The sequence below is a fragment of the Cnephaeus nilssonii genome (assembly GCF_951640355.1).
Source record: "Cnephaeus nilssonii genome assembly, chromosome: 22".
Taxonomy (NCBI): Eukaryota; Metazoa; Chordata; class Mammalia; order Chiroptera; family Vespertilionidae; genus Cnephaeus; species Cnephaeus nilssonii.
The window spans coordinates 26,704,543-26,846,648 of NC_137093.1; the positions used below are offsets into that span (position 1 = coordinate 26,704,543).

At 55.0% G+C, this 142,106-nt stretch overlaps 2 protein-coding genes across 3 annotated transcripts; one reads left to right on the top strand and one right to left on the bottom strand.

The window, feature by feature from the left end:
- Positions 1 to 4,421: 4,421 nt before the first annotated feature.
- Positions 4,422 to 43,337, top strand: SLC5A1 (solute carrier family 5 member 1; the record flags this gene model as incomplete). Its single annotated transcript, XM_079762333.1, has 15 exons — positions 4,422 to 4,556; positions 10,317 to 10,388; positions 23,420 to 23,524; positions 24,130 to 24,189; positions 25,283 to 25,387; positions 31,526 to 31,631; positions 33,080 to 33,160; positions 34,457 to 34,677; positions 34,925 to 35,060; positions 36,799 to 36,906; positions 38,526 to 38,676; positions 39,906 to 40,074; positions 40,360 to 40,575; positions 42,114 to 42,219; positions 42,933 to 43,337. 15 exons carry the CDS (start codon positions 4,422 to 4,424, stop codon positions 43,148 to 43,150), a joined length of 1,989 nt encoding a protein of 662 aa, XP_079618459.1. The 3' UTR covers positions 43,151 to 43,337.
- A 3,825-nt stretch (positions 43,338 to 47,162) lies between these two features.
- On the bottom strand, positions 47,163 to 63,487 carry LOC307094111 (solute carrier family 5 member 4; the record flags this gene model as incomplete). Of its 2 annotated transcripts, none has more annotated exons than XM_079762663.1 (15): positions 47,163 to 47,377; positions 48,204 to 48,306; positions 48,732 to 48,947; positions 50,419 to 50,587; positions 53,041 to 53,191; positions 54,709 to 54,816; positions 56,263 to 56,398; positions 57,209 to 57,429; positions 57,620 to 57,700; positions 59,170 to 59,275; positions 60,448 to 60,552; positions 61,524 to 61,583; positions 61,719 to 61,823; positions 62,312 to 62,383; positions 63,353 to 63,487. In XM_079762663.1, 15 exons carry the CDS (start codon positions 63,485 to 63,487, stop codon positions 47,163 to 47,165), a joined length of 1,983 nt encoding a protein of 660 aa, XP_079618789.1. The 2 variants fall into 2 exon arrangements, with proteins under 2 accessions (XP_079618789.1, XP_079618788.1); XM_079762662.1 differs by having other exon boundaries at positions 48,201 to 48,306.
- Positions 63,488 to 142,106: the final 78,619 nt, after the last annotated feature.

The window sequence follows — 142,106 nt, forward strand, 5'->3', positions numbered from 1 at the left end:
GGATCCCAGGTTCGATTCCGGTCAAGGGCACAACCAAGGGTACCTTGGTTGCGGGCACATCCCCAGTGGGGGGTGTGCAGGAGGCAGCTGATCGATGTTTCTAACTCTCTGTCCCTCTCTCTTCCTCTCTGTAAAAAAATCAATAAAATATATTAAAAAAAAAAGTCCTCTACAGATGTGTCCTTGCAATTTCCCCGCAGTCTGTGGCTTGTCTTCTCATTCTCTTGAAATCATTTTGATAGATGTTCTCACATTAGTCTGTTAGAGGCGGTGCTGATCTATGCTCCCACCACTGTGGTGTGAGAGTACATATTTCTCTTACAACATAATATATTACCCATCTTTTTGGTGATTGTTTCCAGTCTGGGAGGTATAACATAGTCTATCCCTGTAGAATTAGTTTGCATTTTTCTTTTGGGAGGGAGATGGGGGTAGCTGTTAATATGCTGATGTGCCGTTGGTGTTTCCCTTTACACGAACCATTTATCTTTTCGATTGGGGTTGGTTAGGGATAGTGAGACGACGGCTGAGGAAATCCCCGTGGGCTGAGTCAGAGCCGAGTTCAATACCCTCACAATCTCGGCTTCTGTGCTTCCCGCTTACTCACGCTTCTTTGGCATCTGGAACCATCCACTGCCGGCAGCCGCTGTGGCTCAAGGCCCTGGAACCTCAGGGACTCTGTTTCTGCTGCTTTGACGGGTGTTTTGTTTGTTTCGTATTTGGCACTGAATGTGGTTTCCCCAACACGATCACTCTCTTCCAGGGTTCCTCCTCCAGGAAGCCGCATCCTCTTTAGTCAGCGGCAGCTTGAGGTGTCATACATCACTCTTTTACCGACGCCTGCCAACTGTCATCATGAAATAACACCGAGTTACTCATCCTTGTAAGTATTTTGGAGTTGCCTTTGATTCAACAGTACTGTCATTGTGAAGACTGAAGTTGTTCCGCTTGTCCGGCACACAGTATATGTTTTCTTTTTTGTACCTGTCTCCTGCTCTGTGAGGGCAGGGCTCCAGCTCGGGGGTCCACATCTGGAGGTCTAGGTAAGGTGATGATGATAAAGATAAAAGTTAACACGTTATTGAGCACCGCATATGTGCTTGGCAGTGCACCGAAATGTTTTCCGTATGTTCTCTCATTTATGTTATTATTATTATTATTATTATTTTAAAAATATATATTTTATTGATTTTTACGGAGAGGAAGGGAGAGGGATAAAGAGTTAGAAACATTGATGAGAGAAACATCGATCAGCTGCCTCCTGCATACCCCCTACTACTGGGGATGTGCCCGCAACCAAGGTACATGCCCTTGACCGGAATCAAACCTGGGACCCTTCAGTCCGCAGGCCGACGCTCTATCCACTGAACCAAACCGGTTAGGGCATATGTTATTATTTTAAAAAAATCTCTGTGATGTCTGGTGTGTCATGCAGATGGGACGTGGACAGGAAACAGATCTAACTCTCCATTCAGAGCTCTTTCATTTATCCATCCATCTGTCTATCATCCATCCATCCATTCATCCATCCACCCAGCCAATTTTTGACTACTTGTATTTCAAAAAGGGCTAGAAACACACCCCCATCCTCATGGCAGCATTATTCACAATGGCTGAAAGGTGGAAGCAATCCAAGTGGCCATCAATGAATGCATGGGTAAACAAAACGTAGCGTGTACATACAATGGAATTGCTCAGCTCTCAAAAGGAAGGGAATGCTGACACATGCTACAACATGGATGAGGAACCTTGAGGACATTATGTGACGTGAACTAAGCCAGTCACAAAAGGACCAAGACTGTATGATTCCACTTGCATGAGGTGCCTAGAGTAGCCGAAGTCATAGGGCATGTGGCAGGAGACAGTGCGGATAATGCTGCTGACTTTTGCCTGCACCTGGAGGTCTAGGTAAGGTGATGATGATAAAGATAAAAGTTAACATCTTATTGAGCACCACATATGTGCCCAGCTGTGCACCAAAATGTTTTCCGTGTGTTCTCTCATTTATGTTAGATATTATTATTATTTAAATATTTTTTTATTTATTTCATAGAGGAAGGGAGAGGGAGAGAGAGATAGAAACATTAATGATGAGAAAGAACCATGGATCAGCTGCCTCCTGCACGCCCCCTACTGGGGATCGAGCCCACAACCCGGGCATGTGCCCTGACTGGGAATTGAACGGTGACCTCCTGGTTCATAGGTCGATGCTCGACCACTGAGCCACACAGGCTGGGCCATAGTTTTATTTTTCACCTCAGCTGGTCCCTCCCTATTGCGGACAGTCTCTCTCCACCCACACTTGCCCTTTCCCGGTACACCACTCACTCTCATCCTACCTGACTCACTCCTCTCTCGGGGCCCTGCCCAAACCAGCGCTTTTCCACGCCTTCCTCCACCTTCACTCATCCCCGGGTCAAAATCCTTGCTAGGAAGGAGCATTAGTGCTTCTCTTTCAAAACACATATCATAATGCTAGTTTTATAGTGTTTGTCTCTGACGATGGTCTGGAAGCTTTGTGAGGGCAGGAACCCTGTGAGTCTTGTTTACAGCCATAGCCTCAGAAGCGGCTCTGTTGTTGCAAGAGTGAATGAATGAATGAATGAATGATTGCATTTTCTGGTTCCCCCCCAGGCTACCATCCCTTTCCTTCTCTGGCCACCCATGTTCTGCTATCCTAGAAAGATCAACGGATGGTCCTGGTCCCTCCTTTGAGATCCGTTAGCACTTCCAGTTCTCACTCCTGCTCACATTTTGGATTTGTTCATTTCCACAGACGTCCCTCTTGGGAAGGAGGGGGGCAAGGCTGGATTTTTCCTGTGGATGGGCTTACTTCCGGGTCAGACCAGACCAGCAGTTAGTTCCCTGAGGGCAGGGACTCTGCTTGGCACGGAGTCGGGGACAAAAGCTTTGCTGAATGCGGGACCGAATGGACGCGATGAAAGGTGAGTTACTCCAAGCTCCGCAAGCAGCCACGGTGGAGGAGCTTGGAGAAGAGCCCCCGGCTGCCGGGTTCCCTGGGAAGAGAGTTCCTGCCCCGTGTGGTCAGGCATCAGGACGGGCCCTGGACGTTGCCTCAGAGTTTACAGTCCTGGGGTGTGTGGGTGGGTGGGGGGGAAACGGGGAAGTCTGCAGCCTCAGTAGGAAGATGGAGCACTGATGCGGGAGGAGGGGGTTGGGCCACAGCGGCAGCACGGTGCGAAGGGACAGGCTGCTGTCGGTTGGGCCCTGGGTGGTTGTCGCTGGCGGAGGCCAGGGAGAGCCTGAGGCAGAACAGCATCCGGGCAGGGTTTGCGTGGTCCTTCCCCTTCCTGCACCCCATCACCCCAGCAAGGCTCCCCCCACCCCAGCACCAGCCCCCGAGAGCATCCCCCAACCATCCTCTGACCCGGGCCTGCCCTGGCCTGGGCCGCGGGGCCACATTTATCACCGGCTCACCCTCACCGATTGACCTTGGGTGAGTCGCCCCTCCTCTCTCAGCTGTCTCTGTTCTGAGCCCTGCCTTCGGCTCAGCCATGTGTTTCCAGATGCATCGAGTCCCCAGGAAGGGCCAGGGCTGGGTGAACTCTTTGGAGCGGATTCTCTAGTCTTTTCCCTCCTGCCAGCCTGCCTGCCTGCGAAGGACACCGAATCCTTATTGGGCAAAGTGCAGGGCAAGGCAATAGCTCCAGGTGGGATTCCCTCGCCTCCTCTCCCTTTCTTCCTCCTCACAGTGGCGAGAACAGGGCCGCCGAGGGCTGCAGGCTGCGGAAGGGGAGTCAGAAATGTGGGTGGGTGGGTGGGTGGCCATCCAGCCGCCAAGAGGATGCAATGGTGGGAACTTGTACCAGCAGCGGGTTCAACAACTTCCCATCCTCCCCAAGGTTCCGCACGGAGGCCAAGAATGCAGCCGATTCCTGGGCGCAGTCAGTCCCGCACCCATTTGCCACGTGGAGCAGCAGCCAGGCCCACAGAGGACGTGGACCCGGTCCCAGGGCAGGTGCCAGGTGACCCGGAGCCCCTCGGCTCTTGGCCCCAGGCAGCCAGCCGGCTTCCTCCATGGAGCCGCTCCCGCTCCGCTGGGGAGGGGCCGGCCCCAGGGCTGTCCAGGCGGCCCGGCCCCGTGCCCGCTGCGGGAGGGAGCACAGCGGGCCTTTGTGCCAGGCGGGCACCACCCCCTGGCCGGCCCCTCCCCGCTGGCAGGTAAGCCCTTACCTGCCGGCCCGCAGCCGACCCGCCAGCACTTCAGCGCGCTCCTCGCTCCCAGCTCCGTGCCCAGGACCGCTCCCCGACGGCGCAGCGCAGCGCCCGGGTCCCCGACGCACCACCTCCCGGCTGCCCCGACCTCGCGGGCGCCCTCCTCCGGGGCTGATCATTAACCCGGAGGCCTCATAAGGAGCCAGTGGCCTCGGAGAGAGGGACACCTGGGCGCCGCCGCAGCCATGGACAGCACCACCTGGAGCCCCACGACCGCCGTCACCGAGGCGCCCCTCGCCTCCCACGAGCGCATCCGCAATGCGGCCGACATCTCCGTCATCGTCATCTACTTCGTGGTGGTGATGGCTGTCGGGCTGTGGGTAGGTGGGGGCCCTGGGACACTCGCTGATTGATGGGGAGCGAGGGCCAGCGGGAGGGATGAGGCGGGGGCACGGCGGCGGAGCAGGTGCCAGAGGGGAGGGAGGATGGCCTTTAGGGCGTGCGAGCGGGCGAGCGAGCGGAGTGGCGATGACTTGGAGGCGCTTAAGAGGAGGTCAGGGGGCACAGGGCGAGGTGAGGAGGGCGAGCGAGGATGAGCAGAGGGAGAGGGGTGCTGGCCAGCACGGAAGGTGGGAGATGGGGGGGTCAGTGGTGTGAGGGCCAGGAGAGAGCCAGCCTGTAGCTGCAGGGAGGGTCCCCAGGCTTGGGAGGAGGTGACTGTTGTCCTGCCTCTTAGCCATCCAGTTCCGATGGGAAAGAAACTGTAGATGGGGAAGGACACAGCCGCTGCCGGCTGCAGGTGTGTGCGTGTGCGTGTGCGTGCGTGCATGTGTGTGTTTTTTGGGGGGCCTGCCTGGTGTCCCCCTCCTGGGATAGGCTGACTGAAGGCCTGGTGCCCTGGGATTCCAGGGGCTGGAGTGAGTGAGAGTTGGGAAAGCTGGTGAGGAGGAAGAGGAGGAAGAGGAGGAGGAGGAGGAGGAGGAGGAGGAGGAGGAGGAGGAGGAGGAAGAGGAGGAGGAGGGGGAGGAGGAGGAGGAGGAGGAGGGCAGAGGGCAGCCGGCACCTGCACCGGGAAGGGGGAAATGCGGGTGGCTCCCCTTCGGGACTCTGGGGACACACCAAACCAGAGGAACTTGTTCTCAGCGTCTTGGAATATGGAAATTTCACTTGTGACGGAGTCTGGCACACCCAGCCGCCAGACGAGGAGGTGTTTTTAAATGTGCAGAAATCCCAGCCACTCGCAAAAGTGTTCGTGGTGGGTGGCCGGCCACGGGGAGAGGCGGGTGGACATTAACCCTGCCATGGCCACAAGGTCTTTTTTTTTTTTGGATAAAAGGAAGATTTCTTTTTAAAAGTAATCGTAGAAAGCAGAGGTGACTAAAAGCCTCCCCAGGTGTCACATCACAAGGGGTTGTTGTGGCTGACTGTTCCTCGAAACGCTCAGCCTCTCTGAAGTGTCCGACCAGGAGCCGGGATTCTCAAGTTTAGTCATGGCTTTTTTTTTTTTTTTAATATATTTCTTTATTGATTTCAGAGAGGAAGGGAGAGGGATAGAGAGATAGAAACATCAATGATGAGAGAGAACCATGGATCAGCTGCCTCCTGCATGCCCCCTATTGGGGATCAAGCCCACAACCCGGGCATGTGCCCCCGGCCGGAATCGAACATAGGACCCTTCAGTCCGCAGACCTACGCTCTATCCACTGAGCTAAACCGGCTAGGGCTAGTCACGGCTTTGGCATGATTTCGGACACGTGACCTCGGGTAGCCCGCCTCAGCCCCAGTTTACTTCCCTGTAAAACGGACACAGTCTTACCTATCCGTCTGCCTCCCTCAGGTTGTTGTGAAGATCGGCAGAGATGAACCTGAAAGTAAAATGGACACAAGTCACAAGTGGTTCGCTGGGTAGGACAACTTGACCAAAAAAAAAAAAAAAAAAAAAAAAAAAAAGCCAGGAGACAGGGAGGGCAGGCATGTGAGTCCCCCATTTCACAGAAGGGGAATGGAAGCCTCACGCGGTGGTGATTGGTCTGAGGTTGCACTGCAGGGAACTGTTCCTGGAACTCAGGCCCCTTTCCACGGCACCAGGTACTTTACTACCGGGCCTGCCCCCCTCTCCCTGCCCCTCCTCAGCTTAGAAGCGCTGCAGCCAGGAGGAGAGCCCATCCTTGGCTAGCTGTGGCCTATGCCTGTTTCCCAGACAACCCCCGACAGTCTCCGTTCCCTTAAGGCTTAAGCAATCTCATTTAGCCCCGTCAGTCCTGGTGATTATGCTGTTTGCACTTTTCACAAATCTGCGATTCGGATCACTTGTCCTGTTAAATGCTGTTTAACGAGCCCGCCAGTATTTGTCCACATTTCCTCTCCCCCCCGTTAGCCAGTGCCTCCGGACCCTGACCACTGAACGTGCTGGATTCCTTCCCACTTACATTCCTCTTTTTTTTCTCTTGGAGCATCAAGAGTGGCTTGGTGCGGGGGCAGGCGTCCTGACTCCTGTACGATCTCTGGGCGGCAGAGACAGAGCGAGCCAGCCCCTCTGTGCTTCCTCACGGTAGAAAAGACAGAACTACTGTCCCTCTGTCACCGTCCCCACCTCTCCCAACATCATTTTGTTCTGTTTTGTCCTCTTTCAACGCTGCCTCGCCCAATCATATTGGGGCGTGAGCTTATCCTTCAGTCTCCAGTTGACCCTTGAACAACACGTGTGTGAACTCTGTGGGTCCGATTCTACGTGTATTTTTTTCCCCAATTAATATTTGGTCAACCCTCTGTGTCCTGGGGTTTCACATCCGTGAATTCAACCAACTGCAGATAGAACACTATATTCTTCTTTTTTCCCCATTTAAAAATATTTCTTTTATTGTTGATAGTATTACAGATATCTCCCATTCCCCCCATCTCTTCCTTCCTCCCAGCCCCTTACCCCCCACCCCAAGTCTTCATTACCCTATTGCCTGTGTCCATGGGCTATGCATATAAGCATATCAGTTCTTTGGTGTATCTCTTCTTGTCCCCCCAACCCCACATGGAGGTATGTCTGTTTCCTGCTTTGGGTCTTATTTTGTTGGTCGATTCATTTTGCTCATTAGATTCCACAGATAAGTGAGATCATGTGATATTTGTCTTTCTCAGTTTGGCTTTAGAAAAATATTTTCAATCCTCAGTTGGGAATTCGCAAATACAGAGGACTGACTGTATGCATCATTCTACACCTGTGGTCGGCAAACTCATTAGCCAACAGAGCCAAATATCAACAGGACAATGATTGAAATTTCTTTTGAGAGCCAAATTTTTTAAACTTAAACTTTTTCTAACACCACTTCTCCAAAATAGACTCGCCCAGGCCGTGGTATTTTGTGGAAGAGCCACACTCAAGGGGCCAAAGAGCCGCATGTGGCTTGCGAGCCGCAGTTTGCTGACCACAGTTCTACACCATTTTGTATAAGGGTCTTGGGCACCTGTGGATTTGGTATCCACGGGGGTCCTGGGACCAATCCGTGCATACCCAGGGGCCACTGTAGTTAAGTGTTTGAGGAGTCAAAAGTTATATGTGGATTTTCAATTTTGTGGGGGTCAGCACCTCTAACCCCCATGTTGCTCATGAATCAACTATATATTTCCATTTTTTTCACTACCTCTCAGTTTGTTTCTTGGGGGGATTTTGTATCCTTTTAGGCTGAATCTCTTAACCTGTTCTTTCTGGGAGATTTCATTAAGCTGTCCTCAAACCCTTTACGCCAAGGGTTGTTCCCTGTGGCCCATGGGCCACACTGGCTCACAGCCTGTTTTGCGTGGCTCACAAGTTAAAATGGTCTTCACACTTTTAAACGGTTATAAAATACAAAACAAGAAGGCTGTGTGATGGAGATCACATGTTTCCCACAACACCCATTCACTATCTGACCCTTTGTATGAGCAGAAAACATGTGCTGACCCCTGGCTTGTGGGATCGTTTGCACGAAGGGCATCATTGGATGCCTGGGTAGCGATGGGCCCTGGGGGAGCCCGGCATTTTCATTTTACAGATGAGGGTCAGCGAGGGCGACCAGGCGTCGCTCAGATGCACGAGTATCCGAGCTGGGACTAGAACTCGGGGCTTAAGATTCCCAAGGCAATGCTCTCTGCATGACCTCACCTTTCCCCCTTCCTCAGATACGATTTTGTTTTCTTCTGGGACTATCCTCTCCAGGGTCCTTAGCACCACGTGCATCGCTGTGGCAGTGTCCTGGGGATGCTGAATTCCTTCTCTCCTCACATATTTTCCTAAAGCGAGGGCCTACGTTTATCTTCACCCTACGCTTGAGTCTCCCCTCTAAACGGCTTGACACAGTCAGCTTGACAAGCTGCCAGCACCTCACTAGAATGCTTGCAGCAAAACCTCTCCCCGGCGGCACCAGTTCCATCTCCGGCTTCTCGGACAGCAAGGACGTTCTTCCTTGTTCTGAGCTCAGATCCCAGGCCCCGGGGCGTCTCCCGTTGGGTCTGGTGGTGCCTGGTGTGGGCCACACGGAGTGAGTCTGTCCCACCTCACGGATCAGAAGACCACAGGCCACACCTGAGTCTTCTCTGCTCCAGGCCCAGCATCCGCGGTTTTTTAAGCATCGGAGGTCTAAAGCGCCTTCCTGTTGCTCAAGGATATTTTCATTCCATTGAGAAAAAAGCTCGTGGGTCAGCAATTGTGCTTCTTTGGCTCCCGCGGCTTGCCGTGGTGAGATCTTTCTCTTCTAGGGGCGGACTACACAGGCCAGTTGGACGCCGTGGTTTACAGAGTGGGGTCTGGAACCTTAGAGCTTCCTGCCGAGCATCCTGTGCTCATGGAGACGGTGTCTTCCTATTTGTAGGGAGTGACCAGCGGGGAGAAAGGAGGCAGGGACACGAGCTGCTGTGCATGTGCCAGGAAGCACCTGTGTGTGCGTGTGCATGTGCATGTGCGCACGCGCGCGCGCGCGCGCGCGCGTGTGTGTGTGTGTGTGTGTGTGTGTGTGTGTTGGAGAAAGGGGAGGAGTGGAACCTGAGGGAACTGAGAATCCCATTCCTTTAACTTTTCACTGACCGTGCATCATGCACAAGGCATTACGTTAAGCACTATGGAGGGTTAAGCACTGTGGAGGGTTAAGCACTATGGAGGGTTAAGCACTATGGAGGGTTAAGCACTATGGAGGGTCATCATTTGTAAAATGATGACCACAATCTAGCTAATGAACGCATCCATCCCCTCCTGTGGTGACAGTATTTTTATGTGGCGAGAGCACTTAGGATGTACTTGCTTAGCAAATTTAACGATGCCATACAGTATTATGAACTACCCTCACCATGCTGAACATGAGCTCTCAGAACTTAATCATCTTGTAACTGAAACTTTGTGCCTTTGACCACAATCTCTCCATTTCCCCCACGCCCTAGTCTTTTATGTAATATTAAGTACAAACTGTGCATTTTTATAACTTCTTTACTTTCCTCCCTCCCTCCCTCCCTCCCTCCCTCCCTCCCTCCCTCCCTCCCTCCCTCCCTCCCTCCCTCTCTCCTTCCTCTTCTTCCCCTTTCCCCTTCCCCATCCCCTTCCCTTTCTCCTTCTCCTCCTCCCCCTCCTCCTCCTCCTCCTCCTCCTCCTCCTCCTCCTCCTCCTCCTCCTTCTTCTCTCTCTCTCTCTCTCTCTCTCTCTCTCTCTCTCTCTCTCTCTCTCTCTCTCTCCCTCCCTCCCTCTCTCCCTCTCTCCCTCCCTTCCTCCCCCTCCCACTGTTATTGAGGTATAATTCACATACCAAATGGTGCTTTTAAGACCGGACACTTCATCACGCACCTTCAGTATGTTTGTAAAAAGGCCATAAACATGTCCATGTCCCCTTACCTAACAGAGACAAACAGACCCAGGTGGAGTGAATTGCTCGAAGCCACACCATAAGCTCACTGCAGAGTTAGCACCAGGGCAAGCTGAGCCTCAGTGTCCTTGTCTGTCAGATGTAGGCCCCTCCCTCCTCCGGCTGAGTATACCGGAGCCCCAGGGGGCGAGGAATGTGGAAGTAGTTCAGAAAGTGAGGTGGGCAGGAGAAAGCACGAGCTTATGGGGAGGTGTGTCCTTTCAGCTGGCAAGGTCACTCTGTTCTAGTTTTCTGTTAAACGTTTGACCTTTTCCTCCTCAGGCTATGTTTTCTACGAATCGTGGGACCGTTGGAGGCTTCTTCCTGGCAGGACGAAGTATGGTGTGGTGGCCGGTAAGTTTTCCCGGAAATACCGTCTGCTTAACTGCGATATTCCCTGTAGGAGGCCGTGTTCTCCTTGGGTTGGGGTGCGGTCATTCCTCCTTCCCGCCTTAGACCCCTGATAATGGGTCTCTGGCTCACCAGGTTTTCTGGGCACCCTCAGTCCCTTGCGGTGAGGGAACAGCCTTAAACAATGATGGTTGGAATCCTTGATGAGCTAGAGGAAGAGAATGCACAAGCAGGCGGTGAAGAGAAGCAAAAAGAGCACGCGGACCGAGGAGATTTGGGCAAATCCGAGCTTCCACTTCTGTATCTATAAAATAAGGACGGCAATATTTACCTCCCAGCAGTGTATGAGAAGTGGACACCTCTTATGAGCTGAAACGTACTAAATGGTAGCTCCTTTTTGCTCCTGTAAGTCGCAGGGAAGAAAGACTTTATCTGTCCTACTGTGGGAGCCTCATGCAGTGATGGATACAGGGGAGGCCCTGGGAACATGTTAGGTAAATGGATGGAAGAGGGTTTTGTATCCTTAAGAGGCACTTTCCCTGACACTTACATGTGGGCAGAACTATTCCAATCAAAGCACATGTGCATGGGCCGAAGAGAAACGGTGAGGTCCCGTCCATGCTGTCAGCCCAGGGCTCTGGCTGGCTTATCCGTTCAGTCCAGTGACCATTTCGATCCAGAGTTCTCACCAAAATGACTGGTTGACCAAATTGGCTCAATTGTGCCATTCGTTGGGCTTGGGATACAGGCAAGAGTGGCTGGTGAGAGGTGGGGTAATGAAACATATATACAATGAGAAGAGGGGACAGCTATGACTTGATTGGAGGAAGAGAAATAAGAAAGTAAAGTCATTGTCTTGTATAGCACAGAGAAAAGTTACGAGGCAATCATGCCACATTTGGCCTTTGATGGTTGTTTTGGGGTGGATTTTTAAAAACATATATTTTATTAATTTTTTACAGAGAGGAAGGGAGAGGGATAGAGAGTTAGAAACATCGATGAGAGAGAAACATCGATCAGCTGCCTCCTGCATACTCTCTATTGGGTATGTGCCTGCAACCAAGGTACATACCCTTGACCGGAATCGAACCTGGGACCCTTCAGTCCGTAGGCCGACACTATCCACTGAGCCAAACCAGTTAGGGCTTGAGGTGGCTTTTAATTATTGGCATTATCACTGTTGCTTGGAATTCCCCTGAAGTCATTTTTGCTTTCTCCTTAAGGAATTAGCCCCACCCAAGGCAGGCAGGGTTCAGTGGTTCGTGTGGGGTTTCCAAGAACGCTGGGCAGAGGCTGATCTCTGTGAGGGGTCCCTCACGGTGGTCTCTCCTGACACCACGCGTGGGTAGAGGCGTACATATTCTGACGCCTCCTTTCTGTTCTTTGTCAGGGCGTTTGTCTTCTCATGCTCTGGACTTTGGTGATTTCCTAAACGCTGGTGTTGAGTAGGCAGCTCAGATCACAAAGGGCAAGACAAGGCTGGGATAGTCCCTCTAGAACTGCTCTGTCCAAAATGGTGGCCATGAATCACACTGTCTGTTTATGTATTTATTATTATTATTTTATTTATTTAAAAATATTTTTATTGATTTCAGAGAGAGGAAGGGAAAGGGAGAGAGAGCTAGAAACATCAATGATGAGAGAGAATCGTTGATCGGCTGCCTCCTGCACACCCCCTACTGGGGATGGAGCCTGCAACCCCGGCATGTGCCCCCCACCCAGAATCGAACTGTGACCTTTTGGTTCATAGGTCGACACTCAACCACTGAGCCATGCCAGCCTGGATGGCCATTTAAATTAAAATGACAATGAGATAAAATTAAACATTTTTTTCCTAAATCACACTAGCCATGTTTCAAGTGCTTAACAGGTGTGTGTGGATGGAGGCTGATTTCTGTGGTGGGTCCCTCATGGATGGTCTATCCTGACAACGGACAGTGCAGATCTAGAACACTTCCAGCGTAGTAGAAAGTTCTAGTGACAGAGGTGCTCTACAGGTGTCAGAGCCACGGCTGGCATGAAATCCTAGTGGGCCTGAGGGTTTGCTGAATTAGATGGCTAAATAGAACCCTGAAGTTTACTTTGATTATTTTGAAAACAGTGTACCCCCATCCCCATTAAATACTTCAGTGTCCTCTCTGCAGTAAACCTGCCACGTACTCATCCAGTCCCCCTTTTCTCCTGCTGACCTCCTCCCCCCGTGATGACAGAATTGTTGGGGATAAGATCTTAGCTTCCAATCTCTTGGGGCAGTGGTCGGCAAACTCATTAGTCAACAGAGCCAAAAATCAACAGTACAACGATTGAAATTTCTTTGGAGAGCCACATTTTTTAAACTTAAACTTCTTCTAACGCCACTTCTTCAAAATAGACTCGCCCAGGCCGTGGTATTTTGTGGAAGAGCCACACTCAAGGGGCCAAAGAGCCACATGTGGCTCGCAAGCCGCAGTTTGCCGACCACGGTCTTGGGGGAAGCCAATGAGGGGGAAGCATAGGGCAGAACCCCCCTCAGGAGACGTGCATTTTGGGCTAGGCCCGGGACCACCTCACACCTGCACCGGCAGTGAGGATTCTCTTCCTGAGAGTGCCCAGGTGTGGGTCTGGCTGAGAGTTGTTTGGTAAGAGGCATTAGCCCCACCCAAGGCAGGCAGGGTTGAAGGGTTCTTATGGGGTTTCCTGTGAATGGTGCTTTCCTTACTCATGTCTCAGTATCGAGTGATTGTAACCAACAGAGAAACATTGCGTCATTCTTCTTTTTGTGCAGAAGTCACTGCTTCCTTGCTGAGGCTGAAATTCAACTTTTCTTCTCCCAACGATGATTTGCATCTACGTAAGGGGCCAGGAGGTGGCATTTGTGGTTTCTAAACCTGCCCGTGTATCGGAATCACCGGGGTGTGCTTTCTAAAGATGAAGATCCCTGGGCTGCATCCCAGACCTACTTAGGAAAAAACACACCTTATAAGATAGTCCTAGGAATCCCTAAAAGATGGTGATCAGGCAGGTTTGACAGTCACTTATTTGAGTAGATTCTTCTCTATCTGGTCAGACTTACTGAAAACATCACCATCTGTTAGGGATGCTGGGAAGGGAGATTCTTAAATGGGGAAGCAGTGACCTCTAAGTCTCTCCCAACTCTAGAGTTTTCTAGAATATTCCAGAAAGTAGAATGGCATGGGCTTTGAAGTCAGCATATCTGACCTTCCACATTTACTAGTGGTGCGACTTGGGCAAGTTGCTGAATTTCCCTGAGCTTCCATTTCTACTTCTATAAAAGAGGAGAATAATGCCCTGGCTGGTGTGGCTCAGCGGTTGAGCATTGTCCTGTGCACTGAAAGGTTGCCGGTTCAATTCCCAGTCCGGACACATACCTGGGCTGCGGGTTTGATCCCCAGTGGGTGTGCATGGGGGAGGCTGTCCTCTCACATTGATGTTCTTCTCTCTCCTTCTCTCTCAAAAAAAAAAATTAAAAAAGAGGGTTCTTATCAGGATTAAATGAGACATTGCATGTACATCATTCAGCACTGTGCTTGGCAAGTGCTCAATAAATGGGAACACTAGGATATGGAGAAAGGCCCTCCAATGGGGCACTTGGCCCCCTTCATCTGCTTTGCCCCCAACTTGGTGCTATAGGAAGAGTTAGCAACCAGAGGAGCATTGGAAAGAGAATCCTTGGGGAATCTTAGGAAGGGAGGACCTGAGGTGACCTTGGGTTGATACATCCCAGGCCTGGAAGGCTTGGGTAGTCAGCCATGAAAATAAGGCAGGAGGAAATCACAGCTCCTAAAGTCTGAAAAGAGATTGGACAGAGGAGAGGCCAGGTGGGGAGCTTTGGGGACTTTGAAAGAAGTGGTTGTAACCTGTAACAGGTGAAGATCCAGGAGCGCTGGCTGAAGACCCTGTTCCTCAAACACGGATGAGGCCCAGAGAGAGAAATGGCTTGCGCCTTGGCCTGGGGATAGGCGTGAGAGACAATTGGAGGGGAGGAGCAAGAACTAGGCGTGAGAGACAATTGGAGGGGAGGAGCAAGAACGCCAGGGCTGGGTTCCTGGAGGAGTCAGCTTACACCGGGAGCCAGCCAGCCAGGCACAGTGGCCTGAGTCACCCAGGAGGCTAGCCCAGCCAACCGAGTAACATGAAACCGCGAAGCGATACCTGTCATCACGGTGGGCTGGCTTTGCGGGTCCGGGATTCCCTTGTTGGTGGCACCTTTAACCAACAGCTGCCTGGGAGCTGTGTTGTACTGATTATTTGAGATGTGAGAGATGTGAAAGCAGAGTGCAAGCTTGGAAGGGGAAATTCCCCCGTCCTTGGCTAGGGGTACCAGAAATTACAGGGCCCCAGGGACACAGGCCAATGGAGGACTCTTGATTTGGAGGAGAGTCTGGCTATACATACCAGAGGCAGCTCCATGGGAGTGGCGGGTACAATGGGGTGGAGCCAACCCTGCCACAACCCCCTTCAACACGTAAGGAAGCACTCCAAAGGGCGTGGGGACCTTGCAGGAACCAGAGGACTTGGCTTGTCCCAGCTCTGTGACGTCAGGCAAAGCATTAGCCACTCTGAACCTCAGGGAGTCTCCTCTCCAAGGGGAGACAGTCAGATGGAGGATCTCCAAGACTCTCCCAGGAATAAAATTCTAAGATTCCACATCACAGAGGAGAGAAGGAGCACGAGGGAAATGGGTGTGGGCAGGCTGGTCAGTCCATCACCAGGGAGGGTCTTGAAAACGGAATGCCCGTGTCTCCCAATAGCCCGGTTTCTTCCCTTCCTTTATGATTAGACAATCATCATGGAGGATATCAAATGGTTTAGGGTAAGAATGGAAAACTGTCTCTGTACAGGGCCTGACTGTAACTATTTTTGGAGGCTGTGTGATTTCTATCACAACGACTCAACTCTGCTGCTAGCGTGAAAGCAGCCACAATAATACATAAATGGATAGGCGGGGCCATGTTCTAATAAAACTTTATTTACAAAAAACAGGTGGAGGGCTAGGTTTGGCCCATAGACCCTCATTTGTTGACCCCTTGCTCAGTCCTGGGCTCTGGAGTCATGCTTGTTGGGTTCGAACCCAGCCTCTGCCCCTTAACTAGCTGTGTGACCCTGGATGAGCTGCCAAACATCTCTGTGCCTTATATTTGTCATCTCTACAACAGGGATACTAGTGCCTACTTGAAGTTGTGAGGACACACGCACAGTCTCAGAACAGTGCCTGGCACACAGCAAACTCTCTGGTTTACCGCTTGTCTTTGTTTGAAGGACTGTCACATCACCTATCTGATTATTTTTTTTTAAGTGATCACTTCCTTTTTTTAAAATATTTTATTGATTTTTTTTTTTTTACAGAGAGGAAGGGAGAGGGATAGAGAGTTAGAAACATGTTAGAAACATCGATGAGAGAGAAACATCAATCAGCTGCCTCCTTTTTTTTTTTTTTTACATTTTATTGATTTTTTACAGAGAGGAAGGGAGAGGGATAGAGAGTTAGAAACATCGATGAGCAAGAAACATCGATCAGCTGCCTCCTGAACACCCCCTACTGGGGATGTGCCTGTAACCAAGGTACATGCCCTTGACCGGAAGCGAACCTGGGACCCTTCAGTCCACAGGTCGATGCTCTATCCACTGAGCCAAACCGGTCAGGGCTGCCTATCTGATTGAATCCAGCAAGAATGATGATTAACCCCACGGGTTGCCCAAGTTCACACACGCTAATGCCAGAGCTAGGGCTCTCTCTGTTCTTCTGGTTATTCAGGTCCCTTTCTCCTTATCCTTTGAGATGGAAATCTATGAGACCAATAGGTATGGTCTAAAAGGTTTGTCTGAAAACCAAGAAATTCTTCCATTGAGGGCTGACCCGAGACCCCGATGGAAGTTTTCTCTGAGGGAAGAGGACAGCTTCGTACACTTCTTAAACTCCCTTGAGTAACATGCATCTCACTGTAGCTTTAAGTCTCTACAATCTAACGATCTCATCCAAGGTCAGCCACATAGGATGCTACCAGAGTGGCCACTGGCCGTCCTGGAAGAGCCTAAGCAGGCCTGAGACCTAGGTGGGCACTCCCCAAGGAGAGAGGAAGAATGGGAATAAGGCCAATGACCATAGAAGAGGCAGAGAGCTCACCAAGGGAGCCAGGCTCGGGAAGGCTTAAGACAGACAAGTACTTGGCCTTCATGAGCCTGGGTGGAGGTGAGTGCCAAGCCCAGGTGGCCCTCTCTTCTGGCTCTGCTTGCTTTCCATTTGCAGGTAGCTGTGTGTGCTTTCCTTTGCCCCAGGGCTGAGCTGTGTTTTTATTACACACACACTCTCTCTCTTTTTAAAAAATATTTTTATTGATTTCAGAGAGGAAGGGAGAGGGGGAGAGAGAGACAGAAACATCAATGATGAGAGAGAACCATTGATCGGCTGCCTCCTGCACCCCCCTCACTGGGGATGGAGCCCGCAACCCTGTGAGGAACAGAATGGTCCGAGGCCTGAGGTGAAAAGGAGTTTGGGGATACTGGAGGAACTGAAAGGGGGACCAGTGTCGGGGAGAGACCATGCATATCGATTAGGTGCCTCAAGTGGTTGATGATTGCAAAGGTGAGCTCATCTGAATGGATGCGATGAGCCTCCTTGACCTATAAAGGCCAACAGAAAGCCTTATCTGCCTTTTGTGAAAGTAACCTGTGGGAAAAGACCACGTTGGCAGTGTTTTCCTGATTCCTTGCCTCTTTGGTTCTTGGAGCAAGGAGAGGTGTTGGTGAAGATAATGAGTGAAAGGCACCCATTGTCCATGGGGGGCGAGGGGGGGGGCAGATGGGAGCCGATGTAGAGTAAACAGAGATTATAATGTGTCTGGAACAGGGCCTGTGTCTAAATATTTACCTGAATCCCAGAAATAAAATAGCCCGAACAGACAAGCCTCACCTTCTCCTCTGTCCCAGTCCAGGAAGTGTGAGTCTGTGAGAGATGGCAGACATGCAGGCATGTGCTGCTCCTGAGTTTACAGTGAGAGGGCTAGAGCGTCTGACCCTACTGTGTCCTTCGTGGAAGTCCAGAGGAGAATGCCTGGGGAAGGAGGAAAGTCCACACGGTCCTTTGGCCTCCCCTCTGTCCCTTGGCTGTCGGCCACGTTGGCCTGTAAGACCTTGTGGAAATCAGGCCATTGCTCTGGCCCGCAGTTTCCTCGCCTGTAAAATTAAGGCGAGAATAATACCTACCTCGCAGGCTATTGTGCGATTGAAGTAAGATAAATTTAGGAGAAGAGTAGATGAATTTAGTGAGAAGTTCAACAAAAAGATAGATGGCCCCACACGTGGCTTAAAGGAGGCTCTGTTATAGTTAGTCACCCTCTTTCCCTTTCTTAAAGGGGAAGGCAGAAGCTGGGAGCAGAAACCATCGCCAGAGCTCTGGGCATTCTGGCTATTACATGGTCCATGAACAAAGAAAGCAGTTTCCTGAAATTAGCTGAGTGCCTTTGCCATTAGAACTATGACGATCTTGCTCCCTCCAAGAGAAAATGACCATTCTGAGTCCTTCAGGAAACTCAGGGCGCTCCATCAAAACAGGGCCTGTGTCAAAGTGGAAACTGAGGGACAAGGCAGTAAAGTGATTGGCTCACGGTCACATGACTTGCTCGGGTAGAATCAAGATGAGAACCAGGTCAGAAGGGAAGAAGAGGGGGCCCACACCATTACTTGTGCTTTCAAGTGTGATCCAGGGCGCTCTTATCAAATCCATTGGCAGCCTCTGAGGCTAGGAAGACACACACAGATGTTGTTCGTTGACGGAGGTGATTATTATTATTTTTTACTTTAAATAATTTCTTATTTTTCAGTTAGAGTTGACATAAAATATTACATTAGTTTCAGGGGTACAATCCAGTGATTAGACACTATACAACTTACTAATTGGTCATCCGGTAAATCTTGCACAATTTGATACCATACATAGTTATTACAATATTATTGACTATATTCCCTATGCTGTATTTTACATCCCCATCACTATTCTGTAACTACCAATGTGTACTTCTTAATCCCATCACCTTTTCCACCCATACTCCCAACTTCCTGCCCATCTGGCAATTGTCAAAATGTTCTCTGTATCTATGGGAGTGCTTCTGTTCTGTTTGTTCATTTATTTTGTTTTTTAGATTCAGTTGTTGATAAAAATGTATCTATTGCTATTTTATTATTCATATTTGTAATCTTTTTCTTCTTCTTCAAGAAGACCCTTTAACATTTCATTTATTACTGGTTTGGTGGTGATGAACTCCTTGAGCTTTTTCTTGTGTGGGGAAGCTCTTTATATGTCTTTCAATTCTAAATGAAGCTTTGCTGGGTAGAGTAATCATGGTTGTAGGTCCTTGCTTTTCATCACTTTGAATATTTCAGTTAAAATATTCTTCATGTCTGACTGGTTCTTTTTAATGTTTTCTAGTTCTGTTACTTTAATCTTTACCAGAGGACATGTTTTTATTGAGTTTAGAGAGAGAGAGGAATGGAGAGAGAGAGAAACATTGATGTGAGAGTGAACATCAATTGGTTGCTTCCCGCTTGTGCCCCAACTAGGGCTTGAAACCACAACCTGGGTATGTGCCCTGACTGGGAATCAAACTTGTGACCTTCTGGTGTACATGCCATGCTCCAACCAATTGGGTCACACTGGCCAGGGCTTTCTAGCTCTGTTTTTATCTTTTCTATCTCTTTGTTGAACTTCTCACTAAGTTCATCTAACTCTTTTCCTAAATTCATTGAGCATCTTTATAACCAGTGTTTTGAACTCTGCATCTAGCACATTGCTTGTCTCCATTGCGTTGAGTTCTTTTCCTGGAGTTTTGTTCTGTTCTTTTATTTGGGACATGTGTCTTGGCCTCCTCATTTTGGCAGCCTCCCTGTGTTTGCTTCTGTGTATTAGGTAGAACTGCTATGTCTCCTGGCCTTGTTAGAGTGGCCTTGTGTAGTAGGTGTCCTGTAGGGTCCAGTGGCACAGCCTCCCTGTTCCCTGAGCCGGGCAATCCAGGTGTGCCCCCCCGCCTCCCGCTCCCCCTCCCATGTGAGCTGGTACACCCTCCTGTTATAGTTAAGCCTTGATCGCTGTTGGTACATCAATGGGATGTACTCACAAGGCTGAGCGACTACAAGGACTGGCTGCGCCCACCATGGAGGATCTCCATGGAGCAGGACTTACTTCAGTGGGGCTTTGGTGCCTGCTGAGTCTGCCTCTTGAGTGCGTCGCTTGTAGAGGTGGTTGGGGGTTCTTCATGGTGGACTGAAGCTGTCCACACGGTGTGCTGGCCCTGGGGCCTCCTGGGAATTTCAGGCCAAGGTCAGCCAACGTGAGTTAGGCAATTCTTGACTCCTGGGCTAGTGGTTGAGTGTACACATGCCGTTACTTTCCTGAGGGTATGGAAGTAAAAATAAAATTAATGTGTAAACTTGAATTACTTTCTTCCTCTGGGCTATGGCTTTGTTTTCACTCGAAAATGAAAGGTTGACCTTAATCATTTCCAAGATAATTCTAACATAAGATGCCTGGGCTAAGATGTCTATTTTCTATTTCCTGACACACAAAACAAAATTTGAGTTAGCATTCAGTGACATCTTCATGTCCTTTTCTATAACCCTCTCCCCCTGCAAAGAAACAGGTAACTTCCCGGCATGGTTTATTCCCAGGTCTCAGGCTGTGGGAGTGACTCTGAGACAGCTATGGAATTGTTGCCTTTTCTTGTTAAAGGTTTTAAAAAAAATTGTGTTCTGGTAGGAAATGGAGGCGGTAAAATGTGATCGTGAATTCCCTACAGTCAAAGGAAAACACAGTCTTTTCGCCTTTTGTGATGTGACATCAGGTTATCCGCCCATTACCACGCTATCAAACAAACCTGTTGGGTTTGGTTAGACTCAGCTCATCTTGCACAGTGACAGCAAAACCATCCGAATGCTTGTAATGCCTGAGCCCCACAGGGGATGACAAAGGCTGGCGGAGAAGTTAGTCAGAAGCAAGGTCAAGCTGGGGAAATTTTAGATCCAGTCTGCAATCCTGTGTTCAGAAGGAATGTGGGAGGAGATTGCAGAGAAGAACACGCCGATGGGTGACTCCCTGGTTGGGGCACGATTCCCAGATGGGCATGAACGTGGGTGAGGAGTGGGCTCAGAGAGTGTTTTGGGAAATCAGGGTGATGAAAGCATTGTTAATGAGCTCCCGTCAGAGGGAGGGCAGTGTGCGGACCTGGCGTGGGAGAGCAGATGATAGAGCAATGGTGTCTGTCTGTATTAGCTTGTAGGAGCTGCCATAACAAAACATCACAGACTGGGTGGCCTAAACAACAGAAATGTATTTTTTCCCGCCACAATTTGGAGGTTACAAATCCATGATCAAGGTGTTGTTGGGGTGGGTTTCTGGTGAGACGTCTCTTTCTGGCTTGTAGATGGCTGCCTTCTCTCTCAGGACTCACCTGGCCTCTTTTCTGTGTGCGCATCGATCTGTCCTATGATATTAGAGACCCACCCTTATGACCTAATTTTACCTTAATTGCCCTCCGAAAGACCCTATCTCCAAATATAGTCACATTGGGGATTAGGGCTGCAACATATCCATCTTGGGGGAACATAATTCAGACCAAGATAGTGTTCATTGCAGTTCTTGTAAATTGCCTTTGAGGGTGAAGTGATTGTCCTCTTGGAGGAGAGGAAGGAACTGGTTGAGGGCCAGCTGAGTGTCAGTCATGACTGATTCATGATTTTTTTTTTTGGCTCCTGTACAACCCTGTCATGAGAGAAGACTGAAGCTCACAGGTGTTAGGATCACCCAGATAGTAAGAGCTCAAGAAAGCATCCAAACTCTAATTTCTAAGCTCATCCCACCATGTCAGAGAAGGGACTTCCATTGAAACCTTGCTGAATTCCTAGGGACTATGTCTTTAAACTTGGAGTTGCCAAGAAGCCTGCGTGGCAGGTCCATCTGGGGGGGGGGGGGTGTCTCCGAATAGGGAAGGGACGTGATCCGAGTTGTGCTTTGGGGAGGTAACTGGCCATGTGTGGGAGTGTGGGTGTGGGTGACTGGTGATCATCTAGAACCTGTTGCCATGACACTGTTGAGAGATAATGACAGCCAGCAAGGGCGATATAAAAAGTGCTAGATTCCCATGACATTGTGAGGTCAGAGTCAGGCTTTGGTAAATGATTGCGTGCAGGCCATGGGCAAAGGGGGGAGTCCAGGAAGAGGGAGGCCAAGGAGAGCAACGGGGAGGACAACAGTGCCCCTGATGGAAATGAAATGCATTTGGGGGTACCCAATTCATCGGGTACCCCCAAAGCTCTCCGGGCCCCCATTCCATCAGGTGGTGAGGAGGTACCTCAAGAAAGCCTGTAACTGCTTAGAGTCCCATGCACCTCTTTGGGGGATGTTGGAGAGGACTTCTTGAACTTAAGGTTAATCTAATGCAGTTAATCATTACTGGTAATTATGCCCTTAATAGTACATTAGGCTTAATAATTTGTCAAGTGATAAATGAAGAGATAATGGGTCAGGACAGGCAGGCTGCATGCGTAAGGGAAATTTGATTAAAGTGGACTGTTATTCCCATCAAGCTTTGAGGAGAAAAAGGTGGATCTCTAAACAGCCTGTTTTCCTCCCAGTCTCTCCTTCTTCCTCTCTTCTTCCTCCTCCTTCTTTTTCTCCTTTCCCTCCTCCCCTTCTTCCCCCTCCTCCTCTCCCTCTTTCTTCTTTTCCCCTGAACATACAAAACATTTTAATGTTTATGTTATAAGGAGGACAAGATGCAGTCTGGGCCAATAGAAATTTCCACACCCTGAGAATTCCACTTACAGGCAGAGGCAATGGCAACTTATTTCTTGTGCAAATTTTACTTGGTCCTATTCTTTCTGCAAAGGCAAGCATGCCTACGTTGTACAGCACACTTTCAAGTACAGATGACCAAAGGTTAAAACTCTTCAGTGGCACTAGCCAAAGTACACGGTTTCCCTTTCTTAACGAATGGTGTCCTCCCAGGTACTCAAGTCCCGAATTTGGAGTGACCCTTAATGACTCGTTCCATCACTTCCCACAGTTGACCCATCAACAAGGCCCCTCAACTTTGTTTCTAAAGCAGACCCTAATCTCTGCGATGGTCTTCGTCTCTCCTGCTGCCACTCTCTCACCCAGATGCAACAACAGCCTCCCGCGTGGTTTCTCTTCTCTCCCTTGTCCCCAGCACTACACTTGCCACATGCTTGAGAGCAGTCGTTCGAAAGCAAGTTAGCCCTACTTGGTTTGGCTCAGTGGATAGCGGGTTGGCCTGCGGACTGAAGGGTCCTGGGTTCGATTCCAGTCAAGAGCACATGCCCAGGTTGTGGGCTTGAGCCCTAGTAGGGGGCTTGCAGGAGGCAGCCGATCAATGATTCTCTCTCATCATGGATGTTTCTATCTCTCCCACCCTCTCCCTTCCTCTCTGAAATCAATAAACACATATTTAAAAATAAATAAATAAAAACCAAATTAGATCCTGTCCCCACCTTGCTTGAAACCCTCCAGTGGGTTCCCATCACACTTGGAATAAAATCTACACTTCCTATCCTGGCTTGCTAAGACCTAAGGGCTGTATCCCCACCTAGCTTGCCAGCTTCATCTCACACCACCCTGCTCCTTGCCCACCACACTCCAGCCACTCTGACCTTGGCCCTGCTTCTCCACCATGATGACCTTCCTGCTCAGGGGTCTTTGCTTTGCTGGAATGATCTCAGAGTGGCTGACTTTGGTGGGCTGTGGGGCTCCCCAAGTCTTCTTCACTGTTGTGCGTTGGGCTCACAAAGGACTCACAGACGGTCTGATTTGGGAGACAGCCTACCGGCCCTTCCTCTAATGCTCTCCTTTCCCTCCTCACCACTGTTACCCAAGCCCCACAAGCACCTCCAGCACAGTCCCGTTCCTGGCCCGCCTCTGCTCTTCCCTGTCCTCCCCTTGGCTGACATGTCTCTTCTCTCCTTGGCTCGCCCCTGAGTGTCCCGATGGGGCACGGGGTCCTCACCCTCCTTCATCTCTGTGTTTCCAGATTGGAGCGTCCCTCTTCGCCAGTAACATCGGGAGTGGCCACTTTGTGGGGCTGGCTGGGACGGGAGCAGCGGCAGGCATTGCCACCGGGGGCTTCGAATGGAACGTGAGTAGCATCAGAGACCCCGTGTCCTGGCGCTGGAAGGAGCTCTAGCAGTCAGTCAGTCAGCCGGTTGAACCTACGCTCAGGGGTAGATGCTGTAGGTGTTAGGGAACCTCTCCCCGCCACCCTGCGGTGCAGACGAAGGATCAGCCCAGCGTCAGGGCCCAGGGTCCCGCTCCCCTTCCACCAGAGTAGCGTGAGAAAACCACTGATATGAAGGCAACAGGGGTTCTTTCTTCTCTTAAAAAGCCAAGGACTCCTCTACCCGTTCAGCCATATTGGAGGCTTGGAAATGCTTATCACCGGCTCCCCATTATTATTATTATTATTTATTTTTTAAAAGGCCTCTAAATGGTATTTTTCTCCTTGTAAACCCGGGAAGAGGAAAAAGGAGTTGCGATGTCCCTGGGCAGTCACCAGGGGCCCCCTTCACGGTGGCTCAACCACCATTCCCCTGGGCCGGTCAGGCAGCAAAGACCCCTCCAGCTCCGATGGCCACACAGGGAGCTGTCCTCAGAGCCCAGAGAGAAGCCCCTGGGGGATTGTTCTGCAGTGGCGGGGGCGCCCCCAGGCGGCGCGATCTGACTCCATTTCTTTTTTGGTTTTAGGCCCTGATTTTGGTGGTTGTGCTGGGCTGGGTGTTTGTCCCTATTTACATCAAGGCTGGGGTAAGTATCTAATGTGCGTGTATGTACACACACACACACACACACACACACACACACACGAGCTCGTCCTCCTGGAAGGCAGAGGAGACTGTGCCTCGGTAGGGACACTCATTAGATGCACTGAGCCATGCTGCGTCCCTGTAGGAAGCCTTCCTAAGCAGCCTCACTAGTCGGAGCCCTCGGAAGCCTCCCGTCCTCTCGGGCTGGGTGTGTATTTACAAGGCACTGCCCTGCATCTGCGCATGGTCTGTAGCTGTGTGCCTCTGCCCCCGGAAGGGAAGCAGCATGAGCAAAGGATCACACTTCCCCTTCGTTCACGTCCACCCGCAGGTTCGTTTGCTGAGCGTGCAACTGGCCCTCGGCTATCAAATGCATGCCCCGACTCTCGAAGAAAGCGCTGCCATCTTACCTAAGGCAACTTTAGTTCATCTCTTCAGTGAGATATAACGAGCTCCTACTACGTGTAAGGCTGTTGAGAGCGATATGGAAGACACACGGGGCAGACTGTGCACCTTCTGCAGGCTGTTGGTGACAGCTGTGTGATCCCAGGAGACAGCAGGCTCAGGGTTGAGGGACCAAGACCGAGTGTGGTTGGCATTTGCAGAAAGGAACTTGGAGAACAGCTGAGCAGGCCCACAGCCACAACCCTTGGCAAGACCTGTGTGCAGAGCAGGGTGAAGCACACACCCAGCCTGGCCACCTTGTTTGGTGCATTGAAAAGATGCTACTGTTATTATGATGTCTTGTTCACAGTAGGTGCTTTGTATAGGAATATCTATCTAACAGCCCCACCTCCTCCAGGGCAAAGATCTGCCTCCTTGGTTATGTGCAGTCATGTGTTCATGAAACAAAATGTTTATTGGGCACCTTCTATGTCCTGGGATAATACACAGTTACCTCTGCAGTAAGGCATGTGCGATGGAAATGAGCAAATGGCTGGAGGACAGCCGCCCGGCCATATCACAGACTTCTCTGACCAACAAGGGTTAAGCCTAGATCACACCTCTGACACCATTGTGGCTGCCGCTGTTCTGCTTGCTCTGGGCCTTCTGGCCACTCTGGCTGGCAGTGACCTCCCTTACATCCCATGCAGGTGGTGACGATGCCTGAGTACCTGAGGAAGCGATTTGGAGGCAAACGGATCCAGATATACCTCTCCATTCTGTCCCTGTTGCTCTACATTTTCACCAAGATCTCGGTGAGTCCACTGCCTCCCTATCATTTAGCCCGTCTCCCTGCCAACCTGGAGCTGCAGGCCCCAATTTCCAGAGCTGAGACTCCTCAGGGGTTGGCTGGTCATGGGGGTGTATTTAAGAACTGGTCAGAGCTCTGGGCCGACGCACTGGAGCAAGACATGTATGCCTTCTTCACTTCACTTTTCCTACCTCAAAAGTGTGCAAGTCAACTTCTTTGGGTGGCAAAACAAAGCAAAGCAAAAGACTCAGGAACCCGCAGAAGTTCAGAGTCTTGGATTTCTTTGAATAGATTCCCAGAAGTGGAATCCATGGGTCATTAGGCAGTTCCATTTTTTATTTCTTTTTTAAAATTAAATATTTTTTTATTGATTTCAGAGAGGAAGGGAGAGAGAGAGTTTGAAACATCGATTAGAGAGAAACATCGATCAGCTGCCTCCTGAACACCCCCTACTGGGGATATGCCAGAAACCAAGGTACATGCTCTTGACTGGAATAGAACCTGGCACCCTTCAGTCTGCAGGCCGACGCTCTATCCACTGAGCAACACCTGTTAGGGCTCATTTTCTTGATAGTGTCCTTTGATGCACAAAAGTTTTCAATCTCGACGGAGTTCATTTTATCTACTTTTACTTTTGTTGCTTATGCTTATGTCGTCACTGAATTCACTGATTGTGTGACACCAAAAAAATCCATTGACAGAGCCGAGGTCCTAAGATTGATTCCTATGTTAGCTCCTTAGAGTTTGATAGTCTTAGCTCTTCCATGTAGGTCTCTGATCCATTTTGAGTTAATTTTTGTGTATGATGTGAGGTAGGGGTCCAACTTGATTCTTTTGCATGTGGCTATCCAGTTCTACCAGCACCATTGTTGTGTTTTTTTTTTTGAAGAGACTATCATTTCCCCAAGGAATGGTCTTGCACATATGTTTTTCACACAACTCATTGAAAACCTGCTTTGGCCCATGGGCTTTGTCTTGGAGTTGGGACTGATGCCCAAGATTACTGCGCCCTCCCCGCCCAGCTTCCTGCTTCAAACTGCTCCTCCCCTGACTGGTGGCTCTGTGCTTCCCCTGCCAAAGATGATTCCACCTCCTCCGCTTTTTCCTCCCCTCCTTCAGGGTTAGTTTTCAGTTACAGTCCTATTCCATCAGAGATCAGTGTGCAGACACTGCACTGGGAAGTTCTGGAGGGGAGGGCGTAGAGAAACCAGCTTTTCTGAGGGGTGAGGGGCAGCGATGGGAGAGGAGGAAAGAAATGTAAGCGGGGAGGGTGGGGAGGTCACCCTGAACTTGCGGGCAGTTGGTAAGGGAACCGTTCCTCGGCTCAGCCCATGAGCTGTCACCTGTTTAATGAACACGTAGAGCACGGCGCTTGGACTCCCCTTCTCAGAAGCAAGACGTCTCCAAGTCCACAGTTCAAGCCGGTGGAAGTCTGTTGACTACGGTTGCTATGCAAAGGGCACTTTTTGCCCTCACAGCTACTAGAGGGGTAGTCATATAAAGACACGGAGTAGCCAGCCTCACTCCCTGCCTTCCCGAGCAACTCACCTGTGGCTCAGGTTACTGATTAAACCTCCCTGGACATGGGAGCCCCCCGGTAGCCGAGGGGCAGCCGCCCTCGGCTCAGGTCCTGATAGAGCCCATTCCCTCGCAGTCAGCTTTTTCGGAATTCTGCTTTTAAATAGGGCTTGGTGTAGGATGTTCCCGCTCTGGGTGATTTCTGGGGCTCCTTAGTGGCGGCCTTGCCCAGTGTCCTGCCTGCTCTACCTGCTTCCCATATCCAGCATTCCCTTGAAAAAATGCACAGGACGGATGATAGCTGCTTTTTTTTTTTTTTTCCTTCCATGTATAGGGTGTCATGTCACAGGAAGGTCAGAGTGTCCTGCCCCCGTGAGGAGTACCCCACGTTCCTGTTGGATGTGTTGTAAACAGAGGGCTGCTTTTTATTGAGGGCCAATCTACTGAATTATGGGTGCTTCCCTCCCCCCCGCCCCCAGATTTCCTTAAATACCGTCGTTACTTTTCTTTTTACAGTTTTAAAAGTCGGGGGAGCAGGAATTTTATTTATTTATTTATTTATTTTTTAAAATATATTTTACTGATTTTTTACAGAGAGGAAGAGAGAGGGATAGAGAGTTAGAAACATCGATGAGAGAGAAACATCCATCAGCTGCCTCTTGCACACCCCCTACTGGGGATGTGCCTGCAACCAAGGTACATGCCCTTGACCGGAATCGAACCTGGGACCTTTGAGTCCGCAGGCCGACGCTCTATCCACTGAGCCAAACCGGTTTCGGCTGGAATTTTAAAACACAATATATTCTTTATGGATCTAGGGATATACCTATATGTAGAAAAATATAAAATCATAGACCAGAAGAATACATACCAAGTTCAAGACAGTGTCTACCTTTTAAGAAGAAAGGAAATAGGTCACGAGGGGAACATGGGACTAGATGACCTACCCCATTCTGTCATCCTCTGCCTCCATTCCATCCAAGACAGAGCGGGACTGTGCGGGGAACACAGACTCTGGGACTAGGGACACCCAAGATTCCATCCTGGCTTTGCCACACACCAGCTGTGATTTGGGACAAATTACCTAACTTCTCTGAGACTCGGTTTTCCCTTCCAGGAAATGGAAAATGAAATTAAAAAATTCTCTGGGGGACAAAATGCTCTCATTAAGGGTCACCTCTGGGCCAAGGAATGGAAGTAGGTCCACTTTTTCTTTTCACTGTGGAACTTTCTGGGTTGTTTATTTTTAAACCACATACATAAGTTATTTTACTTAAAATTTTTTTTTGGGGGGGGGGATTAAAAAAGACCTTGCCCTCTGCAGAAAATATTCCAGAAAGAAGGACCCTCATCTTTTAAAGTTGTTGGAAGGTCACTGGACTTGGTGGCAGGTAATCTGGATTTTAGCCCGTGAACAAGTCACTGACTTAGTTTCTCTCATCTGAAAAGCGGAGCCAGTTTACCTGTTCCATCACCTTATTTTGGGGACCCAAACAATGCCTGTGTCTAAACGCTCTTAGTAAAGTCACCCAGATATGGAGGAAAAATACACCGCGAAGCACGATACCAATGGGCACCCAGGAGATCCAGAGGCTAATGGCAGAGCACCCCGGCTAATGTGAACGTGGCCGTGGTACCCCCAGGCATTCCTGGTGGCGTTCGGGGTCCCAAGGGCAGAAGGAATTCCTCTCTGAAGTTAGGAGTGACTCATGGGAGGAAGAATTTGTCTTAGGTTGTTTTTTTCCCCCCCTATTTATGAGGGAGTTTTCCTTAGGATTCTTTATCTGCCCTGTTCGCTGGGAGGAGAGTTCGTATTATAAAAACCAAGGTTTCTATTAGCCCAACACTTCTCATAACTGTTTATAGACTTGGTTTATAGCTTATCTTAGGAGTTGTTTGCTACTTATTTGTGACTAATAACAGCCCGGCAAATATTAATGGGGCTATCACAGTGTCCTAGGATGTGTTGTCATAAAGCATGACACATTAACTACTCTGGAAAATAAACCACTCAAGGGTGTTTGAAATGGCAGCAGTAATCTTGGATATATACACATTTTTTTGCTCACTATGCTCATTCGCTAATCTACTGAATTATACTTAACAGCATTCCACCGAAATCAATGAATGGAGCCCTTCAGTGGAAGATATGGAGCTATGGGGAGGGGGGGGGGGAAGGGTAGGAGGGAGGGACAGGGAGCCGTGGGATTACTCATCACAATTTCAAGTGGCCCCGTGTGGAGAAACACAGCTAAGGGCAGCTGGGACTCTTCTTTCTCGGCTGCTGCAGAGGGCAGGGGAGCAGGTCTAGGACCTGGGAAAGAAATACCTTCCTCCATGGCAGGACTTCCCCACTTCCGGCCACTCATGGTTTATATATTTATTTTTTTTAAATATATATTTTTATTGATTTCAGAAAGAAAGAAAGTAGGAGAGAGATAGAGAAGTATCAACGATGAGAGAGAATCACGGATCGGCTGCCTCTTGCAAGCCCCACCCTGGGGATCAAGCCTGCAACCTGGGCTGGTGCCCTGACTGGGAATCGAACCTTGACCTCCTGGTTCATAGGTCGATGCTCAACCACTGACGTGGAGAGGCACCATGTTTTATCCAGTCACTCAGGCCTCTAGTGGCAGCGCTGGGGTTAAAATCCAGGCCCGTTCACCAGCAGCCGTGAAGTGGTTGTGGTTGGTGGTGGTGGTAGGGGGTTCTCTTTCTAAGTCACCGTGATTCTCCCTACCTCCTGCTTCTGCCTCTTCTCCTCCACCAGGAAATACAATGACATTAGGTCCCCTGGGGGCTAGAGAATTTGTAGGGGACCCAAGGCACAGGGTCCTCCTCGGGGAGGAGGTCATGTATTCACACACAGGCTTGGAGTTGGTGTGAGACTGTCTCTCAGATGGCAAAGAGGCAGGGAATAGGAGATTTGATTGGTGGGGACCCAAGTCCCTGGAGGGTCCTGAGGAGCTGGAAGGAGGCAGAGAGGGGAAGAAAGAACAGAGAGCCCATTTTTCCAGGCCTCAGAATGGATGGCTGTTTACATGCCCCGAAATGCATTAGATCTCATGCAATAAAACACCTCGTCCATTGCATCTAGGGGAAGTCTAGTTTCTTTTCTACCTAGATATAGGAAAAGATTCACCTGGTGGTATTTTGGAGATGCCAGGAAAACTCCTTTTGGGTGACTCCAGCGCTCTCTGTTGGTTTAAATGAGCAACTGCACTGTCCAGCCAGGTAGAAGGTTCTCTATGTGGCTAAATGAAGCAGGGAGGAGAAAAAGAACTGTATCAAGAACTGGTGAATTTAGGGGTGCAAAGGGAACAAATCTCCCTCCAGTTATATGAGCGAATCTAGATAAAACCCCCTCGCACCAAGCCTGCCATGCACGAGGTTCTTGGCGAGGTTCTGGTTGTGTTAGGGTCAAGATGGACTCCATCTGGGCTGGAGAGATACAGTCATGATGTTGCTCAAGTGTCTCTCCGCTCCAGGGTGGGGCTGGGGTTTCCCTCCCATGGGACTCTCCAGCACGCCAACTTGCTTTTGGGACCAAGATCTGAAAACCCTTTGCACACAAAGGTGTAAACAGTGGATAATCGCTTCGAGCAGCAGTCCACAATGGCGTGGGGAGGAACCTCAAGGTATCAATAGTGGTTCCTTGGCCCGGTCTGCGTGGCTCAGTGGTTGAGCGTTGACCCTATGAATCAGGAGGTCATGGTTCGATTCCTGGTCAGGGCACAGGCCCGGGTTGTGGGCTCCATCCCCCAGTGTGAGGTGTGCAGGAGGCAGCTGATCAATGATTCTCTCTCATCATTGAAGTTTCTCTCTCCCTTCCTCTCTGAAAGTAATAAAAAAAATATTTTAAAAAATAATTGTTCCTTGGCAAACAGAGTCCCACAGTTAAATATGTTTGTGGAGGGTCCTTTGCTATGCTTTCTTCCCGGGGTTCACAGTACACGCTGTGTATTAAAGGCTCCGAGGAGTTGTGTGGTAAAGAAACTGCCTTAACGTTGTTTAATCCGACATTTCACAGGCCTCTTGGACCACATCATCCTTTTCTCTTCCTAGAATATTTATTATGATCTTAAATAAAGCTTGTTGGAAAGCTTAGGGATAGAGCAGGACCATCAGGTGTTTGTACCCTTTTATTTTTATTTCATTGTGAGAGGAACACTCAACATGTGGCCTGTCCCCGTCACAGATGTTGAGTGTACCATGCACTGTTGTTGACTTCTAAGTACAATGTTGTGCACAGACGCCGAGAGCTTATTCACCCTACGTAACTGAGACTCTATGTATGCCTACTGATGAGTAACTCCCCATTTCCCCCCAGCACCCGGTACCCACCATTCCGGTCTTCGATTTTATGAATTTGACTATTTTAGATATACATTGGAATTATGCAGTACTTGTCTTTCATATTCTTTACTGGGGTTCAAAAAAATGAACCTTTCATTGAGGTATTTCAGCCAAAGGGCGAATGAATGTGGGTCAATGCTAGACCCTAGAAATCGCTGACGTTGACATTACCCAGAAGACAGCTTCTGCTGACTCCTTCAAGTTCACCCCCCGGCCCTGCAGCCAGCTGGTCTCTCTCACCCCTAACTCACCTCTCCTCTCCTTCTAGGCAGACATCTTCTCCGGGGCCATCTTCATCAACTTGGCCTTGGGCCTGGATCTGTACCTGGCCATCTTTCTCTTATTGGCCATCACTGGCATTTACACAATCACAGGTGAGTTATTCAAATGACTCGACTCAAGCGCAGTCCAGGGTTAGGCACTTGGGCACGAGGAAAGGGCGTAGGGAACAAGCTGTCTTCTCTCGGGGGGGAAGAGCTACACCCAGGAAACAGGTCGAGGACGGGGGATCTGCTTGGGACAATGGTGTGGGAATCACAGACCCTAACAGGTTATACAGGCTGCCCCAGAAAACTCCAGGGTTGGCTGCAATAGTCAAGACGGCTTCTTCCAGGAGGCGGGGCAGGGCGTGGCCTTGCTGGTGGTTGGGGAGAACTTGGCTAAGTTGGGAGAATCAGGGAGGGAGTGCCAGGTGCAGGGACAGGTGAGAGCAAGGAATGGAGGCAGGAACGGGCATGATGCAGGGTAGAGAGCAGATGCTTTTAGTTGGAGGAGGGTAGTCAATGGGAGGTGTGTGTGTGTGTGTGTGTGTGTGTGTGTGTGTGTGTGTAGGGAGGGGGAGTGATAGGTCCTGAGAATTCAAATGAGGTCACAGGGCAGGGGTCTTAGAAGCCAAACAGAGGTCTTGGAATCGATGTGACCGGGACTGGGAGGCACTGTGGGGAAGAAAGCAGGGAGTAACACCTGCAAAGAGATTTTAGAGGAAGACTCGAGAGGGGACAGGAGAAACTGGTGACATGTGTAACAGTTGGGGGCACCTCTGAGGAGGTGTTACTCTGCCCAGTCCAGGGGCCAGGCCCAGTGAGGAAACTGGCTGCTCAGCTGGAGCTTCCTATGAGCTTTGGGGACAAGAAGTACGTAGATGGTCTGGGAATAGAGTCCACATACAAGTAGCCCTTCAAATGTGGCCATTTGGCAATGTCCCCAGACGTTTTGCAGAGATGTCAGCTCTTTGCTCTTCCCTGCCTTCATTTGTGGCAGATGCTTTTTCTTTTTCAAATATATTTTTATTGATTTCAGAGAGGAAGGGAGAGGGGGAGAGAGAGAGAGAGAGAGAGATAGAAACATCAATGATGAGAGAGAATCATTGACCAGCTGCCTCCTGCATGCCCCACATTGGGGATCGAGCCCACAACCCGGCATGTGCCCTGACCAGGAATCGAACCCTGACCTCCTGGTTCCTAGGTTGATGCTCAACCGCTGAGCCACACCGGCCGGGCCAGATGCTTTTTCTTACTACGGAGGAGCCATCTCCTGGCTTAAAAGGTTCACATGGAGCTCTTCCTCCTCCAATAGGGAGAAACATTTCTCCTTTCCTCAAGGGCTTCCCAGCATTTCTGTGACGAAGTGGAGATGTTGGATCATGCTGGGTAGCAGACTGCTGTCACAGGACAACAGGAGGAAGGAAGGAAGGGGAGGCGGGTGACTGAGGGGTGTGTTCACACGGTGTGCAGAGCGAGGGGGGCAGCAGTGGGGACGGGGGGCAGGCTGCCTGCTTGCTCTCCTGCGTGAGGTCAGATACATTGTCTCCTTGTCCGCGCAGGGGGCTTGGCAGCTGTGATTTACACGGACACCTTGCAGACGGCCATCATGCTCGTAGGGTCTTTCATCCTGACCGGGTTTGGTAAGTGGGGCTGAGGAGGCGGGGAGGCCGAGGTAGAGGCCCAGGGAGAGAAAATGGAGTCCAGGGTCTCTGCCTGCCTTTCCCAGGGGAGCGGTCCAGCCCAGAGTGGTCATCACTGTGGGTGTGCAGGGGGCACCTCCCTCAGCCCTGGAGGTCCCAGGGTGGGCCTGGCCCAGACAACACCTGTATTCCCTGCTACCCCCTCTAGATACTTGGGGCCAGTGGTCCCCACTGTGAGTCTGTGATGATGTAGTCTCCTCTCCACAGAGAAACTGGGCCAAAAAACAAACAAACAAACTAACAAACAAACAAACAAACAAACTAACAAACAAACAAACAAACAAACAAACAAACAACAGGATAAGACTAAATATTAAATATATTCAAATGTGTCTTAAATCTCAGGTTATATCTGGTCTACATTTTGGTGTTAAATGTCCTTTCTTTTATGAGTCGAGGATAGTGAGTGATTATTTTCTTGCGTATGTCCTTATTTGACAAAATTTTTAAAGCTCGGCCACTCTCTATTGGCCCCTCTCCCCCCTAATGTGGTAAAATGGTATCTGTCTGTGGAACCCTAAAGGCAAGGCTAGAAACCCTCGCTCTAGAGGCAGTCGGTATGGGAGGATAGCAAATGCATTGTATTCTGAGGGGGCCCAGGTTCTCGGGGTGTCCTGGGAAGCCTCTGATCTGCCTTCTGTCTTCTAAGAGCTTCCATTGGGTTTTCCCCAGTGGTGTCCCCCCCTCCCCCCCAGGGCGGGGTGGTGGGGGGAGTAGAGGGGGGTGTCTGCAGGGCAGGGACTGGAATGCCTTCTTCAAGGACACAGTTACCAGGGGGCCGGGCTCCAGGCTCCTCGCCCAGGCTCTGCTCATCCCTGCACTTGCCTGGGACCAGGGGTGGCAGGGCCTAGTCTGTGTCTCTAGGTCTGTGTCTGGGGTCCCAGAGGCCACTGCTGACCGTAGGAGGTGTGGGGGAAAGCAGAGTTTTTGAACCTGGTTCCAAACCAAGGTCTTTCTTCCAATAAGTCAAGGGCCTTCCCTGTGTAACGATGCTTATGGTTGGAGTCCTTTCACAGGTCATTGCTTTGGAGCCTCAGAGTAGTCCCTGAGGAGGCTGGGCAGGGGTAAGGATGACAAAGCCGAGGCCCAGAGAGTGACCTGCCCGAGGCCACACAGAGGGCTCTGGCTGTGGGGCAGGACCTCTCGGTTTCTCGGGCATCCCCCCCCCCCAGGAGGCAACTGCTGTGAAGGGTGGAGAGTTTCTGGATGCTGATTTTTATTACTGATGTTTTTCAGCTTTCAACGAAGTGGGAGGGTATGAGGCCTTCATGGAAAAGTACATGAACGCCATTCCGACCAAAGTTTCTGATGGAAACATCACCATCAATAAGGAGTGCTACACCCCCAGGGACGACTCCTTCCACATCTTCCGAGACCCCCTCAAGGGAGACCTGCCGTGGCCTGGCCTCATCTTTGGGCTGTCCATCCTCGCCCTGTGGTACTGGTGCACAGACCAGGTACCCACACTGGATGTGCAGGCGGGACAAGGTCTCCCCCGGGGTGCTGCAGGAACTCCTGTCTGTCTGTCTGTCTGTCTGTGGCTTGTGGGGTTGGGAAAGGTAGGGCCGGGCTCACGTGGTCTGGGGGGGTCACTGAGCCTTGGTGACATGCGAGTGCCAGGCCAAGCACCCAGGATGTGGGGGAGGGGAGCTGGGGTGGCCAGAAGGCGTCAGGACCTGCACCTCACCCGGCCTTTCCTGCCAGGTCATTGTGCAGCGCTGCCTGTCAGCCAAAAACATGTCTCACGTGAAGGCGGGCTGCGTGATGTGCGGGTACCTGAAGCTGCTGCCCATGTTCCTCATGGTGATGCCAGGAATGATCAGCCGCATCCTGTACACAGGTGATGCCTTCTTCTGGACTCAGTGGCCACTCTCCTCCATTCCTGGCTCTGAGCCGCTTCGAAAGCCCTGTAGCTTCCTGTTCCTTCCTCCTCCTCCTCCTCCTCCTCCTCCTCCTCCTCCTCCTCCTCCTTCCTCCTCCTCCTCCTCCTCCTCCTCCTCCTCCTCCTCCTCCTCCTCCTCCTCCTCCTCCTCCTTTTCTTGCCATGCATTGCCAAGTATTATTGATCTCCCTCTAGACAGTGAGCAACTTGAGGTCACAGAACCCACAGAATTGCCTTCCCTGGTTTTTGCAAATTCTCTGAAGTCATGATCGGCCTGCAGCTGTAGCTTCTTCCAGCTAATAGCTGCTCACTTCTTGCTCAGGCCCACACAGGCTGTGGAAGTTGTACGATGTCCTTAATGTCAGGACTCCAGCTCATCTCAAAAGGCCTGCTGCTCCGAGCCCTGCTTCCTGGACCGTCTCCTTGAAGGAGCCCTGAGTTTGCACTTTGCTTTCTAGGGTGACAGATTCTTTCTTGGTCCTTTCTTGGCCTCTCAAGCATTGCCATTGCGTTTTTTAAAAATATATATATATATATATTTTTATTGATTTCAGAAAGGAGTGGAAAGGGAGAGAGATAGAAACATCAACGATGAGAGAGAATCACTGATCGGCTGCCTCCTGCATGCCCACACTGGGGATCGAGCTCGCAACCTGGGCATGTGCCCTGACCAGGAATCGAACCGTGACCTCCAGGTTCATAGGCTGATGCTCAACCACTGAGCCACAACGGCTGGGCGCCATTGTTTTTTGTTGTTGTTGTTTTTGTCAGTCATCAACAAACATTTATTAGCTACCTGCTACAAGTGTATCATTTAGGACTGCTGCTTATAGCACTGATTCATCTCAAATTTTTTTTTTTTTGTGTGTGTGTATGTCCATTCTAATGTAAATTTTGTAAAATATAATATAAATGTTATAAAAGTTTCTGGAATTGTCTTCAGGTCTCTAGATCATATTTCTTTCCCCTCCCAGGCCGCCTCCTTTCTATCTCTGCCCTAGATTTTCTACATCTTGGAAGTATGACCCAACAGCCCTCCCACTGGGGGAATTCCCTCAGTTGTCTGGGCATTCAACCCTTTTTGCAAGAGCTGCCTAAAATAAGCTTTAAAATTAGGAGCCATGAGTCACTGTGATCTTTGGGCAAAGAAGACCATGGTTCCTCCTGAGCTGCAGGGTAGCTAGCTCAAGTCCAAGGAGGGTGCCCCCTCTCTTCCCACTCTGAGCATTTCTTTGCTTCCCCCTCCTCTGCCAAGGAACTGTCTCTCCTCCCCAGTCAGAGTTTGGAGATGGTCAGGACCAGCAGGGCAGGGCATGGCAGCGAAGAGATCTGCACTCTTTGTGGAATCATTTCAGGGCCGTGGGCAGGAATGTCTTGTTTGAAGCCTTGTCTTAAGAAAGTGAATTTTGCCCAGCCGGTGTGGCTCAGTGGTTGAGTGTTGACCCATGAACCAGGAGGTCACGGTTTGATTCCCGGTCAGGGCACATGCCTAGGTTTCGGGCTCAATCCCCAATGTGGAGGGTGCAGGAGGCAGCCGATCCACGATTCTCTCTCATCATTGATGTTTTTATCTCCCTCTCTCCCTCTTTCTACCGTTCTCTGATATCAGTGAAAACATATCTTTAAGAAAGAAAGTGAATCTTGAACGTATTTCCCTGACGTCTGCTCGCTGACATGGCTCTTCATCTCTCTCCAGAAAAAATTGCCTGTGCCCTCCCCTCGGAATGTGAGAAATATTGCGGCACCAAGGTTGGCTGTACCAACATCGCCTACCCGACCATGGTGGTGGAGCTCATGCCCAACGGTGAGATTCGTCCCCACTGGCGCGGTCTTTCTTGGGAGGCTGATTGGGCTCGGGCTTCCCGTGGATTCTGTGGGCCTTCTGGGCAAGGCCATTTCCATGCCTGGAGGCCAGTAGGGAAAGCCTCATGCCAGGTGTCCTCAGTTTTTGAGTGGGTCTTACCTTGTGCCAAGGAGGCATAGGACTAGGTTGGCTCTCAGGCCTGGGACTGGTCTGTTGCCAGCCAGGCTCGGAAAGGAGATGATCTGAAAATGCGTTAGGGAAAAACACGGCGTTTCCACGTTCATCTGGAAGGTCTTTTGAAGTTCTCCCACAGACGTTGACATGACGGCTTGAACTAAGTGGACTTTTACCTGGAGAATGCGTGAAAAACATGGAGAGAAAGGAAAGGAGTGGTTTTAGCTCTAGAGTGAGGACGTTTGAGGCAGTTGATGGATGGGATACAACCTCTCACTATAGAGAATGTGTTCTCCTAGAAGGTTGAGAACATAGAGTCCACTTTGGTTAGAGTGTTGTGGTAGACCCGTGGGGTTACTTTTCATATTTCATAAGGAAGACAAATCCAATTCTGGCTCAAGAGTGCAAACTTAGTTAGGTTACGGGGACTCAGGAGATCCAAAATTCAAAGGTATTGGCCAGGAAAGTTTAGAATAAACTTCTATACAATTTTATTACTGAAAGAAAATGTAGAGAGCATCCAATCAAACCTCTTCATTCTGCAGTTGGGGAAACGGAGGCCCACAGAAGGAAAGTGACTTTTCCAAGCCACACAGCAACTCAGTGTCTGGCTTGTATAATTCTGCTCAAGGCTGGAATTGAGGAATTTGAGATGGTCTTTAAAAAAAAAAAAGACTGGATGCATGACCTTGGGCAAACCATTTGGATTCAAATTCTATAAACATGGGAGTAATACTTAACTATTCCACTTAGCTGGGCTGCTTATTAATTAAGGTTGCAATTAGTAAGAGTCACATGGCTCTTTTATTTTACTTTTTTATTTTTTTGTTAATCCTTGCCAGAGGATATTTCCCCATTGATTTTTAGTGAGAGTGGAAGAGAGAGGGAAAGACAGAGAGAAACATCGATGTGAGAGAAACACATCGATTGGTTGCCTCCTGCATAAGCCCTGACCAGGGCCCGGGCCGGGAAGGAGCCTGCAACCAAGGTATGTGCCCTTGATCAGAATCAAACCTGGGACCCTTTGGTCCGCAGGTCGACCCTCTATCCACTGCGCTTAACCAGCTAGGGCAAATCCCAGTTTAAATATTTCTGCTATATCATTGCATCTTTTGGGTTAGAGATCTTATGAAAGTCCGCTCAGATGGAAACACACACAACACACACACACATACACACACACACACCATCACCACCATCATCCAACTGCAAAGTGTTAACCTCATATATATTTTATTCCTACCTCCTTGTTGACTGCTATGGGTTTCCAATATAATGTAAAGCCACAGTCCATTCCTTAAAATGTCTGGTTTTTCTGGAGGGATAAGTCAAAGGCCAACCGTGACATGATTTCAGAAAGCAAACAAACATTGAGTCTTCACATGTTCCAAGTGCAGAAGAGCTGAGGTGCGGCGTGTACCACTCAGAACCTCCTTTTCTTTCAGGACTGCGAGGCCTGATGCTGTCCGTCATGCTGGCTTCTCTCATGAGCTCCCTGACCTCCATCTTCAACAGCGCCAGCACCCTCTTCACCATGGACATCTACACCAAGATCCGGAAGAGAGCAACCGAGAAAGAGCTCATGATTGCAGGAAGGTCAGTGAAGCTCCCACCTGCCCCCACCAGGGAAGCTGGAATAATTGTAGGGTTCCCTCAAGCCAGGGAAGACGGCAGATGCTTGGGGAGCATGGGAGCAGCCCCCGTGGCTCATTATATTTTCCTTCCAGTGGCATCGGCTCTGAAACGCCCCTCTGGAGGGAGAAGTGACATCAGGGACCATCTAACCTAACCCCCAATTTATCAATGAGCCAAACGAGTGCTTACTATTGGCTGATCTATTTGCCCATGATTTGTTTGACTATAGCTAATCCGTATCCCAACCTGGCAAGATCAGTGATGCTATTCCCAGCGTACAGCGAGAGAAATGGAGGCTCTGAGCGGTCAAGCAAGGTGTTCTATGCCACAAAGAGAGAAGAACAATTTGAATCCAGGACTGTCTGGATCCAAAGTCCACACCCCTTTGTTCCCACACTCTACTGCCTTTCAAAGTGGAATCTCTTGTGGTAGCGGCTGGTTTAGGTGGCGATTGAAAGTCAAGTGCGTTTCACTTATAGGTGCAGATGACTTTCTCAAGGAGGCAGAATATGGGAGAACAAAAGCCTCAAGAATGAATTTGCTAATGATGTTTCCTTGCTGTGGTCACATTGTGTGTGTGTGTGTGTGTGTGTGTGTGTGTGTATACACATACACACTAGAGGCCCAGTGCACAAATTTGTGCATGGGTGGGGTCCCTCGGCCTGGCCAGTGATTGATCGGGGCTGATCGGGGCCATCTTGCCCAGTCCCTATTGGGGCTGATGGGAGCCGGCTGACCGGGGAGGGACCAAAGGAGGGCTTCAGGGCGTGTCCGGCCCTCATGCCCAGTCCTGATCAGCCGGACCCCAGCACCAAGCTAACCTACCAGTCAGAGAGTCTGCCCCTGGTGGTCAGTGCACATCATAGAGACTGGTCAAGCGGTTGACCGAACATTAATCATATTACACTTTTATTATATAGGATTAGAGGCCCGGTGCATGAAAATCTGCATGAGTGGGGTCTGGCCAGCCTGGCCAGGGGGAGGGGACATGGGCGGTTGGCCGGCCTGCCTGCTGGTCGAACTCCTGCTCAAGGGGACAATTTGCATATTAGCCTTTTATTATATAGGATATACACTGAGTGGCCAGATTATTATGCGTTCAGAGATCATAACAACCTGGCCACTCAGTGTATATGTATTTATTCATGTAGAGCCAATTGTTGACACTATTGCGGGGGCTTTGCTTTCAGAGTGTTCATCCTGGTGCTGATTGGCATCAGCATCGCCTGGGTGCCCGTCGTACAGTCGGCACAAAGTGGGCAGCTCTTCGACTACATCCAGTCCATCACCAGTTACTTGGGACCCCCCATCGCCGCTGTCTTCCTGCTCGCTGTCTTCTGCAAGAGAGTCAATGAGCACGTAGGTAGCATCCGTGTGCAGCCGGGAAGGCCGTTTCCGGTGCAGAAATCCCCACCCGGATGTGCCTGCTCTGTGGGAGGGATTCTGTTTCGCAGCGCCCTCCAGCGGGAATGGGTGAGCTGCTAGGGTTTGGGCGGGAGTGCTTCCGTGTTCTGCACTCCGTGTTCTGGCTCCAGAGGGCCTGGAGCCGTCTTTTCTCTCCCCTTTCTTCTCCTCCTCTGTCGCTCGGAGTGCACAGCTGCCTTGTGTGTGCAGCAGTTGATAACCCACGGTTTTCTTTCCCAGGGAGCCTTCTGGGGACTGATCATAGGATTTCTGATTGGGGTGTCCCGTATGATCGCCGAGTTTGCTTATGGAACCGGGAGCTGCATGGAGCCTAGCCAATGCCCCACGATCATCTGTGGTGTGCACTACCTGTACTTTGCCATCATCCTGTTTGCCATTTCTATCATCATCATCCTCCTCGTCTCCCTCTGCACCAAGCCCATTCCCGATGTGCATGTGAGTACCCACTTGGGAAACCTGTCCTGGCCTTGTGTCACATGTTCAGGCTGCAATGCCCATCTTGATGGCCCTCGCTCAGTGAGACATCTCACACTCACATGACTACACAGTGCATCCTTGCCAATGGAGTCGTGCAGAAGCATACAGGACAGGAAGCTCAGCGTGCCGGCTGCGCGGTCTCAGGCATGTGTCTTCTGCAGAAGTCTTTAAGTGCTCTACATTTCCATCCAGTGGGTCTTCTCTGAATCATGCTCCCCAAGGGACAGCTCAGGTGCAAGGTCACTAGGGCAGGTACAGGGCTACACTGGCTTAGATGCCCATGCCCTTGATAGGAACTTACATTTCTTGTAATAGTTCCATGGTCAGAACTTCCAGGGGTCCCAGCAAGGGACATCCCTGGTTACAAAAATCACTACACTCAGGGAAATCTGAAGTATGATTTACCCTTCATTTTTTTCCCTAATTAAGTCCCTAAACAGTTGCCCATAGAATTCAAAAGAAATTTCAAACAATACTGAAGTCCAATTGATTTAAGACTTCAAAAATGGCAAGTACTCTTCTTTAGCTCTAGGTGTCGCCCTTGGTTTAGGGTATATTCACAGCCCTCCCAATGCAGATGAAGGCGACCAATTATAGGCCGTTTTCACCATAAGCAATATAATCTGGTAACCCAATACAGCTGGCATTCTCTCTTCTCCAGGTTTCCAAGGAACAGAACAAGATAATATTTGTCCATAGAGGAAGACAAAGGGTTTTGTTAACCCATGTCAATAGAGATGGTGCCTCCAGTTCTTCCCAATTCTCAATGGCTCATGATTCTACAGATTCTCTCCCCATACTATGACAAACACACACAGTACAACAATATGATCTTATGCGGTTGGTCTGGACAGATAGGTGTCTAGTCTTGTTTCTCAGAACCAGTGCTAAAAGGAACACATTCATTTCTCATAGGCAGCAAGAGTTCATTCATTCAAACCATTTATTTCTGTATTCAAGGCATCTTCTTAGCCTCTGAATATGCATATGTCACAGGGGCTAATGTATACACGTCCGTAATTTACATCTAAGTTCCTGACATATTTAGATATAATGCAGTGGATGGGAACTGTTATCTGTGTTCTTATTGGTACTGAAAGGCCACATTCCTCTTTCTTTCTTTCTTCTTTCTTTCTTTCTTTCTTTCTTTCTTTCTTTCTTTCTTTCTTTCTTTCTTTCTTTCTAAAAATACATTTTATTGATTTTTTACAGAGAGGAAGAGAGAGGGATAGAGAGTTAGAAACATCTATGAGTGAGAAACATTTATCAGCTGCCTACTGCACACCCCCTACTGGGGATGTGCCCGCAACCAAGGTACATGCTCTTGACCGGAATCAAACCTGGGACCTTTCAGTCCGCAGGCCAACGCTCTATCCACTGAGCCAAACCGGTTTCGGCCCTTTTTCTTTCTTGATGCACCTCTCTTTGTTCTCCCAGCTCCGTGGCCCGAGACCCTGTTGGGTTCTCCCTGGTGACCTGTTCTGCTTCCTCCACAGCTCTACCGCCTGTGTTGGAGCCTGCGCAACAGCAAAGAGGAGCGGATCGACCTGGATGCCACCGAGGAGGACATCGATGAAGCCCCAGAGGAGACCTTTGAAATAGGTGAGTGCCTTCATCAAAGCCCAGATCTCTCTCCTAGAGGGGCGATGGGAGCGGGGTGGGGAGGTGTGAGAGGAGTAAATGGGTTTTGGGACATTCGCTCAAAGCTTGCAGGTACAGAGGAGGAGGTACAGAAGGGGAGGAGGGAGGTACAGAATCATTGCAGCTCCCTCATCCCTCACAGTGTACAGCCTTCAGTGAGGAAGGGTGGGTGAGGAACTTGCAGAAGTCTTTAAGTGCTCTACATGGCCAGGGACCAGGGAAGAGTCAGAGCTCTTCTGACACAGCCTGTGAACTGAGAGCAGATGGAATCATAGCTACCGTGTATGGGTTAAAAACAAACAACACATAACGTTCTACATTAAAAAGGGAAAATGGACCCACTTCCATTATTTGGCCCAGAGGTGACCACCATTGAGAGTTTTTTATCCACCAGAGAATTTTTAAAAATATATTTTTATTGATTCTAGAGAGGAAGAGAGAGAGGGAGGAAGAGAGAGAAAGAGAAACATCCAGGATGAGAGAGAATCATTGATCCGCTACCTCCTACACGCCCCACACTGGAGAGTGAGCCCTCAACCCGGGCATGTGCCCTGACCGGAAATCGAACCGTGACCTCCTGGCTCATAGGTTGACGCTCAACCACGGAAGCCACCCCTTTTAGTTCCTCCTGCTTCTGTAGCCAACAATTCTTTTATTCCTTTTCCCCGACACAGAAGCCCCCGAGGAGAAAAAAGGGTGCTGCAGGAAGGCCTACGACCTGTTCTGCGGCCTGGACCAGCAGAAGGGCCCCAAGATGACGAAGGAAGAGGAGGCAGCCATGAAGCTGAAGCTGACCGACACGTCCGAGAAGCCTCTGTGGCGGACCGTGGTGAACATCAACGGCATCATCCTGCTGGCCGTGGCCGTCTTCTGCCACGCCTACTTCGCCTGAGTCCTGCCTTTGGCCGCCGACCGCAATCATCAAGGCCAGACTGCCTACTCTGCCCTCCGCTAGTCCCATCCTGGGGGGTTGAAGGGAAACCAGCCGGTTGTAAATATTGCCCAGTCGATAAATGTGTCCACGTGCCATTATAGGAGAGCCGGACCAAGGTAACGAGTTTGCTGTGAACTTAGGCATTTGAGGCCAGTGTGATGCAAGCAGCTGTACATAGCGTGTCAGAGCCGCGGAGGAAAAGTCCGCGCATGGATGGGAGTGCAGACTGAGAAACAGAATCCCGGCGATGCGGGGGGCACGTTGTCTCAGGTCGATTGAGCGTGTCCACCTTGTTTGTGACCCTTGACTATTAATTTCCAGAGTTGTGGCCTCCCTGGTTCCTGCCACTTTCTCAATCGGATCCCCCGTATCCCTTTTTCTGTGTTTTTTTTTTTTTAAAGAAAGATTTCACTCTTCAGCATACCCCTGTCAAGTTGTGTTTTTGGTGCAAGAAAAGTCAATCCGATAAACTGATCAACTCATGGAAGCCGAGGGTGGGAGCTTGCTGGTCCCTATCCTGGGTGCTTGCTCGTTGAAGGAGAGAACAATGAGGGGGGGGCCTGAGAGTAGTACCTACCCCAAAGGGGCACAGAGCCAGATGGAAGTATTGCTGTCACGAGAGAGGCATTTTTACCGTTTTGGAAGGTCCACAAAGCGGCCACAAAGCAGCGACCGCCAACAAGGCAACCTTTCAGAAGTAGTCAGTCAAGACTAATGATACTGAGCAAACCATCCACAACTCTTAAGGCCCGTGGGGGGTGGGGGTGGGGAGATAATCTTGAGTCAAGAGGATTTCCTGGTCTCCTTAAAAATGTCCACTTGGGGGTGCCCCGTGTTTGGGATTTCACTCACGTTGGCATTCGCGGTGCCTGGAATGTTTTAGCCCCTCGGCAACGTGTGTGTGGCCTGGATGACTAATAGGGGCATTGTTCATGAACGCATGCTTTGTTTTTGGGTTCACCTTTTCCTGTGGCTGCAGGAAGTACACTCTGTAGTGACTGTCATGCCTTCCCAGAGACCTCTCTTCCTCATGATGTGGGTGTTGACATATTGACTTAGAAGTTGACTCTGTGTCATGCCCCACAGCAAATGTGCCTCTTGTGTGTGTGTGTGTGTGTGTGTGTGTGTGTGTGTGTGTGTGTGTGTGTGTGGTGTGTGTGTGGCGGGGGGATCCGCCATCTCAAAGCTGCCACGCTGTCCTGAACTATTGAGACAATTAGCCTGAGATCCTCCTCCCCGCGAGTTCACGTGACCACAGCCCTTATTCTTCCCAGCTGTCTAGACCGGCCATCACCCATTGACCAAGGTTAGGGCAGGTGGTCTCCATCCCAGGTGGGAGCGCCCCACACATTTCGCTAAGCGGAGTGTATTTCTGGTTGAACGTGTTTGTGTCCCAGGGAGAAGGTTTTAAAATGCAGTGACTTTAAATAGAATTCTTTCCGTTCCACCTGTGAAATCTCAACTATATGGCAATAGAGTCTCAGGAAGGTGAAGAAAAGGTCCAGATGTTAGTTAGCATGGACCCATCTCAGGTGAGCGTGGAGAAGAGCTGGGATCTGGGGCTCCACGGGGCTGAGAGTGGTCCCTGGGTGTAAAAACGGCTCAGCAGGTGAAGGAGGGGCTTGCTCCTGTGGAAGGAACCCAGAGGTCACTATTTGCCGAGCCCTTCTTTCCCCCTAAAGCTAGGAAGGGGAGAGGGAAGCGTGGAGCGTTCCACGTGGCTGGCATGGCTCGGTGCACGCGGCTTCGTGTGGAGTCTGTGGTACTGTTGCAGTTGGAGAGGATACAGGGACAGGATCGATGGCTGGTGGACGGCGTGGGCACGAAGCATCTCGATGGTCTTGGAGCCTGAGCCTGGCTTTGCCAATGATTTGTCGTGTCTATTGTGATAAATTATTTTGTCTCGAAGGTGTATTGTTTTCTTTTTGAAAAAATGGGAACCTTGGTGCTTATAGATCTACCTACCTCCTCTGGGTGTGACGAGGTCACGTGGAAACGGGGATGGGCGATACATCCAGGAGAGATGCCGTACGGGTATCCTATTAAACTGCATTAAACCCCTAATGAAAATGTATTACTTTGATAAAAAATAAACACACCAAAAACCATGACTGCCAGGTTTCCTGTTCTTTAGAGGGTCTAGACAAATACCGACCGTGTCTGTGGGGGGGCTGTGGTTGGTGTAAGATATAGATTAGGAAGCAGGCACCAAGGCAGCTGAGAACAGAATACAGCAACGGGAACAAAAGGTAGCCAAGTTCGGGAAGGACTTCTATTTCAAAATCTCCAGTAAACACGAGGGGAGTCGCTCTACCTTAACTGCACCATGTCCTGTGGGAACAGACTGAGCCGCTGGGGTGCCCAGGGACCAGTAAGTGACAAACTGGACTAGAATAATTTCAGGGTGCAAGGAAAAGCTATTCCTTTCTTCAAATGGAAAATGGGTTATGGGGCACAGTGATTGCTTATTTATTTGTTTATTATTATTTTTAAACTTTCACCCGAGGATATTTTTCCATATATATAATTTCAGAGAGGAAGAGAGAGATAGAAACATCAATGATGAGAGAGAATCATGGATCGGCTGTCTCCTGCACACCTCTTACTGGGGATTGAGCCATGTGCCCTTGACCGGAATTGAACCCAGAACACTTCAGTCCACAGGCTGACACTCTATCCACTGAGCTAAACCAGCTACGGCTCCATTGATTTTTAGAGAGAGTAGAAGGGAGAGAGAGAGACAGAGAGAAGCATCGATGTGAGAGAGACACAGTGATTGGTTGCCTCCTGCACACCAGGCCAAGGCCTGGGCCGGGGAGGAGCCCGCAACCGAGGTACGTGCCCTTGACCAGAACTGAACCTGGGACCCTTCAGTCTGCAGGCCAGCGCTCTATCCACTGAGCCAAAACTGGTTAGCTAACATTAATCTATAAAATTAAACTGTGGCGATGCTGCACAACGGTGACCATTCTAAAACACACAGAACGGCACACTTTATTATTTATCTTTCAATGGAATTTATTGGGTGACATTGGTGAATAAAACCATACAGGTTTCAATGTGGAGCTCAATAAAACATCATCTGCCCACTGCCTTGTGCGCTCAGCACTCCAAAGAAAGTCTCTTTCTGTCTCCATTTATCCCCCTTTGCCTACCCCTCTCCCCTCCCCCTTCCCCTCCCCACTCCCCCTTTCCCTCTGGCTATCACCACACTGTTGTCTGTGTCTATGTGTTGTTATATTTATGCATGTGTGCGTATATATATACATATATACATATATATGCTGTTTTTGCATAACCTTTCACCTTTTTTTCACCCAGCCCCCCAACCCCCTATTTGAACTGTACACTTGAAATTGATACATTTTATGGTATGTGAATTATATTTTAATAAAGTGGTTTAAGAAATCAATGGCTCGATATGCTAACTTTTAGAGGGGGATAAGTTTATTGAAGGCAGAAACGAGTAATTTCTAAAAAGTTTGTAAAAATAGTCACCACGGGCATTTCCAGCTCTCTTCCCCTCAACTACTAGGAACTCTTCCTATTTTTCAAGCCCCTGAGATCAGCGAGGTGAATTGGGGAGGACAATGTCACTGTTTTTCCGATGAGGGGGTCCTACGCGAGGCAGAGTAGGGGGAGGTAGTCCTTCTACGTGGAAATCTCTGGAAATAGCAGGAAGCAAGTTTGACGCAGGGCAATCTATCCGATGAGCTACATACAAAAATAATTTATTCCCAAATCCTCCTAGTCTATGCACACCCACATATGGAGTCAGCTCACTGGCTTTCTTAAATGATCCACTCTTGCTCCACGGACACAAAGGAACAGCAAACGCTGAAAGTCATGCCTAGAGTTATTGGGTGAAATTAGCAACTGCTTGTCTCCCTGTCGCATCACAACAAACTCCACACGTGAAAGGCCAACGAGGTCCTCCGCTTCATAAATCCCCTGGAGGCTCCGGCGGGGTTCAGGCGAAATAGCCGTGGGCGAAGACGGCCACGGCCAGCAGCAGGATGGCGTTGACGTTCACCACGGTCCTCCAGAAGGGCTTCTCCGACGTGTCCGTCAGCTTCTTCCTCTGGGCTTCTTCCTCCTCTTTGCTCAGCTTGGGGCCTCTCCTCTGCAAACCGCAGAATGCCTCGTAGGCTCTCCTGAAACACCCTGGCGTTTCCCCGGGATCATCTGGACCAAAGAAAGATAAACGAACCATCACAAAGCTCGGGAAATCCGACTCCCGTCAAGGCCGTGCGGTGACGGCAAAGAATGACGACCACTACTCTTATGCCTTAGGAGGAGTATCCCTGAGAAAACACAGATAAATCCGCTTATAGAAGAACTAGAGGCCCAGTGCATGAAATTTATGCACAGGTAGGGTCCCTAGGCCTGGCTGGCGATCAGGGCCGATCGGGGCCTTCCAGCTGCCGGCTGGGGCCTTCCTTCATTCCATGCCACCCCCTGGTGGTCAGCACACATCATAGCAAGCGATGGAACTCCTGGTCTCCCAGTCAAACTCCCAAGGAGACACTTTGCATATTAGCCTTTTATATATATAGATGGAGCCCGGCCGGCGGCGTGGCTCAGTGGTTGAGCGTTGACCTGTGAACCTGGAGGTCATGGTTTGATTCCGGTCAGGGCACATGCCCAGGTTGCAGGCTTTATCCCCAGTAGGGGGCGTGCAGGAGGCAGCTGATCCACGATTCTTTCTCATCATTGATGTTTCTCTCTCTCCCTCTCCCTTCCTCTCTGCAATCAATAAAAATATATTAAGAGAAAAATAGAAAACTTTTGCATAGCATGGAGCCCAATAGACAAAGTCAAACAAGCGACAAGCTGGGGAAAACATTTGCATCTTATATCACACGGGGTGTGATATCCTTAGTAGTAATGAGTTTCTTGACATAGAGAACATCCTACAAACAACACCATGTAAACACACTAGAGCGATACATCAACGGTTCAAAGCAAGAGAGAGAGAGAGTTCTCAAACCAAAGGCAAACCAGACACTACCTTCATCGGCATCATCGGCAGCGTCTTCCCGTCTCTGCTCTTCTGCGTCTAAATCGATTCGCTCCTCTGTCCGGTTCCGAAGAGCCCAGCACAGGCGATACAGCTGCCCAGAGACCACAGACAGGCCCATTCGTGATGAGCGAGTGTTGACAATAACATAACAGTGCGTTTACCGTATAGTGCAAAAAGCCACACAGCGCGGGAAAACACACACAGCAAAGAAAAGGGCTCCTCCCACACTCATTCACAAACACACACCATTTTACATTATTTCTGGCCCGGCCGGCGTGGCTCAGTGGTTGAGCATCGACTTATGAACCAGGAGGTCACGGTTCGATTCCCGGTCAAGGGCACATGCCCAGGGTGCAGGATCCATCTCCATTGTGGGGCGTGCAGGAGGCAGCTGATCAGTGATTCTCTCTTGTCATGGATGTTTCTCTCTCTCTCTCTCTCCGTCATCCTCTCTGACATCAATAAAAATATATTTAAAAAAATAAAAGGAGCATCTAGTTGTTTCTCATTACTCACATGCACATCAGGAATGGGTTTGGTCAGCAGAGAGACTCCCAGGATGACCACGATGGAAACTACGAAGAGAATCATGGCGAAGTACAGGTAGTGCACGCCGCAGATGATTCTGGGACAGTCGCTGGCGGCCAAGCAGGTCCCTGTTCCGTAGGCAAACTCCGCAATCATCCGAAACAGGCCGATCAGCAGCCCGATGATGAGGCCCCAGAAGGCTCCCTGCAAAGGAAGCAAGAACAAAGCCAGGGGGTTCAGAGAAGAGGGGACGCTCATTCTAGGAGGTCATCATTGCCGTCCTTCCTGCTTTCTCCACTGAGAACTACGCATGGCCCTGGCTGGTGTGGCTCAGTGGATAGAGCACCGGCCTCTGGACTGAAGGGCCCTGGGTTCGATTCCCGTCAAGGGCACGTACGGGTTGCAGCTTGATCCCCAGCCCTGGTTGGGGTGCCTACGGGAGGTAACCAATGGATGTGTCTCTCTCACATCGGTGTTTCTCTCTGTCTCTCCCCCTCCTTTCCACTCTCTCTAAAAATCAGTGGAAAGGTATCCTTGGATAAGGATTAACACCACCACCACCAACAACAACAACAAAGAACCGATCCCTGGCTAACCTCTCGGGCAAGGCCAGCACGGCAGGGAAAAGATGCCGATGCGTGGGATTGCTAGTGGCCTGTCTCCCTCCGTGGCCTTGAAACACCATGGCGCTGTTCAATCTCCAACTCGGGGGCGGGGGGGGGGGGGGCACTACAGGTATGCCCCACTTTTCAGAAATTCGCATTATGCGCCACTTGGCCTTCACGAAAGACCTACGTTAGTACCTGTTTTCGCTAACCTTTTATGAAAAAAGTCGAAATGAGCTGTTTTCGGTGAGCCCTTACAGAGGCACATGCAGGGGAGCGATGAGAGTGACCCCCGCCGCCCCCCCCCCCCCCCCCCCCCCCGCAAGCTCCTTCCCCGGAACCACACCCAGCATCTCAGCATCGGGCCGCCTAGCTTTGCGCGGTGTCTGTGAGCGTCTGTGCTTCATCTGGATTTGTTTTGTGAGTCCGTTAGCAAGATGTGTCCTCATGTATCAAAGGCCTGAGAGAGGTAGGGCCCCTCGCTGGTGTGGCTCAGTGGATAGAGCGTCGGCCTGCAGACTGAAGGGTCCTGGGTTTGATTCTGGTCAAGGGCACATGCCCGGGTTGTGGACTGGATTCCCACTAGGGGGCGTGCAGGAGGCAGCCGATCAATGATTCTCTTTCTCTTTCATTATTGATGTTTCTATCTCTCCCTCCCACTCCCTTCCTCTCTGAAATCAATAAAAATAAGTATTTTTTAAAAAAAGTTTTTTAAAAAAGCATAAGAGAGGATATTTTTTGGGGTCTGAAATGCTCAAAAAATTTCCATATAAATCAAGGGTCAATGCCCCTTCACTTTATGCCATTTCGGCTTACGGATAGCGGGGGAAACCTGTACAGTCTACTTTGACCCAAGCTTAAGTTGACCTTGACTTTTATGTTGCACATGGATTCAAAAACGCGTGACTTGTTTTGTAGAATGAACAGAACGATGACTCATGTGTCACAATTTGCAGAGCTGACGGGCCTCGAGTTGTATAAATTGGGTGGAAAGGATGCATTTTCCTCCCAGGGAGAGAAAGATGTGTTTCTCACTCCCGCGGGAAAAACAGTCTCCCACTTCCACGCACCTGTTCATTGACGCGTTTGCAGAAGACGGCGAGCAGGAAGACAGCGGCGATGGGCGGCCCGAGGTAGCTCGAAATGGATTCTATGTAATGAAACAGCTGTCCGTTTTGAGATACTTGTACCAACGGGACCCACAAAATGCTGATGACAATTAATAGGATGATGAACAGCCTGGGAAGCAAACAAAAGGATGGGATTCGTAAGCGGAAGCATCACTGGTATGTCCATTGTGCTTCAGTTCTTGAATTCATTCTTGGGGCCATTCATTGATATTCCCCCCGCCCCCCCCCCAAGAAACTCAAGCTCCTTGACCTCATGCCAGGCCATTGCTTAGGACGATCTGCGAGTAAAATGCCAATAAAGCAATTGCTAGCCTATAATCAGTCCTAATAGCTTCAACGATGAGATTAAGTGTTCATTTATAAAAACAGTTCCAATGTCAGCGTTTGGTTAATAATTCTCTAATGCAGTTCATGCACCATAGCAATTAGAAAAAGAAACGCACAGCACTAGTTCTAAGTAATTATTTGTAGGACTCAGAAAGCAGACTCCTATGTTGGTCTTTTTTTTCCTAGCTTGAGAGAAACTGAGTCAGGACGCACGCTTTAGAATTGAGAATACCCTCCCTCTGTCCCAGCATGCTGAGGTTAACTGGCCAGAAATGCTAATTTGTGTGTTTTTGCTGCTTGAGTACTTTGGCGGGTAGAAGGAATTGGCTAAAATATTGAGATGCAGTAAAAATCTATTCGGTTTTGCTCCTGGGGGTCAGGGAGCAAGACTGATTCATTTTTTAAAAAAACTTCGCCATATTCTTCTGTGCTTGTCATATGAATAAACAAGTAACAATAATTTACGGGACTCTCTGTAAAAGGCCATCGCTGGTCTGTGCTCACCTGAAACAGAAAGGTGGGAGTTGGGAGAACGGGGGACAAGCATTTGGGCGGGAGACTGAGGCACAGGGTCTCATTTAAGCTTTACAAAACGTCTGCAACCTTGCGGTAACTAAGCGTGATAAACCATGGGCGGTCCGAGCACAGGGCCTAGAACACAGTCAAGACTCGAGAAATAACACCTCCCATGGTCATTGCCATCATCACCCGAAAGCAAATGGTGTGACTCCTGTGCTCTCTTATCTTCAGCTGTTTGCTGGCACACGCAGAATAAAATCCAAAGTCCTCTCGCGGCCCGAGTAGCCTGCATGATCTCCCTGAACCCCCACCTTTCCGATCTGTTGCCTATCGCTCTCACGGGCCAACCTCACCTCTCGCTGTCCTCTCACACACGCCCCACACCTGACTGGGGAGGACTTCCGGCAGCACTTACTGCTCCCTCCTCCACATTGAGCCTCGGGGCTCCCCCCGCACTCTCCCCAGGGCTCTGCTCAAATGCCACTTCTTCCGGGAGGACCCCCTGAGCACTGTCTTAAGTTAGTCCCCATCCTTTAATCCTGCTTTAATTTTCTTCCTAGTGTTTTTTAAAATATGTTTTTATTGATTTCAGAGCGGAAGGGGGAGAGAGAGAGAGAGAGAGAGAGAGAGAGAGAGAGAGAGAGAGAGAGAAACATCAATGATGAGAGAGAATTATGGATCGGCTGCCTCCTGCACGCCCTCCACTGGGGATCGAGCCCACAACCCGGGCCTGTGCCCTGACCGGGAATCGAACCTGTGACTTCCTGGTTCCTAGGTGGATGCTCAACCACGGAGCCACGCCGACTGGGCATCTTCCTAGCATTTTTTTTTGTCACCAGATATAGAACATATTTATGATCTATCTTCCCCACAAAGGCATTAAATCCCATGAAGCATGACATTATTTTTCATATATATGCCATTTTTTTTTCATATTTGTATTCTGGGAGATAGTAGGCATTTGATAAGAAAGAGAGGAAAAGAGAAACTCATTAACTGATCATTGAGACTTAGAAGGGATTCATAGCCAAGATCGTTGCCCCATCAGTGGACTACTGCATCCTGGACCTACTGAATTCCAGCCCAACGCTCTTTCTACCACAGAAACACAGCGGCCTTCCTGGTCTTCCTCTCCGGGAGCTTTTATCCAGAGCCACGATCTGGACCAACCGAGCCCTTGGAATTTTCCCAGGTGCTGCATTTACCAAAGCGATTGTTACTACTGTCAGCAACGCACCATCTTTTAAAGAGGGGGTTCGTTTCTCTTGTCACCCCGTTTTTAAAGAATGCAGTTGGCAAACTCATCTGGAGTAGTGTGTGGAGGTCCCTAATCTGTTACTTCCTGCCTGTGATATGCATGGAAACTTCTAGAGATGATGCCTTAACCTGTGAGAGCAGATGGAAACTTTATACCCCCATGAAAGACCTTGATGGGATTTCACGAAGATGTGGTTGGGAGCGGGTGTGAGGGGAGGAGGAAAGAGACCATCAGAGGCATTTGAAAAGCTGAAAGAGCAACTATTTCCTTGGAAAGTATGGCCCCAAATTTCGTATCTGGAAAGAGAGAGAGTTGGGTTCAATGTCCTCTCATGTCCCTTTCCCCCCTCTAGAACTCTATGAGTGGTTTCTCTGAGCCCCAACATGAGGTGGCTCTATGTCACGTCTATGTCTCTACCTTTCCAGAGAAATTTAAGGCAGAAACCGGGGTTCTCTCACCGGCCAGCTATGAGGAGCTCTCTCTCCGAGGCCTGCTTCCGGATCTTGGTGTAGAGGTCCATGGTGAAGAGGGTGCTGGCGCTGTTGAAGATGGAGGTCAGGGAGCTCATGAGAGACGCCAGCATGACGGACAGCATCAGGCCTCGCAGCCCTGCGGCCGGAAGTGGAGACAACCACGCGTTAGGAGCCGGATGCCATGAGCTGTGATCACCTTGCCAAACCAGAGGGCTGTTGGAAGGTAACAGTGTCACGCGGACCGTTTCCTAACTCATGTGCCCACGAATACGTGCCATCGTGTAGCACTTTCTGCATATTTCCTGGTGATCGGAGAATAATCCAGTAGAGAATTTTAGTTCTAAATACAAATTTAGAGCTTACTTGCTGGAACCTAAATTTGGAAGACAGGAAACAGTGTGGTGCCATCTTTTTTTTTTTTTTTTTTTTTTTTGAGCTGTTGGCTTCCTGATAAATAGTTAACGTCTAGTTCTCTGTGTTTATAAGCTCATGGCTATGCAACTCTTTAAATTATAACTTAAAATAATTTATTGATTTCACAGAGGGAGAGAGAGAGAGAGAGAGAAACACCGATGATGAGAGACATTCACTGATCAGCTGCCTCCTGCATGCCCAGCACTGGAGACTGAGTTGGCTGGGCTAAATGAGAACTTCTATTTCACGTTATTTTGTCTTAGTTTCAGGGGTATGGCACAGTGGTCAAATCATCACAGAGTGCTCCCCCTGTATTCCCAGTACCCAGCGGGCACCATTCCGAGTCATCGCAATGTTATTGACTTTATTCCTTACGCTGAGCTTTGCATCCCTGGGACTGTTTCATAACCACCTGTTTGTGCTTCTTCATCCCTTCACCTTTCCCTCACCCAGTCCCTCAACCCCCATCCTCTCTGGCAGCCATCCGTCTGTCCTCTGTATCGCTGCGTCTGTTTCTGTTTTGTTTGGTTGTTTATTTTGGGCTACGAAGCTCTTTTATGGACAAATCTATCATTTAAATGATCATGATTATCTTGAATCTTAGGGAGTAAGGATTCTTCTAATAGGGGTTATATTTGGTAGCCTATGGAAGAGATGTCTAAGAAATGTCTGACGAAGACAACTGAATTAATGGAAGAAAGAATTATTGACAAATGAAATTTGCATGTATTTAAGGTGTATCAAGCTAATTAACCCAGTCATCACCTCACATAGTAACTAATATCTTGTTTTGTTGTGAGAATACTTGAGATCTATTTTCTTAGTAAATTTCAAGCACACAAGACATTATTATTAACTGCAGTCTTTATGCTGGAGTCTCCAGAACTTATCCATATCATCACCGAACGCTTGTACCCTTTGACCAATATCTTCCTATTTCTGCATTCCCCATCCGCTGGCAACCTCCATTCTACTTCTCTATTTCTTTAGACTCCACATAGAAGTGACATCGTGCAGTATTTGTCTTTGAGAGAGACACATCGATGGGTTGCCTCCCACACTCACTGGGAGCAGTGACTGGGGGCAGGGATGGAACCTGCAACCCAGGTACGTGCCCTAAACTGGGACTCAAACCTGAGACCCTCTGGCTCCTAGGCCGATGCTCTAACCATTGAGAAACACTGGCCAGGGCTCATCACACTTTCTTTACCCATTTACCTGGGCAGGACGTTTTCTTACCGTCAGGCATCAGTTCCATCACCAGCATTGGGTAGGCGTAGTTCGTGCAGCCGACTTCAGTGCCACAGTGTTTCACACACTCAGAGGGAACAACACAGGCCACCTTCTCTGAAGAGGAAGCCAGATAAGTGGGTTCAGTGAGTGGGGCCCAGACAGGTAGGATCTACCACCATTGGCCGCAGTGACAAGTTGTAAGGTCATGAGTTAGAGGAAGGATGTTTGCCTGGAAACTGAGGCTCAACTTCGAACTGCGTACAATCGATCTGCTTCCTCTTTGGCTAGAACACACCTTTCGAAGTGTCATGGCTGTAGCTCCCCTGGCACTGGCCTGCGGGGCAGGCTCTGCCTTAGGATGTGGCCCAGCTGGAGCATGAGAGCATTAGAGGGAGCGACCCCTCCTCCAGGAAAGCCACAAAAGCATACGTCCTCCCCGGAGCACAGATCACACAACAGCAGCACAAAGCTCGGGCAGCTGGCCCTGTGTGCCATCATTCAGTCCCGTGTCTTTCTCCCACATCCAAGAAGAGGGGCCCCTTGTGATGTTGGGGTGACTGCCCCTGGTGGGATGATGCCTCATTCATTGTGGCAGTTGCACGATACCTTGCTGATATTTTAGCTAAAATGACATTATGAAAACAGATAGAAAAATTGGACATAAACAGTCACCCAGAATACTACCGCCTTCGCACATGAGCTTCTCTTAGTTGATTATTCCTTTCTAATCCCTTTCCGGAGAGAAATGTGCTTATTGCACAATTTATCATTGTTGAGGTGATATTTTATCGTCTGCTGTTTACACCCAACAGAATGACGCCAGCATTGTCCCAAGTTTTGAGAGAGTGAACGATCCTCTCTTTGGCTCCTCCCTCCTTGTTGGGTATCTATCCGTTCTTTATTGCTACCGACAACACTCTAACGCTGCAATAAGCAGGCATGCCGGTCACGTGATGCTCATCTTCACAGGTTTTCAGGTAAATAAACACGTTTTCTCCATGCCCCGTTGAGAAAACATGGAGTGAGCGTAGTGCTAGCTGATGGATTGCCCAGTAAACACCAGCGGTCCCGGATTAGGCAAGAAATATTCTGCTATGTTTCCTTGACTCCTCATAATACTTTTTTTTTTTTTAAAGAAAAGATGGCAGTTTTTATTTCTTTCTTTCTTTCTTTCTTTCTTTATTTATTTATGTTAATCCTCACAGAAGGATATTTTTCCATTGATTTTTAGGGAGAGTGGAAGAGAGAGGGAAAGACAGAGAGAAACATCGATGTGAGAGAAACACATCAATTAGTTGCCTCCTGCACATGTCCCAACCAGGGCCCGGGCTGGGGAGGAGCCTGCAACCAAAGTACATGCCCTTGACCAGGATCGAACCCGGGACCCTTTGGTCTGCGGGCCGACGCTCTATCTGCTGAGCCACACCGGCTCAGGCATAATAAAGATTTTTAAGGGAGATTTTCAACACTGGTAGTTACTCTCAGCTGACCTAAAACATCTTAAAACCACAGTTTGTAATTCAAGCATCAATGATGAGACCTTACGGACGCAGGACTTGCCTGTGTACAGGATGCGGCTGATCATCCCTGGCATCACCATGAGGAACATGGGCAGCAGCTTCAGGTACCCGCACATGATGCAGGCGGCCTTCACGTGAGACATGTCCTTGCCGGACAGGCAGCGCTGCACAATGACCTGCCGGGAGAACACGCCTCGTCATGGGACAACCGGAGGCCGCGTCGCAGGAGGGCGCGCCTCCTCAGGGATTAGCGTGCCCATAGGAAGTGGGGCGAGGGCGAGAGAAGAGTGAGCTCTGGAGTAAAATCCGCATTTGGATCCCTGCTTCTCCTACAGGAGCATTCGACTTCTGCGAGTTTCAGGTTTCTCATCTGTGAATAGGGTTCTTTCTTTCTTTTTTTATAAAAAAAGTATATTTATGTTGACTACAGAGGGGAAGGGAGAGGGAGAGAGAGAGATAGAAACATCCATGATGAGAGAGAATCATTGATCAGCTGCCTCCTGCACGTCCCTCACTGGGGATCGAGCCTGTAACCCAGGCATGTGTCCTGACCGGAATCGAACCTGTGACCCCTCAGTCAGCAGGCTGACGCTCTACCCACTGAGCCAAACCGGCTAGGGCAAAGTGTTTGACTTTTTAAATGGTGAAACTAGATGATTTTCTAGGAGAAGAAAAAGAACAACATAAAGGTATTCACACATACACTCAGTCACACACACACACACACACACACACACACACACACTCAGTCACACACACACACACACACTCAGTCACACACACACACATTCAGTCACACACACACTCAGTCACACACACACACATTCAGTCACACACACACACACTCAGTCTCACACATACACACACTCAGTCACACACACACACATTCAGTCACACACACACACACTCAGTCTCACACACACACACAGTCACACACACACACACACACGCACATGCACATGCACACGCACACACACACGCTTTACCTGGTCTGTGCACCAGTACCACGCAGCCACGATGGTCATTCCTATGATCATTCCTGGCCACGGAATGTCCCCGGTGACAGCGTCTCGGAAAATGTGGAAGGAGTCTGGCCGAGGGGTGTAGCACGCGGGGCTGATGGTCAGGTTGTCGCCTTCGACTATGGTCGGGATGGCATGCATATACTTCTCCATAAAACTCTCGTAGCCTCCGACTTCGGCAAATGCTGCAACGGCATCGGCCACAAGACAATGTCCCACAGAAACGTAAGACCCCCAGTTTCCCTAACGACCCCGAGTGGTGGGAGGACTCCAGCACCGCTGATCAGCCTGGTCGTATTCTCAGGATCCTTCTCTCGGGACCCACAGCCCCATGACTTCCACCCCCACGGCTCTGTTCCCACGGCCATCACTCACCAAAGCCCATGAGGATGAAGGAGCCTATGAGCATGATGATGGTCTGCAGGGTGTCTGTGTAAATAACCGAGGCCAAGCCCCCTGGGGAGGGAAGAAAAGGAGCCAGGATGTTTGACTCAGGTGCCTGCCCCTACTTGCCTTCACCTTTAGGATCTCTTCTACCCAAACCCCGGCCATGACTCAGCGGAAAACAGTCACAAGCTCCTGGCTGGGCCACCAGCTCCTGGCGGCACCATTATCTCCTTGGAAGGCGTGTCTCTCATTGTCCTTCTGTCTTCCTCGCCGTGCCTCGACTCAACGTTTCATGAATTATGGTAGAGTTCTACCTTTGTGTGCGCTTTTAGATATGAAGTAGGGGGCCAGGCCATGTTTTAATATCTTGAAAATCTCCCATAACAATCCCTCAATTTCCTCTAACACGGGGTACCTGCTCTAAAAGCCTGGGCGAAGCCATTTTTGTTCTACCGTTGGAACATGTCCTTGTTTCATTAGTGCAGCGGTCGGCAAACTCATTAGTCAACGGAGCCAAATATCAACAGCACAACGATTGGAATTTCTTTGGAGAGCCAGATTTTTTAAACTTAAACTTCTTCTCACGCCACTTCTTCAAAATAGACTTGTCCAGGCCGCGGTATTTTGTGGAAGAGCCCCAACTCAAGGGGCCCAAGAGCCGCATGTGGCTCGCGAGCCGCGGTTTACCGACCACTGCATTAGTGGAATACCATACAATACTGTTGACCTGCATTTTGCTGCAATGTCGTAGAACCACCACCACCAATAACAACTTCTCTTTCAACTCCAGACTCCCTGGGCTCTGAGCCGTCAGAGTCAGAAAGGGAAACCCAGCATTTCTTTCATGAGAGAGTCGCGGGGAAACAAGATTGCGCCTGCACACAGGAGAGCCATGCCCTCACTCTCACTTATTCTGAGACGCATGCTCATTGCATCACGTGGTTCCGGAACTGTCTGGATGGTGCGAGCTTTTACCTTTTTCTTTATTTTTTTTTCCAGCTGAGCCGGGAGAGTTCACTCTGCATAAGGGAGTGTGCAGGAGACACCCCACCAATGTGTTTGGTTCATGGAAACCTGTTTGGATCGCTGCCACATACCTTCTCCCCACAATCAACCCGCCGTTCCAGTCCCCCCTTTCTGATGCTGCCCTTCAAGGCCGCCCTCATGCTCCAGTATTCATCTGGGCCCTGTTTTGGGTTTGCCACTCTCATGTTTGAGCTGCTATTTCATCCTGGTCTCCCATGGGTAGGATGCACTGAATTCCAGATGCCAGTCTGGGTACGCGACACGTCGCTGAGCCCAAGAGCGTTTCCCTGTCCCACCCGTCACCGCGTTAGCCTCCGTCAGGGTGATCAGCACTGAGGCCGAGGGCCCGCGTTCCCAGCTCTGTGTGTGTTCCCAGCTCTGACGCTCAGGGCGGGAATGAAGGGATGGCCCCGCCTCGGCGGTGACAAGGCTGACGTGGAGGTTGCTCGCTGCCGGTCGGGGTGACGCGAGCAGGAGAGAGCAGGGCTGAGCTGAGCACGCAGTGGACTCACCAGTGATGGTGTAGATGGCGGTGATCGCCAAGAGGATGAAGATGGCCAGGTAAAGGTCCAAGCCCAGGGCCAGCTTGATGAATATGGCTCCAGAGAATATGTCTGACTGTAAGGGGACAGGCAGGTCCCTCAGCCCATAGCCTCAACCTCTCTCTCTTTTTTTAAAGTATATTTTTATTGATTTCAGAGAGGGAGGGAGGGAGAGGGAGAGATAGAAACATCAATGATGAGAGAGAATCATGGATGGGCTGCCTCCTGCATGCCCCCTATTGGGGATCGAGCCGGCAACCCAGGCCTGTGCCCTGACTGGGGATCAAACCCGGGACCCTTCAGCCAGCAGGCGGATGTTCTATGCACTGAGCCACACCGGCCAGGGCTCTGCATTGATTTTTTAGGAGAGAGCTGAAGGGAGGGGGAGAGACACAGAGAGAGACATGCACATTGATTGGTTGCCCCGCCACCGTACAAGCCCCAATCGGGGTCAGGGAACGAGCCTGCAACCGAGGTACGTGCCCTTGACTGGATTCGAACCCGGGACCCTGTGGTCCACGGACCGATAAGCCACACTGGCTCGGGCTCTGGTTAAATGCTTAACTCCTTAACCACATGGTGAACTCCTAGTGCACAGGGATCCTCACTCCCCCGGCACAGAGCGCCGCATGGGCAGGAAGTTCTGGGAGATCTCGCGCTGCGCCAGGCAGCCTCAGGCGCCGCTCAACAGACAGCCATCCCGGGAGCGGCCTAGACTGGGCACCCGAGGCCGTGACCTCATGAGTCACTGATGGGCCAGCAGCAAGCCATCACTCTCTGTTCTCTGCAAGTGCTGCTGACTCTTCAAACTCCTCTCTGCCTTCCTCCGAGATTGTCTCCAAGGAATTTAATTAAAACACACACACACACACACACACACACACACACACAACAACAACAACAACAACTTTAGACACTTTCAACACGTATTTGTGAAGTATATTTTGTAGGGGCAGCCTTAGATTAAAGAAAATAAATAAATAAGGGCCCCGGCTGGTGTGTTCAGTTGGTTGGGTGCTGTCCTGTGCACCTAGAGGCTGCCGGTTCGATTCCCGGTCCAGGGCACAGGCCCGGGCTGCGGGTTCGATCCCCAATGTGGGGCGTGCAGGAGGCAGCGGATCCATGATTCTCTCTCATCACGGATGTTTCTCTCTCCCTCTCCCTTCCTCTCGGAAAGCCATACAAATATATATATATTTTTAAAGAGCAGTCTTGCAAAGCTTAACGCGCCAGGAGCAGGGAACTCACCGAGATCCTCAAAGCCACGCAGATGAAGAGGGAGAGGACGGAGAGGTAGATCTGGAGTCGCTTCCCGCCGAAGCGCTTCTTGAGGTATTCGGGCATGGTCATCACCTGCGGACACACCGGCAGGGGCTCACCGGCGCTCCCAGCACATCCGGGTCACTCCACACGCACTGAGCACACGGGGGTGGGGGGGTGGGGGGGCTTGTGCGGGGTGGGCGCCTTGGGAATCGAGGGGAGGGAGGCATCCTCTCGGGAAAGCAGCTAGGCCGGTGGACACGGGCGCTGGGATGGGACCACCTTGGGACAGGCTCCCGGCGCCGACACGGACTAGAAATGTCACGCTGAGCGAGTGGCCCTCTCTCTGGACTCCGCTCCTCTCCTCTGGAAAGTAGGGTTTTCCTAGGACGGCGGATGGGAAATACCCACGCCGCCGCCTAATGCACAGCCAACGCTCAGTGGGTAATGTCTATGATTTCCACCCAAACGGTGGCAGTCCAGTTAAAACGTTACTTGCAGCCTAGCCGGGTGCAGCTCAGCGGTTGTGCGTCGACCTAGGAACCAGGAGGTCAGGGTTCGATTCCTGGTCAGGGCACATGCCCGGGTTGCAGGCTCAATCCCCAGTGTGGGGCGTGCAGAGGCAGCTGATCCATGATTCTCTCTCATCATTGATGTTTCTCTCTCCCTCTCCCTTCCTCTCTGAAATCAGTAAAAAATATGTTAAAAAAACAAACAAACAAAAAGGCCCGGAGAGACGGAGCAGGCGGAAGGGAAGCCACCGGAGCTGCGGTACATCCCATGCCTCAGCACAAGGAGAAACCGCTTTGCACGTGTCAGAACAGCACGGATCCGGAGGAAGGAAAACGCCCCGAGTGGGCGAGGACGTGGGCGAAGGGAGCCCAGGCAGCAGGAAGGCCAGGGAGTGGCGGGCAGCACGCAGTGGATTGGGGCCGTCGGAAGCCCGGAGACCCGGGGACAGACCTGGGGACAAAGGGTCTCCCCCAGGTGTCCCACCCACTGAGCAGGGAGGATGAGCAGGTAAACGGGTGCCGGCCAGGCGTGCCCAGCCCCCGGGTACTCACGCCCGCCTTGATGTAGATGGGGACGAAGAACCAGCCGAGCACCAGCAGCAGCAGCAGGGCCTGCGGGCAGCCGAGCGGAGGGCCGGCGTCAGAGAGGCCTGGCCTGGCCTGGGGCCGCGGCGTCCCACGGCCTCGGGGTCAGAGAAGAAAAGGCGGCCGGTCCTCCCTTCCTGTCCCCGCCGGGACCTCACTTACGTTCCACTCGAAGACGGCGGTGGCGATGCCCGAGGCCGCCCCGGTGCCCGCCAGCCCCACGAAGTGGCCGCTGCCGATGTTGCTGGCGAAGAGGGAGGCGCCCATCTGGAAGCCAAGGGCACAGACGCGGTCAGAGCTCACGGACGCCAAGCAGGCCTCCTGCCCACGGGGAAACGGCCAGGCTTCCCCCACCCCTCAGGCCCGGAGCCGGCCAACTACCGCCCGGGGCCGACCCCGGGTTCCGTATGGCTGGTGAGCCAAAAACATTTCTTCTGTGTTTGAACGGTTAACAAAAAAAAATCTAGCCCAGCAGCGGGCACGGCTCAGTGGTTGAGTGTGTTGACCTATGAACCAGGAGGTCACAGTTCGATTTCCACCCGTCAAGACACGTGCCCGGGTTGTGGGCTCGATCTCCAGTAGGGGGCGTGCAGGAGGCAGCTGATCCATGATTCTCTCTCATCATTGATGTTTCTCTCCCTCTCCCCCCCCCCCCCCCTCTCTCTCTCTCTCTCTCTCTCTCTCTCTCTCTCACACACACACACACACACACACACACACACACACTTCATCTCCCGGGAGCTCTGCCCACTCACCGGCCACCAGACCATGTCCCGGCCAGCCAGGAAGAAGCCCCCAACGGTGCCCCGGTTGGTCCTCAGCATGGCCTGCGCGGAGGGAAGACAATGGGGGGGTGGGATATCTGTAACACTGCCCACAACACAAAGCAGGAAAACGCTGTGGGTGAGGGTCTCTGGAGCTGTGAGTGTGGAAGGAAATCTGTGGCCTCCAATCCGTTACCAAAGAAAGAAGGAGCACCAGCGAATTAAGCGTCCAACTCAACCGTGGTAGAAAGTGGGAAAATAACGAAGGGAAATGAGAGCAGTGAGATAAGAAAAACAAGGTCGCCCGGCCGGTGTGGCTCAGTGGTTGAGCATCGACCTAGGAACCAGGAGGTCACGGTTCCACTCCTCGTCCGGGCACAGGTCCGGGTTGCGGGCTCGATCCCCAGTAGGGGGCGTGCAGGAGGCAGCCGATCCATGATTCTCTCTCATCATGGATGTTTCTCTCTCTCCCTCGCCCTTTCTCTCTGAAATCAATAAAATATATATATATATTTTAAAAAACAAACTATGCCCTTATTCAATCTGCCTTGTGCTGGAGATGCTGAACAGATGAAGCCTGGAGCTCCCAGGGCTGGCCCCGTGCACGGGGTGGGGTGAGGAGAAGAAAGTAAGCCAGGGTCAGCATTATTGATGCCGCATACAAGAAAATGATTCTGCCCTGGCTGGTGTGGCTCAGTGGATAAAGCCTTGGCCTGCAGACTGAAGGGTCCCAGGTTCAATTCCAGTCAAGGGCATGTGCTTGGGTTGCAGGCTCAATCCCCAGTGTGGGGTGTGCAGGAGGCAGCCAATCCATGATTCTCTCTCATCATTGATGTTTCTCTCTCTCCCTCTCCCTTCCTCTCTGAAATCAATAAAACAATATTTTTTTAAAAAAGAACATGATTCTGAGAGGCGGACAATGACATCTGGGACAGCTGGGACTGTTCCCTCAGCGTCGTCACTTTTCCCTCCCTTAGATGTGTGACCCCAAGCCATGCGCCCACCCCAGACCCCCACTGGGCTCCTACGTACCCACAGCCCGACGGCCATCACCACCACGAAGTAGATGACAATGACGGAGATGTCGGCGGCGTTCCGGATGCGCTCTGACATCTCGGGGGGGCCCGGGGTCCCGGTCACGGCGCTGGGGCTCACGGTGCTGGCCATGGCTGCGGGCGGTACTGTCCCCATGCCCGGGAGGGGCCCTTTCCTTATATGAGCTCTGGGTTAATGATCAGCCTCGAGCAGGTGGGGCGCGTTATCAGCACCAGCTCCTGGGCACGGGACCTTTACACCTTCCCTCGGATGCCCTGAGACCCCGGCCCTCCGGCGGTCAGTGCTGGTCGGATGGAGTGTGGGAATGAGGGCGAGAACTGGAGGTGCAGAGTGGGGTGTTCCCTGCGTGGAAAGGCAGGGTCCGCAAGAAGATGTGACCAGGTGGGGTGAGGCTTAGGGAGCGGTGACGGGGGACCAGGAGGAGGAGGACAGAGGTGAAAGGGCCAGAAAAGAATCAGGAGGGACAGGAGGTAAGAGTCCCTTACAGATCAGATAAGATTCCTGACCAAGGAATTATAACCTTTGAAAGTGAAACTGCCTGGTCGGCATGGCTCAGGGGTTGAGCATCCACCTAGGAACCAGGAGGTCACGGTTCCATTCCCGGTCAGGGCACGTGCCCGGGTTGCGGGCTTGATCCCCAGTAGGGGGGCGTGCAGGAGGCAGCCGATCCATGAGTCTCTCTCATCATGGATGTTTCTAGCTCCCCCTCTCTCTTTCTTTCTCTCCCTTCCTCTCTGAAATCAATACAAAAAAATATTTTTTTAAAAAAGAAAGTGAAGTTAATTATGCAATCCATATTCTTCTGGAACAAGTAATCTAAATTGGCTTCAATGACACAGCACGAAAAGGTGTAAGGAAAGAGGTAAACCGAGGGGAGAACGGACAGGCCCCTGTGGTCACGACTGCATATGCCTAACAGCAGAAGCACCTTCCCTGTGCCATCTTGGTTTCTCCTGGGCCTGAGCCCAGCTGAGGAGTTTCTCCCGCCCTTTTTATTTCTCCCCCGGCGAAAACCTGTAATGACCCTCCCTGCCCACTTCCGAGATTAGATCCTAATGCAGCGGTCCCGGGAGGAGCCTTCGAATGCTGCCACATCCCGGTGAAGTAGGCTTATGGTCCCATTCAGCTCGTTGGTTTATTAGACTTGATGTCTGATCCCCTCTGCTCCCTTCCTTTACGAATATCTAGCTCCCCGTGCTAACAAGATGGGAAGTGGTTATTATGCGGATCTGTTAGGATCCTGTGCCCAGGATGGGCTGACTCATGGTGGGTGTCAGGGTGTCAGGGTGCCAGGGACAACATCTTCTGTATGAGGAGGAGCAGCAACGAAGAAACATGGTGTGGCCCAGCAACAAAAGCCTCCAAGAAACGTGAAACCCAGAAATCTGAGAAACTAGAGGCCCGGTGCACAAAATTTGTGCACGGGTAGGGTCCCTAGGCCTGGCCAGCGATCGGGGCTGGCCGGGACCTTCCTTCATTCTGCACTGTCTTCACGAGGCATGCGGCCCATGGGCCGCGAGTTTGACGTGCTTGCTCTACACTATTTGATGTCTCTTTCCATCTGACCACCTTGCTCCACCTCCTCATTTTTCTCGATTTGTCCACCAGCAGGACCACCGGTCTCCATACAAACCCAGGTCACCGTCCCCTCCTGCCCGTTGCCTGCGCTGTTCAAGTCTTTGTTCCTAGAGCCTTCTGCACGCTCACCTCACTGCAGCCTAGGCCGCACTGCATGCTGGTCATTATTTCCGCCTCTCTTTCGCCTAAACATCTAGAAACACCTCCGTTGTAAAGGATGTGTGTTAATGCCAATGACCCCGGGGCACTAAAGGACATGGTCCACAGATGTGTCTGGAATGACCATGACCAGCCCCTCAGGCCAGCGCCATTAACATTATTTCCACGGAGAAACGGAAGTTCTGCCGGTGGGCAGCAGGCGGTGCTGTGGCTCTCACCCAGTGTGGGCACAGAGGGCGCGGGCCGCTGTGAAATCGCCCACCTGTTCCAGGGCGGGGGCCTGGGGGCCTGGGTTTGCCGATGTGCACTCAGCGGCAGTGTCCTCTGTGGGTGGGACAGAGTCTCCCGCTCACAGGTCTGTGGAAGGTGCCAGCAGCTGCTTCCTTCCTAGACCCTCCCAGGGGGCAAACTCTGAGCCACACCCATCAGCCCCCTCTGCCTACAGAGCTTAGCTGCAGACCTCAGCCGGTCCGTCAGGTGGAGCAAAGAGCTCCAGGGCCGGAAACAGATTTCCCAGAACAGCCCCCGCCCACCTGAGGTCCCTGAAGCCATAAGAGATGCGGGCAGAGGCCCAGTCCCAGCTCAGGGGACCCAGAAGGGCTGTGAGCACCATGGCCTGGACTCCTCTCCTCCTGCTGCTCCTCGCTCTCTGCACAGGTAGGACAGGCCTCGGGGACACAGAGCAGCCACACAGTCTGTGTCACTCTCCCTGACTCAGAATTTCAGGCAACTACACTCGGGTCCCGGCCCCAGTAACCACCTGTGTCTGTGTCTGCAGGGTCCCTCTCCCAGCCTGTGCTGACCCAGCCGCCCTCCCTCTCTGCATCTCTGGGAGCCACAGCCAGACTCACCTGCACCCTGAGCAGTGGCTCCAATGTTGATGGATACAGGATATACTGGTACCAGCAGAAGCCAGGGAGCCCTCCCCGGTATCTCCTGTACTACCACTCAGACTCTAATAAGGACCAGGGCTCCGGGGTCCCCAGCCGCTTCTCTGGATCCAAAGACGCCTCGGCCAATGCGGGGCTCCTGCTCATCTCGGGGCTGCAGCCTGAGGACGAGGCTGACTATTACTGCGCTACATACCATAGCAGTGGGGGCAGCTTTCGTTACCCACAGTGTCTCAGAGGACGAGGAAGTGAGACAAAACCCCTGGGCCCAGAGGTGATTACTGTCTGCCCTTGGGTGTCAATCTCAGGAGCCCACCCAGCGCCCCCTCATCAGCAACAGGCCCGCCCGTCCCCCAGGGAGTGACAAGGGTCTCAGGAGCCTGTGCCGGGGCCAGGGGCCGAGACCAGCGTGTGTTTCCTGTCATCTCACATCCTGTGTCTGCAACTACACATGGTCACCCAGACAGCCATGCTTCCCCACAAATTCATGTCATGTGTGTGACCCTGTGTTACTCCTGACCCATCACATCTGACATGTTCGCGTTCACCCTGGTCATGGACACAGCCTTCTCCTTCTCTGAACAAACCCACAGAAGGTGGGTCCCAACCAGCACAGACTCTCAGTCACATCCTCCCTCCCCTCTTCCCTCCTCTGCTGCTGCCTCCATCACCTCCTCCTCCCTGGGGCTCCTCAGGTCCTAGGTCAGGGTTCATCCTCACGTGAAGGATTCAGGGAAAAGTGACAAGTTCCTGCTGTGGTTTCCATTCAGTGAGGATGTAAGGGTTTCTGCGTTCACCTGCCCAGACAGTCACGGAGTCTCCACACACATCACAATCTCACATTTGTCACAAAATAGAATAATGAGTCAGAAAGTACATGGAGGTAAAGTTTTATTTAAAATATAAACAAATGTCAGGACACCTGAGAAAAGCCCAACAAGAAACACAGGACACAGATATGCAGATCACCACACACGTGATAAAAGTCAATTCCTGAATGAATGAGCGGTGACCCCTCCCACCGGCCAATGGGAGGCCTGCAATCCCCATGATGCTTATGCATCAGTCGCATCAGATCTCTGTGAACCTGCACGTGCACCTCATGACGTAGAAGGTCTGGGGAAACGTCCTCCTCTGACCTTGGTCCTCAGTGTGTTCCCGGGAAATTCCCTGAATAGCCCTCTGAGTCCTGGTCACCAGATGGGGGTGTCCCTGGGCTGTGACGTGGGACATGAGGGTCCCTGTGCACTCACTTGTGCACCATCTTCACTGGAGGGGAAACCACATCCATCTGTCCTTTGTGTACCTGATGGCGCCTCCCACAGACGGGACTCCTCCTGGGAGTGAGGCTGCAGGGAGCGCTACAGGGCATCAGGTCACAGGACCTGGGACCCGGCCAGGGTGTGTGGCCAGAGACAGTCCCCTCTGAGCTGCAGAGCCAGCTGGGCTCTCAGGGCTTTGGGCCAAGGGCAGGTGTGTGCTGCCACCAGCAGGGGGCGCTGTGGTACCTTCCTGTGGTCCCAATGCAGCTGCCCATTAAGGACCTTCACTAATAGGAGCCTGGGCCTGTGGCTGGGCCTGTGCTCAGTGATGTGCTGTCTCAGCAGGTGCTTCCTCCCAGGGCCCCACTAGGTGAGAGCCCACCTCCATGCCCCTCAGTCTGGGGTGTGAGCTGAGCTCCAGCCCCAGGGCCCAGGGAGGGGCTGGGCAGTCCCTGGAGGGACCCCCATTTGCATGGCAGCCCCTCCTCTGGCAGAGGGTGGGGAGAAAAGGAGGCCTGGGCAGCCCAGCCCCACTGTGGGCTCAGGGCTGTGAGCACCATGGCCTGGACTCCTCTGCTCCTCGCGCTCCTCTCTCTCTGCACAGGTAGGGCCAGGCCTGGGACCAGGCTTCTTCCCTTCCTGCTCAGTCTCCTGGGAACCTGCCCCTGGTCCCTGCCCCTCACTGACCAGTGTCTGTGTCTGCAGGGTCCCTCTCCCAGTTTGCAGTGACGCAGCCGCCCTCCCTCTCTGCATCTCCAGGAGCCACAGCCAGACTCACCTGCACCCTGAGTGGTATTTCCAATTTTAGTACTTTCTGGTTTGACTGGTTCCAGCAGAAGCCAGGGAGCCGTCCCCGGTATCTCTTATGGTATAAATCAGACTCAGATAAGCACCAGGGCTCCGGGGTCCCCAGCCGCTTCTCTGGATCCAAAGATGCCTCGGCCAATGCGGGGCTCCTGCTCATCTCGGAGCTGCAGCCTGAGGACGAGGCTGACTATTACTGCGCTTCAGCTGTTGGCAGTGGGAGTAGCTACCGTTACCCACAGTGTCTCAGAGGACGAGGAAGTGAGACAAAAACCCCTGGGCCCCGAGGTGCTGGCTCTGAGCCTCCATCAGCGAGGAGCGTCTGTGGGGCTCTGTCAGGGGGGCTCCTCTGCAGGGACCTGTGACCCCGGGAGGAGGGAGGTCACACTCGATGGAGCAGCAGCACAGGCGTCCCAGGAGCACACGGGAGGTCATGGAGCCCCGCCCACCACCCCGTGTCGGGGGAATTCTCAGAAGGAACATTTCTGAGTCAGAATCTCAGCTCCTTCCTCCTGTTGTGTGTTGTCTGCTCCTCACCCAGAGCTCTTCTCTCCTGACCCTTCTGGTCCCCAATGTGTGGGAGTGGCTTCCCGACAGCAGTTCTCTGACACCAGCTGATGTCCCCAACAGCACTCAGTGCTCACACCATCTGCCCAGAGAGGGTGTCAGACCAGCAGTTAAAGGGCCAGTCCCCTGACTGCCTGCAGGTCAGGTGCCAATCACAGCTGGGAGGTCCCAGGTTTCACACAACTTCTTGGATATCAATTGAGGTTTCCCATAATTCCTTTCGTGGGTTCCATGAATTTGCTTAACTGCACCTGAGCCCTCTCCCCTTCCAGCGAATGGGGGGCAGGTGAGGGGCTCCCAAGCTTCTCATCCTCCCGGCCTCTCCCGTGGCCCGTCCTCACCCAGGAGCCCACCCAGCGTCCCCTCATCAGCAACAGGCCCGCCCGTCCCCCAGGGAGTGACAAGGGTCTCAGGAGCCTGTGTCGAGGCCAGCGGCCGAGACCATCTCACATACTGTGTCTGCAACTACACATGGTCACCCAGACAGCCATGCTCCCCCACACATTCATGTCATGTGTATGACCCTGTGTTACTCCGGACCCATCCCATCTGACATGTTAGTGTTCACCCTGGTCATGGACACAGCCTTCTCCTTCTCTGAACAAACCCACAGAAGGTGGGTCCCAACCAGCACAGACTCTCAGTCACACCCTCCCTCCCCTCCTCCCTCCTCTGCTGCTGCCTCCCTCACCTCCTCTCTCCCTCAGGGTCCTCAGGTCCTAGGTCAGGGTTCATCCTCACGTGACGGTTTCAGGGGAAAGTGTCAAGTTCCTGCTGTGGTTTCCATTCAGTGAGGATGTGATGGTTTCTGCCCAGACAGTCACGGAGTCTGCACACACATCACAATCTCACATTTGTCACAGAAATAGGATAATAAGTCAGAAAGTACAGGAAGGTAAAGTTTTATTTAAAACTAGAGGCCTGGTGCACAAAATTCGTTCACTGGAGGGGGATTTCTCAGTTCAGCCTTTCCCCTCTCACAGTCCAGGAGCCCTCAGGGGATGACCTACTGACAGCTTAGGCCTGCTCCCTGTGGGGAACGAGCCTAGGCCACAATCTGGCCTCCCTCCCTGGGAGGTGACCGGCTGATCAGGGGAAGGTGTCACCCCCATTACCCCGCTGCTGCTGCCACTGCCAGCCGCCTCAGGCAACAAGGTGTTTTCATCAACATGGACTCCAGTCCCTTCACCATGAAAAAATGAACTTTCTTTAGGCATTATCAAGATGTCTCTTTCATAGGATATGCCTTTTCTTTCTTTCTTTTTTTTTTTTTTGTATCCTCACCTGAGGATATGTTTGCATTGATATTTAGAGAGCATGGAATAGAGAGAGAAAGACAGAGAGAAACTTGAATGTGAGAGGGACACTTTGATGGATTGCCTCCTGCATGAGTCCTGACCTGGGCCCTGGCCCGGGAGGAGCCTACAACCTAGGTCCATGCCCTTGACCAGAATCAAACCCGATCCTGCGGCCCTCAGGCTGAGGCTCTAGCCACTGAGCCAAACCGGCTAGGGCAGGATATGACATTCCTTAGCCCCTCCAGCAGCGGGCCTTCGTTTTTCCCTCCAGGAGTGAGGTGCAATAAGCTTAGATCATCTTCTTGGATTCTTATTACCCAAGTTACCAAGAACACTGCGAGTGGCGTACGGGGAGCTTAGCCCATGAGCGGTCAGAGGAGGTGTTTCCTCTGCGGCTCACGCTCAGGGCGGGACTGCGGGTGCGCCGTGGCTGGAGCAGACCCCGGCCCCTGTCAGGGTCCGCGCCGCGCCTCACCTGCGCCTGAAGCCTCCTCCTGACGGGTCATGACTGTTACGGCGTCCGGGCTAATTAGCATATTACCTTTAAATATCTATAGACATAAAACATTATAGGACAACTAAGAAAATCTTAACAAGAAACACAGGACACAGATATGCAGATCACCACACACGTGATAAAAGCCAATTCCTGAATGAATGAGCTTTGTCACCTCCCACTGGCCAGTGTGAGGCCTGCAAACGCCATGATGCTTATGTGTCAGTCGCATCAGATCTCTGTAAACCTGCACATGCACTTCATGACGGGGAAGGTCTGGTGAAACGTCCTCCTTTGACCTTGGTCCTGAGTGTGTTCCCGGGAAATTCCCTGAACAGCCCTCTGAGTCCTGGTCACCAGATGGACGTGTCCCTGGGCTGTGACGTGGGACATGAGGGTCCCTGTGCACTCACTTGTGCACCATCTTCACCGGAGGGGAAACCACATCCATCTGTCCTATGTGTACCTGATGGCGCCTCCCACAGACGGGACTCCTCCTGGGAGTGAGGCTGCAGGGAGCACTACAGGGCATCAGGTCACAGGACCTGGGACCCAGCCAGGGTGTGTGGCCATAGACAGTCCCCTCTGAGCTGCAGAGCCAGCTGGGCTCTCAGGGCTTTGGGCCAAGGGCAGGTGTGTGCTGCCACCAGCAGGGGGCTCTGTGAGACCGCCCTGTGGTCCCAGTGGAGCTGCATATTAAGGACCTTAACTAATAGGAGCCTGGGCCTGTGGCTGGGCCCTGTGCTCAGTGATGTGCTCTCTGAGCAGGTGCTTCCTCCCAGGGCCCCCCAAGGGGTGAGCCCACCTCCATGCCCCTCAGTCTGGGGTGTGAGCTGAACTCCAGCCCCAGGGCCCAGGGAGGGGCTGGGCAGTCCCTGGAGGGACCCCCATTTGCATGGCAGCCCCTCCTCTGGCAGAGGGTGGGGAGAAAAGGAGGCCTGGGCAGCCCAGCCCCACTGTGTGCTCAGAGCTGTGAGCACCATGGCCTGGACTCCTCTGCTCCTCGCGCTCCTCTCTCACTGCACAGGTAGGGCCAGGCCTGGGACCAGGCTTCTTTCCTTCCTGCTCAGTCTCCTGGGAACCTGCCCCTGGTCCCTGCCCCTCACTGACCAGTGTCTGTGTCCGCAGGGTCCCTCTCCCAGCTTGTGGTGACCCAGCCGCCCTCCCTCTCTGCATCTCTGGGAGCCACAGCCACACTCACCTGCACCCTGAGCAGTGATATCAATGTTGGCGGGTACCATATACGCTGGTTTCAGCAGAAGCCAGGGAGCTCTCCCCAGTATCTCCTGAGATATAAATCAGATTCAGATAAGTACCATGTATCCGGGGTCCCCAGCCGCTTCTCTGGATCCAAAGACGCCTCGGCCAATGCGGGACTCCTGACCATCTCGGGGCTGCAGCCTGAGGACGAGGCTGACTATCACTGCAATGCAGATAGAAGTGGGAGCAGCAACCGTTACCCACAGTGTCTCAGAGGACGAGGAAGTGAGACCAAAACCCCTGGGCCCCGAGGTGCTGGCTCTGAGCCTCCATCAGCGAGGAGCGTCTGTGGGGCCTCTGTCAGGGGGGCTCCTCTGCAGGGACCTGTGTCCCGGGAGGAGGAGGTCACACTCGATGGAGCAGCAGCACAGGCGTCCCAGGAGCACAGGCGGGAGGTCATGGAGCCCCGCCCACCACCCCGTGTTGGGGAATTCTCAGAAGGAACATTTCTGAGTCAGAATCTCAGCTCCTTCCTCCTGTTGTGTGTTGTCTGCTCCTCACCCAGAGCTCTTCCCTCCTGTCCCTTCTGGTCCCCAAGGTGTGGGGAGTGGCTTCCCGACAGCAGTTCTCTGACACCAGCTGATGTCCCCCAACAGCACTCAGTGCTCACACCATCTGCCCAGAGAGGTGTCAGACCCGCAGTTAAAGGGCCAGTCCCCCTGACTGCCTGCAGGTCAGGTGCCAATCACAGCTGGGAGGTCCCAGGATTCACACAACTTCTGGGCTTAAATCCATGGTTCCCAGGTTCCCTCCCGTGGGTGCGATAAATTTGCACACTGCACCCGAGCCCTCTCCCCTTCCAGCACAGGGGGGGCAGGTGAGGGGCTCCCAAGCTTCTAATCCTCCCGGCCTCTCCCATGGCCCATCCTCACCCAGGAGCCCACCCAGCGCCCCTCATCAGTAATAGGCCCGCCTGTCCCCCAGGGAGTGACAAGGGTCTCAGGAGCCTGTGCCGGGGCCAGGAGCCGAGACCAGCGTGTGTTTCCTATCATGTCACATACTGTGTCTGCAACTACACATGGTCACCCAGACAGCCCTGCTCCCCCACACATTCATGTCATGTGTGTGACCCTGTGTTACTCCTGACCCATCCCATCTGACATGTTAGTGTTCACCCTGGTCATGGACACAGCCTTCTCCTTCTCTGAACAAACCCACAGAAGGTGGGTCCCAAGCAGCACAGACTCTCAGTCACACCCTCCCTCCCCTCCTCCCTCCTCTGCTGCTGCCTCCCTCACCTCCTCCTCCCTCGGGCTCCTCAGCTCTTAGCTCCATCCCCACGGGAGGGTTTCGGGGCACAGTGACCAGTTCCTGCTGTGGTCCCGTCCCCCAGGCCTCCGTCTCTGGGGAGGGTGAGTCCCAGCAGCTAATCAGCATCGAATCCCTTCAGAGTCCGATTCCCTCTCCCCTCCACCTGAGGGTGTCCCTCCTCCCCGCTCTCAGCCCATCTCTTCACTGGGACACGACAAGGACTGATTTTCCCAAGAGGATGCGTCCCGCCCTCCGCTGCCTGTGTGCACACGGAGCTGTGGATGGAGTGTTTCCTCCTCCCGCGATCCCGGGGCCCCACAGCCCTCACTGGGGTGCAGGCAGGTGTTTCCTTGTTCCTGAGAAATCTTTTATTCTACGAACATCTGGACCAAGTCCCCCCAACCACCCACACACACATTTCGCTCAGATTAGCGAAGTCCACGCTGTAGCCCTTTTCCTGTAAATGTGCCCCCTCTCCTGGCCACCCCCAGGGAGGATCTGGGGGCCGCAGGGAGCTGGGGGGCAGGCTGTGGTGTCAGCGCAGAAACGGGGGGGCTGGGGCTCACCCTGCCCTGTGCCTCCTGAGGCCCGAGGGCCCCGCGGCTGAGGGTCGTGTGCCCGCAGGGACAGAAGGGGACAGACCCTCTCCTGCCACAGGACCGGCTCCTAACGGAGTGAGCAGCCCTCTGAGCCCTTCCCCCCGGCCCCACGGCCCCTCCCCTGTGCTGTGGGGAGAAGCTCACTGCGCATCCGCTGTGCAGCAGCCTCACTGAGAGGGACCCCCAGTCATCATGTTCTCTACGTGCACTTTGACCTTTCACAACAGATGGCCCTGGGACTGAACACTGCAGTCCCCCCCACAGTGTCTCAGGGTGACAGCAGCTGGAAGGAGCCCCACACCTGTGAGCAGAGGGACCTGATGCTGTGGGGCCTGTGGCCAGCAGGGAACGATGGGGGACCGCTCTGTGGGCCTCACCCTGCAGCTGAGGGAGGACCCTTCACTCAGAGGGAGCCCTGTGCTGCCTGCAGGGGACTCAGCAGCTGTGTCCTCTCAGGCCTGGCAGCGCCCCCTGAGCAGGGCCTGTGTGTGGTCTCAGCAGGTGCTTCCTCCCAGGGCCCCGCAAGGGGGGAGCCCACCTCCATGCCCCTCAGTCTGGGGTGTGAGCTGAGCTCCAGCCCCAGGGCCCAGGGAGGGGCTGGGCAGTCCCTGGAGGGACCCCCATTTGCATGGCAGCCCCTCCTCTGGCAGAGGGTGGGGAGAAAAGGAGGCCTGGGCAGCCCAGCCCCACTGTGGGCTCAGGGCTGTGAGCACCATGGCCTGGACTCCTCTGCTCCTCGCGCTCCTCTCTCACTGCACAGGTAGGGCCAGGCCTGGGACCAGGCTTCTTCCCTTCCTGCTCAGTCTCCTGGGAACCTGCCCCTGGTCCCTGCCCATCACTGACCAGTGTCTGTGTCTGCAGGGTCCCTCTCCCAGCCTGTGCTGACCCAGCCGCCCTCCCTCTCTGCATCTCCGGGAGCCTCAGTCAGACTCACCTGCATGCTGAGCAGCGGCTTCAATGTTGGCAGCTACAGGATAAGCTGGTACCAGCAGAAGCCAGGGAGCCCTCCCCGGTATCACTTACATTACTACTCAGACTCAGATAAGGGCCAGGGCTCCGGGGTCCCCAGCCGCTTCTCTGGATCCAAAGACGCCTCGGCCAATGCGGGGCTCCTGCTCATCTCGGGGCTGCAGCCTGAGGACGAGGCTGACTATTACTGCGCTACAGGTCATAGCAGTGGGAGCAGCGACTATTACACACAGTGTCTCAGAGGACGAGGAAGTGAGATCAAAACCCCTGGGCCCAGAGGTGATGACTGTCTGCCCTTGGCTTTCAGTCACAGGAGCCCACCCAGCGTCCCCTCATCAGAGCAAAAGGCCCGCCCGTCCCCCAGGGAGTGACAAGGGTCTCAGGAGCCTGTGCCGGGGCCAGGGGCCAAGACCAGCGTATGTTTCTTGTCATCTCACATTCTGTGTCTGCAGCTACACATGGTCACCCAGACAGCCCTGCTCCCCCACACATTCATGTCATGTGTGTGACCCTGTGTTACTCCTGACCCATCCCATCTGACATGTTCGTGTTCACCCTGGTCATGGACACAGCCTTCTCCTTCTCTGAACAAACCCACAGAAGGTGGGTCCCAACCAGCACAGACTCTCAGTCACACCCTCCCTCCCCTCTTCCCTCCTCTTCTGCTGCCTCCCTAACCTCCTCCTCCCTCGGGCTCCTCAGGTCCTAGGTCAGGGTTCATCCTCACATGAGGGTTTCAGGGAAAAGTGACAAGTTCCTGCTGTGGTTTCCATTCAGTGAGGATGTGAGGGTTTCTGTGTTCAACTGCCCAGACATTCACCACCTCTGCACACACAGCACAATCTCACATTTGACACTAAAATAGGATAATGAATCAGAAAGTACAGGGAGGTAAAGTTTTATATAAAATACTAGAGGCCTGATGCATGAAATTCATGCATGGGGGTTCCCCTCAGCATAGCCTGCTCCCTCTCCAATCCAGGACCCCAGGATCGGACCTAAAGCAGCAGTTGGACACCCCTCTCACAATCTGGGACCACTGGCTCCTAACTGCTCACCTGCCTGCCTGCCTGATCGCCCCTAACTGTCCCCCCTGCTGGCCTGGCCACCACAAACTATCCCCCCGCCGGCCTGGTCACCTGTAACTGCCCCCCTCCCCCACCAGCCTGGTAGCCCTTACTGCCACCCCCTGCCAGCCTGGTCTTCCCCAACTGCCCCCCTGTGGGCCTGGTCGCCCCAAATAGCCTACTTGTTCAGTGGTTTGGTTGTCACTCACTAACCCCCTTGCCAGCCTAGTGGCCCCAGGCAGCCTGTTCTGGCATCTGTTTGGTTGTGATGGTCACTTAGATTTTATATATATAGATAAAGAAATGTCAGGACACCTGAGAAAATCCCAACAAGAAACACAGGACACAGATATGCAGATCACCACACACGTGATAAAAAGGCAGTTCCTGAAAAGAATGAACATGCTACTGATTCCACTGGCCAATGGGAGGCCTGCAAACGCCATGATGCTTATGCGTCAGTCCCATCAGATCTCTGTGTCAGGGCACCACCAAGCTCGGGACTGAGCTCTGAGCTCACAGACGGAGATGCTGGCCCATAGCCTTCTGAGCAGAAGCTCCTGCTCCCACCTTCCCACAGGTGCTGGCCCCGCAGCTGCCCCTCCCAGGCGGCTCCCAGGGGACAGCTGTGCGCCTCCTCCACCCACAGACGGAGCCCAGGCCCCTTATCCCTGCGCAGGGAGAGGTGGGGACAGAAGGAAGTGGGGGCCAGACCTCCACCTCCAGCCCGTTATGGGCAAGGCTGCCAGGGGGTACAGGGCTGCCCCAGTCCACTCTCCCCCTGGCTGTGCCCCTGGCCTGCACCTCCCTCCCCCTCATGCTTCCCATTCACTCCCCCAGGTCTGACCTGCGCCCTGTGTCCCCCAGGGGGCGCTGTGGCTGAACCCCCTGCTGGCTGCTCCCTGTTGCTCAGCTGTGCCCCTCCCCGCCCCGCCCCAGCCTCAGGCAGGTCTTCTGTGGGAATGAGGTCCCATCTGCAGCCTCTTCTCTGGGGGAACCAAGGCCACGTGTGAAGGAGGAGCCTGAGCAGCTGCAGACAGGGGGGATTTGCATGGAGCCTCCCCCTGGGGATCAGGCCTATAAGAAGGTGAGGGCTCAGGCCTGGCTGTGGGCTCAGGAAGCAGAGAGTGGGGCGTGTCCACCATGGATCTGGCTCCCCTGCTCCTCGCCCTCCTGGCTCACTGCACAGGTGGTGCATGAGGGGTTCTGGGGGGCACCTGTTTGTCACCTGGGAGCATCCCCTCTCCTCCCTCCCTGGGCCCGGGGTCTGTGCTGTCCCCTCTGATCTGTGTCCCCCCTCCTTGCAGGGTCCTGGGCCCAGTTTGTGCTGACTCAGCCCCGCTCTGTGTCGGGGTCTCCGGGACAGAAGGCCGTCATCTCCTGCACCCGCAGCAGCGGCAGCATTGGGGACTACTATGTGTACTGGTACCAGCAGCGCCCGGGCAGTGCCCCCACCTTGGTGATCTACTATGATAACCAAAGACCCTCGGGGGTCCCCGATCGGTTCTTGGGCTCCATCGACAGCTCCTCCAATGCCGCCCACCTGACCATCTCGGGGCTGCAGCCCGAGGACGAGGCCGACTACTACTGTCAGTCCTATGATAGTAGCTATAAGCACAGTGATTCAGACTCATGGGGAAGTGAGACAAAAACCCACCAGAGCCTCCACCCTGGGGCTGCCCTCACCTGCCCCACCAGGGGGCGCTCTCTGCTGCCTCCTGCTGGAAGGTCTGTGTTGAGATGGCGGCTCTGAGTCCCTCTGTGTCACTCAGGTCCCCCCCTGACTGGATGGATGGCGCCCTGTGTCCTGTGCAGTCACTCCCTGGGGGCGGGGGGGGATTCAGAACAGGGTGCTGGGCCTGGGCACTTCTGACAATGGGGTGGGGGCGAGGCCTGCGCAGGGGCTGCTCTGGGCTTTGGGACATCTGGAAGCTTCCTCTGGGCTCCACACAGGAGGCAGCAGCACCCTCTTCTCCAGGCTCTCACCTAGGAGCACCCCCTGACGTCTCCAATAGCCCCTGGGGGTGCCACATCACCCCAGTCTGAGAAACACGTTGTCAAAAGCACAGGCTCTCAGCTTTTAGGCAGCTTTGGACCTTCAGGCCTGTTCATGCCCATCAGCTGGATGGAGACTAGATGTGGCCTCTCCCTGTGCCTCTGTGTTCCCACCTGTCAGACCAACAGCGACACAAACTCCCCTGAGGTCAGAGAGCCTGAACCCAGTCACGTGCCACAGTCACGTGCAATCTCCTCTCAACCAGAGTGGGGCGCTTTTTCTGGCCAAACCAGGAGCCCACTTAATAGTTAAAATGGACCCAGTGCACATCCCTGTACCTGCTCCGTCCTCCTTCATTCTCTCGGGGAGGAGGGGACAAGCATGAGATAAAAGGTGAATGAACCCAGGACCAGGCCTCCCACCTGTGAGTCCCCATGTGCGTCCCAGAGAGCAGACAGGAGGGGCAGGCGTGTGAGGAGCCAACAGTGAGGATGGGGGACAGGACGCCCTCCTCGGGCACATGACCTGCCGATCACATGACAGACGATCCACTGTCTGCTCACATTTCACTGAACGTACAGTCTGTAAGGTCACCGGGTGTCACATGACACTCACACAGCCTAAGGTCTGCCGTGGGAGCAATAACGGTTAGTATTCAATTCTTCAACCCCAAGTGCCAAAGGGGAGCCTGGGGTCGGGGATAGGGGAATTCATGAAGGGAAAAGGAGAGGCTTGAGGTCTGTGTGAATGAAACAGGGTCGCACACTGTGACGTGGGGGAAGAAAACGGGTAAATGAGTGCTGAGGGCATAGGGGCCGGTCTGGCCTTTATTCTGCTCCCACACGTCACCCATCCCCCCCAGCTCCACACACAGGACGCCCTGTCCCTCCTTCAGCTTCCATCAGCACCACAGCCAGCTTCCTGTCCACGCTCAGCACCACAGCCAGCTTCCTGTCCACGCTCTTCCTGTCCATGACAGCACAGCAACTGCCCACAATTCCCAGCATCTGCACACACATCGCATTCTCCCATCTGTCACAAGATAGCACAACGAGTCAGAACGGACAGGAGGTAAAGTTTTATTTAAAACTAGAGGCCAGGTGCATGATATTCGTACACTGTGTGTGTATATGTGTAGGGTGGAGGGGCGGTGTCCCTCAGCCCAGCCTTCACCCTCTCCAATCTGGGACATCCATCTCACAATCCAGGACTGCTGGCTCCCAACCGCTCGCCTGCCTGCCAACCTGATCGACGCCTAACTGCTCCCCTGCCAGCCCAGTTACCCCCAATTGCTACCCACCCCCTCTGGCCCCATTACCCCATAACTGTTCCCCTGCATGCCTGGATACCCCCACCTGCCCTCCCCAGTAGGCCTGGTCACCCCCAAGTGCCCTACCCTGCCGGCCTGGATGGCCCTCACTACCCTCCCCTGCTGGCCCGATCCCATACAACTACCCTTTTCTGCAGCCATCTTTGACCACATGGAGGCAGCCATCTTCTGTGAGGGCATGAGGGTCATTTTGCATGTTAGCCCTTTATTATATAAGATATAAACAAATGTCAGGATACCTGAGAAAATCCCCCCCAAAAAAACAGGACACAGATATGCAGATCACCACACACATGATAAAAGCCAGTTCCTAAATGAATGAGCTGCGACCCCTCCCACTGGCCAATGGGAGGCCTGCAAACGCCATGATGCTTATGTGTCAGTCGCATCAGATCTCTGTGAACCTGCACGTGCACCTCATGACGTGGAAGGTCTGGTGAAACGTCCTCCTTTGACCTTGGTCCTGTGTGTGTTCCCGGGAAATTCCCTGAACAGCCCTCTGAGTCCTGGTCACCAGATGGGGGTGTCCCTGGGCTGTGACGTGGGACATGAGGGTCCCTGTGCACTCACTTGTGCACGATCTTCACTGGAGGGGAGACCACATCCATCTGTCCTTTGTGTACCTGATGACGCCTCCCACAGACGGGACTCCTCCTGGGAGTGAGGCTGCAGGGAGCGCTACAGGGCATCAGGTCACAGGACCTGGGACCCGGCCAGGGTGTGTGGCCAGAGACAGTCCCCTCTGAGCTGCAGAGCCAGCTGGGCTCTCAGGGCTTTGGGCCAAGGGCAGGTGTGTGCTGCCACCAGCAGGTGGCGCTGTGGGACCGCCCTGTGGCCCCAATGCAGCTGCCCATTAAGGACCTTCACTAATAGGAGCCTGGGCCTGTGGCTGGGCCTGTGCTCAGTGATGTGCTGTCTCAGCAGGTGCTTCCTCACAGGGCCCCCCAAGGGGGGAGCCCACCTCCATGCCCCTCAGTCTGGGGTGTGAGCTGAGCTCCAGCCCCAGGGCCCAGGGAGGGGCTGGGCAGTCCCTGGAGGGACCCCATTTGCATGGCAGCCCCTCCTCTGGCAGAGGGTGGGGAGAAAAGGAGGCCTGGGCAGCCCAGCCCCACTGTGGGCTCAGGGCTGTGAGCACCATGGCCTGGACTCCTCTGCTCCTCGCGCTCCTCTCTCACTGCACAGGTAGGGCCAGGCCTGGGACCAGGCTCATTCCCTTCCTGCCCAGTCTCCTGGGAACCTGCCCCTGGTCCCTGCCCATCACTGACCAGTGTCTGTGTCTGCAGGGTCCCTCTCCCAGCCTGTGCTGACCCAGCCGCCCTCCCTCTCTGCATCTCCGGGAGCCACAGCCAGACTCACCTGCACCCTGAGCAGCGGCTCCAAGGTTGGCGACTACGCTATACGCTGGTTCCAGCAGAAGCCGGGGAGCCGTCCCCGGTATCTCCTGAAATATAAATCAGACTCAGACAAGCACCAGGGCTCCGGGGTCCCCAGCCGCTTCTCTGGATCCAAAGACGCCTCGGCCAATGCGGGGCTCCTGCTCATCTCGGGGCTGCAGCCTGAGGACGAGGCTGACTATTACTGCAATGCAGATGAGGGCAGTGGGAGCAGCGACCGTTACCCACAGTGTCTCAGAGGACGAGGAAGTGAGACCAAAACCCCTGGGCCCTGAGGTGATGACTGTCTGCCCTTAGGTTTCAGTCACAGGAGCCTACCCAGTGTCCCCTCATCAGCAACAGGCCCGCCCGTCCCCCAGGGAGTGACAAGGGTCTCAGGAGCCTGTGCCGGGGCCAGGGGCCGAGACCAGCGTGTGTTTCCTGTCATCTCACATCCTGTGTCTGCAACTACACATGTCACCCAGACAGCCATGCTCCCCCACAAATTCCTGTCATGTGTGTGACCCCGTGTGACTCCGGACCCATCACATCTGACATGTTAGTGTTCACCCTGGTCATGGACACAGCCTCTCCTTCTCAACAAACCCACAGAAGGTGGGTCCCAACCAGCACAGACTCTCAGTCACAACCTCCCTCCCCTCTTCCCTCCTCTGCTGCTGCCTCCCTCACCTCCTCCTCCCTCGGGCTCCTCAGGTCCTAGGTCAGGGTTCATCCTCACATGACGGTTTCAGGGGAAAGTGACAAGTTCCTGCTGTGGTTTCCATTCAGTGAGGATGTGATGGTTTCTGCGTTCACCTGCCCAGACAGTCACGGAGTCTGCACACACATCACAATCTCACATTTGTCACAAAATAGAATAATGAGTCAGAGAGTACAGGTAGGTAAAGTTTTATTTAAAACTAGAGGCCTGGTGCACAAATTTTGTTCAATGGAGTGGGGTTTCTCAGCTCAGCCTTTCCCCTCTCACAGTCCGGGAGCCCTCAGGGGATGACCTACTGACAGCTTAGGCCTGCTCCCTGTGGGGAAGGAGCCTAGGCCGCAGTCTGGCCTCCCTCTGTGGGAGGTGACAGGCTGATCAGGGGAAGGAGTCACTCCCATCACCCCGCTGCTGCTGCCACTGCCAGCCGCCTCAGTCAGCAAGGTGTTTTCATCAACATGGACGCCAGTCCCTTCACCATGAAAAAATGACAACTTTCTTTAGGCATTTTCAAGATGTCTCTTTCATAAGATATGCCTTTTCTTTATTGTTTTTTTCCTAACCTGAGGATATGTTTGATATGTTTTCATTGGTTTTTAGAGAGCATGGAATAGAGAGGGAAAGACAGAGAGAAACATGAATGTGAGAAGGACACTTCGATGGATTGCCTCCTGCATGAGTCCTGACCTGGGCCCTGGCCCGGGAGGAGCATACAACCTAGGTCCATGCCCTTGACCAGAATCAAACCCAATCCTGCGGTCCTCAGGCTGAGGCTCTATCCACTGAACCAAACTGGCTAGGGCAGGATATGACATTCCTTAGCCCCTCCAGCAGCGGGCCTTCGTTTTTCCCTCCAGGAGTGAGGTGGAATAAGCTTAGATCACCTTCTTGGATTCTTATTACCCAAGTTACCAAGAACACTGCGAGTGGCGTACTGGCAGCTTAGCCCATGAGCGGTCAGAGGAGGTGTTTCCTCTGCGGCTCACGCTCAGGGGCGGGACTGCGGGTGCGCCGTGGCTGGAGCAGACACAGGCCCCCGTCAGGGTCCGCGCCGCGCCTCACCTGCGCCTGAAGCCTCCTCCTGACGGGTCATGACTGTTATGGTGTCCGGGCTAATTAGCATATTACCTTTTAATATCTATAGACATAAAAAATTATAGGACAACTAAGAAAATCTTAGCAAGACACACAGGACACAGACATGCAGATCACCACACACGTGATAAAAGCCAATTCCTGAATGAATGAGCTGTGACACCTCCCACTGGCCAGTGTGAGGCCTGCAAATGCCATGATGCTTATGCGTCAGTCGCATCAGATCTCTGTGAACCTGCACGTGCACCTCATGACCTGGAAGGTCTGGTGAAACGTCCTCCTTTGACCTTGGTCCTGAGTGTGTTCCCGGGAAATTCCCTGAACAGCCCTCTGAGTCCTGGTCACCAGATGGACGTGTCCCTGGGCTGTGACGTGGGACATGAGGGTCCCTGTGCACTCACTTGTGCACCATCTTCACCGGAGGGGAAACCACATCCATCTGTCCTTTGTGTACCTGATGGCGCCTCCCACAGACGGGACTCCTCCTGGGAGTGAGGCTGCAGGGAGCGCTACAGCCCATGAGGTCACAGGATCTGGGACCCGGCCAGGGTGTGTGGCCAGAGACAGTCCCCTCTGAGCTGCAGGTCCAGCTTTGCTATCAGGGCTTTGGGCCAAGGGCAGGTGTGTGCTGCCACCAGCAGGGGGCACTGTGGGACCGCCCTGTGGACCCAATGCAGCTGCCCATTAAGGACCTTAACTAATAGGAGCCTGGTCCTGTGGCTGGGCCTGTGCTCAGTGATGTGCTGTCTCAGCAGGTGCTTCGTCCCCCCTTGGGGGGCCCACCTCCATGCTCCTCATTCTGGGGTGTGAGCTGAACTCCAGCCCCAGGGCCCAGGGAGGGGCTGGGCAGTCCCTGGAGGGACCCCCATTTGCATGGCAGCCCCTCCTCTGGCAGAGGGTGGGGAGAAAAGGAGGCCTGGGCAGCCCAGCCCCACTGTGGGCTCAGGGCTGTGAGCACCATGGCCTGGACTCCTCTGCTCCTCGCGCTCCTCTCTCACTGCACAGATAGGGCCAGGCCTGGGACCAGGCTTCTTCCCTTCCTGCTCAGTCTCCTGGGAACCTGCCCCTGGTCCCTGCCCATCACTGACCAGTGTCTGTGTCTGCAGGGTCCCTCTCCCAGCCTGTGCTGACCCAGCCGCCCTCCCTCTCTGCCTCTCCGGGAGCCACAGCCAGACTCACCTGCACGCTGAGGAGTGATCTCAGTGTTGGCGGCTATAACATCCGCTGGTACCAGCAGAAGCCAGGGAGCCCTCCCAGGTATCTCCTATGGTATAAATCAGACTCAGAAAAGCACCAGGGCTCCGGGGTCCCCAACCGCTTCTCTGGATCCAAAGACGCCTCGGCCAATGCGGGGCTCCTGCTCATCTCGGGGCTGCAGCCTGAGGACGAGGCTGACTATTACTGTCACATCGGGTACAATAATGCTGCTCACAGTGATACACTCAGATGGGGAAGTGGGACAAAAACCTCTACCTCCCAGAGTCTTATTTCACAACGTCTGACCCTGTTAACATAACTTCCAGGTCCAAACTCCACGGGGAAGAACCTTCTGGTTCCTAATGGGTCACTTTCCGTGTTCGATCCCATGTCTCTGAGTCTCAGAAACACAGAACCAGCACCAACACTCACTGGTCAGTCCGTCCCTGAGAGGTGGCCTGTCATCCATGGGTCATAGACCAGGTCCCGGGCGATGGCTGTTTCTGACGTGAAATAAGGAAACAGCTTTGTAACCTGTTCCCAGAGCCCAGGACCCTCCCAGCAGGCGGCCCGTCCCCGGAGCAGGGACTCCGTGCCCAGAGGTCAGAGCAGTGACCCCTCACACCCCGGCTCCTGCGCCCCAGGCTCCTGCCCAGCCCTGTGCACACTGACCAGGCCCTCAGCTGAGAGGGGTGGGGGGGCCTCAGGCCCAGGGGGAAGCCCAGGCCCAGGGCTGGCGTCAGCTCTGCTGGGACCCGACCTTCAGTGCCATCAGGGGAGAGGGGCTGTCACAGGGAAAGGGGGGGCCTGAGCCCAGGAAATCCTCTTTGGGTCTCGATGCGGGGAGCAGCTGGACTGTGGCTGGGGAATGCTGAGCTGCTCCAGGAGGGATGCGGGCGCCTGGGTCTCTGGGGGAGACGCTCTTATAGCTGCCGCCACTCAGGCCCATGGGGCTCCCGGGAGTGGGGTTCCCTGAGCTTCAGGCTCTGACTGTGTCTCTCCTCTCACCCACTGGGCTTTCCAACCACAGGGTGTGGGTGGCTGTGGGACTTGGGGAGCAGGACCTCCCAACAGGTGCCTGTGTCACTGCCGCTGGGAAGCTGTTGACGAGCCCCGATCCCAGGTCACCTTCTCCTGAACCTGGGTCAACAGCCACACTGACCGTTCCCATAGCAACCGTCCCCACAGCTCCCAGGCAGAGCCCTTACCCGATCTTGTGACCTAGGACACAGGTGATGGACAGTCCCCGGGTCAGCCCTCTTCAGTGGCTCTCCATTTGTGCCCAGGGCGTCCTTTTCTTTAATATTCATATATCAGAGGCCCATGCTCAGAATTTGTGCAAGAGTCGGCCTTCCTTCCCCTGGCTGTGGGCACCAGCATCCCCTGGCACCCAGGACCCGGGTTTGCTCTTGGCCGCCGCCTACAGGTACCCGGGCGCCTGGCTTCCCTCCGGCCCCAGCAGCTGCTTCCTCCTCAGCCCCAGCCCCCCGCCCTGAGGAGCTGGGAGGTCCGGAAGGACATCTGGAGTGACTTCTGGTCTACCTCATTAGCATATGACCTTTTATTATATAGGATATTTTTTATTTTTATTTATTTTTATTTATTTTTTAAATATATTTTATTGATTTTTTACATAGAGGAAGAGAGAGGGATAGAGAGTTAGAAACATCGATCAGCTGCCTCTTGCACACCTCCTACTGGGAAATGCCTGCAACCAAGGTACATGCCCTTGACCGGAATCGAACCCGGGACCTTTGAGTCCGCAGGCCGACGCTCTATACACTGAGCCAAACCGGTTTCAGCTACATAGGATATTTTTAAAATACATATTTTATTATTTCAGAAAGGAAGAGAGAGTGAGAGAGACATAGAAACATCAATGAGGAGAGAGAATCATTGATCGGCTGCCTCCTGCACGCCCCACATTGGGAATGGAGCCTGCAACCGGGGCTTGTGCCCTGACCAGGAATTGGACCATGACCTCCTGGTTCCTAGGTCAATGCTCAACCACTGAGCTCCGCCAGTCGGCCCACACGGCCTCTGTGACCCCCCTGGTCTCTGGCCTGAGAATGAGGCTGCCTATCGCTGTCTCGTGACTTGATAAACCCGCTGCCACAAAGAGCTGCCAGCCCTGGGGCGGCTGAGGGGCACCTGCCCTCCTCTCCTGCAGGACCAGCTCACCCTGCACCCGTTTTCAAAAATGAGACTGAGAACCCTGGTTGGTTGGCTCAGGGGATTGAGCCTCGGCCTATGGACTGAAGGGTTCTGGGTTTGATTCTGGTCAGGGCACATGCCCGGTTTGCAGGCTCCATCCCCTGTCAGGGGCGAGCAGGAGGCAGTCGTTCTATCATTCTCTCTAGTCATTGATGTTCCTATCTTCGTCTTCCTCTCCCTTCCTCTCTGAAATCAACAAGAATGTATTTTTTTTTTTTAAGGAAGTGTATAAGAGACCCAGAGGCTCCTCACAGCATCTTCAAATGTCTGGGAATCTGTATAAATTCCCCCTCGGTATGTCAGGACCCAGGAAGTGAAACACGTGACTGAGAAAAGAGAATCTACGGACACCACCCCTGAGGCACCCAGAGGAGGGATTCTGGGCAGATGGAATTAGGACACCATCCTCCAGTCCATCGGGGAGCAGCACAAGCTTCTCAGTCCAAAGGGAAGAGGAGAACCAGGATGTGATGGACTCTGTGAGCAGAGCCAAAGGGCAGTTACAGAACCAAAAGCTAAACCAGGGGGAACAGGGGACCTCTCTGCAGGGAGTCAGAAGGAGGAAACACCTGGTTTATTTGTTTGTTGGTTTTAAGTGGCCATCACTCATTCCTTCTGCAGTTCCCACCACCATGACTATTCCCTAGGCCGTCACCAGGGGGCGCTGTGGACCTTCCCAGAGCTGCCAGCCTGAAGCCAACTCTAATGGTTCTAACTGAGTGGGCCCTGCGCCCATGCTCCTGGCCTGGGTGTGAGGTGACAGCAGGTGCTTCCCCTCAAGGGACAGACTCAGAGCCCACAGCCTCCCCGGCCTCCTCCTCATAGTGAAGCTGCCAACGGGGCCCAGGACCCAGAGCAGGAGGGTCCTGTGGGCCCACATTTGCATAATGACCAGCAAACACCCGATTAACCAGGAGGCCGGGAGGAGATAAAGGGACACCCGAGCCCAGCACGTGCCAGAGACCCAGGCACCTTGGAACGTCTCCACCATGAGCTGGACTCCCCTCCTCCTCCTCCTCGCTCTCTGCCCAGGTTCAGGGCCATTTCAGAGACCAGCCTGTGGGGGGTCCCTCTGCCTTCATTCTTCATTCCTGATTGTGTCTGTTTTTGTTTCAGGGTCCAGGTCTCAGGCTGTGGTCACTCAGGAGCCCTCAGTGACCGTGTCCCCAGGCCGAACGGTCACTCTCACCTGTGGCTCCAGCACCGGGGCTGTCACCAATGGTCACTATCTACACTGGATGCAGCAGAAGTCTGGGCAGGCCCCCAGGGCTATGATTTATGAAACAACCAAGAAATTCTCTTGGACCCCAGCCCGGTTCTCAGGCTCCATCCAAGGGGGCAAAGCTGCCCTGACTCTCACAGGGGCGCAGCCTGAGGACGAGGCCGAGTACTACTGCGGCCTGTGGTACAGCAGCCATCCCCACAGTGACAGGTGCCGGTGGGGAAGTGAGGCACAAACACAAGCTCAGTGCACCCTCTGCTTCTAGGGCCCCGTCTGCTGTGCACAGGGCTGCGTCCAGCTGGTGTGGGCTCTGAGGTTGTTCTCTGAGGCCCCAGACCAGGCAATCTCATCAATTATTCTCGGCTGTGATCGTTTTATGAAAACAAGAGCCAATATAATCAACAGTCTCACAGGAAATGGACAGGAGCAGCAAAAGGAAAAGTCACAATCACACTCACCGTCAAGTCTGAATTTCACTTGGCCAGCATTTAATAATCAAGATAAAACTTAACAATCTTATCTAGTCAAGAGGTAATATGCAAATTGACTGTGACATCTTAACAGTCAAGATGGCTGGGCTCACAGCTGAGGCCCAGTTCCCATAACAAGTCTTAAGGAGCAATCAGCAGGGACCTGAGGCTGCATTCCCCACCTGGTGGGGATTGACGAGGGTGTGGCCGGCTGGGTGTGGATTTCACCCAATGGGGATGGGGCTGGCTGGGTCTGGGTCTTTCCTAATTTTCAGGCACCTCGGGTGTTCGGGGACTTGAATTTCGATCTTTCAGTGTGCCCCAGACTCTGACAGAAGGAAAATTTTCATATACATTTTTCTAATTTTCTTACATCTCTGACACTTCTATTATAAAGGCAAATTGCAATATTAAAATATTTTCTCTAATTAATCCCCTTTTAATGTGCACAAATTTATGCACCGGGCCACTAGTATAGTATAACATCAGTAGAAATGGAGCCACTTTAAAGCAGAGTTGGGGCATCCATCGCAGCTCAATTTTTTGCCCGTCTGCCCTTCACACCTGTGTGAGGTTGGAGGGCAGATACCCTGTACGGGGTCACAGCACCCGTGTCTTCCTAAACTGGGCCTCTCTGCCCCAGAGCAGATTCCCACAGAGTCCCTGAGGACTGGGCTTGTGTCCTGTGGGGCTCAGCTGTGAGGACAGAGTCAGGGAGAGAACCCCAAGCTGAGATCATGTCAAGGTTGGGCGGAGCCTCCAGACACTAGAAAGAGACTAGACAGCACCTACCCGGGGCCTCCCTGGGAGCACAGGGCTGCCAGCTCCTTGACCCCAGACTTCAGCCCCACCCCTGAGAGGGACCATCTCCCCGGTTCTGAGTGGCCCAGTCTGTGGGTCTTTGTGGCAGTATCTACAGGATACATCCTGCTCAGTGTGGGGTGAGCTGAGCCCCAGCACCAGGGCTCAGGGGTTGGGCAGTCCCCAGAGGAACCACATCAGCAGGGACGGCGCCTCCTCTGGCAGAGGGCGGGAGGGAGGAGGCCTGGGCAGCCACAGCGCCTGGCCCGGGCTTGGGGACCCTCCTGGAGCTCGGCCACCTGCTCAGAGCAGGGATGTGCTCTTTCTCCTGAGAGGCCATCGCCAGGGACCTCTGAGCCCCCAGGAGCTGGAACTGGGCTCCATCGCCTCCTGACCCCATGGCTGGGAGGTGTGGGTCCAGATCAGAGCCAACAGAGACGGGAAGGTTCCCTAATGGGCCCCTGGGCCTCCCTCTGCCTCACCCTCATCACTAGTGCATTTGGGTCTGGAAACTGATCAGGGAAACCTGCAAGGAAGCTCCTGCCTCTCATGACCACCTCTGAACCCTGACCTCCACACTGTCCTGACACATTCAGGTCCAACAAAATGGAAGGACATTGAAAGAATATTGATTTCTGTGCTGGAAAAAGAGTGATTAATTTCTAACATGGGAGGGAGATATTAAAGAAAACTGTGTCCCGATAATAAGGGAATTCGCCTCCTGGGGACAGTGGCTGCTCTGGACCTGATCCTGGGAAGAAACTTCCCTAAGTGACAGCAGCTAAGACCTGACCATGAACGGCCAGGGAGACAGGCCCCGACTCACAGGAGGAGGCGGAGTGGAGCAGAGAGAGTGTCCTGAGGGGACGGGGAGGCCACCTCAGGGGGCACCTGGATGCCCTGAGCCAGGGGGTCAGTGCACAGCCAGTGGGGAGGCAGGACCTGACCCTCCTGGGCTTAGTCAGCAGGGGACACAGTGGTGCGTCCAGGCCTGACCACCAGGGGGCGCGCAGGGGCCGCTGCTGAAGGGCTGGGCTCCTCAGAGCTGCAACCTGTTCCCTGGCCCTGCCTGGTGCCCTGTGCTCAGGGCTCACAGCTGTGACCTTGCCTCCCCCTGGGCCCCGCACAGCCCCACCCCTGCCCTCACCCTGCCATCCTCAGGCACAGGGACCCACCCAGGGCCCAGGGAGGGAGCAAAACCAGGGGGTCCTCATTTGCATGAGGGGGCCCTCCCTCCCGCAGACTATGAAGAGGGGCAGGGAGAGATGGGGGAGCTCGGCTTCAGTTGTGGGGCACAGGAGGCAGGACTCAGGGATGACCTCCACCATGGCCTGGGCCCCGCTCCTCCTCACCCTCCTGGCTCACTGCACAGGTGACTGGATAGGGGACAGGGGAAGGGGCCTTGGGCAGACACATGGGCCCTGCCTCCTCCTCTTGTCTCTAGACCCAGACTCACCCTCTCTGTGTCTCCCCTCTTCCAGGATCCTGGGCCCACCCTGTGCTGACTCAGCCGTCCTCAGTGTCGGGGGCCCCGGGCCAGAGGGTCACCATCTCCTGCACTGGAAGCAGCTCCAACATTGGGGATGGTTACTATGTGCACTGGTACCAACAGCTCCCAGGAAAGGCCCCCAAACTCCTCATCTATAGTAATAGCAACCGACCCTCTGGGGTCCCTGATAGATTCACCGGCTCCAGGTCTGGCAGCTCAGGCACCCTGACCATCACGGGGCTGCAGGCTGAGGACGAGGCCGATTATTACTGCCAGTCCTATGACAGCAGTCTCAATGCTCACACAGTGGCCCAGGCCTGTGGGGAAGTGAGACAAAAACCCGCTGTCCCGCTGCAGAGGGACCCGGGGCAGGCCCATCCTCTGATAAGGTGGCTGTGCCTTTGCTGGGGGGCCTGAAACCCGGGTCTGAGGCCCCCCCAGGGGACTGTGTCTGCAAACCTGTCCTCACCCTGTGGACCTGCCCGTCCAGCCGCCCGTGGCAGCAGCACTCGGTGTGCGTGTCTCAGCCTGAGCAGACCTTCCTGTGCGTCAGGGGGCGGCTGCCTGGGCGGCCAGGACGGGGCAGGGCAGACCCAGGGCCCCGAGTCCAGCTGTGCCTGCGTCAGAGCCCCTCAGGGAGGCCCCGTGTGTGTGCTGTGACCTGGGGCTCCCTCACAGCCTGGGCCCCCCTCCAGCCGGAGAGCAGGCGCCTGTGTGTCCCTGATCCACTCCCGGGGGCCAGTCTGGCAACTCGGGCTCCGGGCGCCCCGCTGGGCGGGCACTGAGGCCCAGGCTGCCTGTCCCCCTCCTGTGCCCGCAGCCCCCGTGCCCACCCAGAGCCCGTCCTGTGGGGCTGAGGCCACAGGGAGCCCTTCTCACCTGCCAGGAGGGGCGCCCAGCACCTGCCCCTCAGGCTCAGCCTGTGGCCTCTGCTTCTACTGCTCCCGCCCCTCCACCCCCCACGGGCCAGGTCCCAGGGCCGCCCCTGGAGCATGAGGGGCCTCCTCCCTCTGCCCTCAGAGGCCTCCCAGCAGCCTCTTCCTGGACACAAGGCTGACACCACACAGGAGCCCCTCCCATCAGCGGGGATCCTGAGCCTCTTTGCCCTGAAGCCCCGGGTCTGAGCTGGGGACCATCTGTGGTCACTTCAGCCTGAACCCTGACGAGGGGACCTGCGTCTCTATCAGGGTCATTGACTTGTGTCCAGGGCCCCCCAGCCGTGCCCCCTCCTCCCGGATGCTCAGTAGGAGCGGCTGAGGCCTTTGTGCACAGAGAGGTCCCTCCGTCCCTGCTGCCCGGGCCCCGGGGTCTCAGGCTGCAGCGCCCACGGGTCCCTGGGAACAGCCGCTGTCCACGCCCCTCAGTGCTGAACTCTGACGTCACCTCCTCCTGGGGGCTCCCTGCTGCTCCTCCCGGGACCCTGAGCCAGGAGGGGTGCGGGCCCCGTGTCTGCGCCTGGTCTCTGGGGACACGCCCTCCTCCCGCCTCAGGGGCTCACCCGCTGCTGGGGGACGCGTCGTGCGTGTGGGTGAGAGTGTCCGTCCCACGTCTGCCAGCTTCTCCCCATCCCCGTTCAGCTTCTGCCTGAAAGGAGGGAATGTGTACGAACACAGGAGGGAATGTTTACAACTGTAAGCACATGTGAGGACACGGAGACAACATTGGTACACCGAGAGCAGAACATACAAATGTCGGAATACAAAGGTGTTTCCTAAAACTTAAAAAACCCACGTGCTTTAGGCTCCACCGGTAAATGTGAAGCCGACCAAACTGTTTATGGTTTTATAATGAATCACTAACTCAATCAGATCTCCATGAAAACCTTAAATGCCTCACCTGGTGTGAAATGTTTGCTGAATGGTCCTCCTTTGAATACGACCCTGAGGGTGTTTCTGGAAAATTCCTCTCTCCTTCACTGACCTGCACAGCCCCCTGAGCTCCTCACACTGAGCAGCGCCCTCCCCTGTGACATGGACAGAGGCTCACTGTGTGTTTATTGAGCAGCATCTTCACTGGAAGGGAAACCACATTCATGTGTCGTGTGTGAATGTGTAAGCACCTCACACAGATGCACCCCTGAGAGTGCACTGCTACGGGGATCAACACAGAGAATCACATCGCAGTGTCTGGGCTCAGACCGTGGGGTGGGAAGAGGGACAGAGACCTGGGGAGCCCACAGCCAGCTGGGCTCTCAGGGCTTTGGGGCAGGGGAGGGTGTGTCCTCTCACCAGCAGGGGGCGCTGTGAGACCGCAGGTGATCAGCACACAGCTGTTCAGGGAGACCTTCCCACACAGGCACCTGCTCTGTGGGTTCCATGCTGTCCTTGGGGGCCTGGCATCATCCCCTGAGCAGGCACCTGTGTGTGGTCTCAGCAGGTACTTCCTCCCAGGGCCCCCCAAGGGGTGAGCCCACCTCCATGACTCTCAGTCTGGGGTGTGAGCTGAGCTCCAGCCCCAGGGCCCAGGGAGGGGCTGGGCAGTCCCTGGAGGGACCCCCATTTGCATGGCAGCCCCTCCTCTGGCAGAGGGTGGGGAGAAAAGGAGGCCTGGGCAGCCCAGCCCCACTGTGGGCTCAGGGCTGTGAGCACCATGGCCTGGACTCCTCTGCTCCTCGCGCTCCTCTCTCACTGCACAGGTAGGGCCAGGCCTGGGACCAGGCTTCTTCCCTTCCTGCTCAGCCTCCTGGGAACCTGCCCCTGGTCCCTGCCCATCACTGACCAGTGTCTGTGTCTGCAGGGTCCCTCTCCCAGCCTGTGCTGACCCAGCCGCCCTCCCTCTCTGCATCTCCGGGAGCCACAGCCAGACTCACCTGCACCCTGAGCAGTGACATCAGTGTTGGCAGCTACAGGATATTCTGGTACCAGCAGAAGCCAGGGAGCCCTCCCCGGTATCTCCTGAACTACCACACAAGTACCAGTTTGGGATCTGGGGTCCCCAGCCGCTTCTCTGGATCCAAAGACGCCTCGGCCAATGCGGGGCTCCTGCTCATCTCGGGGCTGCAGCCTGAGGACGAGGCTGACTATTACTGTAATATCTGGCACAGTAGTGGTTCCCACAGTGACACACTCAGATGGGGAAGTGGGACAAAAACCTTGCCCTCCCAGAGTCTTACTTCACAACGTCTGACCCTGTTAACATAACCTCCCTGTGCAAACTCCACGGAGAAGAACCTTCTGGTTCCTAACGGGTCACTTTCCATGTTCGATCCCCTGTCTCTGAGTCTCAGAAACACAGAACCAGCACCAACACTCACTGGTCAGTACGTCCCTGAGAGGTGGCCTGTCATCCATGGGTCACAGACCAGGTCCTGGGCGATGGCTGTTTCTGACGTGAAATAAGGAAACAGCTTTGTAACCTGTTCCCAGAGCCCAGGACCCTCCCAGCAGGCGGCCCGTCTCCGGAGCATGGACTCCGCGCCCAGAGGTCAGAGCAGTGACCCCTCACTCCCTGGCTCCTGCGCCCCAGGCTCCTGCCCAGCCCTGTGCACACTGACCAGGCCCTCAGCTGCGAGGGGCTGGGGGCCTCAGGCCCAGGAGGAAGCCCGGGCCCAGGGCTGGCGTCACCTCTGCTGGGACCCTGACCTTCAGTGCCATCAGGGGAGAGGGGCTGTCACAGGGAAAGGGGGGGCCTGAGCCCAGGAAATCCTCTTTGGGTCTCAATGGGGGGAGCAGCTGGACTGTGGCTGGGGAATGCTGAGCTGCTCCAGGAAGGTTGCGGGCGCCTGGGTCTATGGGGGAGATGCTCATACAGCTGCCGCCACTCAGGCCCATGGGGCTCCCGGGAGTGGGGTTCCCTGAGCCACAGGCTCTGACTGTGTCTCTCCTCTCACCCACTGGGGCTTTCCAACCACAGGGTGTGGGTGGCTGTGGGACTTGGGGAGCAGGACCTCCCAACAGGTGCCTGTGTCACTGCTGCTGGGAAGCTGTTGATGAGCCCCGATCCCAGTCACCCTCTCCTGAACCTGGGTCAACAGCCACACTCATCGTTCCCATAGCAACCGTCCCCACAGCTCCCTGGCAGAGCCCCTACCCGACCTTGTGACCTAGGACACAGGTGATGGACAGTCCCCGGGTCAGCCCTCTTCAGTGGCTCTTCATTTGTGCACATGGCATCTTTTTCTTCAATATATATTTTTATTTTGGTTTTCAGTGGGCTACCATCATTCCTACTAAATAGCTCCCACTCCTGTTACTATTCTCTAAAGTGTCACCAGGGGGCGCGGTGGACCTTCTCAGAGCTGCCAGGCCTGAAGCCAACTCTAATGGTTCTAACTGAGTGGGCCCTGCGCCCATGCTCCTGGCCTGGGTGTGAGGTGACAGCAGGTGCTTCCCCTCAAGGGACAGACTCAGAGCCCACAGCCTCCCCGGCCTCCTCCTCACAGTGAAGCTGCCAACGGGGCCCAGGACCCAGAGCAGGAGGGTCCTGTGGGCCCACATTTGCATAATGACCAACAAACACCCCTGTACCCAGGAGGCCGGGAGGAGATAAAGGGACACCGAGCCCAGCACGTGCCAGAGACCAAGGCACCTTGGAACGTCTCCACCATGAGCTGGACTCCCCTCCTCCTCCTCCTCGCTCTCTGCCCAGGTTCAGGGCCATTTCAGAGACCAGCCTGTGGGGGGTCCCTCTGCCTTTATTGTTCATTCCTGATTGTGTCTGTTTTGTTTCAGGGTCCAGGTCTCAGGATGTGGTGACTCCAGATCCTGCAATGACTGTGTCCCCCGGAGCGACAGTCACTCTCACCTGTGGCTCCAGCACAGGTGCTGTCGTTGATGGTCACTATCTACACTGGATCCAGCAGAAGTCTGGCCAGGTGCCCAAGGCGCTGATTTACAACACGAACAACAGACACTCTTGGACGCCGGCCCGGTTCTCAGGCTCCATCCAAGGGGGCAAAGCTGCCCTGACCCTCACAGGGGCGCAGCCTGAGGACGAGGCCGAGTACTACTGCGCTCTGTGGTTCAGCAGCCATCCCCACAGTGACAGGTGCCGGTGGGGAAGTGAGGCACAAACACAAGCTCAGTGCACCCTCTGCTTCTAGGGCCCCGTCTGCTGTGCACAGGGCTGCGTCCGGCTGGTGTGGGCTCTGAGGTTGTTCTCTGAGGCCCCAGACCAGGCAATCTCATCAGTTATTCTCGGCTGTGATCATTTTATGAAAACAAGAGCCAATATAATCAACAGTTTTACAGGAAATGGACAGGAGCAGCAAAAGGAAAAGTCACACTCACACACTCACACTCACACACACACACACACACACACACACACACACACACACACCGTCAAGTCTGAATTTCACTTGGCCAACATTTAATAAACAAGATAAAACTTAACAATCTTATCTAATCAAGAGGTAATATGCAAACTGCCCGTCACACCTTAACAGTCAAGATGGCTGGGCCCACAGCTGAGGCCCAGTTCCCATAACAAGTCTTAACGAGCAATCAGCAGGGACCTGAGGCTGCATCCCCCACCTGGTGGGGATTGATGAGGGTGTGGCCGGCCACGTGTGGATTTCACCCAATGGGGATGGGGCTGACTGGATCCGGGTCTTTCTCTATTTTGAGGCACTGCGGGTGTTCGGGGACTTGACTTTGGATCTTTCAGTGTGCCCCAGACTCTGACAGAAGGAAGATTTTCATATAAATTTTTCTAATTTTCTTTCATCTCTGACACTTCTATTATAAAGGGCAAATTGCAATATTAAAATATTTCCTCTAATTAATCCCTTTTCAATGTGCACACATTTCGTGCACCAGGCCACTAGTATAGTATAACATCAGTATAAATGGAGCCACTTTAAAGCAGAGTTGGGGCATCCATCGCAGCTGAATTTTTTGCCTGTCTTCCCATCACACCTGTGTGAGGTTAGAGGGCAGATACCCTGTAGGGGGATCGATGCACCCGTGTCTTCCTAAACCGGACCCCTCTGCCCCAGAGCCGATTCCCACAGACTCTCTGAGGACTGGGTGCATGTCCCGTGGGGCTCAGCTGTGTGGACAGAGTCAGGGACCGAAGCCCAAGATGAGATCATGTCAAGGTTGGGCGGAGCCTCCAGACACTGGAAACAGACTAGATAGCACCTACCCGGGGCCTCCCTGGGATCACGGGGCTGCCAGCACCTTGACCTCAGACTTGAGCCCCACCCCTGAGAGGGACCATCTCTCCGGTTCTGAGGGGCTCAGTCTGTGGGCCTTAGTGGCAGTGTCTCCAGGACACAGCCCATCAGGACAGTCCATCTGGTCAGTGTGGGGTGAGCTGAGCCCCAGCACCAGGGTTCAGGGGCTGGGCAGTCCCTGGAGGAACCACATCAGCAGGGACGGCCCCTCCTCTGGCCGAGGGTGGAGGGAGGAGGCCTGGGCAGCCACAGCGCCTGGCCCGGGCTTGGGGACCCTCCTGGAGCTCGGCCACCTGCTCAGAGCAGGGATGTGCTCTTTCTCCTGAGAGGACATCGCAGGGACCTCTGAGCCCCCAGGAGCTGGAACTGGGCTCCATCCCCTCCTGACCCCACGACTGGGAGGTGTGGGTCCAGATCAGAGCGAACAGAGATGGGGAGGTTCCCTAATGGGCCCCTGGGTCTCCCCCTGCCCCACCCTCATCACTAGTGCATTTGGGTCTGGAAACCGATCAGGGAAACCCCAAGGAATCTCCTGCCTCACCATGACCAGCTCTGACCCCTGACCTCCCCACTGTCCTGACACATTCAGGTCCAACAAAAGCCACAGCCAATCCCCTCATGGGGCCATGATTGAGGTCCAGTTCCCCCAGGAAAGTGAGAAAGCAGCACCAACCCCACAGCCTGGCCTCCCTGTCCCAGAGGGAGGACCTGGGAAGCAGGCTCATGGCTGCCATGGAGACGCTGCCCCCCTCTCCTTGGAGCCTCAGCCTCCACCACACCTCCCTCAGGGGAGGACAGGCCCAGGGGTCCCGCACACGCCCTCTGACCCCACAGAGCACAGTGCATCTCCTTCTGCTTCTATCATCAAGATTGCTCCCCAAGCTCACCTTGATTCATCGCTTAGTATCCCCCCCTCACACGGCCCTGGTCCCGGTGGTGCCATCACTGTCCCCTCCCCTTCCGTGTCCAGGGAGCTGGGATCACAGGGAGCCTCACTCAACAATCAGACACCAGACTCTCCTACGGATAGAAATAGACAAGTGGGAAATATTATATTCAGTTTCCCAATGAATGAAGATGCCAAAGCTTGATGGAAAGTTATGTGTACAAATGCAATTATGTATTATCTACTGAACAAAAGGGAAGGTCATTCACAGAATATGTTTTGTAATTAGAAAAGAGTTGATTAATTTCTAACAGGGCAGGAATCACATTAAAAAATAACACCGTGTCCTGGAAATTAAGGAATTCACCTCCTTGGCACAGTCGCTGCTCTGGACCTGATCCTGGGAAGAAAGTTCCATTAGTGACACCAGCTCAGGTCTGACCATGAACGGCCAGGCAGAGGGCCCCGACTCACAGGAGGAGGCGGAGTGGAGCAGAGAGAGTGTCCTGAGGGGACGGGGAGGCCACCTCAGGGGGCACCTGGATGCCCTGAGCCAGGGGGTCAGTGCACAGAGCAGTGGGGAGGCAGGACCTGTCCCTCCTGGGCCTTAGTCAGCAGGGGACACAGTGGTGCGTCCAGGCCTGGCCACCAGGGGGCGCTCAGGGGCCGCTGCTGAAGGGCTGGGCTCCTCAGAGCTGCAACCTGTTCCCTGGCCCTGCCTGGTGCCCTGAGCTCAGGGCTCACAGCTGTGACCTTGCCTCCCCCTGGGCCCCGCACAGCCCCACCCCTGCCCACACCCTGCCATCCTCAGGCACAGGGACCCACCCAGGGCCCAGGGAGGGAGCAAAACCAGATGGGGGGTCTCATTTGCATGAGGGGGCCCTCCCTCCCGCAGACTATGAAGAGGGGAAGGGAGAGATGGGGGAGCTCTGCTTCAGCTGTGGGGCACAGGAGGCAGGACTCAGGGATGACCTCCACCATGGCCTGGGCCCCTCTGCTCCTCACCCTCCTGGCTCACTGCACAGGTGACTGGATAGGGGACAGGGGAAGGGGCCTTGGGGAGACACATGGGCCCTGCCTCCTCCTCTTGTCTCTAGACCCAGACTCACCCTCTCTGTGTCTCCCCTCTTCCAGGATCCTGGGCCCAGTCTGTGCTGACTCAGCCGTCCTCAGTGTCGGGGGCCCCGGGCCAGAGGGTCACCATCTCCTGCACTGGAAGCAACACCAACATTGGGGATGGTTACAGTGTGCAGTGGTACCAACAGCTCCCGGGAAAAGCCCCCAAAACCGTCATTTATGGTACTAGCAACCGACCCTCAGGGGTCCCAGACCGATTCTCCGGCTCCAGGTCTGGCAGCTCAGCCACCCTGACCATCACGGGGCTGCAGGCTGAGGACGAGGCCGATTATTACTGTCAGTCCTATGACAAGAGTATCAGCGGTCCCACAGTGATGCTAGTCTGTGGGGAAGTGAGACAAAAACCCGCTGTCCCGCTGCAGAGGGACCCGGGGCAGTCCCATCCTCTGATAAGGTGGCTGTGCCTTTGCTGGGTGGCCCGAGACCGGGGTCTGAGGCCCCCCCAGGGGACTGTGTCTGCAAACCTGTCCTCACCCTGTGGACCTGCCCGTCCAGCCACCCGTGGCAGCAGCACTCGGTGTGCGTGTCTCAGCCTGAGCAGACCTTCCGGTGCGTCAGGGGGCGGCTGCCTGGGCGGCCAGGACGGGGCAGGGCAGACCCAGGGCCCCGAGTCCAGCTGTGCCTGCGTCAGAGCCCCTCAGGGAGGCCCCGTGTGTGTGCTGTGACCTGGGGCTCCCCTCACAGCCTGGGCCCCCCTCCAGCCGGAGAGCAGGCGCCTGTGTGTCCCTGACCCGCTCCCGGGGGCCAGTCTGGCAGCTCAGGCTCCGGGCGCCCCGCTGGGCGGGCACTGAGGCCCAGATGCCTGTCCCCTCCTGTGCCCGCAGCCCCCGTGCCCACCCAGAGCCCGTCCTGTGGGGCTGAGGCCACAGGGAGCCCTTCTCCCCTGCCAGGAGGGGGCCCAGCACCTGCCCCTCAGGCTCAGCCTGTGGCCTCTGCTTCTACTGCTCCCGCCCCCTCCACCCCCCACGGGCCAGGTCCCAGGGCAGCCCCTGGAGCATGAGGGGCCTCCTCCCTCTGCCCTCAGAGGCCTCCCAGCAGCCTCTTCCTGGACACAAGGCTGACACCTCACAGGAGCCCCTCCCCATCAGCGGGATCCTGAGCCTCTTTGCCCTGAAGCCCGGGTCTGAGCTGGGGACCATCTGTGGTCACTTCAGGCCTGAACCCCGACGAGGGGCCCTGCGTCTCTATCAGGGTCATTGACTTGTGTCCAGGGCCCCCCAGCCGTGCCCCCTCCTCCCGGATGCTCAGTAGGAGCGGCTGAGGCCTTTGTGCACGGAGAGGTCCCTCTGTCCCTGCTGCCCTGGCCCCGGGGTCTCAGGCTGCAGCGCCCACGGGTCCCTGGGAACAGCCGCTGTCCACGCCCCTCAGTGCTGAGCTCTGACGTCACCTCCTCCTGGGAGCTCCCTGCTGCTCCTCTCGGGACCCTGCGCCAGGAGGGGTGCGGGCCCCGTGTCTGCGCCTGGTCTCTGTGGACACGCCCTCCTCCCGCCTCAGGGGCTCACCCGCTGCTGGGGGACGCGTCGTGCGTGTGGGTGAGAGTGTCCGTCCCACGTCTGCCAGCTCCTCCCCATCCCCGTTCAGCTTCTGCCTGAAAGAGGGAATGTGTACGAACACAGGAGGGAATGTTTACAAATGTAAGCACGTGTGAGGACACGGAGACAACATTGGTACACAGAGAGCAGAACATACAAATGTCGGAATACAAAGGCGTTTCCTAAAATTTAAAAATCCCCATGGGCTGCAGGCTCCACTGGTAACTGTGACGCCTACCAAACAGTTTATGGTTTTTTAATGAATCACTAACTCAATCAGATCTCCATGGAAACCTTAAATGCCTCACCTGGTGTGAAATGTTTGCTGAATGGTACTCCTTTGACTACGACCCTGAGGGCGTTTCTGGAAAATTCCTCTCTCCGTCACTGACCTGCACAGCCCCCTGAGCTCCTCACACTGAGCAGCGCCCTCCCCTGTGACGTGGACAGAGGCTCACTGTGTGTTTATTGAGCAGCATCTTCCCTGGAAGAGAAAACACATTCATGTGTCGTGTGTGAATGTGTAAGCACATCACACAGATGCACCCCTGAGAGTGCACTGCTACGGGGATCAACACAGAGAATCCCATCGCAGTGTCTGGGCTCAGACCGTGGGGTGGGAAGAGGGACAGAGACCTGGGGAGCCCACAGCCAGCTGGGCTCTCAGGGCTTTGGGGCAGGGGAGGGTGTGTCCTCCCACCAGCAGGGGGCGCTGTGAGACCGCAGGTGATCAGCACACAGCTGTTCAGGGAGACCTTCCCACACAGGCACCTGCTCTGTGGGATCCCTGCTGTCCTTGGGGGCCTGGCAGCATCCCCTGAGCAGGCACCTGTGTGTGGTCTCAGCAGGTACTTCCTCCCAGGGCCCCCCAGGGGTGAGCCCACCTCCATGACTCTCAGTCTGGGGTGTGAGCTGAGCTCCAGCCCCAGGTCCCAGGGAGGGGCTGGGCAGTCCCTGGAGGGACCCCCATTTGCATGGCAGCCCCTCCTCTGGCAGAGGGTGGGGAGAAAAGGAGGCCTGGGCAGCCCAGCCCCACTGTGGGCTCAGGGCTGTGAGCACCATGGCCTGGACTCCTCTGCTCCTCGCGCTCCTCTCTCTCTGCACAGGTAGGGCCAGGCCTGGGTCCAGGCTTCTTCCCTTCTTGCTCAGTCTCCTGGGAACCTGCCCCTGGTCCCTGCCCCTCACTGACCAGTGTCTGTGTCCGCAGGGTCCCTCTCCCAGCCTGTGCTGACCCAGCCGCCCTCCCTCTCTGCATCTCCGGGAGCCACAGCCAGACTCACCTGCACCCTCAGCAGTGGCTACACTGTTGGCACCTACCATATCCGCTGGTTCCAGCAGAAGCCAGGGAGCCCTCCCAGATTTCTCCTGAGATATAAATCAGACTCTGATAAGTACCACGTATCCGGGGTCCCCAGCCGCTTCTCTGGAACCAAAGACGCCTCGGCCAATGCGGGGCTCCTGCTCATCTCGGGGCTGCAGCCTGAGGATGAGGCTGACTATTACTGCAATACAGATGAGGGCAGTGGGAGCAGCTTTAGTTACCCACAGTGTCTCAGAGGACGGGGAAGTGAGACAAAAACCCCTGGGCCCCGAGGTGCTGGCTCTGAGCCTCCATCAGCGAGGAGCGTCTGTGGGGCCTCTGTCAGGGGGGCTCCTCTGCAGGGACCTGTGTCCCGGGAGGAGGAGGTCACACTCGATGGAGCAGCAGCACAGGCGTCCCAGGAGCACAGGCGGGAGGTCATGGAGCCCCGCCCACCACCCCGTGTCGGGGAATTCTCAGAAGGAACATTTCTGAGTCAGAATCTCAGCTCCTTCCTCCTGTTGTGTGTTGTCTGCTCCTCACCCAGAGCTCTTCCCTCCTGACCCTTCTGGTCCCCAATGTGTGGGGAGTGGCTTCCCGACAGCAGTTCTCTGACACCAGCTGATGTCCCCCAACAGCACTCAGTGCTCACACCATCTGCCCAGAGACGGGGTCAGACCCGCAGTTAAAGGGCCAGTCCCCCTGACTGCCCCGCAGGTCAGGTGCCAATCACAGCTGGGAGGTCCCAGGTTTCACACAACTTCTTGGATATCAATTGAGGTTTCCCATAATTCCTTTCGTGGGTTCCATGAATTTGCTAACTGCTCCTGAGCCCTCTCCCCTTCCAGCAAATTGGGGGCAGGTGAGGGGCTCCCAAGCTTCTAATCTTCCCGGCCTCTCCCGTGGCCCGTCCTCACCCAAGAACCCACCCAGCGTCCCCTCATCAGCTACAGGCCCGCCCGTCCCCCAGGGAGTGACAAGGGTCTCAGGAGCCTGTGCCGGGGCCAGGGGCCGAGACCAGCGTATGTTTCCTGTCATCTCACATCCTGTGTCTGCAACTACACATGGTCACCCAGATAGCCATGCTCCTCCACACATTCATGTCATGTGTGTGACCCTGTGTTACTCCTGACCCATCTCATCTGACATGTGAGTGTTCACCCTGGTCATGGACACAGCCTTCTCCTTCTCTGAACAAACCCACAGAAGGTGGGTCCCAACAAGCACAGACTCTCAGTCACACCCTCCCTCACCTCCTCTCTCCCTCGGGCTCCTCAGGTCCTAGGTCAGGGTTCATCCTCACGTGACGGTTTCAGGGGAAAGTGACAAGTTCCTCTGTGGTTTCCATTCAGTGAGGATGTGATTGTTTCTGCCAAGACAGTCACTGAGTCTGCACACAGCATAATCTCACATTTGTCACTAAAATAGGATAATGAGCAAGAAAGTACAGGTAGGTAAAGTTTTATTTAAAATACTAGAGGCCTGGTGCATGAAATTCGTGCATAGGGGGGTGTCCTTTCAGCCCAGCCTGCACCCTCTCCAATCCAGGACCCCAGGATCAGGCCTAAACCTGCAGTTGAACATCCCTCTCACAATCCGGAACCACTGGCTCCAAACTGCTCACCTGCCTGCCTGCCTGATCGACCCTCACTGTCCCCCAGGCAGGCCGGGTCACCCCCAAATGCCCCCACTTCCGGTCTAGTTGCCCCCAACGGCCTCTTAGCTGGTCTGGTCACTGCTAACTGCCCCCCGTCAGACTGGTCGACCCTTACTGACCCCCTGCCAGCATGGTCGCCCCTTACAGCTGCCCCTACCAGCCTGGTCGCCCCTTAATGCCACCCCCCCACACTAGATAGGTCAACCCTCACTGCCCACCTCTGCTGGCCTGTTTGCCCATCACTGCCCCTCTGCTGGTCTGGTCACCCCCAACTGCCCCTCCTGCGGGCATGGTCTCCAAATACAGCCTGCTGGACTCTCAGGGCTTTGGGCGAAGGGCAGGTGTGTGCTGCCACCAGCAGGGGGCGCTGTGGGACCGCCCTGTGGCCCCAATGCAGCTGCCCATTAAGGACCTTAACTAATAGGAGCCTGGGCCTGTGGCTGGGCCTGTGCTCAGTGATGTGCTGTCTCTGCAGGTGCTTCCTCCCAGGGCCCCCCAAGGGGGGAGCCCACCTCCATGCCCCTCAGTCTGGGGTGTGAGCTGAGCTCCAGCCCCAGGGCCCAGGGAGGGGCTGGGCAGTCCCTGGAGGGACCCCCATTTGCATGGCAGCCCCTCCTCTGGCAGAGGGTGGGGAGAAAAGGAGGCCTGGGCAGCCCAGCCCCACTGTGGGCTCAGGGCTGTGAGCACCATGGCCTGGACTCCTCTGCTCCTCGCGCTCCTCTCTCACTGCACAGGTAGGGCCAGGCCTGGGACCAGGCTTCTTCCCTTCCTGCTCAGTCTCCTGGGAACCTGCCCCTGGTCCCTGCCCCTCACTGACCAGTGTCTGTGTCTGCAGGGTCCCTCTCCCAGCCTGTGCTGACCCAGCCGCCCTCCCTCTCTGCATCTCCGGGAGCCTCAGCCAGACTCACCTGCACCCTGAGCAGTGATGTCCGTGTTGGTAGTTACTGGATAAACTGGTACCAGCAGAAGCCAGGGAGCGCTCCCCGGTATCTCCTGGCCTACTACTCAGACACCAATAAGCACCAGGGCTCCGGGGTCCCCAGCCGCTTCTCTGGATCCAAAGACGCCTCGGCCAATGCGGGGCTCCTGCTCATCTCGGGGCTGCAGCCCGAGGACGAGGCTGACTATTACTGTGCGATCGGGCACAGTGGTTCCCACATTGACACACTCAGATGGGGAAGCGGGACAAAAACCTCGCCCGCCCAGAGTCTTATTTCACAACGTCTGACCCTGTTAACATAACTTCCCTGTGCAAACTCCACGGGGAAGAAATTCTGGTTTCTAATGGGTCACTCTCCATGTTCGATCCCATGTCTCTGAGTCTCAGAAACACAGAACCAGCACCAACACTCACTGGTCAGTACGTCCCTGAGAGGTGGCCTGTCATCCATGGGCCATAGACCCGGTCCCGGGCGATGGCTGTTTCTGACGTGAAATAAGGAAACAGCTTTGTAACCTGTTCCCAGAGCCCAGGACCCTCCCAGCAGGCGGCCCATCCCCGGAGCAGGAACTCCGTGCCCAGAGGTCAGAGCAGTGACCCCTCACACCCCGGCTCCTGCGCCCCAGGCTCCTGCCCGGCCCCATGCACACTGACCAGGCCCTCAGCTGCGAGGGGATGGGGGCCTCAGGCCCCGGAGGAAGCCCAGGCCCAGGGCTGGCGTCACCTCTGCTGGGACCTGACCTTCAGTGCCATCAGGGGAGAGGGGCTGTCACAGGGAAAGGGGGGCCTGAGCCCAGGAAATCCTCTTTGGGTCTCGATGGGGGAGCAGCTGGACTGTGGCTGGGGAATGCTGAGCTGCTCCAGGAAGGATGCGCGCGCCTGGGTCTATGGGGGAGACGCTCTTACAGCCGCCGCCACTCAGGCCCATGGGGCTCCCGGGAGTGGGGTTCCCTGAGCCTCAGGCTCTGACTGTGTCTCTCCTCTCACCCACTGGGCTTTCCGACCACAAGGGTGTGGGTGGCTGTGGGACTTGGGGAGCAGGACCTCCCAACAGGTGCCTGTGTCACTGCCGCTGGGAAGCTGTTGACGAGCCCCGATCCCAGGTCACCTTCTCCTGAACCTGGGTCAACAGCCACACTGACCGTTCCCATAGCAACGGTCCCCACAGCTCCCAGGCAGAGCCCTTACCCGACCTTGTGACCTAGGACACAGGTGATTGACAGTCCCCGGGTCAGCCCTCTTCAGTGGCTCTCCATTTGTGCCCAAGACGTCCTTTTCTTTAATATTCATATATCAGAGGCCCATGCTCAGAATTTGTGCAAGAGTCGGCCTTCCTTCCCCTGGCTGTGAGCACCAGCATCCCCTGGCACCCAGGACCCGGGTTTGCTCCTGGCCGCCGCCTCTAGGTGCCCGGGCGCCTGGCTTCCCTCGGACCCCAGCAGCTGCTTCCTCCTCAGCCCCAGCCCCCCGCCCTGAGGAGCTGGGAGGTCCGGAAGGACATCTGGAGTGACTTCTGGTCTACCTCATTAGCATATGACCTTTTATTATATAGGATATTTTTTATTTTTATTTATTTTTATTTATTTTTTAAATATATTTTATTGATTTTTTACATAGAGGAAGAGAGAGGGATAGAGAGTTAGAAACATCGATCAGCTGCCTCTTGCACACCCCCTACTGGGGATGTGCCTGCAACCAAGGTACATGCCCTTGACCGGAATCGAACCCGGGACCTTTGAGTCCGCAGGCCGACGCTCTATACACTGAGCCAAACCGGTTTCGGCTACATAGGATATTTTTAAAATACATATTTTATTATTTCAGAAAGGAAGAGAGAGTGAGAGAGACATAGAAACATCAATGAGGAGAGAGAATCATTGATCGGCTGCCTCCTGCACGCCCCACATTGGGAATGGAGCCTGCAACCGGGGCTTGTGCCCTGACCAGGAATTGGACCATGACCTCCTGGTTCCTAGGTCAATGCTCAACCACTGAGCTCCGCCAGTCGGCCCACACGGCCTCTGTGAACCCCCTGGTCTCTGGCCTGAGAATGAGGCTGCCTATCGCTGTCTCGTGACTTGATAAACCCGCTGCCACAAAGAGCTGCCAGCCCTGGGGCGGCTGAGGGGCACCTGCCCTCCTCTCCTGCAGGACCAGCTCACCCTGCACCCGTTTTCAAAAACGTGTCGGAGAGCCCTAGCTGGTTGGGCTGAGGGGATAGAGCCTTGGCCTATGGACTGAAGGGTTCTGGGTTTGATTCTGGTCAGGGCACATGCCCGGTTTGCAGGCTCCATCCCCTGTCAGGGGCGAGCAGGAGGCAATCGTTCTATCATTCTCTCTAGTCATTGATGTTCCTATCTTCGTCTTCCTCTCCCTTCCTCTCTGAAATCAACAAGAATGTATTTTTTTTTTTAAGGAAGTGTATAAGAGACCCAGAGGCTCCTCACAGCATCTTCAAATGTCTGGGAATCTGTATAAATTCCCCCTCGGTATTTCAGGACCCAGAAAGTGAAACACGTGACTGAGAAAAGAGAATCTACGGACACCACCCCTGAGGCACCCAGAGGAGGGATTCTGGGCAGATGGAATTAGGACACCATCCTCCAGTCCATCGGGGAGCAGCACAAGCTTCTCAGTCCAAAGGGAAGAGGAGAACCAGGATGTGATGGACTCTGTGAGCACAGCCAAAGGGCAGTTACAGAACCAAAAGCTAAACCAGGGGGAACAGGGGACCTCTCTGCAGGGAGTCAGAAGTAGGAAACACCTGGTTTGTTTGCTGGTTGGTTTGAAGTGGCCATCACTCATTCCTTCTGTAGTTCCCACCACCATGACAATTCCCTAGGCCGTCACCAGGGGGCGCTGTGGACCTTCCCAGAGCTGCCAGCCTGAAGCCAACTCTAATGGTTCTAACTGAGTGGGCCCTGCCCCCATGCTCCTGGCCTGGGTGTGAGGTGACAGCAGGTGCTTCCCCTCAAGGGACAGACTCAGAGCCCACAGCCTCCCCGGCCTCCTCCTCACAGTGAAGCTCCAACGGGGCCCAGGACCCAGAGCAGGAGGGTCCTGTGGGCGCACATTTGCATAATGACCAGCAAACACCCCTCTACCCAGGAGGCGGGGAGGAGATAAAGGGACACCCGAGCCCAGCACGTGCCAGAGACCAAGGCACCTTGGAAAGTCTCCACCATGAGCTGGACTCCCCTCCTCCTCTTCCTCGCTCTCTGCCCAGGTTCAGGGCCATTTCAGAGACCAGCCTGTGGGGGGTTCCTCTGCCTTCATTCTTCATTCCTGATTGTGTCTGTTTTTGTTTCAGGGTCCAGGTCTCAGGCTGTGGTCACTCAGGAGCCCTCAATGACTGTGTCCCCAGGCCGAACGGTCACTCTCACCTGTGGCTCCAGCACCGGGGCTGTCACCAATGGTCACTATCTACACTGGATGCAGCAGAAGTCTGGGCAGGCCCCCAGGGCTATGATTTATGAAACAACCAAGAAATTCTCTTGGACCCCAGCCCGGTTCTCAGGCTCCATCCAAGGGGGCAAAGCTGCCCTGACTCTCACAGGGGCGCAGCCTGAGGACGAGGCCGAGTACTACTGCGGCCTGTGGTACAGCAGCCATCCCCACAGTGACAGGTGCCGGTGGGGAAGTGAGGCACAAACACAAGCTCAGTGCACCCTCTGCTTCTAGGGCCCCGTCTGCTGTGCACAGGGCTGCGTCCAGCTGGTGTGGGCTCTGAGGTTGTTCTCTGAGGCCCCAGACCAGGCAATCTCATCAATTATTCTCGGCTGTGATCGTTTTATGAAAACAAGAGCCAATATAATCAACAGTCTCACAGGAAATGGACAGGAGCAGCAAAAGGAAAAGTCACAATCACACTCACACTCACCGTCAAGTCTGAATTTCACTTGGCCAGCATTTAATAATCAAGATAAAACTTAACAATCTTATCTAGTCAAGAGGTAATATGCAAATTGACTGTGACATCTTAACAGTCAAGATGGCTGGGCTCACAGCTGAGGCCCAGTTCCCATAACAAGTCTTAACGAGCAATCAGCAGGGACCTGAGGCTGCATTCCCCACCTGGTGGGGATTGACGAGGGTGTGGCCGGCTGGGTGTGGATTTCACCCAATGGGGATGGGGCTGGCTGGGTCTGGGTCTTTCCTAATTTTCAGGCACCTCGGGTGTTCGGGGACTTGAATTTCGATCTTTCAGTGTGCCCCAGACTCTGACAGAAGGAAAATTTTCATATACATTTTTCTAATTTTCTTTCATCTCTGACACTTCTATTATAAAGGCAAATTGCAATATTAAAATATTTTCTCTAATTAATCCCCTTTTAATGTGCACAAATTTATGCACCGGGCCACTAGTATAGTATAACATCAGTAGAAATGGAGCCACTTTAAAGCAGAGTTGGGGCATCCATCGCAGCTCAATTTTTTGCCCGTCTGCCCTTCACACCTGTGTGAGGTTGGAGGGCAGATACCCTGTACGGGGTCACAGCACCCGTGTCTTCCTAAACTGGGCCTCTCTGCCCCAGAGCAGATTCCCACAGAGTCCCTGAGGACTGGGCTTGTGTCCTGTGGGGCTCAGCTGTGAGGACAGAGTCAGGGAGAGAACCCCAAGCTGAGATCATGTCAAGGTTGGGCGGAGCCTCCAGACACTGGAAAGAGACTAGACAGCACCTACCCGGGGCCTCCCTGGGAGCACAGGGCTGCCAGCTCCTTGACCCCAGACTTCAGCCCCACCCCTGAGAGGGACCATCTCCCCGGTTCTGAGTGGCCCAGTCTGTGGGTCTTTGTGGCAGTATCTACAGGATACATCCTGCTCAGTGTGGGGTGAGCTGAGCCCCAGCACCAGGGCTCAGGGGTTGGGCAGTCCCCGGAGGAACCACATCAGCAGGGACGGCGCCTCCTCTGGCAGAGGGCGGGAGGGAGGAGGCCTGGGCAGCCACAGCGCCTGGCCCGGGCTTGGGGACCCTCCTGGAGCTCGGCCACCTGCTCAGAGCAGGGATGTGCTCTTTCTCCTGAGAGGCCATCGCCAGGGACCTCTGAGCCCCCAGGAGCTGGAACTGGGCTCCATCGCCTCCTGACCCCATGGCTGGGAGCTGTGGGTCCAGATCAGAGCAAACAGAGACGGGAAGGTTCCCTAATGGGCCCCTGGGTCTCCCTCTGCCCCACCCTCATCACTAGTGCATTTGGGTCTGGAAACTGATCAGGGAAACCCCAAGGAAGCTCCTGCCTCTCATGACCACCTCTGAACCCTGACCTCCACACTGTCCTGACACATTCAGGTCCAACAAAATGGAAGGACATTGAAAGAATATTGATTTCTGTGCTGGAAAAAGAGTGATTAATTTCTAACATGGGAGGGAGATATTAAAGAAAACTGTGTCCCGATAATAAGGGAATTCGCCTCCTGGGGACAGTGGCTGCTCTGGACCTGATCCTGGGAAGAAAGTTCCATTAGTGACACCAGCTCAGGTCTGACCATGAACGGCCAGGCAGAGGGCCCCGACTCACAGGAGGAGGCGGAGTGGAGCAGAGAGAGTGTCCTGAGGGACGGGGAGGCCACCTCAGGGGGCACCTGGATGCCCTGAGCCAGGGGGTCAGTGCACAGAGCAGTGGGGAGGCAGGACCTGTCCCTCCTGGGCCTTAGTCAGCAGGAGACACAGTGGTGCGTCCAGGCCTGGCCACCAGGGGGCGCTCAGGGGCCGCTGCTGAAGGGCTGGGCTCCTCAGAGCTGCAACCTGTTCCCTGGCCCTGCCTGGTGCCCTGTGCTCAGGGCTCACAGCTGTGACCTTGCCTCCCCCTGGGCCCCGCACAGCCCCACCCCTGCCCTCACCCTGCCATCCTCAGGCACAGGGACCCACCCAGGGCCCAGGGAGGGATCTAAACCAGGGGTCCTCATTTGCATGAGGGGGCCCTCCCTCCCGCAGACTATGAAGAGGGGAAGGGAGAGATGGGGGAGCTCTGCTTCAGCTGTGGGGCACAGGAGGCAGGACTCAGGGATGACCTCCACCATGGCCTGGGCCCCGCTCCTCCTCACCCTCCTGGCTCACTGCACAGGTGACTGGATAGGGGACAGGGGAAGGGGCCTTGGGGAGACACATGGGCCCTGCCTCCTCCTCTTGTCTCTACACCCAGACTCACCCTCTCTGTGTCCCCCCTCTTCCAGGATCCTGGGCCCAGCCTGTGCTGACTCAGCCGTCCTCAGTGTCGGGGGCTCCGGGCCAGAGGGTCACCATCTCCTGCACTGGAAGCAGCTCCAACATTGGGGGGGGGGGGGATCCTATGTGCACTGGTACCAACAGCTCCCAGGAAAGGCCCCCAAACTCCTCATCTATAGTAATAGCAACCGACCCTCGGGCGTCCCTGATCGATTCTCCGGCTCCAGGTCTGGCAGTTCAGGCTCCCTGACCATCACGGGGCTGCAGGCTGAGGACGAGGCCGATTATTTCTGCCAGTCCTATGACAGCAGTCTGGATGCTCGCACAGTGGCCCAGGCCTGTGGGGAAGTGAGACAAAAACCCGCTGTCCTGCTGCAGTGGGTCCCGGGGCAGTCCCATCCTCTGAGAAGGTGGCTGTGCCTTTGCTGGGTGGCCTGAAACCCGGGTCTGAAGCCCCCCAGGGGACTGTGTCGGCAAATCTGTCCTCACCCCGTGAACCTGCCCGTCCAGCCGCCCGTGGCAACAGCACACGGTGTGCGTGTCTCAGCCTGAGCAGACCTTCCTGAGCGTCAAGGGGCGGCTGCCTGGGCGGCCAGGACGGGGCAGGGCAGACCCAGGGCCCCGAGTCCAGCTGTGCCTGCGTCAGAGCCCCTCAGGGAGGCCCCGTGTGTGTGCTGGGACCTGGGGCTCCCCTCACAGCCTGGGCCCCCCTCCAGCCGGAGAGCAGGCGCCTGTGTGTCCCTGATCCGCTCCCGGGGGCCAGTCTGGCAACTCGGGCTCCGGGCGCCCCGCTGGGCGGGCACTGAGGCCCAGGCTGCCTGTCCCCTCCTGTGCCCGCAGCCCCCGTGCCCACCCAGAGCCCGTCCTGTGGGGCTGAGGCCACAGGGAGCCCTTCTCACCTCCAGGAGGGGCGCCCAGCACCTGCCCCTCAGGCTCAGCCTGTGGCCTCTGCTTCTACTGCTCCCGCCCCCTCCACCCCCCAAGGGCCAGGACCCAGGGCCGCCCCTGGAGCATGAGGGGCCTTCTCCCTCCCCCCTCAGAGGCCTCCCAGCAGCCTCTTCCTGGACACAAGGCTGACACCTCACAGGAGCCCCTCCCCATCAGCGGGGATCCTGAGCCTCTTTGCCCTCAAGCCCCGGGTCTGAGCTGGGGACCATCTGTGGTCACTTCAGGCCTGAACCCCGACGAGGGGACCTGCGTCTCTATCAGGGTCACTGACTTGTGTCCAGGCCCCCCCCCCAGCCGTGCCCCCTCCTCCCGGATGCTCAGTAGGAGCGGCTGAGGCCTTTGCCCACAGAGCGGTCCCTCCGTCCCTGCTGCCCAGGCCCCGGGGTCTCAGGCAACAGCGCCCACGGGTCCCTGGGAACATCCGCTGTCCACGCCCCTCAGTGCTGAGCTCTGACCTCACCTCCTCCTGGGAGCTCCCTGCCTGCTCCTCCTGGGACCCTGAGCCAGGAGGGGTGCGGGCCCCGTGTCTGCGCCTGGTCTCTGGGGACACGCCTTCCTCCCACCTGAGGGGCGCACCCGCTGCTGGGGGACGCGTCGTGTGTGTGTGGGTGAGAGTGTCTGTCCCACGTCTGCCAGCTCCTCCCCACCCCCGTTCAGCTTCTGCCTGAAAGAGGGAATGTGTACGAAAACAGGAGGGAATGTTTACAAATGTAAGCACGTGTGAGGACACGGAGACAACATTGGTACACAGAACGCAGAACATACAAATGTCGGAATACAAAGGCGTTTCCTAAAATTTAAAAATCCCCATGGGCTGCAGGCTCCACTGGTAACTGTGACGCCTACCAAACAGTTTATGGTTTTTTAATGAATCACTAACTCAATCAGATCTCCATGGAAACCTTAAATGCCTCACATGGTGTGAAATGTTTGCTGAATGGCCCTCCTTTGAATACGACCCTGAGGGTGTTTCTGGAAAATTCCTCTCTCCCTCACTGACCTGCACAGCCCCCTGAGCTCCTCACACTGAGCAGCGCCCTCCCCTGTGACGTGGACAGAGGCTCACTGTGTGTTTATTGAGCAGCATCTTCCCTGGAAGAGAAACCACATTCATGTGTCGTGTGTGAATGTGTAAGCACATCACACAGATGCACCCCTGAGAGTGCACTGCTACGGGGATCAACACAGAGAATCACATCGCAGTGTCTGGGCTCAGACCGTGGGGGTGGGAAGAGGGACAGAGACCTGGGGAGCCCACAGCCAGCTGGGCTCTCAGGGCTTTGGGGCAGGGGACGGTGTGTCCTCCCGCCAGCAGGGGGCGCTGTGAGAGTGCAGGTGATCAGCTCAGAGCTGTTCAGTGAGACCTTCACACACAGGCACGTGCACTGGGGGATCCCTGCTGTCCTTGGGGGCCTGGCAGCATCCCCTGAGCAGGCACCTGTGTGTGGTCTCAGCAGGTACTTCCTCCCAGGGCCCCCCAAGGGGTGAGCCCAACTCCATGCCCCTCAGTCTGGGGTGTGAGCTGAGCTCCAGCCCCAGGGCCCAGGGAGGGGCTGGGCAGTCCCTGGAGGGACCCCCATTTGCATGGCAGCCCCTCCTCTGGCAGAGGGTGGGGGAGAAAAGAGGCCTGGGCAGCCCAGCCCCACTGTGGGCTCAGGGCTGTGAGCACCATGGCCTGGACTCCTCTGCTCCTCGCGCTCCTCTCTCACTGCACAGGTAGGGCCAGGCCTGGGACCAGGCTGATTCCCTTCCTGCTCAGTCTCCTGGGAACCTGCCCCTGGTCCCTGCCCATCACTGACCAGTGTCTGTGTCTGCAGGGTCCCTCTCCCAGCCTGTGCTGACCCAGCCGCCCTCCCTCTCTGCATCTCCGGGAGCCACGGCCAGACTCACCTGCACCCTGAGCATTGGCTCCAACATTGGTGGATACTGGATAGCCTGGCAGCAGCAGAAGCCAGGGAGCCCTCCCCGGTATCTCCTGAGTTTTAAATCAGACTCAGACAAGCACCAGGGCTCCGGGGTCCCCAGCCGCTTCTCTGGATCCAAAGACGCCTCGGCCAATGCGGGGCTCCTGCTCATCTCGGGGCTGCAGCCTGAGGACGAGGCTGACTATTACTGTCACACATGGGACGGCAGCTATAAGACTTACACAGTGGTCAGACCCACAGGGAAGTGAGATAAAAACCTCCTCTCCGCTCTCCTGGCCTGACCTGGGCCCTGCTGGCGGCTCTGCCCAGTTCTGGCTCAGCCCTGACTGTGCTGGTCGGTGTCCATCCGGCACCGCGTCATCCTTGGACCCGGGGTCCTGACAGGGTCACAGCTCTGACATCAGGTCAGTGTTTCCATTGATTTGTGGCTCATGTCATGTTTGCCATGCTCACGTCCTCACAGGGAACATTCCTCAGGGATAATGGTTCTCATGGAGACATGTGAGGAGGTGGAATCAGATCCATTCAGGCCAAGCTCAGCTCTGAGTGGAGGAGTGACTGAGGTAGGATCCTGGTCTGAGAGCTCAAATCTGCATTTTGCATTAAAATCCAACATCTTATCCTATCTAATAAAGAGGGAATATGCTAATTGACCCTGATACTTTTGCTTAGATGGCAGCGCCCACAGCCAATAAGGAGGGAATAAGCTAATTGGCTGCCTTGACCTCAAGGATGGTGTTGCCCACAGGTATTAGGAGGGAATATGCTAAATGACGGCCACCCCCTTCAAGATGGCGGCGCCCAAAGTCACAAGATGGCGGCTCACAGTATCCTCAGCTATGCTGGGAAGGCACGCCTTGCCCTGAGCTTGCATCTGGAACCACCCAGTCCCCTCAGCCTCCCAGCGGCCCAGGACCGGCCGAGCCACAGGCAAGCATCAGATGGTGGCCGCCCAGCCGCCCAGGACGGCCTGAGGCTCCGGTAACCAGGGCCGGCCGAGGCTCGTGCTGCCAGCAGTGGCAACATCTGAAGTGTGATGGGGCATCTCCTTCCCCTAATCGCCAGGTCACCTCCTGCCCTGAGGGCTCCCGGAGTGTGAAAGGGTCCAGGTCAGGCTGAGGGACTCCCCTCCAGTGCATGAATTTTCATGCTCCGGGACACTAGTGCGGAAGTGACGTGTATTCTGTGTGACAGCAGGAACTGTCCACATGTAAACATAGCACCGTCCTCTCTGTGGCCACATGCACATGAGCTCCTTGTGGATGCGTCTGGCTGTGGGATGGGATGATGGAGGCGAGGCCGCCAGACCTGAGCTCCGGGGACGAAGGACCAGGGTGTCCGGTTGTGTCCACCAGGTCCTGGGTCCCCCTTGTCCTCAGGATTAAGCACGACCCAGGGAAAGCCTCTCAGAAGCTCTGCTCATGCACAGCCTGCCCAGCCCTCCCCACGCCCTGCAGCCTGGACCCTGGTGTGCACACTTGTCCTTGCATGTCCCCTGCTCCTCCTCCTCCTCCTCCAGGGACCGGGCCCAGGACACACAGCAAGCCCTCTGCCCTGGCCGAGGCAGCAGCACTGGGTGGAGAGGCGTCATTTGGATCCCTCAGCTCCGGTGACATCTCATCAACACTCTGCACCCAATGACACAGCCACATCCTCAGGACATGGGGTCCTCAGCCCGGCCAGCGTGGCTCAGTGGTTGAGCATTGACCTATGAACCAGGAGGTCAGGGTTGTATTCCGGGTCTGGGCACAAGCCCAGGTCACATGCTTGATCCCAGTAGGAGGCGTTCATGAGGCAGCCCGTCGATGATCCTGTCTCATCATTGATGCTTCTTTCTCTCTCTGCCTCTTCCTTCCTCTCCGACATCAATAAAAATACACTTTAAAAAGGAAAGGAACGTTGGTTCTCATCTTGGGCTCCATGTCAGCTACAGCAGAGGCCCCTGGTCACAGCTGGAGGACGAGGCTGAGCATCACTGACCAGCCCACCCCCAGGCCCCGCCCTCCTCCCAGCACAGCCCGGGGGTGAGGACCTTCCTGGGCTCCCAGTCTCTCCCGGGAGGAGCTGACTCCAGGTTGAATTGTCACCATCACCATCGTCACAGGTCAGAGTGTGTGTTCAGTGAGCACCAGAGGAATGAGTTGGGAGCTCATCTCCTTGCTGTCCTCCCACCCACACCCGGGTCAGCAGGAGGTCACAGGTTCTGGCAGCTTCCCCGGGGGCAGCACAGACAAAGTGAGCACAGCTGAGCCCCTGGAGGAGGGAAGGTCACTGTCCTCACCCCAAGGTCAGGTCGCCCTCTGCAGCCTTGGGCGGGAGGGCCTGTGGGGCACTATGGTGGGTGCAGGCCCTGCTCTGAGGCGGGTCCATCCTGAACCAGAAGGAAGGTCATCCGGGGCTTCCCCAGCGTTTTCTCCAGGGGCCTGGACAGGAAGGCTGGGTCTCAGGTCCAACCCACATCCCATGGCTGTGTTCTTAAAGGGCCAGACTGATGGTCACACAAAATGCCCCCAAATAGGCATTGATGGTTTCCTGTGTGGCTTTTCCCCTCCAACGATCTCCCCATGTCCCACCCTCACACACACTCAATGTCCTCAGCTCTTTGTGTGGTAATTGCTTGGGGACCAGGAAGAGACTGCTCTCCCCAAAGCCACGCCTACCCTAAAGCCACGCCCACCGCATCACAAAGGGCCCGGCCCAGAAGACACTGCCTTATCAGCCAACACCCCCTTCATTAGAGGGAAGAGCGCATCCACAGAGACAGGCTTAATGAGTGACATGCGTTTCAGGAGCCGCTCCCATCTGTGAATGGGGATGAGGCCCAGGGTGTGTCCCAAGTTCATGTCCCGTCTCCATCCCCAACACCCTTAGGACCCTCAGCACCATAACTTCTCACATGGGGGCTCGGTCACAGCTCAGTCTTTATGAACGTGTGAGGCAGCATTTCTAAGTGTCCCCAGACCATCACCTCTCAGTTACGTCCATGCTGGCACCTCCCACGGCTGGGCCCAGGATGAGACGCTGCAGTGAGCTCAGCGTCTGTGCCAGTCAGACCAGGAAGTGGGAACAGGGACAGTGACCTGGGGAGCAGCAGACACCAGCTGGGCTCAGGGCTTTGGACCTGGGCGACATAGTGTGTCCTGTGGACAGCAGGGGGCGCTGTGGGACCGCCCTGTGGCCCCCACACAGCTGCTCACTGAGGACTTTCCACTCACAGGAGCCTGGGCCTGGGGGCTGAGCCCTGTGCGCCCTGATGGGGACCAGCTGTGTCTGTGCTGGCAGCGCCCCCTGAGCAATAGCCTCTGTGTGGTCTCAGCAGGTGCTTCCTCCCAGGTCCCCAAGCGGGGAGCCCACCTCCATGCCCCTCAGCCTGGGGTGAGAGCTGAGCTCCAGCCCCAGGGCCTAGGGAGGGGCTGGGCAGTCCCTGGAGGGACCCCCATTTGCATGGCAGCCCCTCCTCTGGCAGAGGGTGGGGAGAAAAGGAGGCCTGGGCAGCCCAGCCCCACTGTGGGCTCAGGGCTGTGAGCACCATGGCCTGGACTCCTCTGCTCCTCGCGCTCCTCTCTCACTGCACAGGTAGGGCCAGGCCTGGGACCAGGCTTATTCCCTTCCTGCTCAGTCTCCTGGGAACCTGCCCCTGGTCCCTGCCCATCACTGACCAGTGTCTGTGTCTGCAGGGTCCCTCTCCCAGCTTGTGCTGACCCAGCCGCCCTCCCTCTCTGCATCTCTGGGAGCCACAGCCAGACTCACCTGCACCCTGAGCAGTGGTTCCAACTTAAGTGATTACTGGATATACTGGTTCCAGCAGAAGCCAGGGAGCCCTCCCTGGTATCTCCTGAATTTTAAATCAGACTCAGAGAAGTACCAGGGCTCCGGGGTCCCCAACCGCTTCTCCGGATCCAAAGACGCCTCGGCCAATGCGGGGCTACTGCTCATCTCGGGGCTGCAGCCTGAGGACGAGGCTGACTATTACTGTAACATATGGGACGGCAGCTATGAAACTTACACATTGGTCCAGACCCACAGGGAAGTGAGACAAAAACCTCCTCTCCGCTCTCCTGGCCTGACCTTGGCCCTGCTGGCGGCTCTGCCCATTTCAGGCTCAGCCCTGACTGTGCTGGTCAGTGTCCATCCGGCACCGGGTCATCCTTGGACCCATGGTCCTGACAGTGTCACAGCTCTGACGCCAGGTCAGCGTTTCCATGGATTTGTGGCTCATGTCATGTTTGCCATGCTCACGACCTCACAGGGAACATTCCTCAGGGATAACGGTTCCCATGGAGACATGTGAGGAGGTGGAATCAGATCCATTCAGGCCAAGCTCAGCTCTGAGTGGAGGAGTGACTGAGGTAGGATCCTGGTCTGAGGGCTCAAATCTAAATTTTGCATTAAAAACCAACATCCAACCCCCCCCCCCCACCCAAACCAACATCCTATCCTAAAAAAGATGTAACATGCTAATTGACCCTCACCCTGTCGCAAAGATGGCGGCGCCCACTGCCAATAAGGAGGGAATGAGCTAATTGACTGCCCCACCCTCAATGAGGAGGGAATAAGCTACTTGGCTTCCTTGCCCTCAATGATGGCGTCACCCACATGCAATAGGAGGGAATATGCTTAATGACGGCTTCCCCCTTTAACATGGTGGCACCCACAGTCACAAGAAGGCGGCGTCCAGTCCCCTCAGCCCCGCTGGGACAGCAGGCCTGGTCCCTCACCTGCATCTGGAGCCCCCAGGTCCCTCAGCCTCCCAGCTGCCCTGGACCGGCCGAGCCCCAGGCAAGCATCAGATGGTGGCCGCCCAGCCGCCCAGGACGGCCTGAGGCTCCGGTAACCAGGGCCGGCCAAGGCTCGCGCTGCCGGCAGTGGCAACATCCGAAGTGTGATGGGGCATCTCCTTCCCCTAATCGCCAGGTCACCTCCCGCCCTGAGGGCTCCCGGACTGTGAAAGGGGGCAGGCCAGGCTGAGGGACTCCCCTCCAGTGCATGAATTTTCATGCCCCGGGACGCTAGTGCGGAAGTGAGTGTATTCTGTGTGACAGCAGGAACTGTCCACATGTAAACATAACACCGTCCTCTCTGTGGCCACATGCACAGGAGCTCCGTGTGGACGCGTCTGGCTGGGGGATGGGATGATGGAGGCGAAGCCGCCAGGCCTGAGCTCCGGGGCCGAAGGACCAGGGTGTCAGGTTGTGTCCACCAGGTCCTGGGTCCCCCTTGTCCTCAGGATTAAACACGACCCAGGGAAAGGCTCCCGGATGCTCTGCTCATACGCAGCCCGGCCAGCCCTCCGCACGCCCTGCAGCCTGGACCCTGCTGTGCACACGGGTCCCTGCATGTCCCCTGCTCCTCCTCCTCCTCCAGGGGCCTTGGCAGGAAGGCTGGGTCTCAGGTCTACCCCACATCCCATGGCTGTGTTCTTAAAGGGCCAGACTGATGGTCACACAAAATGTCCACAAACAGACATTGGTGGCTTCCTGTGTGGCTTTTCCCCTCCATTGATCTACCGATGTCCTTCCCACACACGCACTCAATGTCCTCAGCTCTTTGTGTGGCAATTTCTTGGGGACCAGCAAGACAATGCTCTACTCAAAGCCACGCCCACCGCATCACAAAGGGCCTGTCCCAGAAGACACTGCGTTATCAGCCAGCACCCCCTTCATCAGAGGGATGAGCACATCCACAGAAACAGGCTTAATGAGTGACATGCGTTTCAGGAGCCGCTCCCATCTGTGAATGGGAATGAGGCCCAGGGTGTGTCCCAGGTTCATGTCCCTTCTCCATCCCCAACACCCTTAGGACCCTCAGCACCATAACATCTCACGGGAGGGCTCCGTCACAGCTCAGTCTTTATGAACGTGTGAGGCAGCATTTCTAACTGTCCCCAGACGATCACCTCTCAGTTACGTCCATGCTGGCACCTCCCACGGCTGGGCCCCATGAGTGAGACTCTGCATGGAGCGCCAGGGTCTGCCAGTCAGACCACGAAGTGGGAACAGGGACAGTGACCTACCTGGGGAGCAGCAGACACCAGCTGGGCTCAGGGCTTTGCACCAGGGCGATGTAGTGTGTCCTGTGGCCAGCAGGCGGTGCTGCGGGATCGCCCTGTGGCCCCCACACAGCTGCTCACTGAGGACTTTCCACTCACAGGAGCCTGGGCCTGGGGGCTGGGCCCTGTGCGCCCTGATGGGGACCAGCTGTGTCTGTGCTGGCAGCGCCCCTGAGCAATAGCCTCTGTGTGGTCTCAGCAGGTGCTTCCTCCCAGGTCCCCAAGCGGGGAGCCCACCTCCATGCCCCTCAGTCTGGGGTGTGAGCTGAGCTCCAGCCCCAGGGCCCAGGGAGGGGCTGGGCAGTCCCTGGAGGGACCCCCATTTGCATGGCAGCCCCTCCTCTGGCAGAGGGTGGGGAGAAAAGGAGGCCTGGGCAGCCCAGCCCCACTGTGGGCTCAGGGCTGTGAGCACCATGGCCTGGACTCCTCTGCTCCTCGCGCTCCTCTCTCACTGCACAGGTAGGGCCAGGCCTGGGACCAGGCTTCTTCCCTTCCTGCTCAGTCTCCTGGGAACCTGCCCCTGGTCCCTGCCCATCACTGACCAGTGTCTGTGTCTGCAGGGTCCCTCTCCCAGCCTGTGCTGACCCAGCCGCCCTCCCTCTCTGCATCTCCAGGAGCCACAGCCAGACTCACCTGCACCCTGAGCAGTGGCTTCAATGTTGGCAGCTATGATATATACTGGTACCAGCAGAAGCCAGGGAGCCCTCCCCGGTATCTCCTGTACTACTACACAAGTACAAGTTTGGGACCTGGGGTCCCCAGTCGCTTCTCTGGATCCAAAGACGCCTCGGCCAATGCGGGGCTCCTGCTCATCTCGGGGCTGCAGCCTGAGGACGAGGCTGACTATTACTGCGCTACATACCATAGCAGTGGAGGCAGCTACCGTTACCCACAGTGTCTCAGAGGACGAGGAAGTGAGACAAAAACCCCTGGGCCCCGAGGTGGTGGCTCTGAGCCTCCATCAGCGAGGAGCGTCTGTGGGGCCTCTGTCAGGGGGGCTCCTCTGCAGGGACCTGTGTCCCCGGGAGGAGGAGGTCACACTCGATGCAGCAGCAGCACAGGCGTCCCAGGAGCACAGGCGGGAGGTCATGGAGCCCCGCCCACCACCCCGTGTTGGGGAATTCTAAGAAGGAACATTTCTGAGTCAGAATCTCAGCTCCTTCCTCCTGTTGTGTGTTGTCTGCTCCTCACCCAGAGCTCTTCCCTCCTGACCCTTCTGGTCCCCAGTGTGTGGGGAGTGGCTTCCCGACAGCAGTTCTCTGACACCAGCTGATGTCCCCCAACAGCACTCAGTGCTCACACCATCTGCCCAGAGACGTGTCAGACCCGCAGTTAAAGGGCCAGTCCCCCTGACTGCCCGCAGTTCTGGTGCCAATTACAGGCAGGAGGTCCCAGGTTTCACACAACTTCTTGGATATCAATTGAGGTTTCCCATAATTCCTTTCGTGGGTTCCATGAATTTGCAAAATGCTCCCGAGCCCTCTCCCCTTCCAGCAAATGGGGGGCAGGTGAGGGGCTCCCAAGCTTCTAATCCTCCCGGTCTCTCCAGTGACCCGTCTTCACCCAGGAGCCCACCCAGCGTCCCCTCATCAGCAACAGGCCCGCCCGTCACCCAGGGAGTGACAAGGGTCTCAGGAGCCTGTGCCGGGGTCAGGGGACGAGACCAGCGTGTATTTCCTATCATCTCACATCCTGTGTCTGCAACTACACATGGTCACCCAGACAGCCATGCTCCCCCACAAATTCCTGTCATGTGTGTGACCCTGTGTTACTCCTGACCCATCACATCTGACATGTCAGTGTTCACCCTGGTCATGGACACAGCCTTCTCCTTCTCTGAACAAACCCACAGAAGGTGGGTCCCAACCAGCACAGACTCTCAGTCACACCCTCCCTCCCCTCCTCCCTCCTCTGCTGCTGCCTCCCTCACCTCCTCTCTCCCTCGGGCTCCTCAGCTCTTAGCTTCATCCTCAGGTGAGGGTTTCAGAGAAAAGTGACAAGTTGCTGATCTGTAATTTAAAAATTAAGAAATATTTAAGTTAAATAAAAAAGCAGAGGTAACGTTGCCTGGAGTAATCCGCTCTGTTAACTCTGTGTCCATCCTAAATGGAGGGTTTCTCAGGCAACAGCTCAGTTCTCCAGCATCGATCCACTTGCTTATTTATTGATGGAATTATTCCCCTATGAGGTATCAGTGTCCACAGCACACTGAATATATTAATATTAGTCACATTAGCCCCTAGCCGGTGTGGCTCAGTGGACAGAGCGTCATCCTGGGGACCAAAGGGTCTTGGGTAGATTCCAGTCACGGGCATGTACCTCCATTGCAGGCTCCTCCTGGGCTGGGTATTGGTCGGGGCACGAGCAGGAGGCCACCAATGGGTATATTTCTGTGACATCGATGTCTCTCCCTCTCCCTTCCACTCTCCCTAAAAATCCATGGGAAATACCCTCGGGTGAGGATCACCAAACAAACCCACACACACAAGATCTGAGTCACCTTGGAAGTGGCCCCAGTCCTGGCCACACAGGCTGTAAATCCCTGTTATCAGCCAGCGGCCAGGTCAGAGGTCAGGACGTCAGAGCCACGGAAAAGGCCAGAGCTTGACCGCGGCAGGAGAGGCAGGAGCCGAGGGGCCATGGAGGGGTGCTGAGGGGGGCCCCACGTGCGGGACTGTGAGGGCACCGCCGAGCTGGGGACTGAGCTCTGTGCTCACAGAGGGAGATGCTGGCCCAGAGCCTTCTGAGCAGAAGCTCCTGCTCCCACCTTCCCACAGGTGCTGGCCCCGCAGCTGCCCCTCCCAGGCGGCTCCCAGGGGACAGCGGGGACAGCTGTGCGCCTCCTGCACCCACAGACGGAGCCCAGGCCCCTTATCCCTGCGCAGGGAGAGGTGGGACAGAAGGAAGTGGGGGCCAGACCTCGATGACCAGCCCGTTATTGGGCAAGGCTGCCGGGGGCCCGGGGCGGGGGAAAGGGCTGCCCCAGTCCACTCTGGGCCAAGGCTTCACACCTGGCCTGCACCCCTCTCCTACTCTTCCTTCCCCTTCAATCCCTGAGGGATGACATGTGCCCAGTGTCCCCCAGGGGGCGCTGTGGTAGAGGCCCCTGCTGGCTGCTCCCTGTTGCTCAGCTGTGCCCCTCCCCGCCCCGCCCCGCCCCCAGCCTCAGGCAGGTCTTCTGTGGGAATGAGGTCCCCATCTTCAGTCTCTTCTCTGGGGGAACCAAGGCCCCGTGTGAAGGAGGAGCCTGAGCAGCTGCAGACAGGGGGGATTTGCATGGAGCCTCCCCCTGGGGGTCAGGGCTATAAGAAGGTGAGGGCTCAGGCCTGGCTGTGGGCTCAGGAAGCAGAGTGTGGGGCGTGTCCACCATGGATCTGGCTCCCCTTCTCCTCGCCATCCTGGCTCACTGCACAGGTGGTGCCTGAGGGGTTCTGGGGGGCACCTGTTTGTCACCTGGGAGCATCCCCTCGCCTCCCTCCCTGGGCCCGGGGTCTGTGCTGTCCCCTCTGATGTCTGTGTCCCCTCCTTGCAGGGTCCTGGGCCCAGTTTGTGCTGACTCAGCCCCGCTCTGTGTCGGGGTCTCCGGGACAGAAGGCCGTCATCTCCTGCACCCGCAGCAGCGGCAGCATTGGGGACTACTATGTGTCCTGGTACCAGCAGCGCCCGGGCAGTGCCCCCACCTTGGTGATCTACTATGATAACAAAAGACCCTCGGGGGTCCCAGGTCGGTTCTCTGGCTCCATCGACAGCTCCTCCAATGCCGCCCACCTGACCATCTCGGGGCTGCAGCCCGAGGACGAGGCCGACTACTACTGTCAGTCTTATGATGGTAGCAATAAGCGCACAGTGATTCAGACTCATGGGGAAGTGAGACAAAAACTCCCCAGAGCCTCCACCCTGGGGCTGCCCTCACCTGCCCCACCAGGGGGCGCTCTCTGCTGCCTCCTGCTGGCAGGTCTGTGTTGAGATGGAGGCTCTGAGTCCCTCTGTGTCATTCAGGTCTCCCCCTGACTGGATGGATGGCGCCCTGTGTCCTGTGCAGTCACTCCCTGGGGGCGGGGGAGTTCAGAATAGGGTGCTGGGCCTGGGCATTTAGGACAATGGGGTGGGGGTGAGGCCTGGGAGGGGGCTGTTCTGGGCCTGTGGGGCGTCTAGAAGCTTCCTCTGGGCTCCACCCCCACGAGCCAGTAGCCCCTCTTCTCTAAGTCATGGCCAACAAGTACCTCCACAAATTTCCCAGCACCCCCCGGAGCAGGGGAGCCACCCGAGTCTGAGAACCACTAAGTTCACAGGAAATGTGCTCAGCGACTGGGAGGCCTTAGGCTTTGACTCCTGCTCATGCCACTGAGCTGGACAAAGGGGACGAGAGGCGGCATCTCTCTGTGCTGCTGCCCTGCCATCTGTCAGACAAAACAACCGCATGGAACTCGCGTGAGGTCAGATGACCCGGGACCCAACTACATGGAGTCTCCTCTACCCGGAGTGTGGAGCACAGTTTGTGGCCAGACTCGGTGTGCAGTTCATATGTTTAACCTTTATACAAAGCACATGACAAGATAAGAGACTCCCCTCCGCCCCCCCCCCCCCCCCAATTGATTCCCTCCGAGAGGGAGTTTTTCACGCACGGGATTGAAAGATGAAGAGAAACATGACCACGTTCTATACTCTCACTGTTCACATTCCAGACGGCGTGAGACCCCAAGAACGGCAGCACAGGTGCGTGCAGGCCCACGAGCCCCCGTTAGCCTGGTAACAGTCTGACTCCGTCCAGTCTCCTCCTTCTAGGCCGGATGGGGGACGAATTCCCGCTCCCGCAGGTCCTCAGGGGTCATCCCACAGTTCTGTAAACACATGAGTGGCTGCCCAGATGTTTGCATGCTGAGGGAACCCCACTTTGAAGGATGGGCTAAGGCGTGGCCTGAGGCTGCAGCATGGAGAGGAGGCGGTGACTGGTTCCCCTGCTGGGGTGGGTGGGTCACTGTGGACAGGGTGTGAGGAAGGCTGGTTCCTCTCTGGGCTCCTGGCTCTCCCCTCTCACCGGGAGGAATCCCCGCCTGGGGCAGCAGGGGGCGCTGCAAGACAGCGCTGGAGAGGGGCTGCTGGGCACTCTCTCAGCTGCAGACCCAGCCACCTGTTCCTAGTCTGGGTTCCTCTGCCAGGCAACCCCGGTGGACCTTAGGGAGTCCCAGACCGGGTTGGTCTCAGCCGCCTCCCTTCTCAGGACCCCAAATAGCCAATGTAATCGGGATTTAAAAAAAAAAAAAACAAAAAGAACAAAGCCAGAGGTATCATTTACAAATTACACTGACTTCACATTACACCACAGAGCAACGATCATCAAAACAACACGGTATTTCAAAAAATTAAAAGAAATGAAACAGACACTCGGACCAATGGAACAGAACTGAGAGCCCCGAATAACAAACCCACACGCACACGGGCAAACGCTTGTTGACAAAGGAGCAAAGCACATACCACGGAGGAAAGGGAGCCTCTTCCACCCGCGGTGCTGGCACAATGGGAAGCACAGGCCCAGGAATGACACCAGGTGCCCGCCTGTCCTCCTGTTCAAAAATGAACTCAAAAAGACCCAAAATAAAGTCCCGGAACCATCAATCACATAGACACAACATAGATGCTCAGCTCATGGATCGCAGTCTCAGAGAAGGTTTCATGAATTTGACCCAAAGGCAGGGGAAGGAAAGGGAAAATATATGGCTGGGACTATATCACACTAAACAGCTTCTGCACAGCAAGAGAAACGTCCCAAAGGAGGTGATTGCAGCATTTGAAAGACAAAGCAACACCATTTATACTCACGTAACTGAGAAAGGCTGAAGGCTGCGTCTGAGAAAAACTTAAAAATATTGAACATGGAAAGGTATAAAAGTTTGCAAGAGAAAAGAAAGGAAACTTCAATAAATAAACAGGTACTCCTAAAGAGTGGATGGAAACACTGAATTTCATTACGATATTGATTCTTCCTAAATTTATTTTTATTTTTTTCTTCCTCAATTTATTGATCAAGAGCTGGTGCCAACCACTTCCTGATACAAAAACAAGCCAATAACACAAGACACTATTCACTAAGAAAGACATGAAAACTCTGAAGATACTATTAGGAAATGGAGTTCATGATACTTAAGAAGAAGCACACACGGACAATGTATTAAAATCCAAGCACCTGAGAATCACACCATGGCTGTGTGCACAGAGACAATGACCTGGGGAGCTGAAGGCACCAGCTGGGCTCTCTGGGCTTTGGGCCAGGAGGAGCTGTGTGTCCTGTGACCAGCAGGAGGCGCTGTGGGCCCTCCACCCAGCTGCTCCTGAGGCCCATTCACTCCCAAGAGACTGGGCCTGGCAGTTGGGCCCTGAGCTCACGGATGGGGAATCAGCAGCTGTGTCCTCTGTGGCGGGAAACAGTCAGCTGAGCAGGTCAATCTGTGTGGTCTCAGCAGGTGCTTCCTCCCAGGGCCCCCCAAGGGGGGAGCCCACCTCTATGCCCCTCAGTCTGGGGTGTGAGCTGAGCTCCAGCCCCAGGGCCCAGGGAGGGGCTGGGCAGTCCCTGGAGGGACCCCCATTTGCATGGCAGCCCCTCCTGTGGCAGAGGGTGGGGAGAAAAGGAGGCCTGGGCAGCCCAGCCCCACTGTGGGCTCAGGGCTGTGAGCACCATGGCCTGGACTCCTCTGCTCCTCGCGCTCCTCTCTCACTGCACAGGTAGGGCCAGGCCTGGGACCAGGCTTCTTCCCTTCCTGCTCAGTCTCCTGGGAACCTTCCCTGGTCCCTGCCCATCACTGACCAGTGTCTGTGTCTGCAGGGTCCCTCTCCCAGCCTGTGCTGACCCAGCCGCCCTCCCTCTCTGCATCTCCGGGAGCCACAGCCAGACTCACCTGCACCCTGAGCAGTGGCTACAATGTTGGCAGCTACAGGATATTCTGGTACCAGCAGAAGCCAGGGAGCCCTCCCCGGTATCTCTTGAATTACTACACAGACTCAGATAAGGGCCAGGGCTCCGGGGTCCCCAGCCGCTTCTCTGGATCCAAAGACGCCTCGGCCAATGCGGGGCTCCTGCTCATCTCGGGGCTGCAGCCTGAGGACGAGGCTGACTATTACTGTGGCACCTGGCACAGTGGTGCTGCTCACAGTGACACACTCAGATGGAGAAGTGAGACAAAAACCTTGGCTTCCCCAGAGTCTGGGTTCCTAACAACTGAACCTGTTGAAAAAACATGCATGTGGAAAGTATACGTGGAAGAGAGAGGGAGAGAGAGAGATAAACCACAATGATGAGAGGGAATCATTGTCCGGCTGCCTCCTGCAGTCCCCACACTGGGGATCGAGCCCGCATCCCAGGCATGAGCCCTTACTGGTAATCAAACCGTGACCTCCTGGTTCCTAGGTCGACGCTCAACCACTGAGCCATCAGGTCAGGCCCACACAGCCTCTGTGACCCCCCTGGTCTCTACGCTGTCACGTGACTTAATAAACCTGCTGCCACTAGGAGCCGCCAGCCCAGGGGCGGCTGAGGGAGCACCTGCCTCCTCTCCCGCAGGCCCGTCGGGGCTCCTCTGTCCTGTGATGTAAACCAGGGGACCCCTGCTCTCCCCGTCGTCTGTCTCCATGGGTTCAACACCACCTCTCCCTTTCTTCCTGGTTTCCTAATGCAACGGGGTCACCCTGTACCCGCTTTCAAAACCATGACTCAGCATTCCTGGGCCGTGTGACCATGGCAACCCCAGTCCCTCCTCTGTGACCTGGTCCCCCAGGGCCGCCTGCTCCCAGCTCAGAACCAAGGGACCCGGAGTGTTGTCTGTCACTGCCCCACCCGGGAAAGGATTTGTGTAAGATTTCCAATGGGGTTTCAACAGCTTCTCCGAACCCTATTTCCCACTTCATTCCCCGAATCACAGTCACTGAGCTAATTTCTTTCTAAGAAATAAAAACGCAGCTTAGTTCATACCCACAGTGATATGAATATCACTCCCTGAGCCCTGGGCGCCCTCCCTGAGGTGAGCAGACCCCGGCAGGGGCTTGTCTCACACCCACGGGAAGGGAACCAGCTGGTGACAATCACTGTCCCCAGGAAGGTGTCAGCAGCACGGAGCAGGGGGTCACATTTTCTGGGGCCTCTGGGAGCTGAGCACCCACCCGCACACCTTCTGCTGCAGCTCAGCAGGAGGGTGACCCGAGGGAAGGAAGAGTGCATGGGACCCAGGGGCTCCTCATTTAACCTTCATGGGGTCCAGATCCAGTAGCAATTCCCCCTCGTATGTCAGGACCCAGGAAGTTAAACACCTGAAGGAGAAGAGAGAATCTACGGACTCCACCCCTGAGGCACCCAGAGGAGGGCATTCTGGGCGGATAGAATGAGGACACAGTCCTCCAGTCCATCCGGGAGCAGCACAAGCTTCTCAGTCCAAAGGGAAGAGGAGAACCAGGATGTGATGGACTCTGTGAGCACAGCCAAAGGGCAGGGATAGAACCAAAAGCTAAACCAGGGGATACAGGGGGACCTCTCTGCAGGGAGTCAGAAGTACAATATTTGCCTCTATCATCTATCTAGCTGTCAATCAATCGCTGTACCATCTAACTAGCTATCAATCAATCTCTCTACCATCTATCTAGCTATCAATCAATCTCTCTACCATCTATTGATCTACCAACACCTATCTCTGTCTATCAATCTATCATCTATCTATCTATCATCCATCTATCCATTTATCTATCTATCTACCCATCTATCTACTTATCTATCTATCATCTATCTATCCTATTTTCAGGGGCCACCATCTTTCCTTCTATAGTTCCCACCACCAAGACTATCTCCTAGGGCGCCACCAGGGGGAGATGTGGACCTTCTCAGAGCTGCCAGGCCTGAAGCCAACTCTAATGGTTCTAATTGAGTGGGCCCTGCGCCCATGCTCCTGGCCTGGGTGTGAGGTGACAGCAGGTGCTTCCCCTCAAGGGACAGACTCAGAGCCCACAGCCTCCCCGGCCTCCTCCTCACAGTGAAGCTGCCAACGGGGCCCAGAACCCAGAGCAGGAGGGTCCTGTGGGCGCACATTTGCATAATGACCAGCAAACACCCCTGTACCCAGGAGGCCGGGAGGAGATAAAGGGACACCGAGCCCAGCACGTGCCAGAGACCCAGGCACCTTGGAAAGTCTCCACCATGAGCTGGACTCCCCTCCTCCTCCTCCTCCTCGCTCTCTGCCCAGGTTCAGGGCCATTTCAGAGACCAGCCTGTGGGGGGTCCCTCTGCCTTCATTCTTCATTCCTGATTGTGTCTGTTTTGTTTCAGGGTCCAGGTCTCAGGCTGTGGTCACTCAGGAGCCCTCAGCGACCGTGTCCCCAGGCCGAACGGTCACTCTCACCTGTGGCTCCAGCACCGGGGCTGTCAACAACGGTCACTATCTACACTGGATGCAGCAGAAGTCTGGTCAGGTCCCCAGGGCTCTGATTTATGAAACAACCAAGTAATTCTCTTGGACCCCGGCCCGGTTCTCAGCCTCCATCCAAGGAGGCAAAGCTGCCCTGACCCTCACAGGGGCCCAGCCTGAGGACGAGGCCGAGTACTACTGCGTTCTGTGGTACAGCAGCCATCCCCACAGTGACAGGTGCCGGTGGGGAAGTGAGGCACAAACACAAGCTCAGTGCACCCTCTGCTTCTAGGGCCCTGTCTGCTGTGCACAGGGCTGCGTCCAGCTGGTGTGGGCTCTGAGGTTGTTCTCTGAGGCCCCAGACCAGGCAATCTCATCAGTTATTCTCGGCTGTGATCATTTTATGAAAACAAGAGCCAATATAATCAACAGTTTTACAGGAAATGGACAGGAGCAGCAAAAGGAAAAGTCACACTCATACTCACACTCACACTCACACACACCGTCAAGTCTGAATTTCACTTGGCCAACATTTAATAATCAAGATAAAACTTAACAATCTTATCTAATCAAGAGGTAATATGCAAATTGGCCATCACACCTTAACAGTCAAGATGGCTGGGCCCACAGCTGAGGCCCAGTTCCCATAACAAGTCTTAACGAGCAATCAGCAGGGACCTGAGGCTGCATCCCCCACCTGGTGGGGATTGACGAGGGTGTGGCCGGCCAGGTGTGGATTTCACCCAATGGGGATGGGGCTGGCTGGGGCTGGATCTTTCCTAATTTTGAGGCACCTCGGGTGTTCGGGGACTTGAATTTGGATCATTTAGTGTGCCCCAGACTCTGACAGAAGGAAGATTTTCATATAAATTTTTCTAATTTTCTTTCATCTCTGACACTTCTATTATAAAGGGCAAATTGCAATATTAAAATATTTCCTGTAATTAATCCCTTTTCAATGTGCACAAATTTCGTGCACCAGGCCACTAGTATAGTATAACATCAGTAGAAATGGAGCCACTTTAAAGCAGAGTTGGGGCAGCCATCGCAGCTGAATTTTTTGCCCGTCTTCCCTTCACACCTGTGTGAGGTTAGAGGGCAGATACCCTGTAGGGGGATCGATGCACCCATGTCTTCCTAAACCGGGCTCCTCTGCCCCAGAGCCGATTCCCACAGACTCTCTGAGGACTGGGTGCATGTCCCGTGGGGCTCAGCTGTCTGGACAGAGTCAGGGACCGAACCCCAAGCTGAGATCATGACAAGGTTGGGCGGAGCCTCCAACGCTGGAAAGAGACAAGAGAGCACCTACCCGGGGCCTCCCTGGGAGCACGGGGCTGCCAGCACCTTGACCTCAGACTTGAGCCCCACCCCTGAGAGGGACCATCTCCCCGGTTCTGAGGGACTCAGTCTGTGGGCCTTTGTGGCAGCATCTCCAGGACACAGCCCATCAGGACAGTCCATCCTGCTCATCGTGGGGTGAGCTGAGCCCCAGCACCAGGGCCCAGGGGCTGGGCAGTCCCTGGAGGAACCACATCTGCAGGGACGGCCCCTCTTCTGGCAGAGGGCGGAGGGAGGAGGCCTGGGCAGCCACAGCGCCTGGCCCGGGCTTGGGGACCCTCCTGGAGCTCAGCCACCTGCTCAGAGCAGGGATGTGCTCTTTCTCCTGAGAGGCCATCGCAGGGACCTCTGAGCTCCCAGGAGCTGGAACTGGGCTCCATCGCCTCCTGACCCCATGGCTGGGAGGTGTGGGTCCAGATCAGAGCGAACAGAGACGGGAAGGTTCCCTAATGGGTCCCCTGGGCCTCCCTCTCCCCCACCATCATCACTAGTGCAGTTGGGTCTGGAAACTGATCAGGGAAATACGCAAGGTAGCTCCTGCCTTTCTATGACCAGCTCTGACCCCTGACCTCCCCACTGTCCTGACACATTCAGGTCCAACAAAAGCCACAGCCAATCCCCTCTGGGGGCCATGACCTGAGGTCCAATTCTCCCAGGAAAGTGTGAAAGCAGCACCAACCCCACAGCCTGGCCTCCCTGTCCCAGAGGGAGGACCTGGGAATCAGGCTCATGGCTGCCATGGAGACGCTGCCCCCCTCTCCTTGGAGCCTCAGCCTCCACCATACCTCCCTCAGGGGAGGACAGGCCCAGGGGTCCCGCACACGCCCTCTGACCCACAGAGCACAGTGCATCTCCTTCTGTGTCCATCACCAAAATTGCTCCCCAAGCTCACCTTGATTCATCGCTTAGTATCCCCCCCTCACACGGCCCTGGTCCCGGTGGTGCCATCACTGTCCCCTCCCCTTCCGTGTCCAGGGAGCTGGGATCACAGTGAGCCTCACTCAACGATCAGACACCAGACTCTCCTACGGATAGAAATAAATGAGTGGGAAATACTATATTCAGTTTCCCTATGAATGAGGATGCCAGGTACTAGGCAAAGCTTGATAGAAAGTCATGTGTACAAATGCAATTATGTATTATCTACTGAACAAAAGGGAAGGTCATTGACAGAATTTTTTTTGTAATTAGGAAAGAGAGTGATTAATTTCTAACAGGGCAGGAATCACATAAAAAAAATAATACTGTGTCCTGGAAATTAAGGAATTCGCCTCCTTGGCACAGTCGCTGCTCTAGACCTGATCCTGGGAACAAAGTTCCATTAGTGACACCAGCTCAGGTCTGACGCCTGAACTGCCAGAGAGACGGGCGCCGACTCACAGAAGGAGGCGGAGTGGAGCAGAGAGAGTGTCCTGAGGGGACGGGGAGGCCACCTCAAGGGGCACCTGGATGCCCTGAGCCAGGGGGTCAGTGCCCAGAGCAGTGGGGAGGCAGGACCTGTCCCTCCTGGGCCTTAGTCAGCAGGGGACACAGTGGTGCGTCCAGGCCTGGCCACCAGGGGGCGCTCAGGGGCCGCTGCTGAAGGGCTGGGCTCCTCAGAGCTGCAACCTGTTCCCTGGCCCTGCCTGGTGCCCTGAGCTCAGGGCTCACAGCTGTGACCTTGCCTCCCCCTGGGCCCCGCACAGCCCCACCCCTGCCCTCACCCTGCCATCCTCAGGCACAGGGACCCACCCAGGGCCCAGGAAGGGAGCAAAACCAGGGGGTCTCATTTGCATGAGGGGGCCCTCCCTCCCGCAGACTATGAAGAGGGGAAGGGAGAGATGGGGGAGCTCTGCTTCAGCTGTGGGGCACAGGAGGCAGGACTCAGGGATGACCTCCACCATGGCCTGGGCCCCTCTCCTCCTCACCCTCCTGGCTCACTGCACAGGTGACTGGATAGGGGACAGGGGAAGGGGCCTTGGGAAGACACATGGGCCCTGCTTCCTCCTCTTGTCTCTACACCCAGACTCACCCTCTCTGTGTCCCCCCTCTTCCAGGATCCTGGGCCCAGCCTGTGCTGACGCAGCCGTCCTCAGTGTCGGGGTCCGCAGGCCAGAGGGTCACCATCTCCTGCACTGGAAGCAGCTCCAACATTGGGGATGGTTACTATGTGCACTGGTACCAGCAGCTCCCAGGAAAGGCCCCCAAACTCCTCATCTATGAGGATAGCAAACGACCCTCAGGGGTCCCTGATAGATTCACCGGCTCCAGGTCTGGCAGCTCAGGCTCCCTGACCATCACGGGGCTGCAGGCTGAGGACGAGGCTGATTATTACTGCCAGTCCTATGACAGCAGCCTGGATGCTCGCACAGTGGCCCAGGCCTGTGGGGAAGTGAGACAAAAACCCGCTGTCCCGCTGCAGAGGGACCCGGGGCAGTCCCATCCTCTGAGAAGGTGGCTGTGCCTTTGCTGGGGGGCGCGTAACCGGGGTCTGAGGCCCCCACAGGGGACTGTGTCTGCAAACCTGTCCTCACCCTGTGGACCTGCCCGTCCAGCCGCCCGTGGCAGCAGCACTCGGTGTGCGTGTCTCAGCCTGAGCAGACCTTCCTGTGCGTCAGGGGGCGGCTGCCTGGGCGGCCAGGACGGGGCTGGGCAGACCCAGGGCCCCGAGTCCAGCTGTGCCTGCGTCAGAGCCCCTCAGGGAGGCCCCGTGTGTGTGCTGTGACCTGGGGCTCCCCTCACAGCCTGGGCCCCCCTCCAGCCGGAGAGCAGGCGCCTGTGTGTCCCTGACCCGCTCCCGGGGGCCAGTCTGGCAGCTCGGGCTCCGGGCGCCCCGCTGGGCGGGCACTGAGGCCCAGGCTGCCTGTCCCCCTCCTGTGCCCGCAGCCCCCGTGCCCACCCAGAGCCCGTCCTGTGGGGCTGAGGCCACAGGGAGCCCTTCTCACCTGCCAGGAGGGGCGCCCAGCACCTGCCCCTCAGGCTCAGCCTGTGGCCTCTGCTTCTACTGCTCCCGCCCCTCCACCCCCCACGGGCCAGGTCCCAGGGCCGCCCCTGGAGCATGAGGGGCCTCCTCCCTCTGCCCTCAGAGGCCTCCCAGCAGCCTCTTCCTGGACACAAGGCTGACACCTCACAGGAGCCCCTCCCATCAGCGGGGACCTGAGCCTCTTTGCCCTGAAGCCCCGGGTCTGAGTTGGGGACCATCTGGGGTCACTTCAGCCCGAACCCCGACGAGGAGACCTGCGTCTTTATTAGGGGTCATTGACTTGTGTCCAGGACTCCCCAGCCGTGCCCGCTCCTCCCTGATGCTCAGTAGGAGCGGCTGAGGCCTTTGTGCACGGAGAGGTCCCTCTGTCCCTGCTGCCCCGGCCCCGGGGTCTCAGGCTGCAGCGCCCACGGGTCCCTGGGAACAGCCGCTGTCCACGCCCCTCAGTGCTGAACTCTGACGTCACCTCCTCCTGGGAGCTCCCTGCTGCTCCTTCCGGGACCCTGAGCCAGGAGGGGTGAGGGCCCCGTGTCTGCGCCTGGTCTCTGGGGACACGCCCTCCTCCCGCCTCAGGGTCTCACCCGCTGCTGGGGGACGCGTCGTGCGTGTGGGTGAGAGTGTCCGTCCCATGTCTGCCAGCTTCTCCCCATCCCCGTTCAGCTTCTGCCTGAAAGGAGGGAATGTGGACGAACACAGGAGGGAATGTTTACAACTGTCAGCACATGTGAGGACACGGAGACAACATGGTACACAGAGCACAGAACATACAAATGATGGAATACAAAGGCGTTTCCTAAAATTTAAAAAAACCCACTTGCTTCAGGCTCCACTGGTAACTGTGAATCCCACCAGTTTATGATTTTTTAATGAATCACTAACTCAATCAGATCTCCATGAAAACCTTAAATGGCTCACGTGGTGTGAAATGGTTGCTGAATGGTCCTCCTTTGAATACGCCCCTGAGGTTGTTTCTGGAAAATTCCTCTCTCAGTCACTGACCTGCACAGCCCCCTGAGCTCCGCACACTGAGCAGCGCCCTCCCCTGTGACGTGGACAGAGGCTCACTGTGTGTTTATTGAGCAGCATCTTCACTGGAAGAGAAACCACATTCATGTGTCGTGTGTGAATGTGTAAGCACATCACACAGATGCACCCCTGAGAGTGCACTGCTACGGGGATCAACACAGAGAATCCCATCGCAGTGTCTGGGCTCAGACCGTGGGGGTGGGAAGAGGGACAGAGACCTGGGGAGCCCCCAGCCAGCTGGGCTCTTAGGGCTTTGGTGCAGGGGAGGGTGTGTCCTCCCGCCAGCAGGGGGCGTTGTGAGACTGCAGGTGATGAGCTCACAGCTGTTCAGTGAGACCTTCCCACACAGGCACCTGCACTGTGGGCTCCCTGCTGTCCTTGGGGCCTGGCAGCACCCCCTGAGCAGGCACCTGTGTGTGGTCTCAGCAGGTGCTTCCTCCCAGGGCGCCCCCACGGGGGAGCCCACCTCCATGCCCCTCAGTCAGGGGTGTGAGCTGAGCTCCAGCCCCAGGGCCCAGGGAGGGGCTGGGCAGTCCCTGGAGGGACCCCCATTTGCATGGCAGCCCCTCCTCTGGCAGAGGGTGGGGAGAAAAGGAGGCCTGGGCAGCCCAGCCCCACTGTGGGCTCAGGGCTGTGAGCACCATGGCCTGGACTCCTCTGCTCCTCGCGCTCCTCTCTCACTGCACAGGTAGGGCCAGGCCTGGGACCAGGCTTCTTCCCTTCCTGCTCGGTCTCCTGGGAACCGGCCCCTGGTCCCTGCCCATCACTGACCAGTGTCTGTGTCTGCAGGGTCCCTCTCCCAGCCTGTGCTGACCCAGCCGCCCTCCCTCTCTGCATCTCCGGGAGCCACAGCCAGACTCACCTGCACCCTCAGCAGTGGCTACACTGTTGGCACCTACCATATCCGCTGGTTCCAGCAGAAGCCAGGGAGCCCTCCCAGATTTCTCCTGAGATATAAGTCAGACTCTGATAAGTACCACGTATCCGGGGTCCCCAGCCGCTTCTCTGGAACCAAAGACGCCTCGGCCAATGCGGGGCTCCTGCTCATCTCGGGGCTGCATCCTGAGGACGAGGCTGACTATTACTGCAATACAGATGAGGGCAGTGGGAGCAGCTTTAGTTACCCACAGTGTCTCAGAGGACGAGGAAGTGAGACAAAAACCCCTGGGCCCCGAGGTGCTGGCTCTGAGCCTCCATCAGCGAGGAGCGTCTGTGGGGCCTCTGTCAGGGGGGCTCCTCTGCAGGGACCTGTGTCCCGGGAGGAGGAGGTCACACTCGATGGAGCAGCAGCACAGGCGTCCCAGGAGCACATGGGAGGTCATGGAGCCCCGCCCACCACCCCGTGTCGGGGAATTCTCAGAAGGAACATTTCTGAGTCCGAATCTCAGCTCCTTCCTCCTGTTGTGTGCTGTCTGCTCCTCACCCAGAGCTCTTCCCTCCTGACCCTTCTGGTCCCCAGTGTGTGGGGAGTGGCTTCCCGACAGCAGTTCTCTGACACCAGCTGATGTCCCCCAACAGCACTCAGTGCTCACACCATCTGCCCAGAGACGGGGTCAGACCCGCAGTTAAAGGGCCAGTCCCCCTGACTGCCCGCAGGTCAGGTGCCAATCACAGCTGGGAGGTCCCAGGTTTCACACAACTTCTTGGATATCAATTGAGGTTTCCCATAATTCCTTTCGTGGGTTCCATGAATTTGCTAACTGCTCCTGAGCCCTCTCCCCTTCCAGGAAATGGGTGGCAGGTGAGGGGCTCCCAAGCTTCTAATCTTCCCGGCCTCTCCCGTGGCCCATCCTCACCCAGGAGCCCACCCAGCGTCCCCTCATCAGCTACAGGCCCGCCCGTCCCCCAGGGAATGACAAGGGTCTCAGGAGCCTGTGCCGGGGCCAGGGGCCGAGACCAGCGTATGTTTCCTGTCATCTCACATCCTGTGTCTGCAACTACACATGGTCACCCAGACAGCCATGCTCCCCCACACATTCATGTCATGTGTGTGACCCTGTGTTACTCCTGACCCATCTCATCTGACATGTGAGTGTTCACCCTGGTCATGGACACAGCCTTCTCCTTCTCTGAACAAACCCACAGAAGGTGGGTCCCAGCAAGCACAGACTCTCAGTCACACCCTCCCTCACCTCCTCTCTCCCTCGGGCTCCTCAGGTCCTAGGTCAGGGTTCATCCTCACGTGAAGGTTTCAGGGGAAAGTGACAAGTTCCTCTGTGGTTTCCATTCAGTGAGGATGTGATTGTTTCTGCCAAGACAGTCACTGAGTCTGCACACAGCATAATCTCACATTTGTCACTAAAATAGGATAATGAGCAAGAAAGTACAGGTAGGTAAAGTTTTATTTAAAATACTAGAGGCCTGGTGCATGAAATTCGTGCATAGGGGGGTGTCCTTTCAGCCCAGCCTGCACCCTCTCCAATCCAGGACCCCAGGATCAGGCCTAAACCTGCAGTTGAACATCCCTCTCACAATCCGGAACCACTGGCTCCAAACTGCTCACCTGCCTGCCTGCCTGATCGACCCTAACTGTCCCCCAGGCAGGCCGGGTCACCCCCAAATGCCCCCACTTCCGGTCTAGTTGCCCCCAACGGCCTCTTAGCTGGTCTGGTCACTGCTAACTGCCCCCCGTCAGACTGGTCGACCCTTACTGACCCCCTGCCAGCATGGTCGCCCCTTACAGCTGCCCCTACCAGCCTGGTCGCCCCTTAATGCCCCCCCCCACACTAGATAGGTCAACCCTCACTGCCCACCTCTGCTGGCCTGTTTGTCCATCACTGCCCCTCTGCTGGTCTGGTCACCCCCAACTGCCCCTCCTGCGGGCATGGTCTCCAAATGCAGCCTGCTGGACTCTCAGGGCTTTGGGCGAAGGGCAGGTGTGTGCTGCCACCAGCAGGGGGCGCTGTGGGACTGCCCTGTAGTCCCAATGCAGCTGCCCATTAAGGACCTTAACTAATAGGAGCCTGGGCCTGTGGCTGGGCCTGTGCTCAGTGATGTGCTGTCTCAGCAGGTGCTTCCTCCCAGGGCACCCAAAGGGGGGAGCCCACCTCCATGCCCCTCAGTCTGGGGTGTGAGCTGATCTCCAGCCCTAGGGCCCAGGGAGGGGCTGTGCAGTCCCTGGAGGGACCCCCATTTGCATGGCAGCCCCTCCTCTGGCAGAGGGTGGGGGAGAAAAGGAGGCCTGGGCAGCCCAGCCCCACTGTGGGCTCAGGGCTGTGAGCACCATGGCCTGGACTCCTCTGCTCCTCGCACTCCTCTCTCACTGCACAGGTAGGGCCAGGCCTGGGACCAGGCTGATTCCCTTCCTGCTCGGTCTCCTGGGAACCTGCCCCTGGTCCCTGCCCATCACTGACCAGTGTCTGTGTCTGCAGGGTCCCTCTCCCAGCCTGTGCTGACCCAGCCGCCCTCCCTCTCTGCATCTCCGAGATCCACAGCCAGACTCACCTGCACCCTGAGCAGTGGCTTCAATGTTGGCAGCTATGGCATATGGTGGTACCAGCAGAAGCCAGGGAGCGCTCCCCGGTATCTTCTGGGATTCTACTCAGACTCAGATAAGCACCAGGGCTCCGGGGTCCCCAGCCGCTTCTCTGGATCCAAAGATGCCTCGGCCAATGCGGGGCTCCTGCTCATCTCGGGGCTGCAGCCTGAGGACGAGGCTGACTATTACTGTAACACATGGGACAGCAGCTCTAAGACTTACACAGTGGTCAGACCCACAGGGAAGTGAGACAAAAACCTCCTCTCCGCTCTGCAGCCTGACCTGGGCCCCTGCTGGCGGCTTCTCCATCCCCAACACCCTCAGGGCTCTCTGCACCATAATGTCTCCCGTGAGGGCTCGGTCACACTGACCCTGTGTGAACGTGTGAGGCAGCAGTTCTAACTGTCTCCCAGGTCATCACCTCCTTGTTCAGGGAGAAACCATGTCAGACCCGATCCTTCCGACTAAAGGGGTTCCCATCTGACTCCTCCTTCCCCCAGACCCTGCCGGTTCCTCCATGTCCTTCCTCCTCCTGCCCTGGGAGTGTTTCTGGCCCAGAGTCCAGAGATTCTCCCTCTGCCCCATCCGCATGCAGCTCCGCCTCCTCTCCTCCCTCCACATTCTTCTTCCCACCACAGGGCTTCTCCTTCTCCTTCTCCTTCTCCTTCTCCTTCTCCTTCTCCTTCTCCTTCTCCTTCTCCTTCTCCTTCTCCTTCTCCTTCTCCTTCTCCTTCTCCTTCTCCTCCTCCTCCTCCTCCTCCTCCTCCTCCTCCTCCTCCTCCTCCTCCTCCTCCTCTTCCTCCTCCTCCTCCTTCTTCTTCTTCTTCTTCTTCTTCTTCTTCTTCTTCTTCTTCTTCTTCTTCTTCTTCTTCTTCTTCTAATGAATGACAACTTTATTTCTTAAAGGCTGTTGAGAAACCATTATGATTTCTAGTAAAGAAAATGCAATATCTCAATTACAAACTACAAGTATATTTTCTCATTAAATATTAAGTTTTCTAAAACACAACTTGAAAACCTCTGGCATGCATGTTTAATCTCAGTCCAGTGGATTCAATATCAAGCATACATGTTGCATGCATCAAGGCCAAATTACAAATTATCATAGTCATCATCATCATCACCTTTATGTTTTCTTTTCAATGCATTTGCTGATTCATTGGCGGCATTTTGTGATGATACCATGTTAGCGGTAATAAGAATGTTTTCGGACCCAATTAATGATGGATTAATCAGAACATTCTGAAGAGCTGATGTTGCAGGAATTGATGCCTTTACAGCGGGGACTGTGACGTGGGAATCCGCACTGTCAAGCTTTGCCCTGTGAGGGACATTGGCGTCCCTCCTTCAGTTGAAATGGACATGGTTTGTGGGGTTGGTGTGCCAAGTGGGGGCGTACTTGGTCTTCTAGTAGCTGAACCAACACTTGGCCGTGGAGCTGTTATTCTTCCCGCAGAAGTAGATGCCTTTTTTGGTAAAGATTTACGTCTATAGTTTGGAGCGGTCAAGCAATATCTACCAGGTGGCAATCTAGGACCTGAATATGGCTTGGTCAATGGCAATGGGGTTTGATTTCTTTGCCTTGCAATATCTAATGAAAAACCCCTTGGGGGAAGAGAGGTAAAAGCCTGGTCAGCACGACCCTGGATGCCAATCACACATCATCTGCACCAACGGTAGCTTTCTCAGCATGGCGTGGATACAGTCTTGCATCATCTAGAATTGTGGTCACACATCGGAAGGCAAAGTCCAACATCTTATTTGTAACCCTTGGCTCCTATTCTGCAATCCTCACATCCTTCAGGATTTGTGCCATCATCTGGGCATCTTTCGGCATGCTCTTGGGAGAAGCCATCTTGCCAGACTCCACGATATCCGGTGATCAGACCTCTCGGGCTAAATCAGCCACATGAACCTATTTCAGTCCCGATCTTGCTGCAAGTTCTTTGCCCAGTGTGGTTCTTCCCACCCCTGGTGTACCCGTGAGCAAGAGGTTCGGACGCCCCACATGGCTCCTCCCTCCTGTGCTGCTCCCCCATCCCCACTGCTCCCCAGCCCCCAGGGCACCTCCTGGCTGGAGACCCTCACGTCCTCTGGATTCTTCTGCAGAAACTCCACATGGAGAGCCTGTGGTCACGTCTCCACGTGGACGTTAAAGCCTCTGATGAGAGGAGACCAGCTCCCAGCGTCCCAGACAGGGACCCAGTCCCTCCTTATGTGACTGTAGAAGGTGCTCTCCTCAGAAGAACGTCTGCGTCTGGGTGACTCCCTCTCTCTGTGTGAGCCTCTGCCCCCACAGACAATGTGAACACGTTCTCTCAATCAGACCCAGGCACATGCTGACTGATCCAGGCCAGTGACAGGTCTCTGGGCATTGAGCCTCAGGGCCCTGGAGGAGACTGCGAGTGGGCACGTGACCAGCAGGTGGCGCTGCGGCGCTGCCGTGGGTTCTGCCTGGGGCTCCCTCACCGCTGGGGGGTCCTGGTGGCCTCTGGGTTGGGAGAGTCACTGACCCCAGACAAGGAGGAAGGAAGGACAGACATTCTTTGGTTTGTTTAACGCAGAACCGCGCTCCAGGGCTCCTGAGACACAGCCTGACACGGAGCAGGTGACACAGGTACAGGGAGCCCCACACAGAACCACATCCCGTCACGTCTGCAGTCAGGACGCTCGCTCCGCTCCCCCTGGTCCCCGGGACGCCCCGAGCCCTTCCCTCCACCACGTACTGACCACATCCGGGCCCACAGGCTGGGAGGGCCTCGCCGAGTTAACATGGCTGCTCACCTGGCCTTGGAGACGCCCCTGAGCGAGTTCCTGGAAACTCACCCCCATCGTGACCTGAACAGCCCCCGTGAGCCCCGCCAGCCGGATCGCCGCCTCGTCACGTGTGATGTGGGATCAGAGCTCACTGGGCATGAACTTGGCAGCATCTTCCTGGACTGAAACCAAATGAACTTATCAGCTACGTCCATGCTGGCACCTCCCACGGCTGGGCCCAGGATGAGACGCTGTAGTGAGCGCCAGGGTCTGTGCTGTCAGACCAGGAAGTGGGAACAGGGACAGTGACCTGGGGAGCAGCAGACACCAGCTGGGCTCAGGGCTCTGGACCAGGGCGATGGAGTGTGTCCTGTGGCCAGGAGGGGGCGCTGTGGGATCGCCCTGTGGCCCCCACACAGCTGCTCACTGTGGACTTTCCACTCACAGGAGGCTGGGCCTGGGGGCTGGGCCCTGGGCGCCCTGATGGGGACCAGCTGTGTCTGTGCTGGCAGCGCCCCCTGAGCAATAGCCTCTGTGTGGGCTCAGCAGGTGCTTCCTCCCAGGGCCCCCCAAGGCGGGAGCCCACCTCCATGCCCCTCAGTCTGGGGTGTGAGCTGAGCTCCAGCCCCAGGGCCCAGGGAGGGGCTGGGCAGTCCCTGGAGGGACCCCCATTTGCATGGCAGCCCCTCCTCTGGCAGAGGGTGGGGAGAAAAGGAGGCCTGGGCAGCCCAGCCCCACTGTGGGCTCAGGGCTGTGAGCACCATGGCCTGGACTCCTCTGCTCCTCGCGCTCCTCTCTCACTGCACAGGTAGGGCCAGGCCTGGGACCAGGCTTCTTCCCTTCCTGCTCAGTCTCCTGGGAACCTGCCCCTGGTCCCTGCCCATCACTGACCAGTGTCTGTGTCTGCAGGGTCCCTCTCCCAGCCTGTGCTGACCCAGCCACCCTCCCTCTCTGCATCTCCGGGAGCCACGGCCAGACTCACCTGCACCCTGAGCAGTGGCTACAATGTTGGCAGCTATGGTATATACTGGTACCAGCAGAAGCCAGGAAGCGCTCCCCGGTATCTCCTGTACTACTACTCAGACTCAGATAAGCACCAGGGCTCCGGGGTCCCCAGCCGCTTCTCTGGATCCAAAGACGCCTCGGCCAATGCGGGGCTCCTGCTCATCTCGGGGCTGCAGCCTGAGGACGAGGCTGACTATTACTGCAATGCAGATGTTGGCAGTGGGAGCAGCTACTATTAGGCACAGTGTTTCAGAGGACGAGGAAGTGAGACAAAAACCCCTGGGCCCCGAGGTGGTGGCTCTGAGCCTCCATCAGCGAGGAGCGTTTGTGTGGCCTCTGTCAGGGGGCTCCTCTGCAGGGACCTGTGTCCCGGGAGGAGGAGGTCACACTCGATGGAGCAGCAGCACAGGCGTCCCAGGAGCACACGCGGGAGGTCATGGAGCCCCGCCCACCACCCCGTGTCGGGGGAATTCTAAGAAGGAACATTTCTGAGTCAGAATCTCAGCTCCTTCCTCCTGGTGTGTGTTGTCTGCTCCTCACCTAGAGCTCTTCCCTCCTGACCCTTCTGGTCCCCAAGGTGTGGGGAGTGGCTTCCCGACAGCAGTTCTCTGACACCAGCTGATGTCCCCCAACAGCACTCAGTGCTCACACCATCTGCCCAGAGAGGTGTCAGACCCGCAGTTAAAGGGCCAGTCCCCCTGACTGCCCGCAGGTCAGGTGCCAATCACAGGCAGGAGGTCCCAGGTTTCACACAACTTCTTGGATATCAGTTGAGGTTTCCCATAATTCCGTTCGTGGGTTCCATGAATTTGCTTAACTGCACCTGAGCCCTCTCCCCTTCCAGCAAATGGGGGGCAGGTGAGGGGCTCCCAAGCTTCTAATCCTCCCGGTCTCTCCAGTGGCCCATCCTCACCCAGGAGGCCACCAAGCGTCCCCTCATCAGCAACAGGCCCGCCCGTCCCCCAGGGAGTGACAAGGGTCTCAGGAGCCTGTGCCGGGGCCAGGGGCCGAGACCAGCGTATGTTTCCTATCATCTCACATCCTGTGTCTGCAACTACACATGGTCACCCAGACAGCCATGCTCCCCCACAAATTCATGTCATGTGTGTGACCCTGTGTTACTCCTGACCCATCATGTCTGACATGTTAGTGTTCACCCTGGTCATGGACACAACCTTCTCCTTCTCTGTACAAACCCACAGAAGGTGGGTCCCAACCAGCACAGACTCTCAGTCACACTCTCCCTCCCTCCCCTCTTCCCTCCTCTGCTGCTGCCTCCCTCACCTCCTCCTCCCTCGGGCTCCTCAGGTTCTAGGTCAGGGTTCATCCTCACATGAGGGTTTCAGGGGAAAGTGTCAAGTTCCTGCTGTGGTTTCCATTCAGTGAGGATGTGATGGTTTCTGCCCAGACAGTCACGGTGTCTGCACACACATCACAATCTCACATTTGTCACAGAAATAGGATAATGAGTCAGAAAGTACAGGTAGGTAAAGTTTTATTTAAAACTAGAGGCCTGGTGGACAAAATTCGTTCACTGCAGGGGGATTTCTCAGTTCAGCCTTTCCCCTCTCACAGTCCAGGAGCCCTCAGGGGATGACCTACTGACAGCTTAGGCCTGCTCCCTGTGGGGAAGGAGCCTAGGCCGCAGTCTGGCCTCCCTCCCTGGGAGGTGACCGGCTGATCAGGGGAAGGAGTCACTCCCATCACCCCGCTGCTGCTGCCACTGCCAGCCGCCTCAGCCAACAAGGTGTTTTCATCAACATGGACTCCAGTCCCTTCACCATGAAAAAATGACAACTTTCTTTAGGCATTTTCAAGATGTCTCTTTCATAGGATATGCATTTCTTTATTGTTTTTTTCCTAACCTGAGGATATGTTTGATATGTTTTCATTGGTTTTTAGAGAGCATGGAATAGAGAGGGAAAGACAGAGAGAAACATGAATGTGAGAGGGACACCTCGATGGATTGCCTCCTGCATGAGTCCTGACCTGGGCCCTGGCCCGGGAGGAGCCTACAACC